The 144,179-nt window shown below is 40.4% G+C and overlaps 1 protein-coding gene across 4 annotated transcripts; it reads left to right on the top strand.

Annotated features, from left to right (window-relative positions):
* The first annotated feature begins 27,597 nt into the window (after positions 1 to 27,597).
* On the top strand, positions 27,598 to 131,946 carry ZNF608 (zinc finger protein 608). 4 transcript variants are annotated; one of them, XM_033110722.1, is made up of 10 exons: positions 27,598 to 27,834; positions 31,187 to 32,291; positions 74,332 to 74,587; positions 120,772 to 120,859; positions 121,346 to 123,800; positions 125,462 to 125,879; positions 126,468 to 126,640; positions 128,013 to 128,166; positions 130,060 to 130,141; positions 130,963 to 131,946. In XM_033110722.1, exons 2-10 carry the CDS (start codon positions 31,383 to 31,385, stop codon positions 130,967 to 130,969), a joined length of 4,542 nt encoding a protein of 1,513 aa, XP_032966613.1. In that variant the 5' UTR covers positions 27,598 to 27,834; positions 31,187 to 31,382; the 3' UTR covers positions 130,970 to 131,946. The 4 variants fall into 4 exon arrangements, with proteins under 4 accessions (XP_032966613.1, XP_032966615.1, XP_032966614.1 ...); XM_033110723.1 differs by lacking the exon at positions 27,598 to 27,834 and adding an exon at positions 29,585 to 30,180 and having other exon boundaries at positions 125,462 to 125,765; XM_033110721.1 differs by lacking the exon at positions 27,598 to 27,834 and adding an exon at positions 29,587 to 30,180.
* Positions 131,947 to 144,179: the final 12,233 nt, after the last annotated feature.

Raw genomic sequence — 144,179 nt, 5'->3', positions numbered from 1 at the left:
AATTAAGGACCTCCCAAGATGTTTACATACTAATTCCTGGATCCTTTGAATATGTTACCTTATGTAGCAAAAGGAACTTCACAGATGTGATTAAGATTAAGGACCTTGAGATGGAAAGGCTATCCTGGAGTAACTAGTTGAACCCAAGTGTCCTTTCAAGTGAAAGAAGGAGTCAGAAGAGAGGAGATGTGGCAATGGAAAAGGAAACTAGAGATATAGCAGATAGATTATCCAAGTGGGTTCAATCTCATCCTTAAAGGCAGAGAACCTTTCCCAGCTGTGGACAGTGGGAGATGTGATGATGGAAGGAAGCTCAGACAGATGCCGTGCGAAAGGACCTTATGAGATGAGTCAAGAAACGTGGATGGTCTTTAGAAGCTAGAAATGGCCAGGAAACAGATTCTCCCCTAGAGCCTCTACAACAGGACACAGTGTTGATGACACTTGGGTTTTGGCCCAGTGAGACTCATGTTGAACTTCGGCCCTTTAGAACTGTAAGATAATAAATTTGTGTTGTTTTAAACTGCTAAATTTGTGGTAATTTGTTACAGCAGCAATAGAAAATTAATACAATTCTCATGTCTGAAAGTGGCACCAACATCTACCCAATGGCCCTGGCCAAAACCTTAGGGGTCATTCTTTATGTTTCCCTTTTATCTTCTTCCTACTCACCTAATCCAGCAACAGGTTCTGACAGTTCTACCTCCAAAATTGATCTTGAATCTGTCCATTTCTCTCCACTGTCTCTGCCAACAGTGTCCTCCAGGTCTTCATCTTCTTATATCTGGAATGCTGCGTAGCCTGCTAAATTCTACACGGGCACCCCCTCCAACTGATTCTCCATTTGTCAGTGACAGTGCTCTTTTGGAAAATGCACATCACGTCTCTGCTCTAAACTCTTCAGTATCTTCCTATCACAATTAGAATTACCAGATTTCTGAACGTGGCCGACGAGGTCCTGCATAAGCCGGCTCCTGCTTCCCTTCCTGACTTTACCTTGTACATTTACCCAACTCACTTTGGCCACCATATTGGACTGCTTTCTGTTCCTGTAACATGATAAGTCATGCCTTTGTATATTATTCTCTTTTTCAGTAATTTTCTTCCCATGTATGACTTCTTATTTTTCAAGTTTGAACTTACATGTCTTCTCTGTAGAAAGGCCTTCACGAACCCCTCCAGCTGAAGTACCCACACCACCGACACCTTGGTCATTCTTTGTCAGATGACGCTGTGTGTAATTATTGAGTTTGTTTACTTTGTTTGCTTTCTTCATCCCCCAACCACTATGCAAGTGCCATGCAGCTTGCCTATCTGATTCAACCTTGCATTCCCCATGCCTGACACATAGTCGGTGGTAAATAGATGTTTCTTGAAGTCAAAAATGAGTGAGCTGAGTGAATAATGCAATTATAGTTTTTTTTTTCTCCACTGAGGTGAAATGTACACAACATAAAATTAATAATTTTAAAGTAAATCATTCAATGGCATTTCGTATATTCACAATGTTGTTAACTACCACCTCTATCTCATTCAACATTTTCATCACTGCAAAATAAAACCCTTTACCCATTAATCAGGTACATCCCATTCTCTCCCCCTATCCTGCAGCCCCTGACAACCACCAACCACCAATTTGCCTTCTGTGTCTATGGATTTACCTATTCTTGATATTTCATATAAATGGAGTCAGACCTTATGTGATCTTTTGTGTCTGGCTTCTTTCACTTAGTATGTTTTAGAGGTTCATCCACATTGTAACATGTATCAGTAATTCGTTTCTTATTATAGCTGAATAGTATTCTGTTGTGTGTGTGTGTGTGTGCGTGTGTGTGTGTGTTTGTGTGTAGCAATTTGTTTATCCATCCATCAATGGATTTTGGGTTGTTTCTACTTTTTGTCTATTGTGAATAGTGTTACTATGAAAAATTGGGCACATTTATTTTTGACAAGTCACGAGTCTCATTTATTTTGGAATTTGGGATGTACACAGTGATTTCTAGAGCATAAGCCTTATTCCGTTTTTGCTTGTTTCTGATTTTCTACGTATTTCTCATGCCCCAGGATTTCTCAGTCATTGAGAGTAGCTTTATGATCATACCTGCTTAATCCTCGTAGAATTCATGATCAGATTGTTTACTCCATAGAGTCATACAGCATTCGAAACTCAGTAGGCTGGAGATAGAACCGGGGGTAGGCGGGAAGAGATTAAGAGTGGTAGGTATAGTTAAAAATATGATTTTTAAAAAACATACGCATTACAAGATAATCAATGTGCTCATCCATTGATAAACTCTGTTTCCCTCAGAAATATTAGTAGCTGCCAATGCTTCCAGAATTAAGCACTTGGAATCCCTTGATAGTATGTTCAATGCCATCTCCAGTGTTAGAAAGTTTTAATCCGCAATTAGATATATATTAAGCCATTAAAATATCATTGCATTTTAATGATTTAAATCTATGAAAATATGTAAATTAGTAATGGCTTATTAAGCTCTACAGTTTCGGGTTATTGTACAAAAAAGATCTGTACATATAAAATGTTAGGGAGAAAAGGCTTTTGTGTATTTTATGACATCATTCTTCAGTGAGAATGACAACAATGAAAATGTTCATGCAATTAATAATTTTAAAAAAATAAATGTGTTAGTTATTATGAATAGAACCAATTTCCCTGAAAGCCGAGTACAAATAGTTGTTTAGGTCTAAGCACTTTATCTTGATCCCTGGCACTCTATTTTGTGCTTTGGAAAGCTCTACTCAATTCAAAACATAAATTTGGAAACGGCTTCCTCCCTGGAACCCTCTGAAAGCTGTAGTTATGGTGGTTACTTAAATATTATTTCCATAGCTACGCTGGCTTCTAGCCACAGCTGAAATGCATATCAACAAGCTTGGTGTGAAAATGGGAAGGGAGGGGGAAAAAAAGAGGAGACAGAGGACACTAATTTTCCTTCTGCGGAGTAGGAGGTATAATGTCTTTATAAAGTAATAATTAAAAGAAAAACAATTACTGGAACCTTATCTGGACCGTGCAGCTGTACTTCCTCCTTTTGCATTAGCAGTGTTTCTAAGGTTATGACAAACCATGAAAATTGCATCTTTAGAGGAGTTTTATTCCTTTTCCTATGATTTGATTGAAACAGACAGCTACATTTTGTGTATATATAATTAGGCAGTAAAATAGGCTTTGAAGGCAGGTTTCCATTTAGTATGTGAGTCACACGCACAACAGCCTTTCATTCAACAGCCAGAGACTGATCTTTTTAATGCCTCAACTCGCTCAACATGTTTTCTGAATGCTACATCTTGCACTGAGGGGAAAAAAGGGAAAGGGAAAAAAAAAATCAGCTTTTGCCCATATTTCTTCCTTTTTTCATCTTCTTTCCAAAGGAAAAACAATCTGAAAAGACAATCTAGGAAGTCTTTGGTGATTTAACCTTACGACAACTGATTTTTATCGTCCTTTTTCCAGATTGTCGTTGGGGCACCAGTGAATGCTGCCCCCGTTCTTGGCGTATCTAATCCCTCTCATAAAAGGCCATTGTGGCAGTAAAACTGAGACCAATGGCTTTTTCATTCTCCACCTCTCAGCTCTCCAAAGTAATGGCACTGGGTCTCCTCATCATGTTTTTCTTTTCAGATGCATAGGTTCCCCCTTTAACAAGGTTCAAAAGGAAGGGGGGGAAAGGGGGACCAGCGGGGAGAAGAAGGAATGCAATCCCATTTTCTTAGTGCTCTCCCCATCTGTGGCACTAAGGGATTTTTTCCCCCCTGAACTTAAAATAGGAAGAGCATTTGAGATTGCAGCCTGTTTTTATGAAAGAGGTTTCTCCGCTGAGATTTTAAGTACAATGAGAACAACCCTGGGTTGTTGTATTTTTTTTTTTCTTGTAATAGAAATCAGGCTGATCACCTGCATCACCAGGCCTTATCTGATTAAAAAGCAGTCGCCTATTAATCTCTATCCTTTCATCTCTCTGTATACTATTTGCTATCTCCTGTCCTGTTCTGGCAAACCCAGAGATGGAGAGAAATAATATCCAGCTACTTGGCTGATTTATGCAAGTGATAGTTTGTGTTTGTAGAATGCCTTTCATCTGAAGACCTCAAAGAGCCTATCACACTGACAGTCCCCCACCCCCACCTCCACATAAAGGACACAGGAAAGCCATAGTCATGTAAATCTAAATTTCTAGAGTGATTAGTACCCTGGTAACCACCAGAGATAAACCAGGTTCTCATTTTTGATGTGAAATTTGGTGTCCATGCAGGAATTTCAATTTCCAACTCAGACCCCATCACAAGATAAACCACTCAGTATTCAATTTACCTCCTGAGATGTCCCCCTGGGGAGTCTGCTCCCCAAGATGAAGGGCTTTACATGACAGGCAGGTGTATATATTTCTTCAATTGGCCTAATCTAATAAAGCTGGACATGATTTATATGTGCAAAATGTTGCCATGTTAAATAATGCAGAATGAAACTGCCTTTTCTAGTTGTGCTACAAATAGATGTCAATCCCCATTTGATGGTGCCTGCGTCCCATAGGGAGTTTGGACCGACTAAAAGAAAATGCATTTCTTGTGCTGGTTCTGAAGAAAAACACTGGGGACAGCTCTCCTAATGGAGCCTAGGTGATTTGGGCCCAAACCAAATGAAATCTTTCAAAGTGGACAATCCTTGCGAGTTCAGTTTTTGTGAGTAAGAGGAGCAGCTTCCATTGAAGACTGTAGTATCCGTCAGGATTTCTATATAAATCTGACACAGAGACTTCCCTAATCGTAAGAGATGTATGTGTCCATGGTCAAGGCCTCCAGTTGGAGTAATTAACTTCACCTCCTGACAGTCCCCTGATATCGGCTGAGTTTTATATTCCTCTTCACATTTCTCCCCTATTCCGACCTCACACTCTCTGTCCCCATTCCATTCTTATTCTCCCAAATGGTGGATTTTTAAAGATTATTGTTCAGCAAAACAATATCTTGAGCCAGTTTTTTTATTGCAGTTTATCTCAAAAAAGATCATAAAGTTTGCATTCATCGTTTCCCTATTAACCATGTAGACACGCTAGGGCCCATCAGTTTATAAAGATAAGATGTCCACATTTCCATAGCGTCATGCTTCTGGACTTCAGTGATGGTGTTCATTGACAGTAGTCCTCCCTTACCTGTGGGTTCGCTTTCCGCATTTGGTTACCCTTCGTTCAAAAATATTAAATGGGTAATTCCAGAAATAAGCAGTGCCTACGTTTTAAATTGCAGGCCACTCTGAGTAACATGATGAAATCTTGCATGGACCTGTGCCATCCCTACTCTTGAAGTGAATCCTCCCTTTTTCCAGAGTCTCTACGCGGTACACGCCACCCACCGGTTAGTCACTTAGTAGCCATCTTGGTTATCAGATTGACTGTGGTGGTATCGCAGTGCTTGCATTCAAGCTTTGTCACAAGGCCTATGTCACCTCATTCCATCTCTTCACGTAGGCACTATATCATCTCACATCATCAAAAGAAGAAGGGTGAGCACAGTACAATAAAAAGAGTTGAGAGAGCTAGAGTGACCACATTCACATAACTTGTATTACAGTATATTGTTATAATTATTCTATTATCAGTTATTGTTGTTAATCTCCTACTCTGCCTAATTGATAAATTAAACTTTATCATAGATCTTTATGTATAGGAAAAGACACGAGATATATATATATATATATAAATATATATATATGTATGTATATATATGTATGTACATATATATTTATATTTATATATATATATATATATATATATATATATATATATATATATATATATAGGGTTTGACACTATTTGCAGTTTCAGGCATCCATTTGGTGTCTTGGAATGTACCCCCATGGATAAGTGGGGGCTACTCTATGTGATAAGGCATAACAGGCATTATTTACCAGTTGGAGCCTCTTGGCTTAAGAAAATGAAATAGAAACATTATGAAACTGATACAGCCAATATCAGGAGTTTCTTGATAACTTCAGAATGCCAGTTTGTGTTATCAACTTAGCCTAATGTTATTGATGGATATGATAAAAAAAAAAAAAAAGGAAAAATGTATGTACTGTACCTTTATTTGTGAACTAACCAGACCACAGCAGTCAGTTATTTCATCAATCTTTAATAGCTGACTGGAATCCTGGCATTGTGTTACTCTGAAAGAGACTGCAGCCAGTGGCCGAGGATGGATAGGAAAATGCCCAGGGCGCCTTATTCCTGTGCACCCCTGGGTCACACGGAACCAGGACATGATTTTTCTGGGTCTGGCTCTGTTTCAAAGGGCACTGCTTAATTACTATTCCCTTTAATGCAAGCATATTTTGGTGCTTATTTTAAACCCAATTCAGAGGAATATTTTACGTTTAAGAAAGGAGATCTTTATTGATTTTTAATGAAGGAGTGGAGGCAGTCAGAAAGTTAAAATTCCTCCTGCCCTCCTCATGCTCCCTCACATCAACCTCTTCTCTTATCCTCATGGCATTTCTCATTATCTGCAATTATTGTATCTGTTTACCTGTTTACTTACTTATTTTTCCACTTCACTAGAATATAAACTCCATGACAGCAGGGACTTTGGTGTGTATGTAACAGATATCCCGGTACACAATGGAAGCTCCATAAATATTTGTTGAAGGGATGAATTAATGAATGAATATTGGTAATATTGTGAATGTCAGAAATAGCTTCTTCTAACTATATGTGCCAACATTTTATAGATTTCTGATTCTATAATTCCATAAATATTTACCGAGTATATAAATGACCTGATTATTTTGATTATGGTTTGGTATAAAATCAATCCACTAGAATTAATTGTAAGCTAATGTCCATTGACTCTCTATATCCACTTTATCATAACTACACTAAAATGAAAAATCGTGTACATATGAATGACACAGAATTAGCGCAAGATGCTAAAGTGAAGTCATGATTCTGAAACAAAGTTTAAGTGTAAGTTCTGTTTAGTTTATTGTATTTAAATTCATTGCTAGTTTGTGGAAGTCATACACTGCACCCCTACCCGTTAGTCTACGAATCAAGGACTGGCATTGCTAAATCCAGCACATGTCCTCTTACTGTCTTTTTCTTTGGAGGTCGTGGTCTACAGCAGTTGACCATGTGGCCTTTGGACTTAAGCAAGTGAAGCTCCAACTCTCCCATTATGCCTTCATCTCCTCCTTCCTAAAATGGGATAATAGTTCTACCTTAATTGTGCATGTAAGAGAGATTTTAAAAAGAGAATGATGTAAAACACCTAGCACCATGCCTGGCATATAGCACTCAATAAAAGTTAGCTATAAGTAGCAGTAGTAGTAGTGGTGGTAACAGCGACTGTCGTGGTATTGTTATTCTCTTACTTATTCCCAAGCACATTTTGGTTAGCCACGCTTAACTTCGGGAATCTACGCATGTGTCTACATTATGTCCAGCTCAAAGTGTCCCTTCAAGTGGCCTGTTCTTTCCTCTAGAATGTGCCTGGCTCACTTCTGCTCTTTCATTAGAATGGATCATTCGACAAATCTACCTCTACTCATGGCTATCCATGAGCTTCATTTAGTCTCTTAACATGATCATTATCAACAGCTTTATCCATTTTGCCCATCTCTGGGATCCCAGATTCTTAATCCAGCCACCACCTTGAGCCACTTTCTCCCTTTAGACTTGAAAATGGTTTCAAACGTAGCTCTGAGTATTCTCGCCACATCTGAGATTTATGGTCTTGGACAAAACACATGCAAGCTGAGGTTCCATGATTTAGCTTCAGAATTAAGGGAGTTGGATTAGAATGTTCTCTGAGGTCTTTTCCAACTAACAATATTTGATTTGAATTATGCAATATTTTCTTCCATACCTGCTCAGGTTACATTTTCAAAGAATTACTACCATAGCAAAATGTTCAACCTCATTATTATTTTATCAAATGGTAAACTAACTGATCTAGATCACACATTTACTCTTATGTCTTTATCTCAACATCTCCTATAGCTATCAGTTTCTAATACATCAGTTTCTAACATATTCTTAGGCTTATATGTATATAACTGTTTTGATACCTCTAGCAATTTATACTGGAAATATAATTTCAGTGTAAATATTAGCACATTTATTGTACCTGTTTGTAAGATCCACAACAGTCAAGATCCGGCTACAGGTTTATTTGATAGTTTCACTAGTCAAGATACAAAATGAAAATGCATTGCATTTGCAGATGGCTTTATGTTTTAGAAATACATTCATACACATTAACTCCTGTGACCCTCACAACAAATTAATGAGGTAAGTAGAGCAAGCCTTATTGTCCCAATTTATAACAAGAAAAACTAGGGCACAGCAGAACATTTAAGTGGCTTGCCCTAGGCATCACAGTTGATTAGTGACATCTAGGACAAGAACTCAGTATTCTAACTCTGAATCTAGGGTTCTTTTCATGGTGTCTGCCCCATCCTCAGTTAGCTTGCTCATTCCACTAAGTACAAATCACCAAATCCTCTACTGCTGTAAGATGTCTCATCTACCCATTAACCACATGGCTTCGTTTGGGCAGAATTAGTCAAGGAATTATTACATAAAAATAGAAAATATATATATATATATATATATATATATAAAAAACGTGTCTAGTCACAGCTTAAGCCCTGCAAAAAAAACATAAAAGAAGTACAAAGTACCATCTGTCCACTTGAAGTCTTGAAAGACAAAGCATATGTATACGTATATGTGTGTGTATGTTTATATAAGCATATATATATGTATACATATACGTGAAAAGCTAATATAGGTATTTCCAGTTTTTAGTTTTAGATGTGATGTGTTGCTGGAGATAAAAATTCTGTGCATGCTTGGATTTATTATCCTATGATCCCTTCTACTGTGTATCCTAACAAGCAAACTCTAAGATTCTAGTGAAAGGTGAGTAGCATTGTTGCTTATGGAAAGCAGTGAAAAATGCTTACCATTTGAACCGTGAAGTTCTTTCTGTTTACAACCCTAAATAAACTGTTAGGTTAGATGTTTATTCTTTCTGACTTGCACTTCCCAATTTTATTTCTGTAACCTCACAGGCATTGGTATTATTCTCCTTCAACTTCAAAAAGCCTACATGTTTTAAGTTTTGCTTCTTCTTCCATCTTCCATCACTTACCTCTTTCACACAGGTAAATCTGTGTCATACTGATTGTCCTATTTCTTTTGATTTGTAAATTTTGTAAAATCAGATTTCATTTGTATATTGTATATTTCATTTGTATATTACCATGTGTCTAGTCACAGCTTAAGGCCTGTGAAAGAAACATAAGAGAAGTAGAAAGTACCATCTGTTTACTTGAAGTCTTGAAAGATAGGTACATTTAAGAAGGCACTAGAGAAAAAATACGTAACAACCTATGGATAACTAGATCATGCAGTACACAGTGCAAAGATATAATGAAATCAGAGACAGAAAAAATTATTTGAGCTAGGAACTACGGTGGGTTTAGGTTTACTTTTTAACCTTGGAAGAATTGTATGAATTGGATTGCAGAAATTAGTGACAAGAATAGTGAATTACAGGTACAGTCATATGATGTTGGTTTTAGGAAGATAGCATGGAGCCATTATAAAAAGGGCAGGAGGAGGGACTTTGGACACATGTAGACCTGGGTTCAAATTCAAGGTTGGTGTCATTCTAGCCTCAATAATAGTAATTATCATTTGAATGCCTCGTTTGTGCCAGGTGTTATGTTACATGGATTATTCCATTTAATCCTCCAAGCAACCTTGTTATTCAGTGCCTGAGAGAATGCCTGCCTGGTCCGTAGTAAGAGCTCAGTGAATGTTTGTTAAATTATTTCATAGTGAAGTATGGTCCTTAGTTTATTTATAAGGAAACCAAGGCTCAAAGAAGTTATATTTACTTGCACAAAGCCACACAGCTAACAGAGTAAAATTGGGACTTAAACAAAGTCTGTCTAATTTAAAAAATGGGGTTAATACTTTTCTGGGTTCATTATGGGTTAAATGAAATACTCTGGCTAAAGGTTTAGTACAATGCCTGGCACACAGAGAGCACTTAAATAAATATTAGGACAAAACAGCTCACAGCAGTAAACTGATATGGGCTGAATAAGAAACGATAAGGAGAGCAGTAGTACAATATTTTTGGATTTTCAACAGTTTAAGGCAATGTGTTCAGAGTTGACACAACTTCAAATGACCCATGTAAAGCAAATATTTGATGAGATATTTACTTTCATGGTCACTGTTAGCATTTTCTGTCTAATAATTTTAAGCCCAAGCACACGAGAGACAACTAAATGACTTTTCCTGGAATCATCTCCATTTTCCATATTTAATAGTGCTTTCAGAATACTTGATATAGTGATATAAAGTATTATTTAATACTCCCAATTTACATATAATAACTCTGAGATCTTGAAATGAAACCATCAGCTTTTTGAAGACAACTTAAATATCCATTGTTAGTCTGTTCAAACTACCATAGACTATGTGTCTCATAAACAAGAGAAATTTATTTCCTGTAGTTCTGGAGTCTGGAAGTGCACAATCAAGTCACCACCAGAGTCAGTGTCTGGTGAGAGCTCACTTCCTCGTTGAAGTGTTTCCTCACTGACGGCTGGCTTCTCGCTGTAACTTCAGAGCTAGCTAGCTCTCTCCTATAAGGGCACTAATCCCATTCAGGAGGGCTCCATTCTCTTGACCTAAGCACCTCCCAAAGATCTCATCTCCAAATACCATCACATTGAGCATTAGAATTTCAACATATGAATTTGAGGGTGGGGACATAAACATTCAGTCCATAGTACCCATCAATTGGAGAATTGACATAATAATATAGTATTTCCATCCTAAAGATATTATATAGCCATAAAAAGAGTGAGATCGTTTATATGTACTGACCTGAGAAGATGTTTATCAGTTATTCTTAAGTGAAAAAATAATTGCAAAAAAGTTGTCATAGTGCAATTCCCGTTTTAGAAAGAAAGAAACTCTTCATATCATGTATATGTTTGTAAATGCATGGTAAAAATATATGGAAAGGTACATAATAAACTATCAGGAGAAGTTTCTACTGGAGAAAAAGTGAGATTAGGAAGAGAGTGACAGGAAGCTTATGCCTTTTTGCTTTATGTACGTATGTATTTTATCCTTTAAAAAAAAAAGCACTCTTTGAGATGAGCATGATTCTTTTAATTTCTTCCATTTAAAACTCAATAGGAATTATAGCAAGATATTGGCTTAATCATACTTATGTAATGCCCCTTACACCCAAAACTCCACTGAAGTGACAGAAAGTCACCTTTAAGCGTGCTACAATTCAACATCAGTTACCATATATTTTGAGAAATTTCTGGAAGATAGAAACCAGTGGAGAAACACGTGGATAGATGAGAGCTACTAAAAAGGTGGTATCGGTAATCTCAACAATGGTCTACTGTGTATCAAGTTCACCAGGGGTCCCAGTGTAATCCTCAGGGCACCTGAGGAACCACACTTGAAAAAGCTGTACTAGTTGGGTCCAACTCCTTGCTCCTTAGCCACATTAGCTGAATAGCCAGAAGCAAATTCTTTCCACTTTTAGATTATTACCCTAACTGCTTCTGAAACGAAATAAGAAGTGAATGGTGAAGGCCTCTAGCATATGAGTTCAAGCTGGAGAGGAGCCCAGTGTGACACAAGGTCTACTGGGGGGGATGTCTGCTGGATTCCATTGCCCTCATTCCCTTTTATGTAGCATTTACTACTAGGATAAAACCTTGAGTACGGGCCTCTGAAGTGGGGGTTCTTACAGGCGTGCACTGGACGCAGCCCCCCCAATAATTTACAAATGCCAAGGGGAGCTCCCAACCCAGAAAATAAACCAGGATGTGCTCTTCCTTCCCAGATGGCGAGTTACAACCAAACATTTGAAAAAAAACACTTTGAGAAAGGGGCTCAAAATTCAGGATGCAGAAGAACTAAGTCCAGAGGGAAAAGTCTCCAGTAATAGAATCATGTATTTAAACTAGAAAAATTTGTTATTGTGAAAGGGTCAAGAGAATATTGTGTACATGAAAGAGTAAGCTGATATGAAAAAGAAACATTCAAATTTGGGGAAGTAAAAGTTATGATTATTGAAAGAAAAATCCTCAATAGGAGAAATAGCAGAGTGGATATGATATGTTTCAATCAATGGGCAGGAAAATGGAGCCCAGCGTTTCTACCAGAATGCAGGGCAAAAGGACAATGTCATGGGCTGAATTGTGTCCCTCAAAAGGTCTTATGTTGATGCCCTAACCCCTAGTATCTTGGAATGTGACTATATTTGGAAAAAGGGCCTCTAACGAGGTGATTATGGTTAAATTAGGTCATATGGGTGGGCCCTAATGAAATCAGACAGATATCCTTATAACAAGAGGAAATTTGGATGCACAAAAAGACATAGCAGGGATGCATGCCCACAAAGGAAAGGCCATGTGAGGACACAGCAAGAAGGCAGCCATCTGAAAGTCAGGGAGAGAGGCCTTGATTTTGGACTTCTAGTCTCCAGAATTGTGAAAAAATTAATGAAAAAAATTAATTTTCTCTTGTTTAAGCCACCTGGTCTGTGGTATTTTGTTATGGCAGCCCTAGCAAACTAATACAGACAGAAATATGGGAAGTATGAGAAAATAGTTAAGAAACACAGGGGATATATCCAGAATTTTTAACATTTATTCAGTAACACCTCTAGATAGGTAGAACAGAGATAATGGAAGAAAGAATATAATGAAGAAAAATTCCCAGAACTGAAGACAAACTGCTAATTAAAAGAATTTCAGGTTTGCTGAGTGAGATTCATTTTTTAAAAAGATCCCCCAGTACATACATTGCAAAATTTAATAAGCAAATCTGAAAATACAATCATCTGTTTGCAACCTAAATGCATAGTGAGTTTGTTCCAGCCCAACGATAGTTCTTGCTGCCTTTTTGTTTCCCTTTGATGGAATCAAAGTTCAGAACTGGATCGAAGTTTAGAAGCTGCTTTCTATAAATCACTTATTCCTTTGAAATAAGGAAAATGAATCTCAGAGAGACTAACTGGCTGGGTGTTTTTAAAAACATAGTTTCAAATTATTTGACACTCTCCTATAGACCTCATAGGGGTAGGGGTCTATGTCCCCTCCCCTTGAATCTGGGTGGGCTATGACCTTTTTGACTGATACATACAGTAGAGCACTAGAGTGACCAACTGTTCTGGGTTTCCCAGAGCTGTCCTGATTTTAGTACCACAAGTCCCTCAGGAAACTCCTCAGAACCAGACAAACTAGGACCGTTGATTATCAGAAAGGTGAGGAGGAATGTGCCTTTCCAAGGTTGGATCATAAAAGGCCAGGCAGCTATCACTAGCATACTCACTGTTGGAGTGCAGAGGTACCACACCAAGAGTCTGTCCTGAAGCTACCAGGCTGGAACAGGTATTTCAGTTGACAGTCCCAGCTGAGCTCAGCCCTCCAGGCATCTCCCCAAGGTGCCGGAAATGTGAGTGAAGCTGTCCTGGACCGTCTACACCAGCCCATGTTCCCTCTGAGTACCACAAGTGACCTCTGTTGATACCACATGGAACAGAAGGATTCATCAGCAGGGCCTGCTCTTATTATTGACCCTCTAAATCAGGAAACATATACAATTGGTTGCCACTAAGTTGGGGGGTTGCTGGCTACATAGCTGTAGATAATTAGAACACTGGCTGAAATGCTCAAGATTCTCAGGCCACTTCAGTTCTGGTCCAATGTTTGGTCTACCATGACTCAGCATTACCATTCTTTTTTTTCTTTCAAAATTAGTGCAAATTCTCTTCTTGAACTGAGTCACAGCTTTCTAGATATCACATACAATTATAGGTCTATAACAAGTGGATATTAAACTGTCTTTTGATAAGGGGATGGTTATAAAGATTTTGTTAAAAGCAGGTATTTCTGGCTTATGGTATATTTTTATATCAGTCTGCATCTAATCAGGGAGAGAAACCAAATAGTAATTTGAACAGGGAAAGTTTAATATAAATAATTATTAAGTATAACAGAGGGTTCTAGTAATGAGGGACTGGCTAGTAAGAAGAGAACTTTAAAGAATATAGGAATAACAGGTATCTAATATCATATCAGAATAATACAATATAATAAAACCACTAGTCCTAGTGCAGAGATAAAATACCCAACATAGAGTTCTGTCCCACACACACCCCGAAATGAGATCCAGACCTTTTTGGAGACAATATGGTCTTGGCTCACTGGATGGCAAAGAAGTCATTGTGGGGCAATGCTGGCAGAATTTGCAGGAAAATCCCCTCCGAAACTGTAGGAAATCTGCCCACTAGTATGTTGGAGAAAACTTTACACTGGGAGGTGTCTCATAAGAGACATTTAGCTGCAATACAGGCCAAGAAGGTGCCAAAGGAAGTCACTTGTCACTATATACTACAGGAATAGAGTGTTATGCTGCAGGAGCCAACCAAGTAAAGATACCAGAACCAGGATGCAAAACCCTTTCCTTCTGCAATGTCTCTTTAGTGCCCTCTACTAACAAAGTTTAACGTTGTGCCAGCTGGCAAAGAAAAGTAATTAAAGCGATCAGATACACTTTTACAAAGCAGGCCAAAAGGGTGAATTCGGAGATGAGGGGCCAAAGAAAGAAAAAAGATGACTAAATAACTGTCATAATTATTATTAACTATACATCAGGATTTCACTTTATCATATCTTGAATGTCTAATATCAATTTCTGTAAAGGATTAGCAGATGTTTGTAAAAAGTGAATATTTTAGATGGTAATGGTCATATGTTTAAATATCAAACTCATTTTCCAATCATGACTTTTATGTGAATACCATTTTGTAGAGTACCAAATCATTAAATGTTGCTGCTAAAATTATTATTGAAAACCCCATTAGTAACTATATCTTTTACTTTTTAGAGCGATAGGAATATTTTACATTTAGATGTGCTGATGGTTGCAAAATTCTGTAAATACACTAAAATTTATTCAATTGTACACTTAAAATGGGTAAGTCTTATAGTATATAAATTATATCCTGATAAAGTTTTTTTCTTAAAATCAGACACTATATATAGATGATGTATTACAGAATTGTACACCTGAAATCTATGTAACCTTACTAACAAATGTCACCCAATAAACTTTAATTTAAAAAGAAATCAGACACTAATTATATGTTAAACTTTTCAAATGGAAAAGTAGATATATAGTTAAGGGTCTAAAAAATGCTAGATAACCTGTTTTTCCACTGCTAATTCATTTAATAGTTTTAATGCTGTTATCAGGTATTACATATATATCCAGTCCATATATTGTTCCTTTGTATAGTATATTTATAGAGCTACAGTATTTCATGACTTCCATAAATCTTTTTTGATTCCTCTTGAGAATAATATACCACTCCCAATTATTTTTTTCCATTAGAATATCTGAATGTTTTGAAAAAGAGTTTTAGAATATTTGCATAATCATCTTTAGTATATAGCTCGATTCTATTGACAGCAAAATGATATTTATCATCCTAAGAAATTTCTCTTTCTTACTATTTCTTCTATTGAACTTCAATAAATTAATTTCCTGAGATGGCTGCTGAGGTTACATATATTTTTGTTTTCTTCTTGAAACGGTCTTATCTTGGAAGTTTTGTTTGTGACCTGGGGTTACCTGAGGTTTTGATAACCTGGGTCCTGAAACTGGACATCCTGGACCTTGTTTTCTGATACTGACCTATGTTTCAGCTAAAGGATGCAGGAAGTCCATTAATTAGTTTCTTGTTTTTGGAGTGAAAGGTTAATGACTTTGTAGAATTACATTCATCCCTAAGTGACTATTCAACTTAAAAAAATATATTTGAAAATAAAATATATAAAGTGGGTCCTTTTCAAGAACTAACCAATAAAGATTTTTTTGTATCATCAAATCTAGCACAGTATGTGGAATATCATTGGTGTTTAATAAATCTTATTTAAGTGAATGAATGAAATAACAATATAAAATGAGATTTTAATGTGAGCAGCTCCACTTTGCACTGAAGCAAGTGCCTCAAATGTGGATCGATGATAAACATTCACTTTTGGTTTACATATAGCTATCTGGGTAAAACAGAAACCTTTGACCTTAGACAAATATGACCCAGTGAGATGTAAAGTTAGAATGTAAAGAAACCCCCTGAATTTCCTTCTTATTTTTGTCATCTAAAACCTGTTAAGAAATAGAGTCTAGTTTAGACCAAAACATTCAATTTTTCAATACTTCAACAAGAAAAATCTGTTCTAATATCCCAAGTTAAGTTTCTTTCCCTTTAACTCATCAGCTTTCCAGAAAGTTACTGGATATACTGAATTATTAAGAGCGTTAGGTGTCTGAATAAAAAAATTCTAATTATCTAGATCTCTATTCATATTAGCTATCTCACTTCTGCCTGCTGAAACTATTTGGGGTTTCACCGCTGTCCTTATGCTCCTACTGCGTGAAGGGCAGTCATTCTGTTGAATGAAGCTGCCTAAGTCTCCACTTACTCCCTCCGTTTTGGGTTTCCTATGCTAGAAATGCTCGTTCATGACTGAATGGTCTCACTGTAGACACAACTGAGTGGTCTTCTTCCCTTTCAAACCATTCTCAGCTAGGGTCCTTGTTCATCAATTAAACTCTCAAACTTCAATTACTCCCTCTACTGACTCCTTTCTCTCCAAATGTATGTTGAAGGCTGTTTCATATTAGAAAAATACAAATGAACAAATTCTCCTCCCAGACTCTTTCTTCCAACTACCCTTCTCTGTTCCTTCTCAACAATAAGCATCTAAGGAGTGTAATTTCATCTCTCCATTTGCTCCCCTCTATGTCAGTCTTGAACTCATTGGTTTTTGCTGCCATTTAACATGTTGCTCCCTGCACGATCACAGAATCTCTCCCCAAATAAAAACCAATGGAGGCTTTTCAGTCTAAACTTACTTGATTTCCCTGATGCAGTTGGAATTGTTGATTACCCTCTCCTTCTTAGAGGTATCCCTTACCTAGTTGGTTTTTTGTTTTTGTTTTTTAATCTCTGTGTTCACTCATTCATCATTCAAGTAGTTATACTTTCTGTTCCAAACTTAGATGTTCGTGTTCTCCAGGGACCCCATTTTTGACCCTATGTTCTGTTTGTTGATGTTAACTTTTGCTTCAGTTGACATGTTTTTGTTCATAAAGACCTATCTTTCAACAGGTTTTCATTCATAAAGACCTCTTACTGCTCTGGTTAGTTTATTTAATTTGGCTGTAGAATATTCATGTAGAATTCATTCTTTCTAAGTTGAGGGTTTCTGAGTTCAGAGTTGGTTTATTACATGTTTACTGTTATTGCTTGTCCACTCAATATACTTGTTGGCTTGACTATTACCATGTTTACCCGAAAATAAGACCTAACTGGAAAATAAGCCCTAGCATGATTTTTCAGGATGACATTCCCTGAACATAAGCCCTAATAGGTCTTTTGGAGCAAACCTTAATATAAGACCTGGTCTTAATTTCGGGGAAACACGGTATCTCAACACACCTTGAGCTGCTCATTAACCATTACTGTCCCCTACATTTTGGGGAAATCCTTTCTACTCTTCTCATACAGGGAGATTCAAAATAAGTTCATTAATTTAACAAATATTTTTGTCCATTACAATTTCCAAGAACTCAGCCAGGCATGGATGAATGGATGATATAATTCATTTACTATCTCCTAAACCTTTTCTGATATAATATAATATATATATACAGATATATATTATATTATTTTATATCATATCAGAAAAGGTCCTATATATATAGCTGTAAATTAACTTTTAAAAGATTCAAAAGTTTTCCTTAGTCCTACTAGAGCTAGTCCATTCATTGCCTTGTGATAAAACCAAACTCTTCTTCACAGGGGATAAAGGTAGCTCTCTAATCCATTCAGGCTGAGAGCACCCTTTTATACATTACAAACGGCCACCCTTTCTTAGGCTGATACAGCACAGAGCCAGGGTACATAGCTTGGTGAGCAGAGCATGGGCAGGATGTCAGCTTCCATTGTTCCCTCACCAAAACACCTTTGTGAGGTTTCCTAATGTCCCTGTCTACAATAAAACTTCATCCTATGGCCTGACCACCATCCTTCCCTTCGGGGTCCCTGTGATCTACCTAAGCTGAACCAACCTTGCTGGCCTATTATTTTTTTACCTCCACACCTGAGCTCATTCCTCTGCTTAGCATGACCTTCCTCCTATTTCCATCCAAATGTGGCCCAACAATTTAACCTACTTCTTCCCTACAGCCTATACTGATTCCTTAGATAAAGATAGCTTTTCTACTTTCTCAAAGTAATACTCTTTATACTTATTATCATAAATCAAATCCTTTTTGAGTTTGGCAAGTGTCTTATCCCAACTACAAAAGTTGAAGCATCTCGAGAGCAAAGATCATGTCTTACTCCTCTTGGTATCTTCTGTGAACGTGTAAACACAATAGAGGTTTGTTGAATGAAAATCTCAGCTTAATCACAGGAAATGAGTCAATATTTGTCAAATGCTTAGCATGGTACCTTTCACAGAATAAATGCTATACAGGTGTTTGTTAAATAAAATGAAAGGTTGATAGGACATGACTTTGGATTTGAGAGGACTATTGTTATCATAATGAATGGTAATTGTGTCCATAATTTATTAATAGACTCAGAAATACTTTCCTCTTTTATCACTAGACTTTTAGTAACGTGGAATCATGGGCAGAAACATTGCTTTCTTTTTATATTGTATTCCTTTTTCTAATTACATATCATTTCTCTCACAGTGATAGTTAAATCTCATTGTATTTAATGATTTATCCATTTTCTGCTATACCAGTTTTATCAGTGACTGCTTGTGTTATAATCTCATTATTTCACAAAATTATATCCTATTTGTTAAGAATGGTAACTGTTACCATGATTTCATCTACTTTAATGCTCTTTTTAATCTCAGTGTCATAGCCTTCCTTGTAAAAAGATTAAACATTTTTTCTCTTTAGTTAAGCTAATTTTGTTCGATGTTGCTTATATAGTGTTTTTCACTGTATGTTTTATATAAAAAATTTAATAAATTTAGAAACATTTCACTGTGTCTGAAATGTTAGTTTCATTTCTACAACTCTTTCTTTGAATAAGACAAAACATACACTGAAGAAATCTAAATTATTAAATATTTTTTTCATTCTTCCAATGTGTAATATACTTATAATGAAATAGTGAATCTTCATTGCTTAATTTCTATTGAATATATTTCTACATGGGATTGATTTTTTCCTTCTTGATTGAAATATAGTTTATATAAGAAAGTTATGAAGTGTTCAATTGAGTCTCCTAAGTACATATTGAAAATATAAATAGAACATTACAGATTTTCACCATATATGGTCAGTCAGTGAATTTGAACTAAAACAAACAAATAAACAAATGAAACCTGGAGTAAACACGTGGTAGGAAGCAAGGATAATCTGCTGCTTGTTTATATACACAGCCATGTCGTTTGAGACAATTTTACCCTATTGGGCTAATGCCAAAAATGTTCCAAAGCCAAGGGATAAATTGTGTTTCTGAATAACTCCTGCCTTCTCTAAGACCTAGTAGCTTTTTCTTTGCAATTTTTAATACAGAATTTTCCAAATAGATATGTGTGTGTTAGGTAAAGCATATGTTATGATCCCAATGTACATACTAACAGTATTAACAATGACCATTCATGGCACTTTTAACCTTGCTCTGCCACCCATTATGGTAATTTTTTTATGTGTAAAAATTTTCAATTGAGTAATAACAAAAACCGATTTTTTAAAAGTCCTGAGTCTTAAATGCCACTTTTGCTTGGTATAGTATTGATCTCTGATGGAAAATGACCACATGGCTTTTCTTTGAAAAGCAGTTAAGTTCTTTATTCTTTAAGGAAGAGAAGTCATCAGTCAACTGCTAATGTTTCTGTGCTGGACAAAATGGATGGAACTATTGTCTGGAGTCATGTTTTAGGGGCAATCCAGTGCAGTGGTAAGCTTCCAGGCATAGGCTAGGCTTTCTGCATTAATTCTTGGCTCCACCAACATTTGGTTGTGATCCTTGAAAAAGCTACTTATCTTCTCTGTGTCTCAGTTTTCTCTTCTGATGATAATTGTATTTATCTCATGGGGCTGCTATGAAGATTAAATGAATTGATACATATGAAGAATTAAGAAGAATTTCTGGAACTTAGTCACACACATATTTCCCATTATTTATTTTTCTTGAATTACAAACCTCTTTTAAGTTTGAAAGACTTATGCATCCTTAAGATCGGTATTACTCTTTAAGGATAACAATCTAAAATTTTAAAACACTTTTTAAAATTATAGATATGATGCAACATCTTAATTATAAAGAAAAATACATTGTCCGCTATGCTCCTAAAAATGGTCTGACATGACTGTTTCTCAATATTCCCTTAAAAGTGTTCTAATTTAATGTTCTAAATTTTTAAAATCTAAGAGAAAAAGAAATTCTAGTTGGGAAAGAATGTTTAGAATATAAAATTCAAAGCATGTGTTAGAACAATTTGTTCATTTAACCTTTGTGGGATTCCTCTAAAATCCAAGGAAATACCATGAGAACCCAAATAAGCAGAAAATACTAAAATATGGTTAGAAGAAATGTCCCCATACTAATGAACATGTCCCCAACATGTTCATTAGTTTAAAGGCGTCTTAAAAAAATACAAGGTGCTTCCTTAGCTGATTTAAAAAATATTATAAAATGAAAACAGAAGGCAAAAAGAGAAACAAAAAGAAGGGAAAAGAGAAGAAAGGAAAAGGCAAAGGGGAAAAAGAAAAGTGATTAAAATAATTTTGGAAGGTCACAGAACAGGCTGGCTTGGAGAGTACTTTGAGCTGTAGAAACCTTAACATAATGGCCCAGGAGTCAGCCAATCAAGACACTGAGAACCACATTTCCCTAACGATGACTGGCTGGTGGACCAGAGGCTCAGCCGAGCTGAGAGGATGGAGAGGAACTGTGAGGCTGAGAAAATAGCAAAACAACTTTCTGCCTTTCTGTTGTTTATTGCATATTCTCCAAATGATTGTATGATTCATCCTTTAGGAAAGCTTGTTTTGAAAACAAAAGAAGCACAGTTGTTCGCAACAAAAGTGATATTTAGCAGCCAAAGAAGCTGCGTATAATGGTACTCTTTAATTTTTCTTTAAAATAAACTTTAGTTGATGTAATACAGAATTGTACACCTGAAATCTATGTAATTTTACTAACAATTGTTACCCCAAAACCTTAATAAATAAATAAATAAATAAATAAACTTTAGTCTCCTGATTTTTTCAACCAAATATGTTAAGACATCATAGTAGATGTATAAGGGTTTTGATTTAAATTATAAATTAGGGGTTACTATTTTTGCTCTATTAATCTGTCAGCTTTATGAAATATTTACAAATAGAATGTAGTTTGTAAAGTGTGGACAAATCCTTAAATTGTAGTGCCAATAGTATATGAAATACTTTCACAATGAAGGGGGTTCTGTTACCCTCCCAAAAGAAGTTATATAAGGAAATCTTTTCCTTGCAGTCATCAGTCATATATGTGTGAAAGCTACAGATATAATTAGAAATGCATTTAGTATTACTCTCACAAATTTTTACGTATACAAAGGGTGCCAAAAAAATGTATACATGTTTTAAGAAAGGGGAAAAAACTGTATTAAAATTGTAACACTCAATATACCGATAACAAAAGATGAACACAAGTATGTGCATACATTTTTTTGGCACCCCTGGTATACAAAAATCTACTGTCATTAAGTCATAGAGATTTCAAAAAATGACAAAAGGGGAAGTAGAGAAAGGGAGGCAAGGAAGAAAGAAGGAGTAGAACACAAGGGCTGTATCCAGCTGCCGTTTGGCCCTCGCCTGCTTGGTGGTTGTATTTTGTTGTAGTTGTTGTTTTAGAGCCAAATAGAGCAGTGACAACATTTCACCTACAAGTTTTTAAATTTAGTTTACAATCATTCTTTCCACAGACCATCTTTCTGAAAATAAGAATAATTCTATAATGCAGATTAAGCAGAAGTATTTTTCAGTCTCTCCCAGTGACCATTCTTTGGCTAGCTAACAGACCAGCCATTCAGAAGCAATTTTCTTCAGGCTGAAATTATGTGCTGACCGTAGCAGATCACTTCCCATAATAACCCTTCCCCCACCCAACGCTAAATACAATCTGTCTCCTACTCACTGTAATAACGTGCAAATGACTGTAATTTTGCAGACAAGAAACAGCCCAAAGTGAAACGTGTCTAAACAGAGGTCGATTTGAAAAATCAGGGCTATTACCTAAATCTGTAAAATACATATTGTAATAAAACCAGCAACAGCAATCTCCAATAAGTAGCTTTAAAAAAATGTAGCTTGTGTTTTGATCTTCTTTACGCACCCGGTCTCCACTGGCATAAAAGAAAAATCCTTTTCCTGAAATGGTTTCATTACATGCGATGTAAATTGCCTTACTTTGCTAACCAATTCACAGACCTTGCTTGGGCACCCATTCAGATATAGTAGTGCACACCACACCACAAGAGCCTGGGCCACGTGGAGGTTAGATTTCAGACACTTAACACTGACCTACATTGCAGTTCTCTCAATGTGAGCAGTATACAACTGTTTTCCTTTAGAAGAATGTGCTGTCATGCAATATTTTGCTGCATTCTCTAGAACTTCGGGGCATGAAAGAGATGAGATGTGTTGCTTTTCCTTCTTATTTTCAGGTCGAGGACTGAGAGAAGGAATGGGGAACTACATACACATAGAGTCCTCCTCCTTTCACTTTATAGTTCTTTACTATGAAAATTCATTGTAGCCTTCAATCAGAGCATGGAAAATTTGCTTTATGTCATTTCAATTTGTGTAAGCAAAACTGTGTTATAAAGATTTATGAAGACAGTCATTATTCTCCTTCCCTTGGATATACGGTCCCTTTGTTACACTTCACGAAGTTAAATTGAAGGTGAGCTTATAGGGCATAGAAATGACCTAAAAGTTAACAGAGCTGTGTTATACAGTGTGTATAAATGCCCATATTCACAAAATGCATATCAGTCTGTGAATCTTCCCACGGTAGGGTCACCACCATCCGGGTCTTTCTCCCCTAATACACCCCCGGGGAAGGACCTGAAATGTTTCTGCGTTCAGGGTCCTCTCTCTGAACACCTTCTTCTGATGTAGGTGATGTTGGATCTGCCGGCAGTTTCTGAGTGCTGGCCGGGATCGTGTCTCGTGAAGCCAAAGAATGGAAACACAGACCAGGGAGAGGCAAAAAGTTTTAAAAAGAGGATAGTTTATTAGAGGCAGAAGAAGAGGTTGCAACTCCCAAGTGGGAGGGGGTCCCAAATGGAGGGTGTCCATTGACTGAGGCAAAAGCTCTTACTTTTATACCTTCCCTTGCCTGCTTGGGGAAGGGGATCTGTTTGAAGAAGGGAACTTATTTGAAGAAGGGAACTGGTGCCTTCTAATGAAATTCGTCTACCAGGTTTGTTCTGCTTGCCCATTCTAAAGAAATTAGCAAAGTAACCCACTCTTTATCTATCAGATCTGCTCCATTTGTCAGGCCAAAATGAATTTTATGGTTAACCTCAAGGCCTTGTTACATTATGTCCTGGAGCGAAGGAGTGATTTCAAAACCTGAAGTTTTAAGATATGACTGTCTTTTCTTTATTCCACCAGGGACCTCCCTGTCTACCTAGGGACATACTAATTATCCTATACCACTTTTTGGCACTTTATTTTGGTCCAGTGATATTTCAGGACACTGCAAAAATGGCAGTTTGACCAAGGACACTGCTCACCTTTTGTTGATGACAGTTGTTTAGAGATGGATATTGTTAAAAATACTCCACAGAAACTTGAATTGGACTTAGCAAGCATGTGTGAAAAGGCAAAGACAGAGTTTCTTCTAAAAGACCTTTCAGAGGTAGGAAGTTAGGATGGTACCTGTAGGTAAAAAGAGTGAACATCTTCTAGTGTTTGTGTGGGTGTTTAATAAATCACCAATTCTACAATTCCCTAGAACCAGGGCAGGTCACTCGCCCCTGCCGCAAGGCAGGTCTGTTCATAAACAACCTTAGACAGATAAGAATTTTTCCCCACAATCTTCTCTGCCAGCCAGAAAGTTTCTCATTATGTCTAAATTAAGTTCCTTTTCCCATAAATTAAGCCCATGTCCAGGTAGGTTTTATTTTTTTATAACTTTGTTTTCCACTTTTTCCCCTTGGTCTTGAGTAAATCTCAAGTGTCAACGTTGGCACAGATTTAGAAAAGCTAGGCCCAGTTAGGGACTCCCTTACAAATAAACAAAAACCCAAGAAATCATTTCTGATCCTTAATAATATACCACAAATCAGAAGAAATAGGCACCAAAGAAAGACCACCAAGTTTTCCTGTGTTACTGCTCAAAGCCCCTGACTTCCTCCGCATTGTGGAATTCTGCCCTTAAAAAGAAGGGACAGTCTTGTGCCAGGATCTTCCGACCACCATGTAATCAATTCAGTAAGAGCAGGGGCAGAGCTAGTGGTGAGGGTTATTGGAGATGGGCTAACACTCTTTAACTGCTCCTTCTACTCTATCCTTATTCTCCTCCCACCCATCTATCCCTCCTAGACTCACTTCCAGACAGCTCCTTCCCTCTACCACGTCTCTGAGCAGACACACACTAAAATGTAAAACTACAAAGTGCATATATTATACAACAATGTACTGGGATTATCACATATATGCCCACAGATGTTAGTAGGGAGACTAGCGTGTTCTGTTATCTTGATAAGAGATAAAGATAAAATTGTCTTCTCTAAAATATAGTTAATTGAACTTCCAATTTTGTGAGGGGTGTAGCTCTGATTTTCTAAGCCGATGGTTATCTTAGTGTCATTCATCAATTAGCTGATAGCTCTCTGATATCTCTTGATTGTCCCCTTTGTCAAACAACACAAAACAACCACATGCAAAGACAGCATAACAAGTCTGGTTTATTCAAGTCTCCTGGAAAAACTTAGAGGGCAGGAGATGGGGGTGGGTGCAAATTCAGTGTGGAGATATTGGAATGGAAAGAAAATGATTTAACTTATCAAAATGGTGTGGGTTAAACATGTGATTGAGGTCTCATAAGTCTGTATCTTTGACCAGTTGGGGTTTATCAAAAAGGCTTAGGATTTAGGGCCAGGTATTGAAGTTAGGGTTGGATCAGATGATTTGAATATCAGGAAGCCTACACTTCGGTTCTAGTTATACTAAATCTATGTTGCAGACCCTATGATTTGCTTTCCCCAAGAGAGTGTGTCGGAGGAGTGCTTTTACCCTTTTCTGACCAGGTCTTCTTTTCCATGTCTTTTGAAGTCCAGTAGCTTTAAGAGTTAACCATTGATTTTTTCCAGACTGATATAACATATGGAATAGCTACCGGCTTCCAAAGGCTGAAATGTGGATGATACTCCAGGGACACAGGAAGTGTCCAAGGTGATCTGGTCCTTTGAGGAACCACTCTTCTAAAAGAAGTCAAAAATCACCATATGGTGCTGTGTTATTATCAATGGAACATACACAAACTATAAAATCTGTACATTCAAAAATATAAAACAAACATCAAAACTGAAATGGAGGGTACGTGGATATCAGATATCTAATTTGCCCATTTTATTTGTTAATGTACAGCTTTGATTTGAATACAAATCTATTTAGAGAGCTCTAAAAACTATTATAGGTCTCATTCCTCTAGCTTACATACCCTACCTAGAAAGGGGTGAAAACTGCTCTCTATTTCTGTTTGCAGCATCAAATCTAGTTCATCTTGGATTGTGGAACAACGGATGGGCATATTTTTTGTGAACCATATTGAAAGCTCAAACATGACATTACTTAGTAAAAACGTGACACGGATATTTTTATTGCTCCACAAAGTTATCACTGAATATTTTTATCATAAACTATCTTCTGCTAGGATCAAATCACTTTATATGTCCATTTGACTCTGTTAAGACAATTTTAAATCACCATGGTCACGTGGAAATTACAATCCCAGCAGTGCTGGATCTTCAAAATCACAATGCTTTCGATTAAATTCAGAGCACCCTTTGACTTTAGAATTTCCATATTCTAGCTCCTAAAAGTAATGGAAAATAACAATGAGAAATTAAAAATAAAAGTGCTCTAAAAGCTTAATATACAGAAATACATTAGCTTAAGTATATTAGTTGTTGCAGTACAATACTGAACTTATTTCATATTAACCTTTCTTATCCCGTGACCTCAGAGTCCTATTAACTTGGTTACTGGCCTTTGTCCTACAATAAATTCTAAAATATTTCTGTACTTAGGGTATATTGCGCGGTGTAGCAGTCAGAGGAGCTTCACACACACACACACACACACACACACACACACACACACACACACACCATTTTCTCCCCAGGATTTGTGGGAAAGGGAACTAACAATCTGTCAGTTTTAAAACTGCGGGCTGGAACTGTTGAATGGGTTAATCTTCCCAGTATATTTATCTTCCACAAATCGATTTAAAAAAAAAAAAATAAGGCCAGCCTGAGGTGTTAATAAGGTTGGCTGGGACCTTATTTTATTTTGTATTTTTTTGGAGCTGCCTAGGACCAGAAGGGAAAGATTGTTACTAATTCCAGGGAAGAACCGTTCACGTAGTGGTGGTTAAATGGTTGCCAGCGTTCGCACTTCAGTGCTTGTAGACCAGAAGACTGGAAACAAAAGGGTTACACTTGTTTCTCCACCACCGCCTTTACCCCCAGATCGATTTTTCTTATTTAATCTGCGAGTAAAAAGAGAGACACGAGGAAAAAAAAATGGAAGAAGGGCAAAGTGGTGGGGGAGGGTTGAAAGCCAGGAGCTACCACACAGAAAAATCAGTCTTGGGAGTTCGCGCTGCCGAGTCCTTGCGACACGGAAGGGAAGCCAACAAAACGCTCAGTCTCGCAGCCAGCCTCCCTTTTTCCCTCGCTACGCGTTAGTGGCTCATTTGGCTTCCCTCTGCCACCGAGTGATCACATACATTATTTCCCCCAAGATAACACAATCAAACTTGTATTTACCGACATCCGCTCCTCGCAGCCTGTTTGAGGTTTGTTTTAATAAATAAGTGTTTTATGTGAATGATGTAGTAATTGAAACGGGCGCACCATTTTTCCCCCTTCTTACTGCAGGAGGTGCCTGTACCCCAATCTAGTTGGAAAATAAAACGCTTTGTCTCCACAAGCACCCCCCACCGCACCCCCACCCGCTCTCAGTGTGTGTTTTATACGTGTGTATTTCTCAACCCCCTACAGTAGCCAAGAGAAAGCAGCTAGCCAATGAGAGAGCCCAGTTTCATAAAAGCTGCTCTCTGATTGGCCTGGTCCGAAAGGGCAATGGGAACAAAGAAAAGTCCCTTTCAGGTATAGAGGCTGAGAGCTCCTTTTGCTCCACTCCCCCTGTGTGTGTGTCTGTGTGTGTGTGTGTGTCTGTGTGTGTTGTTTCAGTCCTGATTTCAGTGTTGCAGAACAAGCTTGTGTGTGTGCACCAGGGGGATTTTTGTTTTCTTTTTTTTTTTTTTAATTTTAATTTTTGCTTTTATAAAAAATACACAGGACAGTCTGTGACATTTGATGGTCCATCTTCTTTAATAATAAATTTGTTGAAGAGATTATAATTTCCAAAATAAAGCGGCTGCAACCAAACACATTCAATGCAGTTAGAAGGAAAAGGTCAACTCGATCCAATACAGACCGTAAGTACGGTTGCGTGGTGTGTCTCTATATAGCACTTAGCGGGGACTTCATGCAGGGGAATGTGCGAGTTTTATGCATTGAAATGAGGAACTAGTTACAGGGTTTGGCTTTTGCATTGAGAACAACAACCCAAGAAAGGTGAATTTTAGTCAGTGGAGGGTGAAGCATTTGTAACTTCTTCACACAAATTAAGCTTGACTGGGCACTCGGGGTAACTTAGAGTAAATTACCGTTTGGGCTCTAACCCAAGGAGTGTAAAAGTGACACAGTTACATATCCTGATCTGCAGTGTCCATTCTCTGGTTCACCTCGCCCCCTCCCTCTCCTGTCCTAGCTGGTCTAGACCCTCTTCCAAACCGAGCCAGGAAAATGGGGGCAAGGGTAGAACAAGCCGATTTCTGTCTCCTGTCACATCCTACTGCCCAATAATTTAATGTTAAACAAGGGAATAGTCACCCATTACATGTAATGGTTATAATTACCATTTTCCACCTCCTTAAAAAAGCAAGCAGCAAAACACCATTAAAGGGAAAAAAGCCCCACCCAACCCAAACAAACCCACAAATAGTAACAATGGTGTACTAATATTTATTACAGGACCTGGCTTGGGAGCCAGCAAGATATTTTTCTTTGTTTAAGACATGAGGGGGTCCCTAAAAACCAAGTAGTTTAGAGGTGCCCTCCTCCCTCGCTTAGGCGTCCCTATCCCTGGCCTCTTGGGAATGCCTACAAATTGGAGATAAGTTGAGGAAAGGTTTATAAGGTGTTTCTTTAAAACATCTGCTTTGCTCTTGTGCTCATTACATTTCACTCCTTCCGAACTTCCGAGAGCCTAGATCTGCGAGAAATGTTTCACATTCATAACTTGTAGCTGCGCCCACTGCAGGGGGGGTGGTGGAAGGCGACTGTGGGGAAGAGTGTTGTGCAGGGGGAGGGGAGAGACCTTCAGCTTTTTTTTAAAGACCAGATCAGTATTTTCTTGATACGCTTGTCACCATTTTTGTTCTCACGACAACCAATTGAGCCCTTGATCCTCACGTGATGTGAAAGGCTTGCACTGTAACAAAATCGCTCCTTTTAGATGGTTGGTTGTTGCTAACTCGCCCATCCCCCTCTCCCAGCCCCGACATTTCCAGCAAAGCGACTCTCCACTTCCAATCCATCAACAATTCATTACTGCTTTTAGCTTCCAAACGCCAGCTAATTAAAAATACTAAGCCAAGCTCCGGGGCCATCTGACTAAACACAGGAGGGGGTGGGCGAGAGAGGAGGAGAGAAAAATAAATAAAAGGGAGACGCACCGTTTGCTGCGACTATAAATAGGGAAAACTGTCCTGGAAAAGGTCGTCTTAAAAAAAATCTTTTTTTGACTCTAATTATCGAATTACCGCCTGACTGATTGGCTTGAGCGACAGCGGGTTTTTCCCCCTCGGGGACTATACTAGGAACTCGGTTCCTTTTTCTTAAAACAACATAAAAGAGGAAAACATCACATCCTTTAGGTTTCGAAGACTGAACCAATTTTAATCGCCGTTATTTTCCCTCCCCCTCCGCCACCCCCTCCCCCCGCCCCGAGCGAATGCTGTTATAACTGGTTTATCAGCTCACTGAATCATCTGCTCCCCTCCCGGAGCCTCCACACCTTTCTTTTTCTCCTTTGGCTCGGCTTCTCATCCCACCCTTTCTTCCTCCTCCTCCACCTCTCCCCCCTTTCTTCCCCCTCCTTTCCTCTTAAGTTAGTTCAAGAAATCAAATCTGTCAGGACGGGCGGAAAAATGCCACTTCCCGACTAACAGGCGGAATCCAGCCCAGATTTTCAGTCCTTTCTTCTTATTCTTTCTTCCCTTTCACTAATTTATCCCGATGTTAGCACATTCTGTCTTGTTACTAGCGGACGCCTGTAGGTTTGCTACATGGGATCATTACTTACTGATCACGGTGACTCTGAAGTCTGGAACTGAAGGCGGAATGAGAAGTTGGGAAAACTTTTTTCTCTAAGCTCTCTCTTTTTTTTTTTTTTTTTTAAAAAAACTATTATTCTCGATGCTTGTTAAGAGGAAAAAAAACCTTTGGTGCTTCTGTTGTGAATGTGAAACATTATCTTCCAGCTGTACAGTGACACATTTTTTTAAGGAGAAAAGGACTCCTGATCCGTTTGCCAAAAGGGGGGTGGGGAGGTGGAATAATGTTATCGAGTGATTATTCTGGCTGAGATGTGTTATTTGGTTTCTTCCTTCTTGATCATTTGGTGTTTAAGTAAAATGAGGCACAGGCTTGTTTGCCGAGTGGAGTGGGAAAGGCATTTTGATTTGCTGGCCTAATTAAAAAATGATAAAGGATTAAAGGTAAGCAATGTCTGTGTGTGTGTGTATGTATATTTATTTATTTTTCTTGACAATCAACTGTTAAAAGGGGGCTGATCCCTTTAAAAACCGTTTTAACTGATCTTTGTCAAACACACACTCATTTGCGGTCATTGAGGCCACCTTGGCGCAGATCACTTAAAGTGTATGTCTTAATCAGTTTCCCTGGATAGTCAGTAGCACCATATTTAACAGATTGAGCAAGTCTGTGACCTAGGAATATGGTAGAATAGTTTAGATGTATTTTTTTCTCAAAAGGCATTTATTTAGCTTTTTATCTAACACTGTCTTTTCTATAGAGAAATGCTCTTAAAAGACGTGTGTATGTTCCAAAAATAAAATTGTAGAAACTGTTGGGGAACAGAGGATAAGAGGAGGAGTATGTATGTGCGTGTGAGTGGGGGGGGGGGGGGTATTGGTTGTTTTTTCTGTTCCTTACTGGGAACAAAAACCAGATTGCCCAATTTGTAAAAAGAAGTAATAAAATTAGAAATAATAAGAATTTAGCAACATCATTCTGAAACTAACCTCAGAGAACTTCCAGGGTCTGGTCTTTTAAATTGCAAGATCTAGGACATGTTTAGGGATGTTTAAAGCCGTGTTGCTCCCTCTTTTCTGAGGCTGTGTATCTGGGGTTGAGATTATCACATGTATGTGCTAGAAAAAAATTTCAGCTCTTTCTTTTCTTTAAACCTTTCTGGACTTGAGTCAGATCCTTAAGCTATTTTAATGCCTTTTAAAAAGTGATTATCCTTGTGTTGTTGCTAAAGGGGCTTTCTTTTTTAGCTACTGTAAGATGCTTACTGTCATGGGTATGTTTGGGGGGCTTGGTTATTTTCCTTTATACCTGATATTGGACTGTGGAGACAATACATGAGCCACCTTACTCTCTCTCCTTCCCTGTACCCTTTACTGACTCCCCAATATTAATCGTTTTTTATTCTGGTAACACCCAGACAAGAAATATTCGACTTTTCCCCCTTCACAGGAAAAGGTGGACCTGGACTGAAGGGTGTAAAATCCCTGGACACATTCCTGGGGCAGGAAAGAGAAGAGGAAGATTAGAAGATTTTTTTTTTTTTTTTTTTTTTCCCTAAGAGAAAGCCCAGCGGAGCTAAACGAATGTCCCCTCATCTCCAAAGGAAAGTTCATCGGATTTTTATTCTAGAGAGCTCATCTTCAGGATGTCAGTGAACATTTCTACTGCAGGAAAAGGTGTGGATCCAAATACGGTTGATACTTATGACAGTGGCGATGATTGGGAAATCGGGGTTGGAAATTTAATAATTGATTTGGACGCTGATTTGGAGAAGGACCGACAGAAATTTGAGATGAATAATTCCACCAATACCACTAGCAGCAGCAACTCTAAAGAGTGTGGAGGTCTGGCCTCCAGTGGGGCCGGTGCTACCGCAGCCTTAGCTGATGGCCTAAAATTTGCTTCTGTTCAGCCCTCTGCTCCCCAGGGGAATTCACACAAAGAGACCAGCAAATCAAAAGTGAAAAGGAGTAAAACTTCTAAGGATGCTAATAAATCTCTGCCTTCTGCTGCCTTGTATGGGATTCCCGAGATCAGCGGCACTGGCAAGAGGCAGGAAGTCCAAGGGCGCCCTGGAGAGGCAACTGGCATGAATTCAGCACTGGGTCAAAGTGTGAGCAGCGGCGGCGGCGGCGGCAACCCAAACAGCAATAGTACCAGCACCGGCACCTCCGCTGCCACCGCGGGGGCGGCCTCCTGTGGGAAAAGCAAAGAGGAGAAGCCAGGTAAAAGCCAGAGCAGCCGAGGCGCCAAGCGGGATAAGGATGCGGGGAAATCCAGGAAGGACAAGCACGACCTGCTTCAGGGCCACCAGAATGGCAGTGGCAGCCAGGCCCCTCCCGGGGGGCACCTCTATGGCTTTGGGGCCAAGAGCAATGGAGGCGGTGCGAGCCCCTTCCACTGCGGGGGCGCTGGGAGTGGTAACGTCGCGGCTGCAGGGGAAGTTAGCAAAAGTGCCCCGGATTCAGGGCTCATGGGAAACTGTATGTTGGTAAAGAAGGAAGAGGAGGAGGAGGAGAGCCACAGGCGAATCAAGAAACTGAAAACGGAGAAGGTAGGATAAAGTCGCCTTCCTAGATCTCCCACTTTCCTCTTTGTGTGCATTTGTGTGTGTGCATCTGTGCGTGCGCGTGTGTGTGGTGTTGGGGGGGGGATGGGGGGCTTGTGCCTCTGTGTGCCTTACACTTCTTATTCATGCTTTCTGGTTCCTTGTGAGATTTCTATTATATGCATCCTTTCCATGAAAATTTGGTATGGGGTAGCTTACTTGGGTGCACTGGTTAGCTCTTGCTTCTGCTGTTGCTGCCTCTGCTGCTGGTGGTGCTAGTGTTTGTTTGGGTTCCCAGGTGGGAGGGCTGGGTGTCCTAAGTACCTTTTGCCCTGCAGAAGGGCTCCTGGCCCATCAGCCAGTTGTGGTGTGCTTTTAATAGAAAACCTGTGCATGTACCTACTTGACTCTTGTCCTGGTTTCTCCCCTAAGGAGAACTGTTTTCTGTTTTAATAACATGTCTCAGTGTTTCTGGTAATGTGTCCTTAGGTGAAGGGTTTACCGGTTTTCCCTGGAGAGGTATGTTGGGGATTCCAATTCATACTCCACCCTCAACCCATTTATTTTTTCGTTATTTTTCTCAAAATAGTTCTCTCAAAGGATATCATCCTTGGATGGGTTCCTCTTATTGGTCCAGAATTCAACCCCAACCTTGGTTGGTGTCCTTGGTTTTCATAACTGTGTAGAAAGACTGCAATGGTTTTGGAGGCTGCTGGGTAGGGCCCTACCCTTGTTCTCTTGCCCAGTTTTTAGCTGGAGATTTAAGAGTGTTATCACCTGGATTTCTAGCTTGACTAGGGAGCTGAAAGGTTGGGAATAAAAGTGAAATAGACTTGGCGAATTGGTGTTCCTGAAATGTGCAAACACAGCCAAAAGATAGTAGAATTACGTGTTGCATTTGAGCAGTGGGGATTCTTGATTTAGGCAATTTGGACCCTTCCTCCCGTCTTTGTCGTTGTCTTCAAGGCTAGTTAGACACTGCGTTTGAAAAACAGCCCCCAGGGTTCTGCTGCTGGAGGCCTGTGACTTACTGGTCTGCTGATTGTTGTGCATTGGCTAATGTCCCAGGACTGAAGGTGCTCTGTCCACCAGGCAGGTGGGGAGTGAGCTGGGGGTGTGAGTGATGTTTCTATAAAATTAATGTTTAGATTAATTCTGCAGGTTGTGCCTTGGAGAAGCAAAATTCATATGTGGTTTGTGGCATGGTTGTTTGGAAATATGCTTATTAAATTGACTTTTGCTGTTTCTAACTTGATCAGAATTATAAGATGTCTTTGGGTAATTATTTTTGTGTACAATTGTTCACTGCTTTCTATTTATTCCTTTATATGTCTGTGTTTGTATGTTCAAGGTTTAAGTGGGAGTACAGGAATAAAGTTTTGATTTGATGATTTTAGAAGTTGATGAAGGTAAATTAAGGTGTAGATAATGCCCAAATCGCCAAAAGCCTCTGAACGCTTCTTTTATTCATAACGTTCTCTTGGTTAGACGGCATTTTGCATTGATGAATTTCAATGGATTTTTCAAAAAATCCTAGGTTTTCATTCTTATGTTTGAATGTGTAGTTTCACATAATTTCTGCTAAAAGGCGTTCTGAAATCTTATTACTCAGTACAGTAGGGCATTTACTTTTGTTGCCAATAGTCTTCAAATTGCAGTTCTAATCTGCTCTAACTATCTAGATGAATTGCCCTAATCCAGTGCTCACAATGGCTGTGGTTAAGGAGTCAGAGCCATTTGATTGGATTCACTGCTGCCTGGAATGTGGGAGGTACTGCCCTTTTGCATTCCCCTTAGCCTTTTAATCTTCCAGCCAAATGTTCACATTCAACAATTTTGTTTAGCTGGCAATCGGAACATTTCAGTATCTCAAAGGCTGCTGTCATGGCAACTGAGATTAGAGCATGGTGTCGGTTCTCCAGTTTTTGTGTTCTTTTCACTTTCCAGTCGCAGAGGAAACTGGATGAAGAATGGAAGAATTAAATTATTCATATCCATGCAACTCGTCTTCAGGCAGAGCAGTATAAATGTGATAATACGAATTACATAAATGAAGAGCAAACAAGTCATGATGGGCCTGGGGTGGGGGAGGGGAGAGAGCTCCGTGCATTTAGATTCCGTCCCCTGCCAACCATGGCCACTGGTGTTTGGCGCACAGGGGCACCGAGGGGATGGCTCCTAGGGCTCTGAATCCTGCGGTGTTGGCCATTCTCTGTCAAGCTGGGTGTTGGCTCAGGAATACCGTTCCTTCAGGCTTTCCTCCCCGCCCCCACCACGCCCCAGCACTACCTCTCTTAAGAATGCTTTCATCCTTGGCACACAGAGAGGGCACTCCCTGGCACAGATGCCACCCAGGGTAGTAACTCTAATTCCACTAACTCGTGGTTGTGTAAATTAGACCTCAATTTAGGAACTACTTCCTGAGGACAGGAGGATACCTATTGAGGAGGTAAAGATTTAGTAGGACAAGCTTCACCTGACAAAAATATTTCCACACTGAGGCATCTTGAGAAAGATTTTTTTTTTTGACGTTTTCTATAGTGTTTTAATTTCAGCCTTGTTTGATTACCTGGGTTTGTGAAGAGTAAGTGCCTCAAAAGTGGAGATGATGAATTTTTCAGCCATCAGATGTGGCTCATGATGGGCCAAATGTGAAAAACGAAGTGGGGATATGTGTGTGTGCTTTTTTATTCCTTCCTGGTTGGAAGGTTCACAGGAGATTCATAAGACTGGCTGTCACCGGTTAATTTTCACAGCATGCTTAAATGTCTATTTTTGGTGTGTTTATTCTGTTTCTTCACTACACAAAGTCATGTAAAACATGATAAATTGGACCTTATGAAACCTAATTAAATCAATGAGTGTTCTACTCCTTTATGTGGAAACCACAAGTATGTTGTAAAAGTCACCACTCCCTTAATACGTGAACAAAATCAAAACATGCCATAATTCTAAGATGTTTGAGCTATATTTCTATAGCCCATTTTGTGGTTAAGCCACCAGTGACATGTCTGAATAAGTAGATTTGACGGGTTGGCTTTTGGTTGTTAAAACCTGCTTCTCCACCTCCCCGCTCCTTTCTTTTGAAGCATAATAGCTTGTGTTGAGGCTCTTCTGCATGCATCCTCCTTAGCTGTCTTACAGCTTGGACTTATCAGACACAGGCATTCGGCTGGGCTAAATGGTTAGAGTTACATGGGTTTATTTGATCGTTGGAGAATTCAAAAATACTTAGAAGATTTCTTAAACACAGCTGATGCTTAAGCGGACATGAAAAGCACAGGAGAGCTTATAGTTGTCTTAGGGGTCTGACTACTCAGTACATATTCAGCAAAGAGAATTATTTCTCCACTATCACACTGCTTTCACTAAGCTGGTCCTTAACAGCCTAAAGGTGGTGTCTACAAATGGACCTGTCTATAAAGGATATCATTCATTGTATTTTATTCTCTTGTAGAAGCCTTTTTACACTTCACTAGGGAATTCTGGCACAGTTTCTAAGTGAGTGTGAGCAGTTTGAGAATGTATTTTGATTAATGAGTTTTGTGGACAATATGTGTTCCCCCCCCCTCCCAAATATAGTGCCCCCTACACATTCTGCTTAGAGAGTGCAGTTTATCTACTGTGAAATAAAAGGGCAGAAAGGTCACTTGCTATAATTAAAGAACAAAGTCCATTGTTGTCTGACAGCAAACTGTTTTGAAAGCTACACAAGGGATTTAGCTGTTAAAAACGTTGGTAACGAAAGGGTGGCTCCCAATCAGCATTGATCCAGCTCCTTACTTTTCTATAGGCGCCCTCAGAGGGTGATAGGGCTTTTGAGATGGGTGCAGCGGGGCTGCGTCTTTCGCCAAGGAAGCTTTCTGTGAGAACCCAGGCAGCTTGGCATATTTGTATGAACTTGGGCACATCACTGAGTTCTGAGCCCAGTATTTGACATCTGCTGGAGAGATTTTAAAAATACACACAACTGATCAAGATTGTGCAAACTAATGTTTAGCAACTTTTAATAACTTTGCAAATAGTCTGTAAAAAAGGCGGGGAGAGGGATTGATTGTCCAAATGTCATGAGGTTAAGAATGCTCTTCAAGTGAAATTGCTTGGCTGCAAAATGGTTTTAATTAGAGTGTTATAAAGACTTATTTTTCCTAAGCAGCATTTTATAGTTAGTAAATGAAATGTATGCCGAAAGTGCTAAGCAGAAATCTCCCTAACCACAGAGGTGTTCAATAACCAGATTCAAACAACATGGAAAGTACCATCTGTTCTTCGTTTTCAGCATGAAAAACAAGGATTGAATGGCTGAGATTTGCTCCAATTTTGACTGTGTCTGTGTGTGTGTTTTTTTTTAATTTAAAAAAGTTCACCTGGTACTTCATAGAAACTTGAAATTGCAGTAATATGAGCAACACTGTGAAAACACATGTTTCTACATTTATTTTAACCAGTTCCACTTTTATTTAAAAGATTTCCAGAAGCCTAGCTATTGAACACTTTCTAATGGTTATTCAGTTCCTGCAGGCCATCACAATGAGGGGTCAGTTCTTCAAAGATCTAACTATTTAGTCAGTACCTGAATTATTCTGTCAATTTTCCCCCTGGAGGCAAGGGGAGGAGGAGCAAAGGCTCTCACAGGCTAACCCTGGTCAGCCTTTATCGGTTAATCTAATTGTAGGGGATAGCGCTTTGGACTGATGTTTACGGAGACCTTGCTCTCCTTCGGAGCTGTGGTCTACGGTTGTTGATAAGGAAGAATATATTCTTCTAACGCTAACTTTCTGAATACTTGACTTTTAGAAGCTAAGCTTCTCGGTTCTGATTTTAGTAAGAGCCCTGGGTAAAACATTATCCGGCCTTTGTTTGAGGTCTTTTATAGAAGCTAATGACTGGGCATGTGCCTCCCCGAGATAAATGACATTATCTCTGAGTGGGCTGACAGGAAACAGACATGTTAATGGTGAAACTGCGGGGAGGATCTGCTTGGGCTCTGACAAAAGAGTGGAGAAGGGACCCCTGGTTGTGGTCATTAACACATAATGCATTCTTGCTCTTCCTAAGAGGCCCTCGATAATTGGAAAGCTATTTTAGCCACAAGCACTTAAATCATAAATCATAAACTCCTGGTTTCTTTACGTTCTTAAAAGTATCAAAGTAATGTGTTTTTGGTTAACAAGTGTGCAATCTGGTCTTTAAAATGGTGGTACCTCTAGGCTGGGTGGTAGTGACATTTGGGAGAGCTGCACTTGGAACTGTCTTTATCAGATGGGATCCCTTCGTCTTTCATCATTTGCTCTGTCATCCCTCTGCTTGAATAAAAAAAAAAAAAATGGGCCCCAAAGCTAAAAAGAAGTCAGTCTTATACCTGAAGATATCTCAAGGGAGAGGGATAATATCTATTTTTTATAAGTGGGGGGAAAAGATTTTGCTTCGTGATCTGAATGTGCCTTTTGAAGTGTACGTTTAAAAAGTCATGGGTATAATTGAGTTTCAAGGCAGTTTAAACTCTGCTTCTTGAATGGAGATAATTGCCATGTTGAACACACTCTAGAGGTGTAGAAGAGGTAGAAGTATCATGTTATTCTATTCTTTAATATTAAGCACTGGAAGTTTTTCATAGTAATTACTTCAGCACAACATAGTTTCGATTGCCAGCACTCTGAACCTGCCAGTGATGTGAACATCAAGGGTTTTGCTTGAATACTAAACAGTTTATTCCTAAATTACTTATTCCTAAATGTAGCATTCTGGTAGAACATGGAAGCCAGAACTAAGAAAATGCTGGACTATCCTTAGCAACATCATAGTGGAAATAACCCTTCTTCACTAGGGTTGTTGTCAATAAATAATAACCCTCTTAATCTGTACATTTGAGGTTATAGATGGGGAAAGAAAACAGGTGAAATTTCTGCCTTAGGCACGACTTAGATCATCATTATAGACTAACAGGGATCAGACTGGTGCCTTGTACGGTACCTCTGGGTATTACATAGGTGTGTGTATATACATGTTATAATTGCATATATAGATGTTGGGTTGGCAGTGGATTGGGTGCATTTAGTTAGTATGGGCTTTAGTCTTTTTAAAAGAGTGTCACCATTGCTGCTTATGTTCCACTCTGCTGCAGAGTGAATGGGCCCATTGGTGTCTAATTCTCTCCCAGCTGAAGTTTCACTACAAACTACAGTGCTGTCGCAAGTTCTTTTTACGCTAAAGGTTTTGGCAGTTGGAACAAAGTCTTTGCTAAGGAGTGAAAGGGTGTTAAAGTCTTCATAGTCAATTGACCAGCAGTTGGGCTGTTTGTAATGTTATTTTGAGAGCTCTAAGGATATTCAAGAGGGTCAGGTTGGCACATTACTCCTAGAGCTCAGATCTCTATCTGCTAAATTTTGGTTAGAACTACCTTTGGGAATGTATTAAAAGAGATGATGGGTTTTGACTAAAGAACTGAAGCGATCGCAAAGCAAATAATTCTTATATTTTGATAGGTCAGTGAGTCTTGAACTATATGGATCTCATCTGGATTTCAGAAGGTTCTCCCCCTTCAGTGAAGCTATATGAGAATTAAAACATATATATACACACATACATATAATAGTTGTAAAAGAGAATTCAAAGGGAAGGATGTTGCGATTAGAACAAATGGGGTTGAAGTGATGAGTAAATACTACTGCTGATTTTTCAAAGCTGCCCTCTTCTTTCTCACCCCCACCCCTCTCCCTAGTTTGATTATTATTCACTGTGACATTCTACCTCAACCACTGAGCTTTTTTGCCTCCTGGGAATCCTCATTGCCTGCTAGCACCTTAAGAAAAGGTGCCTAGAGGGATATTTAGGCATATTCCAATAAAGCCATATGAATGTCGCTTTTATACAGTTTAAAAAATATATTGATTATATTATGTGTTGTACATAATGATTTTAGAAAGCAGATATTTAGGTTGTGGAATTGGCTTATTATGTTAACCGGAGAGCAGATGGCATGGTGCCACAGACGTATAATTTTACTTAAAGGGACTTTTAAGGTTTTGATGTGTTTTCTTTTCCTCTTATTTCCCTGATGGCTTCTTTTTATTGAAGGGTAACTTAAGGAGACCTGGTAGCAATTTTACTGCCTTCCCCTGACAGTTTGAAATAATAGCTTGGTTTTTGGTTGCACTGATCTTCTACCAGTCAACTTGATTCTGGTTTTTGTCATGTGGCAGTGAATTAAAAAAAAAAAAAAAAGTGTTTGTAGTATGTTTTAAGAAATGGACTCTTTTATATGCTTCAATTAGCAACAGACGACAAAGTTCCAATTGGTCACACTTTCATAAACTCCTAGAAGTCACTGTTCGTTCTTTTGATTAGAGAAAACTCTTGGTTGGTTTCTTGGGAAAGCACATCTGGCCCTCTGGCTGCTTTAGGTACACCTTTTTTTATCTTTCGAATTAGTCACTGAAGGTTCAAAGGTCATGTTTAAGTTGTTCCTAGTTAGGTTACTAGCAAGCTTTCCCCTACTGGAGGGCTGTACTTTTTCGTGTTGCTACATCCCCCATGTGTTTGAATTCACTTCGCATAAACGTACCATTTGTTTCTATGCCTAGGTTTTACAGTTTTACCCATTCTTCACTGGAATATCATCAGGATGAGTTGCAAAGCATCTCCTAACATTTTTCTTGCAAAGTGTACATAGCCAGACCAGATTACTTTTGGATTTCCTGTCACCTCCTTGGCTGATTTTATGGATGGCTCATGTTAAAAGCAACAATGTTTGAATTGGAAGGGTTGAAGCCTGGGGTTTTCATTCTTCATGGAGAACTGTTTATTTGTGTGTGGTTCACCACAGTACATGGATAATGCTATCAAATCTGTGCTTTATTATAGGCTTATGACTAGCACAGCAGCACTTCAGTTATGTGTTTCTGTGCTTTAGTTCTTTGCCAATTCTTTTGTGATGGAAATGAAATTAGAACCGAATCTTTGCAGCCAAGGGGAAAACAGGCACAACAACTAGAAATTTGGCCCTTGAGCCAGTTCAGAAGTAAGCAGTGGTGATTTAAGAAAACATTTTTTTCAAAGTAAGTGAAACGTATAGAAAAGTACTCCAATTTAACTTTTCCATGAAGACTGTGGAAGATGAGCCGGACACTCTGACAAATGGAGCCGGCTCCAACAACTAGGCTTTATCCGTTTATATTGTTTCACATCTTAAGTAACTGATTGAAAGTGATTCACATTCCCAAATCTTGAAACTGCTTTGAAGGTGGAATTTGAGTAAGTAATATTGTTTGCTTTTGCTCCCCAAAGGGAACAACATGATTTTAAAACAGAGCAATTGAGCTTTTCCGCATCAAACTCCATTTGGCCAATTGTCTACATTTACATTCCTTGCCCAAATCCTTCACCAGCCTTTCCCATGATGCCGCAGCAGATGCCAGACACTGAAGTAGAAAGCGAGCAGCTGTTTCCATTACTCCATTGCTGTATTATCCTCCACAATCTGCTTTCTTTTTTCTCCCCCACCAACCATCCCTTTTTAAAATAAAGAAACCTTCTTCTCCCTCTGACTTTTGCAAGCTCCAGTTTATCAGTCTGCAGGTTTATCTTATCAGGACCACTGGTTTCTTCGGAAGGCCCAGTTAGTTTATTGTTTCCCCGCTGGGGCAGATGGAGGCCCGGGGCCCCCGGGGGCGTGGCCCGCTCGTGCCCGCGGGCCGGGCTGCGCGCTCCCAGTGGGGCGGTGGGGGCGCGCAGCCGGGGACGCGCCCTTTTCCCTCCCAGGACCCGTTTATAGCCCTGAGCGCTGTAAATGTGTCAGCTCTTCACGACGCGCTCACCTCTTTCTTCATTTGCTCCTGCTTCTAGTTTGACAACGTTCCCCAGAGGCGGAATTCTAATCTGCTTCCAATTAGTTGCAAAATGTGACTGAAATTTCCACATTATGACTGCTGTTTTACTTGCACGCACACATCTAGAAACAAATTAATGCTCTTGAATATTTATTTTTTGAGCCTTTGGATTTAACTTTTAAGAGGAAGAGTTTCCAACTGTTTGGAATGACTTCCAGGATTTGCATTTTTTCCTCAAAGCCTTCTATACTGGGTATATAGTATATATATATATTTTGGAAGCACAAAAACTAGGGTGGGGTTCCCCCAAATCTCTTAATAATTAAGCCTTTTCCATCTTTTCAAGATTTCCCAAAATGTATTACACATGTTTAAGTTGCACAAATAACTTTTGTAGTATTTCTAAAATAAACAAAACAAGGATGTTTGCCCATGTTTAATGGAGGGGACCTGGTGCAATATTTTAATAGAGCACAAATAGACACAGATTTTCTTCTAAATATGGCTTAAGTATATTGGGCTAAAACACAAAAGACTTGTTACACACTTTTAAATTCTTTGCTTTGATATTCAAAAGCTATAAACTGAAAAAGGGAATTTGGTGGTTAATTGGCTTAACAAATAGAAAGGTAGCCTTAAAGAAGTCACACTGGGCTTCAGCCTTATCCTTTAAGAGGGTGCCTAGATCCTGAGCATACTCTCCTGAGTGGTCCCTATGGTGGCTGTTGGAACTTTGGGGCTGAAATAGGTTTAGCTGGTGGCTTCCTGTGACCTATTATCTTGCATTCCTCCCTACATTATCCACTGTTAGGAGAATGTGCTGGACTCTGGGTTTTGGGGCCGTTCAACTTTGAGGGAGATCATTACTCCAACTCTGTTTCCTCCTTTTCAGCGATTTTTTTTTTTTTACAAAGATACCGAGCCACCTGATTATATATAGATGTTAGGGTTGTTTAAATCTTGGTTGCTGAGGTCAAATTTAGCTTTATTTATTACTTGCCTTAAGAAGTACTTTTTTTATGTACTGGTGAATTGCAGTGCCAAGGCAGTGGGTCGCTGGCTTAGCATTTGCAGAACGGTGGTACTCTTTAAGTTAAAGAATATAAACAGCCAAATTTACTGTGCATTTTATAGTAGCATTCAGTCCTCAGCATCTTGGCAGATTGATATCAACAGTAATAATGGGCTTTAAAGAGGTGTGAAGCATTTTATTGATGGTAAAGTGGTTACGTTGATCACATTAGTTTGTATTAGTTTCTAAATAACACCTTCACATATAAATAGATCAATTGTTTTTTCAACATCATTGTCACATATACTCATAAAAGCCCTATAATGATTGATTTATAATGTCCCTTTTTTTAATGTGCTGTTTTCAATCTCTGTAACCAAGAGGTGGAGCACTTCTTTCACTTCATATAAAACAACTTATTTTAAATTATTTATTATATAGAGAGTATACATTATTGAAATTATTTTATTTGAAAACTTTTAGCTATGCCAGAATTCCACAAAAGACATAGGAGTGTTCTTTGTACTGCTTCCTTTCTTCTTACCCTATGACTGGGAGTAGAAAAAAATAGCCAGATTGAAATCCTTCAACATTGTAAATGTGGGCCTTTAAGATTGTAGAGACCTCCTAGGCCTTTTTTTTTTTTTTTAAAGGAAATAGTGGCCCCATAGTGAAATGCTTACAATAGGCACGATTGTGCTAGCCCCGTAAGTCCTGGGGTTCGCTAATTACCCTTTAATGAGGTCAGTCTGCCCCAGCCTTTTCCCTACCTTGGGAGGAGAAGCATACAAGACAGTTGGAGTTCAAGTGGATCTTGCTGTATTTGCAACTTAGCATAACTGCTTTGAAGGCCGCCAGGGCGCTTAATTGGAGCTGGGCATTTTTGTTTTGGGGGAGACTACACACAGCTCCCCATTGTGCTAGTAGAAGCCACTGCATCTTGGAAGCATTACATGCTTTTGTTGACGGTGCATAGTTTTATAAACTCCAAATGAGCTTATTGCCTTTTAACCATTAGGAGCACTAAATAATGGAAGAGCCCAGAAGTCTCTGGGTTGGGTAGCCGCCAAGCATTTAAAAATAAAAAAGAATGAATGGTTTAATTGTAGAGCAAACCATTTGTTTATAGATTAAGATTTATTCGGTCACCAAATGCTATGGACCAGGGCGGGAAAGAATGAGGCTCTAAGGTAAAAGGAATTGAATGCCCAGTGTTATGTTTTGTGATCAGGCTCAGCTGTTTTACTCGTTTTTTTCACAGAGGAAGAATGAATGAATGGTTTAATGGTGAGAACTGCCTGGCCAAGTGTGCTTGTTAAGCTGTAAAGAGACAGGGGAGGAAGGCAGAGAGGCAGGTTGTCATTTCTTTGCTGCTTGGTCAGGAACCTAAAAATTTAAGGTTCTTCCAACTGAGAGGGACAATGGCTATTGCTGAATTTTCTGGTTTGTTCAGACGAGGAGGATTGGTGGTGGTGGATGGAGGTAAGGAGTAAAAAGTAGAAAGAAGGTGTGTGGAAAAAGGGGTGTTTGGAGGAGAGCCCTTGTTGAAACAGTTTTTAGACAGTGCATTCATTCTCTTGAATAATTTGGACCATTTACTGAAATTCCCCACTATTTCGTCAGTTAGGGGCCATGATATTGAATAGGGAGGAACTCTCCAGCAAGGACAGTGAAACGGTATAGCATTTTGGGGGTGGGAGGTAAGAACTGCTGCCTGGCAGCCAGAATTTCAGAATGTCGTTTTTTTTTTTTTTTTTTTAAAGGACTAGATTGTATTGAACAGAAGACCAGAAATCATGTCATTTGTTCCCATTGTAGTTGTAGTCTGTCCTTCTAATCCTTTTATGAATAATAGGCTTAAGAAAAATCGCTAGTGAAGTGTTTTTCAGAATAATCATTATGAACACTCCCCGAATTAGTTTCTTTTTTACATTAATCTTGGGAACGAAAGAAACCCTTTGCCCCAAAATGCTTCTTTATATATTGTCACACTGATAACAACTCAGGATGCTTGCAAGCATTGTTTCTATAGGATGTTTTTATATTCTGTTTGGCCAGAAAAAGCCCATTCCTTCTATGACATTAAAATTATTTTTTTGTTACTTGCTGCATATTTGATAAATTGAATGTTTAAATACATTAAATTGGCTTAACATGATCTTGTGTTGTTTTTCTCCTTACTGAATTCTGGTACTGTTATTTTGGTATCATCCTTTTGAAATGGCTTGATTTTTGAGTCTTAAGTCATGACCAATAGCTTCATTTTGCAGATCTATTTCCTGATGGGGGGTGGTGGTAAGCAACAGGAGGATGAAAAGAATGGGGAAGCAAAAAGGGTGTAAAGATTTAAGTCTAAATGGATTCAGCCTGGTCAAACTAGTGACTTTTTAATATGCTATTGTTCATTCCAAATGCTTTTCTAATATTTTCTATATTAGTCAAGAGACTAGATTTTACTTCTGTGAGCATCCAATATAATTTTTAAAACTTCACATTTTTAATTCTCATATGAAATTTAGCACTGTTACAGTCACTAAGTAAACTCAATTTGTGTAAATACGTTTTTTAAAAATCACGCAATAGAAAATCAAATTTTACCAAAGAGGTAAATCCCTGTAAATGCTCACCTAAATTGGATTTTTGGGGGGTATTGTTTGACTGTAATACGTGCTCAATCTAGATTTACTTAGCGAAACAAAAGTGCCAAGATAAAAAACACAGCTCCTGTTAATATATATGACAACCGAGAGGCTTTGCAAGCTTGAACTCTCTTTACAGTTATAATCCTTCCTGGAAAGAAAGTTTTTTTGTTTTAGTTTTTGGTGTTTTTTTTTTTAAAAAAAACCAAATTGTCAGTGTATGCACAATGGGAATGTTTCTGAGGGTTTAAAAAAATCACCTAAACATACCATGTAGTTCTTGTTCACATGTACATAAAGAACAGGGGAATTGGTGTTGAGCTTCCTATATATTAACAAGGAATATTAAACACAAGGTTCCCCTTGTGTTTGATTCTTCCTCTCTACTGTCTTTATGCAAACTATTTAAATGGATGCTTTTTGTTGTACACACAAAATGTGAAAGGAAAAATGCTAACCTTTTTAAGATGCTCTGAAAATGATTTTTATAAACCTTCTTACACTAAAGTCTGCTAGCTTCTATCTTAGCTTATATTAAAGGGTTAAAGTCTCCTTTGAAAGGCTATCACATGTGAATCAATAAGCCTGCTATAAATTCATATATATTATTTCCTTGTAAGAACCAGTGTTTTCTGCTTACCTGGAGATAGTACAGCTGTGAAGTTACTTCCACCAGATAATCCTGTCGAGTTTTAGACTGATGGCAGTTCTGTAATATCTGCAACTATTTACTGGTGATTGGATGACAACATAAAATCACTTGCCTTTGTTGGATTTCAACTCTCTAAGCATACCGAATCTTAAACACGTTGAATTTTACTTTTCTGATACTTATAGTCAAATCTGAAGAGATTTGAAGACTTTCCGTACTTGAAAAATCTAGAAAATGCTGAGTACATTCAAATCACATTTTTACTGGTATTCAACAAGCAAATACAGAAATCTTCAAATCACCTCTGAATTTGGTGAGTAGCTTATCAGCACACACTAGGAATAGGAAAAAGTTAAATGGTGGTGGAAAAATAGGTAGTTTTATCTTTTGTCTATAAAATAAATTCTGAAGGGGTTTTGAAGAATTTCAATTTGGATCTGTTGCAACTCACTTTGGGATCTAAAGAGCGGTACTGACTGTACAAATATTCTGTGCAATGAGGTATAGTTGCCTCCATGTTATTTGAGCCTGCATGTGCGTGCATAATTGGAGAGATTATTGGAGAGAGAGTGTTTTGCTGCGGTAGATGTGGTTTAAATCCTAGCACTGAGCATAGCATTTACTTTCTCAGCTTACCCACAAAATCTGTGACTAATTTAGTGAATGTGAAGAGTTTAGTCCAGATGGTTAGGTTTAATTGTAAAAACTGGAAAGATTTCAAAGTACCCTTTGGGGGAGTGCAGGAAATAACAACTAAACAACAAAAAAGAATGAAAAGTAACTACAAGTCACTAAATATAGCATATTTGTATATTATATAAACACACACACATATATGTATATATGTGTACACACACACGCTCTAGTCAAGGAAAAGCTTAAAAAATTTATTCTACTAGCCAGCATGAACAGATAGGATCAAGAGAAGTGATTTTTAATGTTTAATGATTTAGTATGTGCTGTTTAAAGTGTGTTTGGCCTTTCCTGGGCTCAAAATAGGTTTCCTCTCAAGTGTGTTAAGAAGATGCCACTTTCCTGTCACCCGCTGTTCTTGGTTAAAGAGAGCTGGCAGTTATCTCCTTAAACCTTAGGGAATACCACTCTTGCTCAGGCTTTGGCGCTTGTCTCCTTGCTGTGGACCTCTCTGAGGCCTGGGCCAGCCTGCTGTTCTGACACAGCAGCTGTGATGCTGAAAGAGGGAGTAAGCTTACAGAAAGGGTCAGTTAGATGGTGAATAGAAGGACCAGCCTACTTTTCAGCATCCATTTGTTTCCTCACAGTTCTTGGCATGTGATGGCCGTGCTGGAATGAATACAATGATCTGAGCTGATGCTTTTAAAGTTGCCCAAGATTTTCTGGTTGCCTCCTATGCGAATCAGATTAAAAGGATAAAAATTGGCCCTTCCTCTGTTTTAGGTGGGACACTGCTAACCTAAATCTTGGGCCAATGAATTGGCTTTGAAGTTGGTAGGCTAGTAGGGCTCTACCATGAACTGTATTTGTATTACCCTGAATTACAAGGAAAAAGAGAAGGAAGAAGAGTGATGTGTCATGGACAGGAGGTTAGACCTTGGGGCTGTTGTTAAGATCTGCTTTGTTCTAGTAGAATACTTAGGATTTATGACATAGTGATCTACAAGGCAAGCAAATGGAGACACTTCTTTCTCAGGAATGAAAAAAATGTCCATTTCATAAATTCAGAAAATGTAGAGAAATGGGTTAAATTTACCTGTGTTATTATATTTGCCACATAGTCGTTGCTTTAATATTTGATCATTGAACTCTCTGCATTTAAAAATGGCCCAAGGACGGAGCTAGGTAAGGAACCTAAGCAGCAAGCCAGCCCTGTTGGGCTAATGATTTTCAGATTGCGAAAAACCTGTGTAATATAGGCCAAGAGAAGATGCTTCCCGAGGAGGTGTTTAAGTGTAGATCTTTGAGGCTTTGAGGCTATTATTTTCTGTAGCATGGGAGAGCAAGATAAACAAAAGGTGATCTTTGCTTTGATCTCCTTGGCTAAGTTCCTTTTAAAAAATCTTTCTTTTACCTTCTTTTATGTCCCTATCTGCTTAGAACCTATTTTTCTCCATTTGGCAAGAGCTTTGCACTCCATTAGCAATCCATTGAATGACCCTTAAGGTGGTTTTAAGATGGTGCCAGTACTTCATTGTGAGTAGACTTTCAAAGGCTCAAGGAATGAAGCTCAAATGTAGGGACTGTCTGGGAGGGGGAGAGGCGGGAGAGTTTGCTTGGTGTCTTAAATCACACCTGAGCAGTCATCTTTTCTGCCCCAAGCGTTGTTTCTTTGTAAAGTTCTTTTGCTTTTGGAGAGAACCTATTCTGTAGAAATGGTTCTTAAGATATTTCAAGCTAGCAACAAAAGGTGTAAGTGATGAGATTGAAGCAGGGTCTGACATGGCTTTTTTTCCCCCTCTGGTTTTACAGTGGATATGTTAAGGGACTTTTATAACTAATATAAGGAGTGAGGTTCAAATAGGGACCTAATAGGCAAATGAAAACTTGAGGATTGATACCGTCAGTAAGTTATGTGGTCAGACTTGAGAGTAGTATTATTGTCATATATTTCTACTTTCCTTATTTGGTAATACGTATATATGTTATATAACACATACATACATACATATATGTTATATAACACACATATATGATATATATACATATACACATTTATATAAGTTGTGTTTTCTTCCACTGTACATTTCTAATATACCTGAATAATTTGATTTGAGGAATAGCACAATTAGAAATCATATGTGGAACTGTAAAAGATTATTTCAGGGCACCTGTACAAAGTCTAGGTCACAAAGACACAAGTCAGAAAGATAATGGGTGTGAAAAACTCACCAGTGTATCTCCCACCTCCTCTCAGTTCACCGCAGGCCAGAGTTCCCCACAGTTTGTGCTAGCAGTGGTACTTTCATTTCCTCTGATACCTTGGCTTGTGCACAGGAGAGGGTTTAGGGCTGACAGAGTGCATGGCTGTGTACTCTTTCTGTGGGAAATCTTGGCACATCTTAGGACACAGTGGAGAAGAGGGTCCTTGGAAAAACAGTGCTAGATTTATGTGCCTACTTGTTGAGAACGTTTTTTAAAGACTTTTGGTGCTAGGAGCTGGGTGTAAGGGGTGAGGTTGAAGCAGGGTCTGATGTAGCTATGGTTTTTGAGGCCCAATCACAGTGTAGCGTGCTGTGCCAAGTATACACCTGAGATGGGACAGAAAAAACAGATTCAACAACTGATGTTGACTCGACGGGAACTAAAGCCTGGGTTTCCGATCGATTGGATATTTGCATGGTTTTTCTGGACATGCTTGCTAGTATCTCTCGGCTGAATGCACATGCTGTTAAATCCATATGGGTGACACACATGGAATGTGTTCTGGACAGACCGTGTCCAGATTGGATTGGGAGACGGACACAGGCCAGATCACGTAGGACCTCATCGGTCGTGGTAAAGAGTTTGGATTTTCGTTTGAATATGATGAAGTACCTTTACAGAATTTTGAGCAACGGATTGACATGATTTGATTTGTTTCTAAAGACTTGCCTTTGACGGTTGCGTGGAGAACAAGACTTTTTCAGCAGTCCCAGTGAGAGATGATGGACTTCCGCGTTCATTGTGGAGTTGGCGAGAAGTGCTCACATTGTTTAAGGTAGTGAGGATAGAACTTGCATATGGAGTGGTGAGAGGATGAGCATTAAGGATAACATCTAGAATCAAGAGTTGGGACGCACTTTTGATGTACCCCATGGCTGCCAGGTGATGCTGCCCAATTGGATGGCCAGTGGCCAGCGCTAGTGGCATAGATTGGGGGAAGTGGCCATATAGGTGGGCTTTAAAGTGTTGGGGCCGGCAGAGGTCACCTAGAGAGTACAGTTTGAAAAGATGAGGACCTGGGGCTGAGCCATGGAGCATTAGGGGGAGCCAGCATCGAGTCCACTGAGGAGGAAGAAAACCCAGCCAGTCTGGTGTTTCCCGAAAGCAAGCGAAGGAAGTCTAGCAAGAAGGGTGTGATTCGATGTATCAAATGCTGCCAAGAAGTCAGGTGAAGATGAGGCTAAGAATTGACTGCTGTCTTTGGAAGGATGGCAGTTGTTGGTGATTCTAACACAAGTGGTGCTGGGTGAGGGGTGGGCATGGGGGGAATAAAGTCTGATGGCATGCTTGGCTTTTTGCGTACTTGGTGAGTATAGCACACTTTTCTACAAAGGACAGCATGAGGTCAGGGAATGTCTATCTGTATAATTTTTTGAAGTAGGACACTCGAATAAACAGCCTATTTATATGCTGATGGTAATGACGCAGGAAAGGGAGAAAAGCTGATTCTTATACCAGAGAGAGGGGCCAAGGTGCTCTGAACTAGGCATGGGATAGGGGGTGGAAAAGACCTGGTGCATGGGTGCATCTGTGGGCCTCTGGAGGTGGGACAAGTCCTCCGTTGTAATAGGAGGAAAGGCAGAAAATAGGTACCGATGCAGGGGGTTGGTAGGTTTTGTGGTGGAAAAATGAAGACGTTTTCATTTTTATCATTTGTGTAGGATATTGTTGCTGGGTTAAGGGAGTCTTTGTAATATAGATATTGTGAACAATTGAATGTTCATTTCTTCATTTATTCCCTGTATCCTCCTACAGCTTAGGGAACTTGGACTATTTTGTGTTCTGACAGTAGACATGTTAGAAAGGGGGAGGAGTCAATGCAAGTCTCCATTGAGTCTTTCCTTCATTCCTTTATTCATTCCTTCACTCAGCAAGTATTTGTTGAATACCGATTCTATGCCAAGCACTGCCTGGGTCCTGGAGATACAATAGTAAACAAAGTCTCTGCTCTCATGATGCTTATATCCTAGTTTATTCCGGACAAATAAATATGTTTTGGTTGGCGTTAAGTGCTGTAAGGGAGAATCGAGCAGGAGGAGGAGATAGAGAAGGATGGTGGAAAAGGAGGGTTTATCTTTGTTTAGTTGGAGTAGGACATGACATACAGTCCTGTGCCCCTTAATGGTGGGGATAGGTTCTGAGCAATGCATCGTGCGATTTCATTGTTGTGCAAGCATCATGGAGCACACTTACACAAACCTAGATGCTATGTAGCCCACTACTGTAATTGTACATTCTATACTTTTGTATGACTGGCAGTGCAGTAGGCTTGTTCACACCAACATCACCACAAACACGTGAGTAAAACTTTGTGCTGTGACATTACGATGGCTGCAACAGGAACTTTTCAGCTCTATTATCATCTTATGGGACCACACGCATGGTCTATTGTCAACCGAAATGTCATTATTCAGTGCTTGACTGTAGAGCGAGGAGGAACCATTTGACCCGGGGAGAGAACTCTTTAGACCTAGGGAACAGCCTGTGTCCAAGCCCTGGAGGAGTGAGTGTGTTTGGTGTGTTTGATGAGACCCCTGGGTGGCTGAAGCTGAACGAGGGAGAGGGGAAACAGCAAGGAGACGAGGTTCAGGAAGGAGCGTGATTCCGGGCTCCAGGGAGCCCTGAAGAACCAAGTAAGACTCCGAGATGGGAGAGACTGGGAGGTTTAGCGCACAGGAGGGCCAGGCTGTGAGTTATGCTATGGAAGGCTCTTAGTGTGTAGGCACCTATCCTAAGCTTTCCTTCTGGCTCTGTTCCTCAGTTCTGGGGATTTCATTCTAGTGTTTAAGGGGTTAACGGAGATGGAGGTGTTATGTGAATCATGTGAACTGAACTCAGGTGCAAGATCATAAATATGAAATTGTTTTCAAAGACAAAATGGTACCTTCCTCAGAAGACATCAAAAAGAGGCTCTCTCCCAGAATGAGTGTTTTCCAGGTGTCTCTAATTGTGTGTACGCACACGTGCTATTGTATTAATATAGTTGATTATTACTAAAATTATGAACAACAGAAATTTAAAATGAGGTAGTAGCATAAATAGATTTTTTTCTTTTTACACCTCATTGGAGCTTTTGTATACTACCTGGAAATTTAACATGCCTCCTACTTTGGAGACCGGTCTAGAGCCCTGAGAAACTAGTTGCATTTATTAAAATACTTTTTATTAGATTAAAAACAATTTTTTAAAGCAGTACATAAATCGATAAAAGTTTAAACTGTACTAAAATGTTATATAATGGAAAGTAGGTTTATTTCCCCCTTAGACCTGCTCCCCAGGGCCAACTACTTTTAACTGTTTTGTATGTCTTTCTTGAAATAGTCTCCATATGTTCAAGCATATACATTTATATTTCTTGTCTCCTTATACAGATCAGTCATTATTAAAGAAACAGGTCTGCACCTTGTTCTTTTCCCATGACTGTATGTCTTTCCCAACACTGTATGCCCTTTCTATCTTTGATTCCATAATTTAATTGATTCTCTACTAATAGCATTTAGGTGTTTTCCATTGAATGCATTTCAAAATTTAATTGTCCCCCAACTTGATTTCACCAGTTGCAGTCCCCCGAACAATGGAAGGTGAAATGCCTATATGTCTACCATCTAATACTGTGAATTATAATTTTTTGGCTTTCATCTGTGCTAATCTGATAGTTATCTATTATTTTAATTTGCCCTTTCCATGTTTATAAGATGCTGTATCTTTTTCCCCTAGATATTGCCAGTTTATAATCTCTAATTTTCTAGTGAGTTGTTAGCCATTCTTACTGATTTTAAAGTATTTCAGTGTATGTTAATTACATACACTTCTTTTAGTTTTGTAAATATTTTTTCATGTGCTTGCAGATGTTTTCCCTATCTCTTCATTTGTCTTTTGATTAGATTTATGCTAGTTTTTCTTTATCCCCTGTAAATATCTTAAATTGTGTAATCAGGTTTATAATTAATTTCTTTTTATGGCTTCTGAGTTTTCTTGAGACACTCCAAGATTATTAAAAAAATGTGTTTTTTGGTACTTCTTTGATTGTAGTTGACTATCTTTATAGTTTTCAACTTGAAGGTGAGTGTGATTTTCATTGTACTGGCTTTTGGGGTTATATTTCAATATAAATTATTTTGATTCAATATCTAAAATCCTTGAACCCTTAATTTAAAGCATTGCTTCTTAATCAGAGCTGTGCATCTGAATCACTTAAAGAGTGCTTAAGTTTCTTCCTTTCCCCAAATACCCAAGCCCAGGTCCCCTCCTCTATTCTGAGTCTCTACTTGGGGTGGTAGGGAGGGAGGTTGCGGGGTGAGCGGATCCTTAGAAAAAGTTTCAGATAGATCATTTGAATATGTCTTTGTTTTCTCTCAAAGGCAGATGTTAGGAATGGTTATTAGAATTTCCTGTTCGTTTGTTTTTTAAGGTTCTTTGTAGAAAAATCACAGCATCGCTTTAAATATGATTTCAGTAAGTGTTTAATAGGTGATTAATTAGTATATTTTGTCAAATGGGAGGTAGGGCAGGAGGGACTAATGATTTGCAGCTCCAGCCCTGGGAATATTTACAGCCAGGTCAATACCCATCCTAGTGTTTCTAGAATCCTAGAGCAGAGCCATCCTGCACAGGAGTAAAGATGGACCCTGGCTTTGCTTAGTTAGCCATTTTGTTTAGTAGCATGTAGACGATCGCAATGAAGGCAGGAGGAAATGCTTGGGAGTGTATAAAGCCTGCGGTTCTAAGTAGTACTGCTAGGAGTCTGATCTATGGAGGTCATTTCTTCTGGTCAGCTGGGCTTCAGAAATTTGCCAGTTTACTATCGTGCCCTCTTACTCTGCTAAGCAAGGCCAGTGAGTCGTGCTGAGGTTGGTCACATGGAGCCTTCAGGCAGCCGACCCTTTACTTTGATTCCTGCCTAGGTCGTGGTCCAGGGAGAGAAGCTGTGGAACCGGGAATTGGGAGACTGGGTCCCCCTGGATGTTTTGGCTTTTACTTCTTTGATGACCCTCGGCAAAAGCCACTCTCTCTGGGCCTTAGTTTCTTTTTGGACTACATTTTCTGAGTGTTTCAAAAAGGGTTGTAATTTCCCCCACTCCTACTTACTGCACTGGAGACGAGTGTGTTGTGTCTGCATCTCTCCCGTTTTGTTGCTGTTATCAGTGAATGTACATTTCTTCCCCTGCCAGCCTGAGACCTTTCGGGGCATGGGTGCCATCTTCTTTATTTTTATCTCCCTAGCACCTAGCACGGTGCCTGATTCTAGGAAATTGTCAGTGAACATGTGCTGTGTTGCGGGGAAAGGAGTGCCTCAAAGCTGGCTGCCTGGGGTCCACATCTTTTGTCTCTTTCCCCTGTAGAGATCACAGGCAAAAACGTTGCTGGGAAGTATCTATATTTTCACATATCTTGCATTTATGTGGCGTTTTTAATTCTTTAAAGCATCTGTGTAATCGGTTATATTGCACCTGCTTTTTTTCTGGGTCTAGTAGAGCATGGCTGTTGAATTTTAAAGAATAGAGATAAAGATGCTTTACCCAGGAGGGTTATGCTGTGTTAGAATAACAGATTGTAATGTCATCCTGTTTACTGGCAGATTTTTGTCTGATGATTTATTTGTCACCCACAAAACCCTCAGGGCTCAAATGAAAGCTACTCTTAAAAAAAAGGTGGGGGGTCATTATGCAAGTAAAAGAGAAGGGCCTATTATAACTTATAGCTTAGGTGTGACCTTGGGAAAATTGTTTAAACCAAGTTAACAATCTAATTTGCAAAAGAAAAAAAAAAGTCAGCCCAGGAGATTGGAGTGTAATAGGATCTTAGGAACTCAGGGATGGAATTTGGCCCCTTCATCTTTGGCAACATTTGTATAAGAATTTGGAGCACAGCCCATTCTGAGAGCTTTGGTCTATAATCATTGATTACAATCATATGTCATTAATAGTCATAACTTGTTAAATAGAACAGTGGTTTAATTTTTACCTTGAAGTGGCCCATTAAACTCAACATGTTATTAAAATACATTTAAAAAAATACACTTGCCAATATACATTTACTAGATTGAAACTATACGTGTTTATTGTGAAAGTCTTTTTCACCTAAATGAGTGGTTGCCGTGTTTAATAGCCAGGTCTTCTAGAGTCTGTAGTAAGTTGTGTACTTTTTCCGACATTAAGAGGCTTTTGCTGGAAAAATGGTAGAGAAGAGAAATCTCAAAATCAGATGAATTATGAAAGATGATGAAGATGCAGATGGTGATGGTGGTGCCCATGAAGGAGAACGCTGATATCGTTTGGCATGGGCTTCTAGTATAGCATCAACAAAGCCTGGGAATTGTTTCCTTGTCGGACCTCCCTCCCATAAGTTTCTTAGATAAATTATTTTACTCCGAAGGCAATTTCCTTTCTAATATCCAAAATGCAACCAATAATTATTAATCTTTGTACGATGCCTAGCAGCATCTGGCTGCTCAAGGACTGTTCATTGAATTCAATAACACTGTAAATTATTTTTAGGTACTTCTAAAACCATACCCTGTTGATTTTCAGGACGGCCTTCAACGGTTGTCAGGGGCATATTATTGCTTTGGTTTTACAGGTGAAGAAACCGAGGTTTAGAACTCATGCAGTGCCTCTGCTTAGCAAATGTGTATAGAGTATGCACTGCAATGAAAAAGAAACACCACACTTGCACTTGCCCTGAACTTGACCACTAGGTCCCCGCTTCTTAACTCTATTGTAGGTTAGGATTTTATTGAGCATCTATGAACCCTTTCTCGGGGGGGGGGGGAAGGGAGGGAGAGGCAGTGAAAAGGTACCTATTACAAACATGTAAACCTTTGGTTCTATAATTACAGGGTTTCTCAGTTTCCTCAAAGACTTTGAACCCTAGGTAAAGAATCTTTGATTTAACAATTGCTTGTCAGCAAGCCCTTGAATTAAGTGACTTCCTTAGGGGCCAAACAGCTTGACTACTGAGAAGCAACAGGAGCTCCATGCTTCTCTTTCTTCCCCTAATGTTTTTCTCACTGCCCCATACTGATTTTGAAATGATGAACAACAAATGAAATATTAGGAAAACACTCAGTAAATATAGTGTTCCACAAATAAAAATGCAAACAGATCTGTAAGTGTTAGCAGGGGAAATCCAGGCCATGCATTTTGTAGTGTGGCTTATGTTCATATATTAGGGAGCCTGCTGGAACCCCACTAAACCGTTAGTGCCAGCTGTTTGGTTTAATCTGATCATTTACAAAAATATAGCAGTTCCTCACTGGTGCGTATGTTAACTACTGATATAACTGAAATAAATGCTATGCCTGTGGCATGCATTTTTGCAAATGCTTTCTATATATGGGTTGTGAGAAGTGGTTTAATTCTAATTGCAGAAATATCAGTGGGATTTATATGTGTCTTCCTGAGACGGTTGGAAAGAAGGAATTTAAGTACTTAAAGTTAGAGATCATACATTTTGATTTTTGTTCTACATGGGAAAGAACCATGTTGATTTGAAGACACTCATTAATGTGCAGGTTAGTACTCAGCTTCTTTTAGCTAATTCAATTTTGGTGGATGGTGGAAGTGTGAGAAATATGTGAATTTTTACGAAATTTCAGATTTTGAGGGTAGGAAAAAAGTCAGTAGGTATTTCTATTAAACTGTATAGTAACTTGAAAATCATTCAATAATGACTGTATTTGTTTCATTCCAGCATTAAAAAAAAAGAGACACGAAGAAGGCTTACCTGTCTTTCTTCACCAAATAGCAGTTTTGCAGACCCTTACAAGTTCCCATATGTTAGTGAAAAACATTTTCCAAGAAATTGGCAGCGTTGCACTTTGTAGCCGATGCCAGCTTCTTCCTTGGGCCAATTCAACAGAGAGGAGAGGGGAAAAAAAAAAAAAAAAAAGCCTTGTTTTAGTGGCTGAATTACTCTGACAAGCTTTCACATTGCCCCTCCTCTTATTAATATTCTTTTTGATGTGAGCTTGTAAAACAGAGGATTGGCTGTTAATCTCCAAGATCTCAAGGGCTTTTGGCAGTGGCCCATAATTGATGTGTTCACATGGCCGTTTTCTGACTACTAATGATTAGACAGCAGTGTTATCTACCAGCTACATCAGTGTTGCTTATAAATCACACTTGATAAACTGCAGTTTCATTTCTTCAAAGAGTCCCTACATGTCTACATACTTTGATAGAACAGCCAGAGGCATTTCATGATTCTGTGACAGCTTAGATTAGGTTTATTTTTCATTTCTGTTTGACAAAATATTAGACTTTCTAACGCCTGTGAAAGCCAATTTTTTTGTTCCTCTAACAAGGCACTTGGAGAATGACAGGCAGAGAAAGATTACCTGTTCTCCATGAGAAGGGGTACAGGCTGGGGTGGCAGGTCCTATTTTGGCCTTTGCTACTCATGCTGAGGTGAATGGACTGGGGCCAGGCCACTTGGGGCCATGCCACTCCGAAAGAAGAGAAGAGGCCACCAGGGAGGAAGTTCTCAGAATGTGGGCCTGTACTCAGATTGTGACATGGCTGGGGTAGGCCATCTAGAATTGTGAGGTTGCACTGACTGTTCAGTCATAGTATGTGCTGAATCCACGCGTCAGGGTATGACTCCGCTTTATAGAAGGACAGGGGATAGCAAGGTTTTCCAAGAGGAAGAGGTAACAGTCCCCGAAATCATATCTGTTGTCCTCCTTCACTGCCCGCATGGGGACACTTCGCTGGCTGCAGACACATCCATCTGCCCAGAACTCTGAGCACCACAGAGATGAAACCGGGTTGCATGTTGCATACACCGGGTGGGCTTTGATGAGGAACTTCTGCTGAGTCTTGAGCCTTTGTTCTATAACTTCCTGTGCCCTTGAGCTAACTTTCCTCACTTATGAAACAAACAAACAAAAACAAAAAAATTAGACTACCGTGTTTCCCCGAGAATAAGACCTAGTCGGACCATCAGCTCTAATGTGTCTTTTGGAGCAAAAATTAATGTGAGACTGGGTCTTTATAATGTAATGTAATGTAATGTAATGTAATACCCGGTCTTATATTAATTTTAGCTCCAAAAGACGCATTAGAACTGATGGTCCGGCTAAGCACAGTAGATCATTTCCGAGATCATTTTGCTGCTCTCTTTCTGTACCTTTGCATATGCTTGGGCTGTGTTCTTCCAGAGCACCTCAAAGTCTTTTTGCTAATATTAGTTAATTTTTTTTTGAGCGAATACCGGATTTCAAAGAAGTGGTTGTATCATAATTATTTATGATTTTAAGAAATAGATTCTTTTACTGGCTTTTAAAAAATCACATGCTTTTAAGAGACGTTCATTTTAAAGTGGGTCGGGTTAAATCGTTCATCAAAATGAACAATTTAACTTTTATTTAGAATAAAATTATGGGGCAAACATTGGGAGGAGGAGTTCTGTTAATAAACTGCTATAGTTTAAAAAGTTACTAGAGCTCTAGAATGTAAGACTGCAGGAGAATGCACTTAACACCAAAGCTATCTGAAACAAATATCCCCCACTCACCAAAACAAAATAGAAGTTACATAAAATCTCAGAGTGCTTCAGAGTTATTATAGAGACTTAAAATTGTTAGTTAAAACAAATGCTTGATAGATGTGCCTCTTATATAATATTTGGTGTTTTACACACATAAAACTGTTTTGTCCAGTTTAGCTTCTTAGTTGTGTCCTTACTTCAGGGTGCCATATTTATTCCTTAAGTGCCTAAGAGTGGTTTTCACATGAGCACTTCCTTTTCCCCTAGTAAATTTTAAGGCTGTAATTAAAATAAGCACTATAGTCAAGGAATAAATGTTTATTGATGAGTATTAGCATGGAAGACCAAAGGTATACTTAATTACAGTGCTTATCTTAAAATTATTTGTGGTTGAAGGAAATACCCACCTCCCCCCCCTTTTTTTATTAAACAAAACAATTTACATGTAAGCTGTTTTGGTTATGGTTATTGGATTTTAATGCACCATTACCTTAGAGAAGATGGTCTTTAGGGATGTAAATGGATTCTCCATTTAGTTTTGATACATAAAGCAACTGTGTTAGAGTTTCTAATGTAGCTGTAAAATATGAAAAATTATATTAAAAGACAGTATGGTTTTGATTATATAAAATATGTGTTCATATATAAGGGATGAATGGTACTATTAAAAATTTTTAAAAATGGAATATTTTTAAAGATTTTTTTTTTTTGCCACCTTGAATGTTTTCTTTAAAAATATTATATGCATATGAGTTTTCTGAAGTGTTTTGCCATCATGGCAAAAATAAGTGTATTCTTCAATTTAAAAAAGATACCAGTTCTCCTTGACTGATGATTTAAATCAAGATTCAAATTAATATAAATTTAGCTTAGTCTAATGTTAATACTGTTTGCAGGTGTTTATGGACTAACTGGAAATTACTGTAATATTAAGGGAGCGCATAATAGAAATATACATTTTAATATAAATGTGGAAACTCCATCACCTACAGGGTCCTTAAAGTTTGATGTTACTATATAGAATATGTCCTCCATCATCTGCCTTTTTTGGGGGTTGGGGAGGCCTACACCATATAAAATTTCTTATTCATTGGCTAAAAAATCTTGACAGATTCTAATATCCACTTGAAGAGTTAGGGCCAACCATTTGTTTTGGAGCTGATCTCTTATGGTTCTGTGTGACTAAGATTTAGAGCAGGTAGTTTTTTGTTTCTTTAAAATTTATTGGGGTGACAGTTGTAAAGTTACATAGATTTCAGGTGTGCAATTCTGCGATGCATCATCTATATATCACACTGTGTGTTCACCACCCAGAGTCAGTTCTCTTTCCACCATCATTTATTTGATCCCCTTTACCCTTATCTACTACCCTCCTCCCCCCTTACCTTCTGGTAACTAAACTATTGTCTGTGTCTATAAGTTTTTGTTTCTTCATTTGTTTGTCTTATTTTGTTGCTTTCAGTTTTATATACTACATATCAGTGAAAGTGTATGGTTCTCGACTTTTTCTGTCTGACTTATTTCGTTCAGCATAATAATCTCAAGATCCATCCAAGTTGTCACAAATGGTACTATTTAACCTTTTCTTACGGCAAAATAGTTTTCATTGTGTATATATACCACTACTTCTTTATCCATTCATCTATCGAAGGGCACTTTGGTTGTTTCCATGTCTTGGCCACCGTAAATAAAGCTTCAGTGAACATTGGAGCTCATATATCTTTATGGATGTTTTCAGATTTTTTTGATAGATACCCAGGAGAGGGATTGCTGGGTCATATGGTAATCCAATCTTAATTTTTTGAGGAACCTCCACACTGCCTTCCATAGCGGCTGCGCCAATCTGCATTCCCACTGAGTATGAGGGTTCCTTTTTCTCCACAGCCTCTCCAGCACTTGTTATTATTTGTCTTGTTGATGATAGCCATTCTAACTGGGGTGAGGTGATATTTCATTGTGGTTTTTATTTGCATTTCTCTGATGATTAGTGATATCGAACATCTTTCATGTGTCTATTGGCCATTTGTATGTCTTTTTTGGAGAATTGTCTCTTCAGGTCCACGCCCTATTTTTTAATTGGATTGTTTTTGTTGTTGTTGTTGAGTTGTATGAGTTCCTTATATATTTTGGATATTAGCCCCTTATCAGAGGCACTGTTTGCAAAACTCTTCTCCCATTCAGTTGGTTGCCTCTTGGTTTTGTTGATGGTTTCTTTTGCTGTGCAGAAGCTTTTTAGTCTGATATAGTCCCATTCATTTATTTTAGCTTTTACTTCCCTTGCCTTTGGGGTCAAATTCATAAAATATTCTTTGAACTCATGGTCCATAAGTTTAGTACCTATGTTTTCTTCTATGCATTTTATTGTTTCAGGTCTTATGTTTCGGTCTTTGATCCATTTTGAGTTAATTTTGGTATACGGTGACAGAGTCTAGTTTCATACTTTTGCACATGGCTTTTCAATTCTCCCAGCACCACTTATTAAAGAGGCTGTCTTTTCTCTATTGTATGTTTTTGGCTTCTTTGTCGAAAATTATCTGTCCATATTTATATGGGTTTATTTCTGGGTTCTCAATTCTGTTCCATTGGTCTGTGTGTCTGTTTTTCTGTCAATATCATGCTATTTTGATTATTGTTGCCCTGTAGTACAAGCTGAATTTAGGGAGTGTTATACCTCCAGCATTGTTCTTTCTTAGAGCAGGTATTTTTTGATAAATATGGGGTTGGGTGAATTGCCCCTAAAATTAGTCTTAATAATTTGTTATAACCATCTAGAATCTGTTCTGAAATAAGGCAGTAAAATTAAATATGCTGGAAATAGAGGTGCTAAGCTAGTGTGACCCTGTCTGCCACTCCCACGAAGCCCTCATTACTTTTTGACTCTAAAGAATAAATAACTAAAATGGATTAGTGACTGTACATCTAGTATAAATAGATAGTTGTATTTATTTTTATTTACATTTGTGCGTTCTTTTGAGACCATTTTCATAGAGTTTATTTTGATTCCTAAAGTGCCCCTGTGAAACAGCTAAGGCTAGCGTTCGTAATGCTGTTTTATGGATGCTGCCACTAGAAGATCTTGGTATCATTCTTAGGCTCGGATTCCTCTCAGGACATCAGCTTCTGGAAGAAGGGGGGAAAAAAATCATTGTATCCTCCAAATGAAATCTTTTTCTATACCTGATTTTAAATAACTGTAGATGTTCAATTGTGAATCCACCCTCAGATAGTTTGAAATTTTCCATTTTATTTGAAAACTATCTTTTGGTTTTCAGAGACCATAGTAGCATGTTTTTAATGTGTTGGTTTAGCCATGGGACAAGGCTTGTAAACATGTGCCACTGAGGTTATTGGACACAGTGCATGCTGGGAATGACAGACATAGCTACCATTTGTTGAGCGTTTGTTATGTGATGGGGACAATAAGGGCTTTAGATGGGTTATCTCATTTGATGTGTGTTACATTAAACACGAGTCTGTAATCCCCACTTTAGGTAAGGAAACTGAGACTTAGAAAAGTTAATTAAAACTTTAAGATTGTATAGCTAGTAAACAGAAAATCTGACAGTCAAACACAGAGACTGCACTGTTGTTTATTACACTCTGTTAACTAGTTCAAAAGCGTTACTGGGACACTTGGCATGAGATACTGACCTGTCATTCTTTGCAAAGGAGCTTCTGGAATGACCATCTTAGTTGACTCATTCACGACTGGACTTCTGGATGAAAGAACTCCATGTTTCTGGGATTGCGTCATTATTGCTAGTCCCCAACAAAATAAGTATGAGAACATTCATTGTTTCGTCTAATTCATTCACTTATGAAGGAACAAGATAAAATATCCCGATTTTCAAGATTAAAATGTTATCAAAAACACATTGCAAGATGTGTTACATAAGATGCTTAAGTTTTCTCTGTTATAGGAGTAGAGAGGTGTAATTTATTGACAATGTTTTTGTTGTTGTTATTGTTTTTTAATTCACTTGTATGTAAGCTCTGTGCAGGCAGGTCTTACCTGTCTTGGTCTTCATTATATTAATGTTGAGCCCAATGGCTGGCATTATAAAGAGATATTTGATAAATATTTATCGAATGTTTTAAGTTAGAATTGAAATATGCCTTCTTGTGTCTCTGTACTGGGTTATTACTCCTGGGTTTTATTGGGAAAACTAAGAAATAGTTGGTACCTTATGTTTTTTTGTTTTTCCTTTTCCGTCATTCAGAAATGGTTGTGTGTGCTTACTTTTTATTCCCTACACTTCTTCCTACTCCCTGCTTCCTTTTCTCCTTTTCCTGCTCTCTTCCAACATTCCTCCTCCTATCCCTTCTCCCCATCTCCATCGACTTATATTAGAGTCCAGGGGTGGACCTGTGTCAGCTATTGAAAGCACAGTTGACCCTTGAACAACACAAGGGTTAGGGGCGACGACCCTGCCCTGCACCTTCAAAAATCCACGAATGACTTTGACTCCCCCCAAACTTCATTACTAATAGCCCAATGTTGACTGAAGGCCTTACCAATAACATAAATAATGGATTAACATGTATTTTGTATGGTATATGTATTATATACTGTATTCTTACAATAAAGTAAGCTAGAGAAAAGAAAATCATAAGGAAGAGAAAAATACATTTACAGTATTTATTGAAATAAATCTGAAGTCGACCCCCACAGTTCAAGCTGGTATTGTTCAAGGGTCAGCTGTACAGGTATTTGCTATTAATTTGCTTTTTCTGTAAAGAGACAATAGTATATACCGGGGATACCAAAAAACTGTATGCAAGGGGACACCTTGGTCAATGTTGCTCAAGCAGTAGTTCGCCGTAAACAGGAGTGTCTGGACGCTGATGGTAACCACTTTAAACACCTTTTATAATTGTAGAAGTCACATGTGACTTGTATTTATCTTTTGTTATCAGTGTATATATTGAGTATTACAATTTTAATAGTTTTCCTTTCTTAAAATGTGTACACATTTTTTTTTTTTTTGGCACCTTCTGTATTTTAAGCTTTGTGGGCTCAGCTGCAACAAGGATATTATGTAGGTAATTACGTAATGGGGCGAGAAAACAGTTTCTACAGATTTTTTTTAATTTATCAAAATTAAAAAATAATGATAGTAATTGAGTACAATTTGTAATACAGATCTTCTAATGAGAAGAATCGAATTCTCTTTTTATAGGGAATGGTGATAACATTTCACTTAATATGGATTCAAAGTTAGAGGTTGCGATCATTAAATTGATAGTAAAAATTTGTTTGTAAAAAAAATTCTTAAGACTGTATAAAAAAGGGTCATTCGCCAACCCTTGAACCAGACAGTGGACGAAGAGACATTCCAAGCAGGGTAAACGACCCTTGATTCTTCCTCTGTAAAGGCTTATTGCTCCTAGCCTGGAAAGGGCAGGTGTTCTTATTGGAGGCAATGGGATATGTAGTCTGTGCAAAGGAAAATAGGGAATGAGGGAACTTATTTTTTAAAGGTAAGAGAATAAGAAGAGAGAAAGGAAGGAGAGAGAGTTATCTCTGTCCAGTGCTGGCAGTGATTCTCCAGGGCGGGTACTTCGGACCCTGCTGTGTGTCATTCTGGGAAGGACAGGATCAGGTGGGGTCAGCTTGAAAAAGCATATCCAGGATACCCCTTGGTTTTGTGATACCCAGACTCCTGAAGCAAAGGCCTCATTTTCTTCGTGGATGCCAGTGACAGAAAAAGGTGGAGGGAGCTGGCATTTGGGGGTGGAGTCTGGATTTTCAAAGATCAAGTCCACTCATGGAAAAGCGGTAGTTGCAGCCTTGGGGTTGCATCATTATTTCTTCACCTAAATTGAAACAGAAGATTCCAGGGAGGTGTAGGGGCCACACGATGGGGCTGCGAATGGCTGTTAGGGTGAAATTAAGGGCTACGTTAGGAATTGTGAGCCGTGAAAGAGCTTGCTCTGCAGGTAGGTAAAGGGTAGGGAGGGACCCCAGCCGGACTTCCCAAGGGTGGCGCTCTTCCAGGCACTGTCTCCTCTGGGCTTCTCCTTGGTTTTGGACACCAGGTCTCTCAGATGACTCTGCTCTGAGATCTTTCTCCTGGTTTGCTGTGACTTAACAGCCACTCCTTCTCCTCTCTTTCTGCCCCATCAGTGTTGGGACATATAGGGTTCTGCCTCTTCTCTTCATACTCTTCACATTTTCCACTCTGCTGGCGTCACCACTTTCTCTATGCCACTGACTCCCCTCTAGGCTAGGTAATTCTCCTGAGGTCCACACAGTTCTACCCACCGGTCCAATAGACATCACCTCCACCCATCCTTCCTATCTCAGGGAAAGATGCCCTCACCAAATGGAACAGAAGCCTGGGACTCCTCTTTCAGTTTACTTCTTCCCCCACCTTGCTGAGAGCGTCTTCTCTCCCCATCCCCACCACAGCTGCCATCTGCAAACTGCTGTAATGGCTTCCTAACTGTCCTCCTTCCTCCCTCCAGGTTTACCCCATCTTGTCTGTTTTCCCCGCAGCTTCCTGTGTGTTTTTTCACCAAAGGAACCAACCGTCCTGTCCTCCCATGCCCCTATTTTAAAATTCTCAGTGCTCTCTTCTAATTTTGCAATAATGTCTCCCAAATTCTTAGGCTGATCTGGGCTCTTTTCGAGTGCCTGATTCTCCAGCCCAGCTCTCTCTCTTATCCCCGATCCCTTACACGTTGAGCCCCTTAACTGACTGTGCTGTCCAGAATGGCTCAGCTCTGCCTGTACCTCCCATCCCTTCCCCTAGCTCCTTCCTGCACTTCCTTAAGATCCATCTTGCACACTCCCTGCCCTGCCCTTGGTGCTCCCACAATGCCCTGGAACTAACCCACCACTTCAACCCTGACCACACACTGCTGTATGGCCACTGCTAGTCCCCTCTGTCGCCTCGGGGCCTCTCTGGGACTCCTGCAGCGATGCTTGGCACATAGTAGCACCTGGCAAAAATTTGCTGGATGAGGAAATGACTTCCCAAGGAGAGGCGGCTTTAAGCAGCAGCAGCCCTTATAAAGAAGAGGGCATGGGATCAATACACTGTCCCCCTGTCACACAAACTACTGTAGGTCCTAATACCACCCTTGACCTGTTGATTTTAAGACCTCTGCATGAGGAGTTGAAATAATAGTTTTAATCCCACGCCTTCTCTCTTCTGCATTAGCATTTGTTTACTCTTATTCTAAAGTGGAATGGCTTGGCATCTTTTTATTAAAAAATCATTTTTTTAAAAGAAATTGTGAAAGTAGTACATATGCATGTTAAAATCCATGCAGCACAAAAGGCTATAAAATGAAAAGTGATTCCCCTTGCATGTTTTTATATGGATAAAATTTCTGGAAGGACGCATAAAAAACTGTTAGAAGAGAGGTTCTCCCTGGGGAATGACCTATTGGCTTTTATAGTCTGCTCTGTTCTCAGGAGGGGAAACAGAATTCTGGATTGTGAGCAGCTTTTTTGTGGAGGCTTTTATGAGAAGCAACTTTTATAAGTTTGAGTTATGGTACAGAAGTTGGTAGAGGTCACGACACTCCCCGTTAGGATATCCTAGGTCCTCTTGTTAGGATATCCTAGGTCCTCTTGTTTTGCTCCTGATCCTGAGAGGTGACTTATCTCTTAAGACCTCAGTTTCCTCAGTTTACAAAATCAGATGAGAAACCTCACCCTTGCTTTTGGTAGAGCTGTAATGAGAATGAAGGTGAGTGTCTCCAAGGTGCCCTTGAAATTACATATATAGGTGGCTGTAGGAGCTCTAGGATTTTACCTCTCTCTAACCGCCCATCTCTGTGCTAAGCGATGCAGAGCTTTACTGAATTGTTTAATTTGATATGAAATTAAAATTCCAAAGCTTTCATTAATTTATTGAGATTGATCAGTATTTAGAATTAGCATTTGGGAGGTCTGGAGGGAAAAGGGAAGGACAAGATGTTTATGCTCAGCCTCTTAGACATGTATTTATGTGAGCAGTGTTTAGATTTGCAGGGAAGAGAGTGAATGCTACCAAGACAGTGTGCTGGGCGGGGTCAAAATGACCCCCTTCTGTGGCTGACCCACCATGCTTTGGAGAGGCACCCCTGGGTTCCCCAACGTGTGACTCAGGCGCTTCCTTGTTATTTCATTTGTTATGACCAGCATGTATTGTGTTGATAATTCAAATGTCTAAAATTTTAGTTGAAAATACTCCTTTTAGGTATGCAAGTGAGATTCCCTAGTATAAGGTAAAGAAATGAGGATTAAGAATAAGGTGATCCCCCCGCCAAGCAGGCTTTTTTCCCCTTTTTTTCCACTCTCCCTCATCCCTTCTTAGAATCATGTCTTGTCCAGAAGGGTAAGGGTAAGAGGCCTTCAATCTTTCCCTAACTTCAGCCTAATTTCAAGGAGAAATTAGGGTCATGAAAAGACGGGCAGTGTATTGCAGTCCAGATCTACTAAGGGACTCAATATTTAGAGGTTTTGAAGTGTAATTTGTTCATCAGTATCAGTGCATCCATGTTAAGGAAAATCCAGAGTTAAAAATCCAGAGTTTAACTGTTGAGCTGCTTCTTAAAAAGTTTCACTCTTAAGGGTTGGGCACCAGGTCCAATTGATATAGCAATGGGATTGCGTGAACTTTACAGGAGTTCACCTTTATACAAAGTACGTAAAGGGACTCATGAGGAGGATTAATCCAAGAAGACAGACTCTTTTTAGTACCTTTAGAACAGTCTCCTTTCTTTATGGCTAGTTTTTGTTTTTTAAAGTGTCTTTGGAAATAGACAGGATGAGAGGAAATCAGACAATCCTTATGAACGAGATATGAAAACACCGACCATTTACTGCTACTATTTAAATAAGGCACGCCCGGTAGTCTGAGCTCTGGAAGATGTCAGCGGCACTTTTAAAACAGATGAAGAGTCTGGCTCGGCATAGGACACTTTTTTTTCAAAGAACACAAATGAGGCTAAGTATGTGACAACTGATGTGCTCTGCTGGAAAGGCTGGAGCCCCTACGTCCCTTCCACCTCCACCAGTGCCACTTTCCTGTGGAACTCGACACGGGTGAATTTGGTTTGACTTCAAAAAAAATTAAGATACTGAGTTGAGTAGTTTAATGAAACTCCATCTTTACATACTCAGTACCTTTTCTTTTGCTTTGAAAAAGTGTCAACATTAGACAATGAAGTTAAAATAGTCACTTGTTTAAAGTACATTTTATGCATGTGGTCAGGCCATTTGTGCCTCCGCTTTGTAACCTGCGTGTAGGGCCACTTCTGGAGTCAAACACTAATAGTTAGTGATCCCCAACCCACCACCCCTTCCCCCCTCCTGCAGCGTAGAGACCCTGGCCTGGCTCTGAGCGTGGACTGGACCCTAGATTTCAGGCTGGCTGGAGTCCTGGTTGGAAATGGAAGCATTCATCTTGGCCCCACTGGCCTTGGGGCCAGAGCCCTAGTCAATCCCCAGGGAGACCTGCTAGGTCTAAGCCTTTAAAAGCCCTTGAGCAGCTAAACCTTTGGTTTTTTACTTAGGGCAGTCTCTGGTCTTCACACCTGGGAAAGAGAAAGTGGAAATAATGGTATAATTCCCAGTCGTTGTATATACCGGTAGTTGTAGCTTTTGGAATTGGATGATTTAAAACAATCACAGCAAAACAAACCTGAGCTTTGGTTTTGTGAGGTTTTTACATGAGGCTTTTGAAGGGATTGCAGTATTTGCTTGGACACGCGAGGGGCACCGTCCTGAACTATGTGCACAAATAAAAGGTGGTACAGATGGGCGTGGCTTCTAACACAGAGAAGGGTCAAAAAATTACCTTGGGAGGAAGGTTTCTTTCCATCTTGTGTTCTATTTTACTTTGAGAAGAGTTTGCTTGTGCTGTTACATCAACGTTGGTTCAAAGTCTGGCTCGGCTGCGGACACTGAGTGACATTTTAAAGTTGCTTTTCTCAAGTTTCTTATTTTTCATCTGTAAAGTACTTTCCTCACAGTCTCGTGTGAAGACTGAATGAGAGAATGCACACTATAACGTAACCCTTCCTGTGTTACATGTGTTGAACAGTAGCTGCTGATTGTTAAAACTATTTTTTTTTTTTTGGTAAGTCCACAGACTTTGAAGTCAGAGGGGTTTGGCCTTGAATTTCAGCCCCTTAGATAAGTTGTCCATCCTCTGAGATCTTCAGTTTCTGCCTCTATGAAATGGGGACGTTGTGAGAGTTAAATGGAGGACATAGAAAACGTGTGGTGCCAGGTATACAGTAGGTAGGCCCTTAGTAAGAATTTGCCCATGTCGTTTTTCGCAGAAAGCTTTAAAGCACAAATTGCTTTTGATCCTGTCTCCTAATTCTCTTTAGGAAAGAGAATTAGGAGTGACTGAAATACAGTTCCAGATTTGTCCATCAAAGATGGAGAAAAGATGAGTGCGTAAGGAAACAGTTTTCTAAGCTTCCCTTGCTTTGCTAATGAAGCAGGGATGTAAGACAGAAAGGGCGGTGAAACGGAAAGTGAGAGATTGCGGCAGTGGTCACCTCTAAAGAGCTGTGATTTCCCCTACACGAAGAGCAACCTCTGTCTAATGCTTTTTAAATTAAAGAGGTGACTGTGGGCAGTCTCATAAAACAGCCAAATACCAGGATATGAAGAAAACGTGAGCATTAAGTCATTGTGCCCCGGCGCGCTCCTAGAATGTAAAAATATTGACTGAGCAAAATAAAACACCATTCCCACCCTGGTTGTTGGCGATCTGAGAACCCCCGGATTGAGGGGTTAACAGCAAGATGAGCTTGGAGATTTGTGGCAACAGATGGAAGAAACCTGGGGCGCGCTCCCCTGCCCTGGGGTGTGAGAGGGAATCTTTCATCCAGGCTTGCTTGTCTCCCTGGCCCTGAGCTTCTCCTTCTCCCTCCTCCTGGCAGCACTAGCTGTCCCTACAGTGGAGCCACCTGACTGTCTCTTTGTTGGGTCTGAGCAGAGCAGGAGTGCCCACTGGAGCGCCCCAGCCCTGCCCTGGCAACCCTTCCTCATTGGCTATCAGTTTCCAGGTACTGGAAACCATCACTGGCTGACAGAGTCACTGCTCCAGCCATGCAAAGCCGCCACCACCAACCCTCCAGCTTTGGAGCCTTCCTTGTTCATCAGCACTCAGGAAGCCCTTGAAATAAGGTGAACAGAGAAAATATTGCCAGAATATCTCTGCAGACAGCCAGCCCCCCCACTCCCATCCTCTGATTACACACACTAAGTGCCGCTATCTGTGTAAATAACCTTCTCTTCCCCGCCTCTCTCTATTCTCCATGCTCCCCCACTCCCATGCTCTTAGGCTCTCTCGAGTGATAAATAGCCAGGCTACTGCTCAGCGTGCACCAACACCTGGGAATAATCATGCAAAAATAACAGTGAGAGACTGCCGCGCGTCTGTTCTTGACATTAACTTTCCTCAGTTTGACAGGCTGCCATCACCAGCTGTTAGACTTATGGGTCTTTTTTTTTTTTTTTTTTTTTTTCCTTTTCCACTGGAGATGGCTGCTTTCCTGCTTTTCCTCTTTTGGGCTGCAATAGGTTATATCAGTGTCCCATCAAGATGACAGAAAAGAGCTTTGACAAAGGAACAGTTACTAACCCCAGCCAGTTCTCCATTCTTATCTTTTATTCCAGTGATCGGTATTATTAGACTACTAATTCCCCAACGATTTTTAAATGGAGTATCTGATTATGACCAATTTAGGGAACTTCCCCCCAGAAAGATATTCATAACTGCCTCTCTTAAAAATTGCCTTTTGAAAGTAGCGAATCCTAGCATTTGGCCTTATAGGGCCAAAGCACCTATTGATTTCTTTGTAGTTTACGTCTCAAGTATATTTGTAATAATGATAATAATATTGACAATGGCAATGTCTTTTATTTATTGAGTGTTACTCTGTACTGGGCCCCGAGCTGACGTTGCCTGTGTGATCTCATGTAGTAGTCACGTTAGCCAGAGGTGTCATTTTCATCTTACAGATTAAGCCACTGAGTCCCACAGAGATCCAGAGACTCGCCTAAGGTTATGTAGCTAAAGGCAGAGCTGGATTCCAGCTCCAGAGATTGACCTTGCCCCAGGCCGTCTCCCCCTACATGCTGTTGTTTGCACTCAGGCCACCCTGGACAGCCCCTGGAGTGTGGGTCCACAGTTACAGTTGTAATTTTGCTGTATTTGGATGATTATTGATTAGTGCTACAGTCTTGCCCACTCTTGTTTTGCTAGCAGGCTGCACAGTGCCTGGCACACAGCAGGTGTGTAGAAATTATTTATTGGGTGGATATGTGATAGAGTTTAGGTGAGTAAAAGGAGCCTTTGTGGGGAGCAGTGTATGAAAAAGAGGTGCAACGAGAGATTAGTGGAAGGAGGTTTTGTCGGAGTGTAGGATTCATCGGGACATGGTATAAAATGGGGGTGGATTATGCTGCCAGATGCCAGTGTATGAAAGGAGCAGTATTTCTCCAGGCTGAACTTCTCAGGGTTAAGCCCTTTTTCTTATACTTTTAACACACTTTAACTGCACTTACCCATGCATTTGAAGGGGATTATAGATTTATGTTAAACATAGTAGGATATAAAAAGGAGCTTTGTAAGGTTGCCTGAAGGGTTAGGGAACTGTAATATCAGACCAGGGACTTTTTTTTTTTTTTAAGCCATTGTTTACTGAGCTAAGCACTATGCGGAACCTTCACTTAGCTTGAATTATCTCACTGAGTCTTCACCGCGACTCTATGTGGGTAATTGTTATTTTTGCTCCCATTTCTTAGACCCAGACACTGAGCCAGGTAACTTGCTCAGAGTCCCACACAGCAAGTACCGAGAGGGCCAGGATTTGAACCCAGCGCAACCCGAGGCCTAGTACTGTCAAGTCCAATGCGGCCTCCTCTCCGGAGAGAGTACTTGTGAGAACTGTTGCTGCCCTCTGTATCAGCGAGCTTCATTGGTTGAAGAAATTGTGGTTCAGTGTAAGGATCAGTGACCTGAGAAATGAGGGTGCAGTAGAGTTGATCTTTTGTATAAAGCAAAAGTAACTGTTGAAAACCCTCAAAAATTCTGCTTTACATATGGTACATGTGGCTTTGTGTTAGACACCATGAGATACACAAGAGAATTGAAACGTTTTTGGGGGGAACATCTCCCACTGGGAGTGTCCACGGGCAGAAAGAATTGTCCACACTCTGAATGAGTTCCATCCACCCCTTTTGTCTCATGTCTGTTAAATCCCTACTGTAAAGTTTCTGGTTGTAGAATGCCGCTCTTTCGTACTCACCTGGGCTGCCATTAGAGAGGTTTTTGCCCTTGCACAACTATGGGCTACATTTCTCTCTAGAATGAGTTAGTTGGGCTAGATGACCTTATATCTAAAACATTCTGTGACTGTCTCCGGGAAAAGCTAGGAGGACAGACTCTGCTGCCTGGGTCTGGGCTGGTGACCGCAGGCTGAAGGGAGGCTCAACCCTCCCGGTTGTTGCTACGGGGAATGTAGGCCCAGTGTAGCATACTTTTCAGTTATTATGTTAAGAGATAGTGCAAATTCATACATTTCCCTAATTTTTTGTGTTGGCCAAAACATTGGAATATTTTTAAAAGTAGCATACCTGCCAAATAAAACACCTCTGGGAGTGGCTGTAATTCCCCACCCTCCCTTCTCATTGGGGATTTCTAGGGAAGCGGGATCCCCAGTAGACCACATGGGTGGTCTTTGTTCTCCCTTCCAAATCCTAAAATCCCAATGGAGACAAGTTCCCTTGTCTCCAATCACTGGTTGTAATGATCCCTGGCCTGTGGGAATGGTAGTTTGGAGCTACCGTGAGGAAGCCAGTGCAGTGGAAAAACTAAGAAATTTAGTCGTGTAAGTCAAAGAGTAACCTTTAAAACTATATTACCTATAGAGTTTTCTTATCAAGTTTTAAGGGTTTTAGACTGTTATCACATTGGTGGACTGTTTATGATTAAGTTCATATTTATAGTCAAACTCTCATTTTAAAACATGTGGGGACAGGGCTCCAGTGTCCCTTCTCTATCAATGTCATCAACTAAAGTTTTTTTTCATTGCATTTGGAGTATGTTAATGGACATAAGCACATTGAACTTGTGAGTAGGCCCAGGATACCATGGCCTCGCCACTCAAGCCATCTAGATTCTTTAGAAATTTGATGTTTGGAATCACATACATATCCCAAATAGTATATGAATGTATGTATCTGTATGCAAATATATTCATAAGTACAGTTATACTTACATAAGGATTTAGTCTAGAAATTCTGTTGTGATATGATTTGTTACCAATACATTTCCCTCTTGAGGAAAATGGGCCTCTGTGAAGTTAAATGATTTTCCAAAGTCATAAGTTTAATTAATGTGTCAGAGTTGGGGGCCAAAGTCCTAGGGTCATCATGCCCTGTCCTTCTAACTTCTGTTGCACACATGGCCCAATTTTTAAAGATCAGGATTTTTAAATCAGAGAACTGATGCTCTCTAAGACTCCTCACCTCTTTTGTTTCATTTCATTATCTTGCTTATCCAATTGAAGCTATATTTGTTTCTCTTAGAATTAATGTAGGCTGTCAATCAAGTGCTATAAAGAATAGTTTGAGGATATTGTTCTATTTTGTTTCTTTCAGTTTATATGTGTAGCATCAAATTACAGTCAATTTACAACTAACTATACAAATTAAGAGTTTGTTGGGACACATGCAAAAAAAAAGTGCAGTAGCCGGTTTCTAATTTTCCTTGGTCTTTGTTTTTAATTCTAGAAAGCCATCCTGATCTCACACATTGGGTCCCCTTCCCTTCAATTCCCTCCCTCAGAGCTCCTTCTTCATTTGTCAGCCCAGTTTTAAAATAGGAACTATCAGTGTGAACTTTGATCCACATTAAGCTGTATTTACGTGAAAGCATAAATCACCAGATCTGGGGTTTGGGACTGTTAAATGCTTTTCTTTCTTGGGCTCTGTGATCAAGAATGAAGAACAATAAAAAGCATGGAGCAAAAGAAGTTTTATGGCAGCTCTGAGAGCAGGAAATTAAGTTTCTGTAACATGCAGTTTGGATGAAGGGCTGTTCTATTGCATCTTGGATCACTCAGGCAAGTGAACGTCAGTTTATCATTTTAGTGAAATGCAAACTGTAGAAATAGTTCCTACAGTCATATGAACAAGGAGCCCACACAGATGACTGCTTCAGCTGTTTAACTCGAAGCATACTTCCTCATGTGACTTATCTTGAAATGCACTGTGTGTGTGTGTGTGTGTGTATTTCTTTTTTTTTTTTTTAAACAACTAAGACTGGATAATATTGTGTCTGTAGAAAACGTTGATTTCTTACAAAGGTTAACTGGGGTATATGGACAGCAGACTAAGATAGCATTTTACCAGAACAACCTTCTATGTGTCTTTTTATACATATGATTTGCTAGCCCAACTGATGCAACATGCAAGGTGTCATTCCTTACATGTAGGTGGTTAAATGCAGCGGGCATCTGGAGTGGTGGTGAAGACCTGCCTTTGCATTGTTGGCTCTTCCACATTTGATAACCTGTCGGCAGGACTAAAGCTCTTCGGTAGCAGTCATAAATCGTTCTTAAAATGGGTCGAAGGACTGAATGAGTTCATTGGTGATCTGTTTGGGACATTCATGGCCTTTGGCCTCAGGATAGCCAGACTCCTAAACTTCCCATGAAGAAATCCGTTGCTGCTCTTCTCAGGACAGGGGGTGCCAAGGAGTTATTGCAGCAGCAGGTCTTGTGTTGGCTGTCAGTTCTATTTCCTGGATTTAGAGAGAGGGCTGCTGAGTCTTGGTGAAGCTCATCAGGGATCTTTCCAACTTGAACCACTAAAGGAATTGTATATTGGAGAAACTCAAATTCTGCTGATGTTGGGCAAATGTATTCATATCTCCATTTTATGAATTTTGCCAAACTTTGCAGTGGGACACTTGATTAGAAGTTGATGCTTTAATATATGCTAATAATATCTAGTTTGTATGTCTCAGTACATATAATCAAATTTATGTATTTTATATATTCAGCAGAGGAAGTTAATATATTTTAATAGTGATTTTAATTCATTATGGTTTATAAAGTACTTTGAAAACGATTTTAGTCCATCTCCTGTGCTTAGATGTTCAGTGATGTATATATGGTGTTTATTGGAAGTTTCTCCTTTGGAAAATAATGTAATTTTGAAAATAAGATTTCATTCCAAGTGGGCAATAGCCTTAATTTTGCAAAGCATATTTTATTCACATCTACTGAAGCTAAAGGTTGTCTGCTGGTGAGTTTAGAAGGACGTCGAAGGCCTGCCTATAATGCAGGAAGCTGGAGCTCCCAGATTTGCCTTGTTTGGGGTGAAAAAATAAAACGATCATTTCTGTTCTACTTTCTATTTTGGTACCATTAAAACACTCAAAGCCTATTATAATTGCAAATGAAATTTTGAATGGTGATATGTTCTAGAAGTGACGTGAACAGATTGCATTAAGAAGAACTCACAGAATGCAGCACCACTGCAGTAAGCCTGTCTGTCTTGCAGGTTGACCCCCTGTTTACAGTGCCAGCACCACCACCGCCGATTTCCAGCAGTCTCACGCCTCAGATTCTACCCTCCTACTTTTCCCCATCTTCATCCAATATTGCAGCACCGGTTGAACAGCTTTTGGTGCGGACTCGTTCCGTGGGTGTCAATACCTGTGAAGTTGGAGTAGTGACAGAGCCAGAGTGTCTTGGGCCCTGTGAACCTGGGACCAGTGTGAATTTGGAAGGGATCGTGTGGCATGAAACAGAAGAAGGTAAATACAATTTCTTTTTATATATTTCCTTGTACCCTCTTCCCATGCTGTATTTCTGTCACCTGTAAGGGGAATTTGCTTTGTGGTATTCAGAGAGGAAAGAAAAGTGGTTTTTTTCTCTGCTCTTTGGATTTTTGTTGAAATAAGGACTATGTTTGTCTTTTTGTTCATGGCTGCTTTTACTTTCAGAATGAGTCAGGTGTTCCTAAAAGTGGTTCTCCACTTTAAGTGCTAACATGAAGGACTGTGAGAAGCAGGGTGAGGGTTACCCTATCCCCTAAGAGGTATCATGGAAATGAGAAAGGGAGGTAGATCTCAAGTTCATTTTCTTCTCGGTGTGCCAGCTCATCTATCTGTCTCGATATTTTTGTGTTATTAAGGCTTATATCTACCTTCTGAATTGAGCCAGGGTTCTTGCATTTAGTGAGGGCCATCACCGTAATGGGGCTATGGCTACAGCCGCTTGGTGCTTAGAGCTAATGAAGCCAAGGTCAAAGGCTTAAGCTCCAGTTGAGCCAGTAAGTTCTCTTCTCTGGCCAGCTGGATACCATAGCACCTTCCCTGACCCTTAACTCAGCAGGCCATCTGACAAATGCAATCCATTAGTCACAGGAGAAGCAAGGTCCAAGAGAAATGGATCAGGATTAACCCTATCATTGCTATTGGAAATATAAATCAGGCATATGCCATACTGATAGTGGATCCGGACCACGGTTGGCCACATCTATAGCACATGATCATGAAGGACACAGCATGTTTCAGATGTTCTGTGCAGTTGATAGAGGCCAAACTAATTGAAAACTGAATACCAAGGACAGAGCTGCATTGCTCCACTGGGGAATGAGTAGAGTAGAAAAGGGGACTCCAGGGGAACAAAGGAAAATGAAGAACTGGGGGAAACGGTTTTTCTCTAAGCTAGACTGGTCAAGGATAAAGGAGATGGCTGTTGTTAATATCGTCTTTCAGGAGAGGGGAAGGGCAAGGATGAGCGTAACAAGAAGAGTCTGAGACTAAACGTCATTGTTTAGGTTCCTCTGTAGCAAGGGGAAAAATTAAACGCTGAAACTTAAAGAGGAGAAAGTAAAATATATGCAAAAGAAGCTGAGTGGATGGGAAAGGAGACTATATTGGGAGTAATTGTTGGGAAAGAAGTAGTTGAGAGAAAATAGTTAAAAATAGTGACAAACGGGGATGAAAGTAGAGAATAAAAATGAAGAATGAAAATCAGTGACAGGTGTAAACGTAATTATATGAAGGTAGAAATTGCTTAAGGTGTGTTAACATAGAAAAAAAAATTCTTAGAAAAATCTTTGAATTCTACATAGTACATTAAATGTACTCTTCTAGGATATATTTCATAATTAGATTTTAAAAATTGTAGATAGCATCAGTAAGGAAAAATAAAGACTTATATGAGAAGGAACCAGAGAAAGGGAATGAAAACAGTAGATATGTGGAACTCTTTTGTTTGCTCAAATGGAAGCAAGAGTCAAAATTTACTTTTGGCTTTAGAAATTTTAGGGGGCACCTCCCTCGTTGTACTTTTAACTGGAAAGCCATTTAAAACAGTACTATGCAAATACATTGGGAGGGATTGATATAAGAGGAGCTGGAATTAGAATGTTCCCATCTTGCTTGCCTGTTCAGACACTATCCAGTGCAAGGGATCCCAGGTGGGACACAAACTACTGGTTGCCTCTCTTTGGGCTGTGCACAGTTCTCTTTCCCTTAGATTTTCCCTAGAGTAGAATAGATGGATAAGGGCTTCAGGCTGGTATCTTGGTGTGAAAAGTACAGAATAAGACTCAAGACATAAGAAGGTCACCGTTAATTAGTTTAGGTGCCAATTTTTAGGACCAGAAAATGATTTGGAAACAGTAAGGGTTAATTTCCATAAACTTGAAAGTCAGATTTTCTTGTACTTAGATAATTTATGCATTAGGGTGAAGCACTGTCTTCCATTTCTTAGTTATGACTTAGTCATTATTTTATTTATTCCAGTGTAGGGTAGGATCAAGTTCCTGTAGTATGACCTCACTGGGTGGTAGACGTTGTAAAATTAGCCACAAACTTTCTGGAACAGCTGTAAGCCTTGGGTTATTTTTTACTTTGCGTAGAAGTCTGCTGGGTTTTGACTTTTAACCTTAACCTCTAATAAAAGATGGGATTATTTAGGGGGAAAAAAAAATCTGTGTTGAAAAACTTGATAAAGTTGATATGGAGTTCTTATACTCTAGGCATATGTTTTAAGAGCTTTACGGTATTATTCTTATTATTCTGATTGTTATTTTTATTATTGTTATTTTCTGAAAAATCAATCTCCTGAGTGTGGTGTACCTGCTTTTATACGCTGTGATCCATCCATCTCATCTCTGGGGATGTCTTCTGTACATTCATACGGTAGACTCATAGCTATAGAAGCTTTACACACACAATAATGGAACCCTGGGCAGCTCCGGCCTTCCTTTGCCTGCCTCCCATTTTCCTGGACTTGGAATGTGTGGATGTTTACTGTGGTGACAAGAAGGAGCTGGAGCTGCTAACAGAGTTATTCTTGCTGAATAAACTAAACTTCTGACCTCCGCAGAATTTAAGAACTCGTCTTAGTAAATAAAGGCCTGGGTCATAAGATGTGTGTTTAATATGCAACCATTTTCAAGAGCATTCCATTTGCATTTTTTCTTAGTACAGAGTGTTTAAGGCTTTTGTACCAATTTAAAAATTAAACCCACTTGACTTAGTGTTTCCCTTTCGGTAGAAACAAAGAAGGGAACAGAACAAACACATTGGGAGAGCTAAAAGAGACGGATATGGGGAGAAGGGGAGGAGAAAGTAAGCCACGGTAGTTTCCTAGTGTAAGGTTTCACTAACAAAGAGCTTCAAGTCGAGCAGTTATAAAACTGTCAGTTGCCTTTGACTAATGCCCTGTAGACTGAGTTGAATAAAACCTCTTTTCTGGTATTTTCATTTTGAGTGTATTATATAACTGGTAGTGTTTTTCACAAACCTAATTTGTTATGAGCATTCACACGTGTAAAGGTTGTAGGTGTGTGTGTGTGTGTGTGTGTGTGTGTGTGTGTGTGTTTCAAGATCCTAGAAATGTTAAGAATTTGTGTCTGCAGTGTTTGGGGAATACAGACTCTTCTTGTGACTTCTTTGGATGCCGGTTGGGGAACAGCAAGACTGGAATATGAAATCCCCACTAAATATCTAATTGTTTCTTGTACTTGGAGTTCCTCATTTGAGGAGGATACTTTGAGTCACAGACTTTCCCCTCAGTGGTACTGGCAGTACGTGAAATCCTGGTTGGCCTACGAACCAAATTGTGCTCAGGAATAAAGTGTTACGGGAGAAGTTCCCTCTGGAAATAATTAGTTGGTTTCAGATCATGCTTAATAGGAGAGAAAAACTATTACTGCATTTAGATATTTAGTTATTCTACTCTGATCTTTCTACTTTAAGGTGAATGCATAGGAGCAATGATGTATTGTACAAAATTACTCTCAGATGTTGGAAAGAATTTCCCTAGCATTTCATTCTGACATTTGGGACACACATGCCTATGTGTAGTTATTTGTTTGAAAATTTGCCCTTTTGAGGGGGTAAAAAAAATAAAACAAAGCAGACAAAACAGGGTGTATGCAACAATGCGTGTAAATTCATATTTTGAACTTGGCTTTTTAGCTCTCGTGAATGTATTTTCCTTTTGATTTTTATTGAATCGTGTTTCTGATTGGGCTTTTTTTTGCCCTGTCGGAGAACACGCTTGGTTCAGCTGTGCCCATGGTTCATTGTCATGGCTGTCATTTACCACTGTTATGTCACTCCGTCATCCCCGTCCCCTCCGTTCCCTTACTGGTTAAGTAAAGCCACTGAAGAAGAGGTAGTGAGAGAAGGAAAACTGGTATTTGCCAGTGACAACCTTTTAAACATCTACTATAGGTTATAGCACAGTGGTTCTCAACGCTGTGCCTTTGAATCACCCGGAGAACATCTAAAACATGCTAATGGCCGGGCACCACTCCCAGGCATTTCTTGGATCTGGATTGGCTATGTGGTCTGGTTTGGCGACCTGACGTTGGTGTTTTTTCCCAAAGCTCACCAGGGGTTCTGATGTGCAAACTAAGCTGAACACCACTGTCTCAAAGAGGGTGTAGGGGACAGAGTCCCAGAGAGCAGTTTCCAGGCTGTCGGCCTCACGTGGAAAGATGCTGGCTCAGTTATTAGATGGCCATCAGCTGTAACCAGTTGGCCTTCAGCCACTATTGTTTTGTATATAACTACCATGGCTACACTAGCAAGTGTGGATCCTACTTCCTGTGTCTCGCCCGGCTGCCAGTGAGAATATAGTGGTTTGAACCCCAACCTGTCGGTCTGTTGGTGTTCCTTTTCGGCCTCACTGTATCCTGCGTTCACCTGCCAGGAGCTCAGACCTGCATTACAGAGGGGATGTCCTGGTCCTTTGCTGGCTGCTTGACTTTTTCCCTTTAAGGAAGTTACATGTGTTATTACCTCATTTCCTTGGGTACCAAATGGACAGAGACACCTGTCTGACTTACGCCACAGGGTAAATAGTGCCTGACAAGATGCTGTGGTGTGGCAGGAGAGCAGAGTTGTTTAATCACAGTGCTAATGAGAAACAGGGTCCAGCTTTGATCCTGAACATGAACTCCACAGAGGTTTTTGGGGACTTAATGAACAACTAATTGGTACCACTCTTCCTAATTTATCACTGTGGTCAGGTGGACCTTACTGTTTGTTTCTCCAATGAGCCAGACACAGTAGTTTCATTTCTGTGTGGTCTCTGTTGAATTAATTTTGAAACCCAGAGTACAAAAGAAAGTTAATGAAGTAGCAAATAAAGGGTTGTATTCAGAAAAATCACTGGGGGTTTTCAGAAGGGACGATGGAAATATAAATAACAACTTATGATAGTATGCTTTTATTGAGAAGACTTAACACCTGGTGTGAGAGGAAGAATGCTTCTGCATTTCGTTACCTGCCACACTATTGAGGACTGGAAGTGTGCAGTCATGGGGAACTTTCAGATGGCTGACGTGCATGCACTCCCCATTGGTCCTGTGCTCAACAGAGATAAGTCAGCCCCAGTGTGTGCGTGTGGCAGGGGAGCAGAGTTGTTTAAGCACTGTATTAATGAGGAAAAGGGTCCAACCTGGATCCTCAACAGGAACTGCACAGAGGTTTTGAGGAGCTGAAAGAATTTGGAGTTAGTGCCACTCTGGGTATCGGCCATGAACTTCATCCTCAGCATCTTGGGCCATTTTGCAGTGTTGGTTGCCAATGAAAGTCTGGTTGGTTCCTTGAGATTCACCGCCATTGGTGGTAGAGTAGCTCAAAGGATGCACCTTCCTAACTGGTTTTCACACGCAGAAGGCAACTCAAACAGAAAATCCAGTCTGCATATTTGCTGGACCATACACCACCTTAGTAGCTCTGATTATCCTGTGTATAGTGGCAAAAAATTTTTTTTAATAAAAATAAAATTGGTTTAAGGATATATACAGAGGGTGCAAAAAAAATGTATACACATTTTAAGAAAGGGAAACTGTATTAAAATTGTAACATGCAGTATATATCGATAACAAAAGATGAATACAAGTCACGTGTAACTTTTGCAATTATAAGAGGTGCTCAAAGTGGTTACCGCCAGTGTCCAGACACTGCTGATTATGGTGAACTACTGCTTGAGCAACGGTGACCAAAGTTTCCACTTATATACATTTTTCTTTGGCACTCCCGGTATTATAAATAACTATAAAACTCACACAGAAATATTTTCTTTTTTAAGATTACTGAAACTAATGTTACCAGCTTCATAAAAAAAAAAAAAATCAGAAAGGATAAATGGAGGAAGAGTAGTCACATAGTGGACACTCCAAAAAGATTTGTTGGCTGAAGGAAAGAGTAAGGAAGGGAGCAGAGGAAGGCTTGTCCGTGACATTGTCCTGGGGTTTGTTTTACTTCTCAACTTACCTGCTTTTGCTTTCCTGATGAGGTAATGTGGCCGCCATTTGTGTGTGATGAGTGATTGTGTGTTTTGCTGGAAAGCAAGAACGTAGACAGTCACTTCACCTCTTTTCAATGTGAAAAGTGAGCTGCTCTTAGGTAGGATTCAGCTTAATATTTTTAGACCGAACATTTGTTCTTTTGTGTCATTTGTGTGTATATTTTGGTGGTGGCATTAGGTGTTAAGTCATGAGGCAGTAAGTTTTGCTCTCACTGTGTAAAGGCTTTTCGTTACCCTTTTTGGTTTGTTGATATTGTAGCTAACCTTATATGTGAATACAGAATGTAAGACATTTAAAACTAACCTTTTCTTCAGACTTAAGTATAGTAAAAGATTTAAGTGTTGTCTTATAAGATTTGTGTGTGTGGTATTGTCCTGTCTGCTTATCTTTTCCCTGTAAAGGAATTAGTAAGAACATCTTGAAAGAGTCTTAATACATTTTGACTTTGAACTGAAGATATACCTCCTAATTACAAAATGCAGATGGTCTCATTGGTTGCAAAGAATAACTGTTGGCTCCTCTGGGTTTATATTGATTAAGATAGTTCATTGATTTTTTTTTTCCTTTGGTTTTAGCCAAACTTTTTACTTATTCTGTAGTTGCTTGACATTTTTTCTTTCTAATTTTATTGGGAAATATTGGATAACTTGTGTTTTTCCAGGGTCCATCAGCTCCAAGTCGTTGTCCTTCAATGTAGTTGTGGAGGGTGCAGCTCAGCTCCAAGTCCCATCGCCGTTTTCAATCTTTAGGTGCAGGAGGCGCAGCCACCATCCCAAGCGGGAATTGAACCGTCAACCTTGTTGTTGAGCGCTTGCGCCCTAACCAACTGAGCCATCCGGATGCCCTTGACTTTTTAAAATATAATTTTTATAGCAGTTTTATTGAGATATAATTCACATAGCATACAATCCACCCATTTAAAGTATACAATTCAGTGTTTTTCAAAATGTATTCAGTTATACAGCCCTAGAACAATTAATTTTATAATATTTTCGTTACCTCAGAAGAAACCCTATACCCTTTAGCCATCATTACCACTTACCCCAAGCCCCCCATTTTATTGACTTTCATATCTTTGTCCTTACTTGATTCTTCATTGTTTTTATGCGTAAACATGTATATTTTATGTACAAGAGAAAGGACTTACTTTCTCTGTGTCAGGCGTTGTGCTGGGCTTGCTTGCAGGTAATGATTTCCTTAATCCTCAGAACAAAATGCAATGTAAGTGATTATTATCTATGGTTTAATAAAGGAGTCTTAGGAAGGGATTCACCGGTGCAAGGCAGCATACCTGGTGAGTGGAGTTTGAACTGGCGTCTGGATCTCTATCTACCTCTGCCCAGAAGTTCTGTATATGCTCTTTGGGGAGAGGGAGTAAGATGTGACATAATAAGTAGAGTTTTTATTTTTAAGTACGGAAGGATAGGACATTCTTTATAGCTCTAGCATCTGATTTTGGCAGGAGTAATTGAGTCAGCTTCAGCTGCATCGATGTACACACACCCTCCCTTTCAGCCCGCTCTGCTGTAAGCTTCTCAAGTGCACAAATCCCATCTGTTCAGATCACTGTTGGATCCCCAGCGCCTGGCAGAGTAAGGAAGGATACCATACATATTTGTTGACTGTTGAATAAATTCATGGAACAACGTGGTGTGGTCTTTATATCTGTTTCAGTTTAAGTAGTATAGCTTACTAGTCAGGTATGTGTTAGTTTTAAATGAAGTTTGGCCTAGACAATCTGGAAAAAATAGTTCCAGAAGTCTACTTTGTCACTGTTTTTTTTTTTTTTTGAAGCGTTATAAAGTTCAGCTTCCAACCTTGCTATTATTAGATCAATCTCCCCAAAAAGAGAAAATATTTGGTGTGCTTTTTCCCTTTAGTCATTCATATCCTCAATATGGTTTTTATGTGCTGATTATAAAAAGAATACATGGTCATTTTAGGACACTTGAGGGAAAAGAACCCACGGAAGTAGAAGAAAAACAATCATCTATAGTTTCATTATTCAGACAACTACTTTGATTTGTTAGGTTACTTCATTCTTAGCTTTTTCCATATGCATTTTTTAAAAATGTAGTTGAGATCATTTGGTAGATACTACACTTTTGACTATTACCTTCTCTTTTAATCATAACATTAAAGCATAAACATTTTTGATGCGAAAAATACAGTTTTAAGAAGCATTTGTCACGGATATAAAATATTCCGTGAAATGGACACATACACAATTTAATTTAAATTCCTCTAATGACGGATATTTACATTGCCATCACCTTCTTGGATAAATATAAGCACTACATTGTATAATTTTGTGCATGAAGTTTTTGGAGTGTTTTTACAAACTCGCAATTATTATGCGAGGATCTGTTTTCAGGAAACAGAATTGGTGAGTCAAAGGACACAAACATTTTTAACACATTGGAGCACAAGCCGCTGAACTGCTTTCGTGGGCGGGTTTATGCTGGTTGAGTGCCCTTCTCACTTACACCCTTCCCAACTTGGAACGCCCTGACATTTTGGTGACAAAAGGGATGAGTTTGTAAGTCAAATGCATAGCTTGCGATGCCCACAACCAGGGTCCTCCCTGGATAGAAAGGGAATGAGATTTTTCCGTGTCGTAGAAATCAGAATGGTCGAGCCAGAGAACGCATGTGTGCAAGTAACATTGCTGAGTACGTGGCTGGGACTCCGCTTTGGTGGGGAACTTTGTGCTGGATGACAGGAAGGTTTAGATTTCACTTCTGCTTCGATCTAGAATGACATCTTACAGCCTTTTTTTTTTCCCCCAAGTGAAAAAGTTAAAAGAGACTTTTAGATATGAGGAATCCACACACCCAGGGGAGAAAATTTGTCTGTCAGGCAACCATTCTGAACTGGGAGGAATCTAAGCCACTTGTGCTTCTGTCACTGCAGACAACTTTCTTTTGGATTCTGCTCCTTTTAATAAGGATGAAGGACAGGCTCTTTCTTGAAAACGTTTGCGCCTCCTGATTTGTTGATATGTGTAATTTATCATTTAATGTACTCAAGCCGTTTGCAGCTTCTTCCCTCGCACACCTCAGCCGTACAATGATCCGCCCCCACCCAGCCCCCGCCACACCACACACACCTCTGCCTCCAAAATTTATTTCCTCCCATAGCATCTTCCCTGGGCTTCTGCTCTATAGCTGTAACAGGAGGAACTATCCAGGTAGTTTTTAAAAGTAATATCTACCCTACCATAGTCCTTCTGTTCTCGAATAAGATTGGCTAATATTTCCCTGGAAAAAAGAAAACAAGCTGTAAAATGGGAGAAGGCATATTATAGGTTTCAGAAAGCCATTCTCAGCAAAGAAAGTTGGGGGAATTAAACTTGTGGGCATAGTTGCAAAGTGTCTATCAAAGTCTGATGTAACACACAGGCAGGAGACCCAGGAGGGGTCCGATCGAAATGGTGAAGTAGGCAAGACTCTTATTACTCATTTAATAATTGCTTATAACTGAATAGTAAATTGAGCAATTATATACACACCACAGCCATACATATTCATTTAATAGTTAAGCCTTCTGACTCAAATATGTAGTTGAGACACTTTCGTAGTATTACAGTCCTTGGGCGTTAGAAGTGTGGCTGTTTCCTTTACAGTGACACAGGACACATGTGGTGTGTCTGTCTGAACAATTAAACACTTTGCCTGGGAAACTTGATGTTGCTCTGCCAACACCATCTAATCAGCATCTTTTCATTTCTAGAGAAGCTTACTATCACTAACCCGATTACTCTGATGGAGAAACTGGGGTACAGATAATCTAAATACAATGACTGTGTGTCCTTTCTGGATTTCTAGTTTCTACCTAAAATGATCAGCCTTTCCTAGTTTTAAGTCTGTGTTTGTTTGTGTGCATGTGTGTGTATGAATATAACCGATTATTTGAAAAATATGCTAAAAGACAAACATTTGCTTGTCAGTTTGAGGTTTTGACTGAAATGTGGGAACTTAATTCGGCTTATAGAGTGAAATGTTTTTTAAATTTAATATTCACCAAATATTTTTACAAAAATACCCAAATGTCGTTTTTGACTACGCCTTCTCTAACAAGAAGAACAGTGGCCAACCACTTCCCGTGCATCAGAGGCAATGCCACATGTTTTTCTGGCTCAGTGGGCAGGCGGCTTGCGTCCCGCCAGCTCTTCAGGGACTCACATGTACATCTGCACAGTTTGTATGTTGTCATGTAGATGTCTTCTGGATATCCACGTTGACAGACAACTTTTGAAGTAAGTCAAGTTGAAAGAGCTGACGGAGAACATTTCATGTGTCCTATTTCGCTTGAGTAGCAGCACAGGCCAACTTGTTTTCGAGAGTAGCAACAAAGGCTGCTTTCCACGGCTTTCCTCGGCTTCCTGAGAAGACCCAGTAGCTTTTCAGAATATGAAAAGCCAGCCAGTTCTGTGCAGCACACACAGTGAGCCGCTTCTTTCCAGCACCTTGAGCATACACATAGAAAACTATTTCTTGTCCAAACAAACATATAGGGGGTGGAGACTGGAAACACAGAAAAGCCATAATTGGGATCGGGGGCATTGGCTTGGCACTCTCTGAACCTAGTACTGAGCTGGCTGTGGTAAGCAAGCATGTCAGAGGCTCTTTGAGTTCAGTGAGGCTTTGAGTCCTCGAGGGCAGACAAGTTAGGAGGCCTTGCCTGGGATTGTGACAATCTTCTTTGCAAAACACTGGTGCCATATTGAACTTGTGTCTTCCATAAGACCTCTGCGTGGTAGGGTAACTGAAAGGCATTATCACATTCACAGGGAGTTCTAAAAAAAAATGTTAAGTTCTAAATTGATAGTGGGACAAATGACCCATAGGGATTAGGGGAATGGCAGGTCAGTTTTCAAAGAAGCAGAATGCAGTGAGCTACTTAAAACTGTATTGACTGCACATTAATCTTCAGTGATTCAGAAGGAGAGCATTAACCACAAAATCCTCACTCAGTTACTGGGGAATCTCTGAAGTGTCTAGAGCACCCTCTAGAACACCTCACTTTATATCTGGCTTTTGAATTAGATATCTTCTTAAAATAAATATCGTCATTCATACCAGTCCTCCCAAGCCTGCAATTTCTTGCAGTAGCACATTTCCAAGTATGGAATTTCAACAAAGCATGACGCATGTGGAGTGTTGGACTGTTAAGTGTTTGAGGCAGTTGTTAGCGCCACCATCCTCATTTTCTCAAAGTGAGGAAAGTGAAGTATGGAATTTATGAGTCGGATGGAAATCAAGGCAGGGTCTAAAGGAGAGTCAGATGCCACCAAGTTCTAGTAGCGTCTGTGATGCCTTGGGGAGATCTAGTTGTCTTGTCCACATACGCTTACTTCAAGGTTTTGGAAGAAAATGGACTGACCCATACTGGGCCCCTCCTGAGGAGTCTTTCAGGCCTGGCGCTAACCCAAATACATTGGGGTCTGGGTTGCAGCTCGTTGATACGTTTGTTTTTTTCCAGATTTGACTCCTACCCTGACCTTCCTGATCCGTAGAATCAGGCTTTACACCACCCTTTACCCAAGGGAGGTGCAGATATTCTGTCAAAGGATGTATGCCTTTAAGTAGTGTACATTTGTTCTGTAAATTGTTTGCATGTTTTGGAAAGTAGAAATAGTCGTCTGGTGTTTACTGAGGACTGTTAGCGGATTGATTGCAGAGAGCCTAAATTTGTGGTGTTCTTTCACTCCGCAAATCCTGGCAGCTTCAACTTGCTGTGGCTCAGTTTTTGGTGCCATTGCCCCATGTATTTTACTAGGATCATTAATGAAAAATGAAAGGGATAGCAGTAGTGCCAGGCCAGTTGGTAAGCATAATATGATTGCTTGGAACCCAAAATGAAAACATTAATATCCCTTGAAGACAGCCAAGGCCTTTCTTCTACTGCACATGAACTTCTTTTTGTTTTTTTGGTTACTTGAAGAGTGAAAAAGTATCTCGACTGACAATAACAGACTGAAAAAGCTTGTGAGAAGCGAGGTGCCTCTGTAATCCCCCATAAGCAAAAGGAGCATTTTATATTTGATACAAACTCTTGTGTTTATTAAGATCTTCTTGAAGGGCATGGTTGCATAAATCAAAAAGCACCTATAATATTTTTATTAAAACTTCTCCATTCTTTTGGCATTAACTTTCTAATAGTTACTCATCAGGCAGATTAAAAAAAAAAAAAGTACTGTTACAGAATCCTCAAGGGTTCTTGGTGCAATTGTGATGCCTACTAGACAAACTGTTTTTGAGAAAAGACTTCTGGTTAAACCATGAGAAAAAACAACTGGAAACAAAAAGATGCGATTGCTACAACTTTGCAGTTATGGATACTGCAATGTCTCGGTCTTAGGAGAAGAGAGAAGGGAGACTGGCTGAAAGGAGGAGGAAAACTAAGTGACTATTAAACTTCTGTTGGGAACTCCCACATCCCGCCATCCCCATTTGTTATAAAAATATATGTGTATGTAATGAGCTAATGAAGTTCTTTTAGAGTGTTCTGGTTGCTTTTCCTTGCTTTTGCTGACATCCCTTGTTCACTGGGAAAGCTAATGTATTTTGAATCCGCTAAATAATATGATGTAGGTCAGAAATGCCTTTGGACTATGGGGATTGTGATAAATTACTAAGGAAAACAAGAACCCTAGAAAAAAAGCCCTAGACAAGGTGTCAACAGAACCAGGCTGTCGTCTCACTTTTCTCACCACCTAGCTATGTTTTCTTGGCTCTGGGCCTCACTTTGCTCATGTGTAAAATGGGGGTGGGAGGGTGGAGTACATAGTCTCTTGAAGGTGCCTGAAGTTCGGGAAGCAAAGGAATGTGAAGACCATAGAGTGTTCTTGCCAGAATCATTTCAGACTTAAAGGATTTTTGAACAATATTCGTAGCAAACCATCAACCTCGATGGCATTGCCCTTATATCACCTTCCTGGTTAATGCCAAATCCTGTTGAACAGCGTGGAGGCGTGACTTGAATCTCCAAAAAAAATGGATCAATTTCTGGAACTCTTTGTTTACTCTGTTTTCATTCAAATCACTGTTCAACTACTAGCAGTAGTGCAGGTAAAGTGGAGTCTGGTCTGAGTAGGCTGTCATTTATTTTATGCTCTCATACACTCCAAAGAAGAACGAGCACACTGAAGACATCTGATCAGATTCCTGAAAGGTTGAGTCATAACAGTTTCATTCACCGGTTTTCAAACCCATGGTCTAAAATGCCTGCATACGTTCCATCTACTTCTAGTGCTATGGTCTCTACCTTGTATTAAGACTCATTACATATATAATGGTATTAACCAATGTCAGCCCAATAAGTTTAATCAAAAAAAGACTCATTAAGATTCCTTAAAATGCCCCAATGATAGCTGTGAAATAGAGACTATATTGGACGCACGAGAGTTAACCCTCACGTGCAGTTTTAATTTCCTTTTTAACTTTTATGCAGGTTATTCAGGTATACGTGGATATAATTTTAAAAGCCACAGAGTTCTACAGCTTCTTAAAAAAAAAATAGTTTCTTGTTCCACCTTCCCCTCCAGAGGCCACTAACTACTTTAAATTCTTTTAGCTGGTATTTTTCTCTGTATTTTGAAAACACATGTCTCTGTGGCCATTTTCTAATGTATTTTTTTTGAGTTTTAGGTATTTTATATTAACTTCTTATTATGGAAGATGATGATTTAGCTTTCTTACGCCTCTCTCCCAACACGTATTTATTTTACTGCCATTCTCTCAATGTAGTTGGGCGCTGTCTGTTTCTGTTTAACAAATTACTCTAAAACGTAGTACCTCTAAAGAAAAACCAAACAAACGTTTATTACCTCACAGTATCCATGGATCGAGAATCTTGGAAGCAGCTGAGCTAAGTGCTTTTGGCTCAAGCAGTCCCATGAGGTAGTGGTCAGTCTGTGAGCCTGGTACCACAGCCAACTGAGGCCTGGGGCCCAAGGATCCATCTCTAACCTCACTTGCCTGGTTGTTGACAGGCTTTCATTCCTCACAGGCTGTTGGACTGCGGACCTTAACTCCGTGCTGTGCCACATGAGCCTCTCCATAGGGCTGTTCATGACCTGCCCATTTGCTTCCCCAGCAAGATCCAAGAGAAAGCAGCCCAAAATGGACTCCAGAGTCTTTATGTAACTTACTGTTCAAACGACAATCCATTACTTCTGCCATTTATTCTATTTATTAGAACTAAGTCCAACCCAAATTCAAGGTCATCAGGCAAGTGACGTGAATACCCAGAAGCAGGGGTCATTAGGGCCAGCTTAGAGGCTGCCTACCGTGATTTTCAGTCTGGTCAGTATTCAGTGTTTACACTATTATGACTATGTACCGTATTTTGCCATGTATAATGTGCACTTTTGTGCCCAAATTGTGAGGGAAAAACAAGGATGTGCATTATACATGGGTAGTACTAATTTCGTATCTATATTAAATGTTTTTAATTCTTTTATTTATGCTTATGAGTTAAAAGTGTACCTCTAGAAATCAATTACAATATCTGTATGCAAAATAATACCCTGGAATAAGATAAGGGGTTCTGCTGAACTTACAACAAACTTGCAACAAGGAAGAGTTCTTGGCTGTCTATGATGGGTAAATATCATAAATTTGTTACTGGTACATAACAGTTCTTGTACCTTGTATCTGTTCTTGTGTTTTGTAATTATTTGTTACATAAAATGTCTTGTACCATAATATGTTAAAAAATAAATGCTAAAGTTCCTTTATAATACAAAAAACAAGTACCTAAATGTAAAGAAATAAAAATTTGAGTTAAAAAATTAAAACGAAAGATTTTTTTCCTTGAAAGTTTGGGCCAAAATGTGGGTGCGTGTTATACCTGGGAGCACACTTTACACGGCAAAATATGGTATGTTATTCACAGCATAGACACGTACCTTTCCTTTCTCATTCAACTTTCTCCCTGGAGTTAATAAATTGCCTTACTGTTTGTTTGCTTAGTGTTGTATGTCCCCATCACTAATTGACCATAAACTATCATGCCAGAATTACAAATTGCTTCTCATTTGTTGAAATACACCAAGCAATCCATAGATTTTTATCTGTTGGAGTAGTCTCTCTGGAGTCTTCCGATCCGCTCTAATCTGTACTAATAGCTCAGGTCGTATGCAGAGCTGTAAATATCTTAGCCCTTTCTTGTATACCATCCTAAAGATTTCATTTGCTTCTTATGTATTTTCTGAATCTTTGTGCTCTTCTCTCGTTTTTGACCCTTCATTTTGGTGAGAACATCTTCCAATAGCGTCCTAAGAAAGGTTTCATGGGAAGTAAAATTTTTGAAATCTTGAATGTTTGTACATGTTTTCCTTCTACCCTCATTCTTGATTGATAAAGTGGCTAGATGCAAGAATTGGTTAAAATCATTTTCTCTCAGACTTTTGAAGACACTGCTCCATTGCTTTGAGCTTCCCAATGTTGTCTTTGACAAGTCTCTATCCTGATTGGAGATCTTATTTTTGATACTATTTGTTTCCCCATCTACCAAGCCTTCATCTTTTCTTTGTCCCTAGTATTCAGACATCAGTCTTTTTTAATCATTTGTGCTGAGCTTGGTTCTCTCACTAGAAACTCAGGCCCTGGAAATTTTGTAGATGTATTTCTTTGGAGAGGACATACTTTCTGTTTCCATTTTCTCCCTTTCTGGAGCTCCTTTTATTTAGAAGTTGATCCTCCTATATCAATCTTCTACTTTTTTTGATTTCTCCTTTTTGAAATCTCTGGCTTATAGGTTTTTACATATTTTCTGATTTCGAAAAAGTTTCTCAACTCTTTCAATTTTTTCATTGAAAAAAATCTGTTCTCATATAGTTTTCAATTCTAGAAGCTCTTCTTGTTATTGGAATTGTTTCCTTACAAACGTCCTGTTCTAGTTTCATCAATGAAGTGTCTCCTCATTTCCCCAAGGATATAAATGATCTCTTTCTTTCCTCTCGCAGCTTCTCTCTCTCTCTCTCTCTCTCTCTCTCTCTCTCTCTCATTTCCCCTCTCCTTCTCTCAGCATTGTTTCTAAGTCCTCTAAGTTTCTTTTATTGTTTGTGTGTTTGTTTTGGCCTTTGTCTTTGGTGTTGGAGACTTGTCTCCAATGCCTGACGATCCTTAGCTCTCTGCATCAGTGATGTGCTAAGAAGCTGGTGCAAAGTTCCACATGCTTGCATGCTTGGGTAGACCTTTTGACGGTACAGGGAGATCCGAGTGTATCATTTTTCTAGGAGTCCCCCAGCTGGGGGGTTTCCCATATGCCTTTTCTCTATTTTTGATCAGTTTCCCCAGAAAAGCCTTCTGTGATTTCCTGGCCCCCAACTTTTTTGGTGCAAACTTCAGAAAACAGTGGGTTAAAATTTCATTTCTCCATTGTATAAAAAACCTTAATCTTGTTTTTTTGTTTTTAAACTTTAATACTATACCCATTATACAGATGAGAAAACTCTTAAAGAACCTTAAGCTCCTTTGCTGAGTTTTCTTGGTAGCTGCCATCTATTCCATGACCTGAAATTGAGATAATTTCAGTTGATTTGGAATATGCCATCATAATTATCATTTTCCTTCTATAGAGAGATCAAGTCATTCAATTTATAATTGCCATAGCTTACTTGGCCTACTTTCTCCCTCCCATCCCCCAAATTTGGCTTTAGTTATGCTTGGTTTTCAAACAGACTGACTATGTGTATTTGGGAATTTAAAACAGTGGCATGTAAATTAAATAGCAAGCTGCCCTTTTTTGTTTGGCTATTGGTTACCTAAACAAAAGAAATTTAGTAGCTTTTGGATTGGACAGACTACCTGCCTCCCTTTTGGATCCTGGCCAGATCATTATTTTGGGTTTGAGTTCTGTTCTTTTTATCTTAGCATCATGAGTTCACCAAATTCCTTTCAGTGTTTGTAGCAAAACTGTCATCGCCTTGGTTGCTGACCAACCCTTTAACACCTGCACCTCTAAGGTGCTGACTGGGAGTCAGGTCCGATAAGTACTTCCTTCTACCAAGGACAGATGCATTGAAGACACCTCATCAAGACAAGGTCCCTTGGCCCTGTTCTGGTAGCACCAGGCCCCGGGGTGTGTCTGGAAGCACTCTGCTCACTTCCCCAAAGCACCAGCAATTACAGCTGACCCTTGACCAAGGCGAGGATTAGGGACTCTGACCCCCATGCATAACTTAAGGCCCTCATTCCCAACCGAGGACTTAAAATACTGTCTTAGATCCACAGTTGGTTGAATCGTGAATGCAAAACCCTGGGATACAGAGGACCCACTGTATTTTTATTGAAAAAACATTTGCGTATAAGTGGACCCGTGCAGTTCAAACCCATATTGTTCAAGGGTCAACTGTACTTGTTATTTTCAAGTATTTCTTCTCAGCCTTGAAAGGTGCTTTTTCCTTTAGTCCACCTATTTTAGTATAATAAAGGATACTGACCTTCCTCATTGAGTATAAAGACTGTAAAATATGATTATAACTATCACAGGGACATCTGATTCTGAAGCATTCTTATCTGTCTGGTTCACACTTGTATCCCTAGTGCCAAGCGCAAAGGTAACTACCAATAAAGAAGGGAGGGAAGGAAGGAAGGAAGGAGGGAGGGAGGGAGGAAGGAAGGAAGGAAGGAAAGAAGGAAGGAAGGAATTGTGAAGAGAAAGGAGGTCATTAGCCCATGACTTTAAAAACTACCCTCTCTCCTCCTGTGTGTCTCCCTCCATGTTGCTCAAGCCCACGTTGGGGCCTGAGGGAGCTTGTTGTGTGGGTTTCACGCAGTTCTGTCAGTAGAGTCAATAAGGTGACAGGCAGTAAGCTGAAGGAAACATTTTTATATCCTTAAAAGTGTTATCTATGAGCAGCACGGTTTGTAATGCTGAAGTGAAAAGCAGCCTCCTTTCTGATGGCCAGCTTGGTGCAGGCAAAGCTGCTAATTTGTTTTCAGCTTCAAGGAGATTTAGAGCCTTGGCCTCCCTGGCAGGAGCTCACAGTGGAATTGTTTTCCTGCTCCTTCATCTAAGCCTCATGCCCAGGAATAGGAAAGGCTGGATGTTTACAGAACTGGCAGCACCAGATTCTTCTTTTGCAGACAGACATGGAGCTTTGTTGCCAGGGGCTTTTTCTGACTTAATGGTGTGCTCTTGGGAAAACACACCAATTCTTTCTCATCTCTGAGGGCAACCGCAGCACCTCCCAGGGGAAGGCACACTGAGTCCAGTCACTTACCTGCCGGGAAGGGAAACGTCAGAGCGAAAGTCCTTGCCCTGCTCGCCTGGGCAGAACTGTCACTACCCCTGCCTGAAAGTAGACAGCATACAAAGAAAACACACATGGCAGCTGAAGTGCCACCTCCCAAAATGCCAGTCATATTCAAACCTTTGGTGGGTCGTACCCCAGGCTTTGTCTGCCAGCTCGAGATACGAGCATGAGAACTGAGATGACAGCCCATGGTGGTGGGGATTGTGATGCCAAGATGTCCTTTCTGGCCTCCCATTAAGCCTCCAGCCTGTTTTCGATAACATTTATAGGAAGCTACCAGTGGCACGTATACTGGGGAAATATAGAAAAAGAAACTCTAGTAGGTGTTACTTTTCTGCACTCTTGGTCAGAACTTTCATTATTATGTAGACTTACATAGTTCATTAGATTAATTTTAGTCTTTTACAGCTCACTAAGATTTGTCCCAAAGTGGAGACATTTCGGTACTGAGAGCTGAAGTTTTAAAATTTCCTGGTAATGCCTGAATCCACATTCTAGGAATTGCTTCATTGCCAGCTTTCCTCTTTTTGGCAGTGGAAACTGCATGAATAATGCCTTCTTTGAAGCTTTAAGGCACACAATAAGCTAAGAACTCTAATTGAACTTTACAAGCTGAAGGGGCTGACTTATGGGCAGCATTTGAACAAACTTCTAGTCACCATAATTTAGTAAGGGTTGGCTGCCAAGAGCCATGCAAGGCTTTATTTGATCCATTTATGAATTAAGAGCCTGCAGTAAATTAATTACCATATATTGGGGCTAATAAAATCGAGCAGGATGAGAACGCAGTTGGGTTTCTCTGTAGAGAGGAATCAGGACAGAGCTGCTTCCTGGTTTGCAAGCCTTTCCTGGCCCAGGGCCTTCCTCAGTGCCGGGGAAGGATGGTGTACATGCCCCATGTCCATCGAAGAGGCATTTGAGCCAGTGTTTGGCTCAGCAACTGCTGGAAGGCTTTGCTTTATTGATCATAATAAGCTGTTCTGTCTTATTAAAGTTGCATCATGGAGTCTGGTTTTTAGGAGCCCTATTGAGAATTAGTTGCAGAAGAAGTGATTTGCTTGTATTTTCCGGCAGTTAACTGGCCAAGCAGATGGGAGAGCAGACCTGGAATAGTTGGGTTGGCTGCCTGCCACTGTTCTATGAATTTTGATTTGCATGGATATGTAAGTTTTATTTTTCCCTTTTTTGGAGGTTCTTGCCTAGCAGTCTTGGGAAACTGAATCCTTGGTTTTCTGTAAAAAAAGGCACTCTTATAAGCGAATGTAGCTGCAGCGTGCCTCACAGACCCTGAGCTGTGTCAGACCAGGGCACCACAGACTGACTCCACAGTCTGTCAAAGAAGAGAGTACCAGCTCCAGGTTCCCGTGACTTTTCAGGGAAAATGGTTTTTGTTTGCAGTTTGCCTTGTGTTTTCAGATGGTTTTCTTTTCTTCAGGCTGCGTTCTCCAACATATTGAATAAATAGAAGAAAGGGTGTTAAACTTATGTTTTTCAAAAAGCATTTATATACAAATGTGAAATAAGCCAGAGCCATATTTGGGTGAAGAAGCCCTGAGTTATTCCTAAGTCAGTTTTAAAGACTCATTTTATTAACTATTAAGTATATGCAAAATGCTACTTTAAACATCTGTGTAAGGTATAGAGAACAACGTGTAAGCGAACATATATGTCCCACCACCTAAATGAAATAGAAAATGACAGTGTCAGGACCTTTGAAAACCTCTGGTGACCCTTCCTTCATCTTCACTCTGCTTCTTCTCTATGAAACCAATATTCTGAGTTTTGTGTTTTTCATTCCCATGTTTTGCCGCATCTCTCTGAATTCCTAAATAATAATACATTGTTTGTTTTTCCTGTTTTTAACTTCATATAAATGGAATCTTGTACAGTATATTTTCTCAACTTGTTGTTTTCACTCAACATTAAGCTCTAGTTCATTTTCATTGCTGTACCAGGTTGTTTGACTACAATACACCATTAGTATTTATCCATTCTTGCATCCATGGGCTTTTGGACTGTTGCCAGTTCTTTGCTATTTCAAATGTTGTTCCTGTGAACATTCCTGTACGTATCTCCTGGTATCCAGGCCCGTTTTTCAACAAACCAAATCTACTTTAAACAGTATGCTGGTATTTGTTTGTTTTTGTTTTTAGGATTTGTTTTGCCAAGAGGGTATGTCACAAAATATTTCAGGTATTATAGGTTATAAAACGGCCACTTATTACACACTTCAAAGAAAAGCCCCTATTTACACGACAGTATAAAGGAACAGTAGCTTAATTTCTCTGCTCTCAATAGCGTTGCAGATAAAAGTCATCGTTGGTGCAAAATGTATTTCATTAATGTTTGTTAATCCCACAGCTTGAAGAGTCACATGGAATTTTAAGATCAAAAAAGATAAATGTCAGGGAAAGAGAACACGGAACACGGAATGCCTGCCTCCTTTCTGTGTGCTCCATTCACCTCTGCTTCCTGAGTTCACAGAGCGTTTACCATTGTTTGCACTCATCACGAGGTGTTCTGGTTGTGTTTCTCGAATGGCATTCACTCGAGGCCTTTGATGGCATCTCTTCGACTTCAAACCGTGTTTCTCTAAAAATAAGATCTAGCCGGACAATCAGCTCTAATGCATCTTTTGGAGCAAAAATTAATATGAGACCTGATCTTATTTTACCATGAGAAATAAGACCAGGTATAATATAATATAATATAAATAATAAAATACCGGGTCTTATATTAATTTTTGCTCCAAAAGACGCATTAGAGTTGATTGTCCGACTAGGTCTTATTTTCAGGGAAACACGGTATGTCCCACTCCTCAAGTATATCTTCTGAGAGAAGTCATGTTGGATAAACTAGGAGTGCACATGCCTTCTGTAGTTTCACCTGGCTGCTCACGGGCCATTGCCTCGCCTTTCTTTCGCCAAAAACCCTCTTCTCCCAGATCTTCTGCATGGCCAGCTGTCTCACTCACATGTTGACTCAAATATTACGTTCCCAGGAAGACGTTCCTTGACTCCCATCCCCAAACTAGCTTCTTTCCCATCACTTCCTAAACCCTTACACTGCTTTATTTCCTGCAGGGACTTAGTATCTAAAAGTATAGCCTGCTTACTTGGTTATTATCTGTCTCATCCCTCGTGGTACGTGGGCGTGGAGTCTATTTTGTTCCCTACTGTGTTCCAAGCAGCCAGTAGTGCCTAGCACATGGGAGGGGAGGGGCATAAAAAGGGATTTAGTACATGAATTTTTCTTAAATAACAGATAGATTAAGGATCGTTGCTGTGGTCTTATGGGAAGCATCCTAGTAGAGACAAGAAACTTCCAGTGTTTGAGAATTTTCCTGTAGGAAAGCAGTCTTCAGGTTAGAAGGCTCCAGAAGACTTTCTCTCAAACCTATGACTCCAAGTCAGCCTCAGTAATTTTCATTAAGAATATGCATACTTTTGAATGATATGTGCACCTAGCTGATAGGAGCTGGAAACTTACTAAGAACATTTTTATTTGCTGCTCCACACTTAAGTATTCAGAGTCCAGTAAATTTATCCTTGCTGATCCTTTGTAATAGTCTCTTGTTCTTTCATTTAGGTATATTATTTATCCGACCAGTTGACTTGTAATCTCCTTCAAAGGAGAGACTGGGTGTTTTTTTTGTTTTTTTTTTTTTAATTTGTTATTCTATTGGTCAGACAGAGTCACATGCTTGGCAGAGAAAGAGTGTTTGGATAAATCCCCATTAAGTTGTTTAAATCGTTTCTTTAACCTTATTATCTACTAGAACTGTTTTTCTCAACCCAGACTGCACATTAAAATCATTTTAGGAACTTTGGGACGATGCCGTGGCTCAGGTCTCATGCAAATATCCTGACTTGGTTGGTTTAAGATGGAGTCTAAGCATTGTTTTTGTTGTTGTTTGTTTGTAACTTCCTAAAGGTTATTCTGATCAGCAGTCAGGGTTGAGAAGAATTGGTCATTAGTTCGCAAAGGTGGCTGTCCACTGGAATCACCTGGGGGAATTAGAGCATACTGATGCTTGGGTGCCACCCTGAGAGGTTCTAATTTAAACTGCGATTGGGCCTTGGGGTTTTTAAAAATACCACTTAGCTGATTCTAATGTGCAACAGTTTTTGAACCACAACTGTGGGCTCCTTGGGCACAAAACAGTGAGGGACACAGAAAGGTTTGTGCAACTTTGCCTGCTGATGTGATGTACCTGGAATGCTTACTAAAATGCATCTCCTGCTCCAGAGTCTCCAGAGGAATGGCTGGGGATCTCCAGGTTCTGCAGGTGGTTTTTATGATCAGGCAAGTTTGGGGGACATGGCCCTAGCCCAGCAATTACTCCACTTCTCCCTGTATTATGGTCCTGGGTGAATGTTGTTATAATTTACTTGGTCTGTCTCTGAGCAGAAAAACCTGCTTTGTAGGCACTCCCAGTCTTATGAATAATTCAAATAAAAGTCTTGCCGATTTAGGAAAACGTCTAATAAGCAGCAAAAGGTCTCAATTCTATCATGTCAGCCAACAATTATAATTGTTGTCTTTCTGTAGTTAAATAATCATAAACTACATGCTGCATAAATCTTTGAAATCAAAAACCTATCCAGAGATAAATGTTTGATAAAAGCAATATGGCAAATTCTCAACTGTTTATCATAATGAGCAGGGATATTACCGATAATTAAAAGCCAAAACCAATGAAAAAGTCTCACTGTACGTGGGGGTCTTCTCTCCTGCTCCCTGCCTTTCCCCCCATGTATTCTTTTTAAAATTGGGGGCCGTTGTCTGGTTTGTGTTTCACTCTATTTCACTTTCACGATTTTGGTCTTATGGAGATAATCAAATATAGCATTATGTGAAAAACAAACGAAGGAACGAGAGCAAAGGGGAAAAGCCGAGAACATTCAGTAGAATCGACTGAATTCTCTTATGAACGTAGCATTGGGTGAGCCACTAGAAATTAAAAGTAGGAGAGCATCACTTGTGGTTGGAGGATAAATGTGGATGGGTATCTGAATAGTGCACAACCCGTTTAATCGACCAGTATAAGCAATTGCACTATAATTAAGAGTGGGAGATGTAGAATATAATACATCATACTGTCTGGTGTTTCTAATCATTTGTAGGAGAAGAATTCCCCTCTCCCCTGTGAGTTAAGACATTGAGTTTAACAATCACAAGCCCTCCCAACTTTATTCTGAATCCATTTGAAAAGATGCACAAACTATGTTCACATTGATGGTGGGGGCATTGGGGGTGTCAGGATGTCTAGATTCTGTAGTCGGGTCCCCATCAGTGCATATTAGTGGCTCCAGAAGTATATTAATTGCTTGTGCCCAGTCTTTCTTGTTATAGTTAAATATTTTTTCTGCTGTTTGAAAAGCCAGTCCATTGTACTTCCCCTTTCTTCCTAGTTGTTTCTTAGTCACCTTAATTTTGTAGGACCTGACTATTGTCACCATGTACTGGCTACAAGCCTATGATAAACGACTTGCTTCCTTCTGATGAAAGAACTTTTAGGAGACACGTTTGGTTGGTTTTTTTTTTTTTGCATTTCCTCTGAACAATGTCAAGATCTGAGATTTTGCCTTTTAGCATTTGAGATGCTAACATCAAAAGGCTGTTCCTTCAAAGAACTTCATGTTGCTATTTAAATGGTAATTGCTTTTCTCCTGGTTTAGCTCTGGGCTTGGTAAATTTAATACGCTCAGTATTATTATTTTATACTTGTTGGTACTATGAGATGAGTGTCTGAGTCAAAAACGTTAAATTCTGATTAGGAAGACAGTTGACCGCTTCGATTGAGGATCTGTTTCAGTGCTACTTGGGAAAAATCTTAAACTATGTTTTAGTGAAAATAAGTGAATGTTCCTTTTACTTTCTGTAATTATCCATTTTGCACGCATTTTTCCTTTAGTACCTGGAGACAAATTTCCCATTTTCCCAGCCAGTATAGCTACTGATGTAATTGAGGTGATAATTTGATTTTTTTTTAAATGATTCATTATTTTCACAAAGAGTATTAGAATCATGTTTTTAAAAAAGTGCTAGGCCCAAATCAACTGAATCACAATATTTAGGGGTTAGGTTATGATATGGTTATTAAAAAAACTTTCCCCCACAAGTCCAATTTGCGGCAGTATTGGGAACCACTGATATAAACCAATTCCGCATTTTATTTATGGAAGAAGAATTAAATCAAGTTGATTTCATAAGGTGCCTGTTACTACTTACGTTGTATTTCTCAGTAGCTTCTTAGGGAAAGAATCTTTTGGCTTTTTAATAATTTTGCTGCGTAATTCTTGATTCATTATTTGATCCTTTCTTTCTCTGTAGAATTGGAACTCAATGGGACGGTTACCTTTTCTGTGCACTCCAGTGATTGGGAAAAAAAAAAAAAAGCCAAAGGACAGACAATACAATGTGTCTGTTTCTTAGCCACAAAAATAAAGCGCAATTTCTGTTTTCAAATAAAATACTTTTGGTTAAGGGCAAAGAGGTAAACCTGACGTTTGAGGTACTCTGTGAGTGGAGCCATTTGGAAGAGAAGGTTGGAAATTGGATGTGGTCTGCTTACCTGTGCTCTAGTCCTTATTAGAAGCTCAGTGTGGAATGGGATTTGTTTTGGGGGTTTCAAATGACCTTCTGGTTACAGCAAGTTATTTAAAACCAGGTGGCAAGGTGAGTCTTGGCACATCACTAAGAATTAAGCTGGAGACACCTAGGCTGAAAAAGACTTTTCCAGGACTCTCTTTATATTGTGTATCTCAATTTCCTGACCATTTAGTTAGTGCTTCCTTTGAATATTTTATTATCTACTTGGTTTATAATCAAGACCACCCACCTGATTTTTTAGCCTTACTTTTTTCCTTGCGTTTTTATTCCCTCAAGCCCACAGTGCATGTGTATTCATGTTTTTGCTTTCCATTCATGGAGATCTCCAGCTGGGAAAATATAGTGTGTACAATACTCTCTGCCTTCAACTGACATTGCTCATAAATTGCAACAGAAACACTGCTATCAGCAGCTTAATAGCAGGTAGAGTACAGCTCTACATATCAAGTCTCAGCAGGATACAGAAACTATGGTTACCAAATTTCCAAAGGAGAAGGGGAGGGGGTAGAAAGTTTTCTCCCTAAGAATAACTGAAACAACATTGAAAATTGATTCACTGAAAGCAGCTTTTTGAAAAGGACTTATAAGGGCTGACTCAGTGGTTGCTCTGCTGTCACTTTTTGCTGAATTGTTATTTTTGAAGACCTCACAAGAGGTTTTTGTGGTGGAGCAGTGTAGAAAAGGCAAGCTTGTCTGCTTGTCTCTCTCCCTTTCTTCCTCCTTCCCTACTTTCCTCCCCTCCCTCTTTCCCCATCCCCTTTCTCTCATTCTCTCTCTCTCTCTCTTTCTTTTTCTTATCCTTTCAAAAGAAAAGGAAAGAAAAGGCCTTTGATAAACTTAATGAAAAGGGTACTGGTTAACGCATTCAACATGGTGATTAGATGGAGTCGGAAGTTATCCTTCGCCACAGCCACCCTCACATTCCCTGTGCCCCTGGTAGAGGAATCTTGCCTAGGACAATGCAGAAGCTAGTCTTGCTATTAGTCTCTAAGCTACAACTTATTTTATCTTCCACAGTGACCTGCTCTGTTATTTGACTTCTGGTGAGAGAACAAGCACCCAATTACATAGTACATCAAGATGTTATTTTAGGTTATGATGTGAAAATGGACACTTATTTATAGATCCTTTCCATTAAAAAAAAAAAAACAAGCAAAAAACAGTAAAAGAAAATAGATAGCTCCTCCAGTGTGTGAATTTCCAGTGCTTTAGCACATCATTTTATCTTAATAAGGGAGCCCATATTAATATTTTGAAAAGCCCCAAGCTCCCCTCTATTGAAGAAAGGATTGGCTGGGCTCCATCATCTTTTGTGAGTAGCCAGAGCAAAATTCTGCCTCTTGCCAGAAGAGATTAATGTGGATGGTGAAATAATTCTTTCTTTAAACCAAGTTAAGCTGTTGCATTAATACTCCTGTCAAAGGGCTCAGGCCGATAAAGAGTTCTCAGCCTCATTCCAGGCTGCTTGGTGGCTTTTCCCAAAGGAATTACATACTACCTGCCACCCCTACCTGCAGCCCCATCCCCCAGAATGTTGGAAAGGAATTAATCAAAATCTTTATTCCCCGTTTCTTTCCTGGAAAAACTCGACATGGTTTATGTATGTCTTATTTCATAAAACGTATGTTTTTCTTTAAGGTCTGTTAGCCTAGTTGCACCAAGAATCACCTTAGATGCTTTAAGTAGAGTTAAGAGTCACTATTTTTAATACACACTCAAGGGGATTTTTATCAGCCAGTGAGTTTGGGAAAACATTAGAGTCAGATAGGCCTGGGTTTGAAACCCACGTATACCATCTTCTAGGGAATGTGTGCTTGTTTGTTTGAGAGAAGAGATTCACAGATTTCTTTGTAGTCCATCCAGCAACCCAGGTTCGGAAACCTGCCCTATAGTTCCTTCAAACTTAAGAACCCTGATTCTTAACATGTAGAAAAAGTCAGAGCCACAAAGCCTGTGGACGCACTGTCGGTTTTGCTCCATTTGGTTTGGGTATTGCGTGTTGCTCAGCCCTTCCTGCCAGGTCCCTTAGCCATGTACCATCTCCCATTAGACTGTTAGGGTACGATGACTAATTGCCATTCTGAGAAACCTCCTCTTTCAAAGCAGACAGTGAATGCCTGGGGATGCAGGCATTTCAGCCATCACGGGCTACCTTTTGAGCCTTGTGGATGAAGGAAGCAGAACAAGTGTCTCGCAGTGCCCATTTAGTAATGTAATTTCTGACAGTGCAGAGATGCACGTCGTTCATTGGCAGGCAATGTGGGGTAGGGGAGGGGTGAATAAGGGGGGTCACCGAGCTTGTTCTCTATCACTTGTACCTCTCTTATCAAGGTGCTGCCCCAGGAAGTCTATGGTCATCCTTGCGTACAGTGAAGGCAGTCAGGGTACTGCTTCATCCAACGTCTTGTTGTTTTTCTTCTCAATGCACTAAATGTGGCACTGAATGGATTGTATTTTTAGCAGTATACTCTTTGCAACAGGTCTTATGTATGGTTCATTCTTTTCAGTCATTTTATGTGCCATAAATTTGTGACATTCCTGTTTAGCAGCCTTGAGCTGCTTTGCAAATTGGGCCAAGAAATTTAGGATTGAATAAATTAAAAGGGAGGCCCTGGTTCCTGTGTTACATACCACAGGACTTTAGTTATTACTCGGTGCTCTGGCTCTTTCTTTACCCAGACCTCAAAGAGGCCTTTTCTTGATTCCTCTCTTCTCCAAAGCAACTTCTGATAATTTGGATGTGTGCTGGTCTCACTGGGGCAAAATTCCACAGTGGCTCCTGGCTGTTGGTCCGGCCTCCTACCTGTGTGATGGGCTTTAAAGGAATTTCTTGCTCGTTAGAGAAGCATGGAGAGACCGGCGACTGTCGTCCTGGTTGCCACCCATCCAGCATGCTGCTGTGTGGACAAAGGATCATTGGAAGAGAAGCAAGTTGGAGACCCAGCTGAGGTTTTGGCTCTGCTCTCCTCAGTCCTGGGACCTGGGACCAGTCATTTAACCTCTCGGGGCCTCAGTTTCCTTCTCGATAAAGAGAGCAAGTTTGGAATAAGTAGTCTCCAAGATTCTTTTGTGCTTGAAAATTCCATTTTTTTTTTTGGTGTGTTTTTTATGGGAATTCTGGACATGATATAATGAAGCTTATTGTGTAAATCATGTATCTTGTCATGTAGATTTAGTACCCTAACAAATTAGGGTAAGAGGCAAACCCCTTGAATCGAGGGCCAAGTGTATATGTTCACCCTCTTTGGCCAGTGTACATGGGGATTCTGGGTAATTGTCACAAACTTGCGCCAGACCCCCTGAATTCCAATTCCCAATTCCATTGCTAACTGCCTGTGTGATCTTCGGTGGTAACATCCCACCTGCATTATGCCTCAGTCTGTCATTTGTAAAATGGACACAATATGGTACCACCCATTGTGTTGTTAGGAGGATTAAATGAGCTAATATTTGTAAGACATTTTCAGTAATGCCTGATACATAATCATCACCAAATGCACTTGTTCAATTAGCAAACAAAAGTACAAGTCCGTATTTGTTAAGTAGGCAAAGACAGGAGTGCTTTTCTTTTACTTGTCAGCATAGTCTCTATAATTTGGGATTCCAACCTAGAAGATGGGAAGACCCTCATACTTACAGAAACTCTTACAGTTAAGAGTGGTGTTAGTGTGGCCATGTGTGTCCTTTCTGACAGCTGCATCAGGCTAGCAGGTGTCTTGACTGCAAACAAAGGTGACAGTAACGGTGAGGGGAGGGAGGTGAACGCATTTGCTGGGTCTGCAGTGAACGCACACTGTCCCAGGAGCCCAGTTTCAGTGCTTGTCAGAAGGAGCTTTCCTCAGAGGTTGGATGTAAACGGCGGGAAGAGGTGTAGTAGTGAAGAGTGCTTCTTTGTTAAAAAACAAAACAAAACAAAAAAATGTTGATTGCCCCCTTTCCAGTTCCCGAAACCCATACCAGTAAATTTCTTTCATTTATTCCTCTTACATGAAGACTGGGCTGGGGTAGTGAATGCATTCTAAGTAGAAGTTATCTTGAAAGATCGATCCTAAATTCCTCATGCACTCAGGGATCAGGCAATTTATTTTTACTTTCAATTGAATTGCTATATTTATAGTAAGGAAATGAAAATGTTCATTTCTGTCATCTCCTGCACCAGAGGACACCACCGGCTGCATCTGTATTGACCATGTTTACGCGTGTTGATTACTGGCATTTGCATTCTTGCTGTTATGGGCATGTTTTCTTCGAATAGCCATTTTTTATATATTAAAAAAAGAGTTTCCAGTATTTCTTTGTTATACATTGTAGAATATTTGCCTGCACGCTGTGATTTATACACATTTATCAAGTTTCGATTTTCAAATCTGCCATAACAAAATCAGACTAATTTAATTAACCAGAGTTAAACACTAGAAGCCGCAGTTTGTTAAACAGATTAAGACACACACATACAGCAAACCCAGTCTATATTTTGATCATTTGAGTTGTGAAGAGACTAGTCAAAATGAGTTTACCAATCTTCTGGGCGAAAAACGTGCCTTTACTATATCATGAAAGAATATTGAAATGGTGTCCTTTCCATCTCTTTCCCTTTTATTAGCAGCTAGCTACATGATCTTTAATAGCCTCAAGACCTGACATTTTTAAAGAAACGAATCTATTTGTGTCATGGGGAGAGCATGAGCTATGCTAAAAAAGCACACTGGGAAAGAAAAGCTTTCTACCTTTCAGTGGGCACCAAGAAAGTCCCTTAAAAGTCACGGGCCACTTGTTGAGGACAGGTAATAAATGTACTCACTTCCAGTAATGCTAACTTGTAGTTAGTGTACCAGTTACCAGTTCCACCAGTTCCATTTCCAACACCACTTCCAGTGGCGAGCTAACCAAAAGGCAAGTGAACTAATCTGTGCCAATAAGGATCAGAGCAAGAAAGCATCGCTCAGAAGTGCACCCGAGTTTTCCACTGTTAATAATCACAAACGTGTCACCTGGGATTTGCACTGCTTGGCACTAAGTTAAGTAATTGTATATCTCCTTGAAATTCATTTCTGGTTATCACACACGCAGATTGAAAACCATGGCTTTAAAACTGACATTCAGCAAATAAAATTTATGTTTCCTGAAAGGCAAAGAAGGCTGTCATTTCATGCTTCCTAACCTTCATCGTCTATTTTCCTTTGGTACACGTAGGCAGCCGAGGACGCACAAACGGACATGGGCATTATGGAGAGATAGCTTTCTGCTCTGTCAGCTTTGTTTTATAAAAGCTCTGTTTTCTTTATTGCTTTTATCTATTACATCTGTAAAATTTATTTAAGCAATGACAAATCTCTCTTTGGGGCCCGGAGTCTGGGAGAATAACCACTGGCAGGCGATCGGGAGGAGATTTGTTGGATATGACTGTTCATTAAATTGCAAGGAGTAGTGGGAGAGGCCAACAGTCCGGATCTGCTGTGGCTGGGCGGGTTATGGTCTGTGTTTAGAGCTTCTCCATCAGGTGAGAGACAAATGTACCTCATCAGTTACTTTAGTAATAGTTCCATAGGAGTACATGGCTTCTGAAATCCCAGAGGAGGGTTCCTGGTTTCTCTAACTTGTTAGGTGTCCTTATTTCCGAAAAATTTCTAATGAAAAATAGAAGATACAGAAAACCAAATTGTTTACATCTATATTATTATATTATCCTCAAATTACTTTGTAGGTAGAGAGAATCGACTGAGATGGGCTCCTTTACCTAGGAGGTATCAGAATCAGGTGATGGATAATTCTCAACTCCACGGTTTTCACGTTTATATTTTGATTTGTATACGTAATTATAATTCAGGGGTTCTTTTAAGGTTTTATTCATTCTAATATTTCATTTGCCTTTTAAAAAATACCCATTTATTGAGCCCCTGTTTTTTGCCAGGCACTTTGAAAGGCATGGTGCTTAGACTACTGTGAGAGGTTGGCAGGTAAAATCAGGCATCGTGAGTGCCACGTGGTAAGTCCTGTGGTAGAGGTATCCAAAGGGCAGTCAGGGAGTCTCGGGACTTCCTGGAGTTGGACATTTAAAGGCACATTGAGGTCTGAGGCAGGTGAGAGGTAAGTGGTAACAGTGGAAACACAACCATGGTCTGACTCTGGGCAGTTGTATGGATGGAGAGGAGGGGACGGCATTGGGAATTAGTAGAGAGTCAAAATAGGCATGATTTGGTGACTGGTTAGATGCTAGTGCTTAAACAGGAGAAGTCTGGGATTGTGTCCCCTTTGAATTAACAACTCACATCATAAGTTAGAACTGTAGTCTAGTGAATTCTAGAACCATCCCTCAGCCTTGTGCTATGGATATCTTCTAAGTAGTTAAGCATAAATATAGAAGGGTTTTCAGGTTCCATGCTTTTCCCAGACCACTGGATTCTCTGACAAAGCACATTGTGGGAGAGAAGAACAGCAGTAGTTCAACAAATTAAGGTTTATAGCCATTGGTGTGTTGGTAAATAGCTAACAACTGGCTCTGGGGTGGGAGTTGCAGGGGCAGGAGGAGGGGAACCCTGAGGCCTAGTGTTTGCTGTGCTGTATATAGTATTCTCACCGTGGTCGATTTCAAGCTTCCAACGTGATGTCCCGGGACGTGGAGTTGGAAAGACACGTGCATTGTCTACAGCACACGCCTCCAGGCACAGTCCTGGTCGTCACTTAGACGAGTTGTCCTTACTTAGCCTTGTGGTTCCCATCCTTGCATGTGTAGCTCCTTCACAAAACTGTGTTCTTTATACACTGATGTTTATATAAACTTACATAATGAGTCTAGGAGCATGGTATCATTGCTCAGACTGCCTGTGTTCAAATCTCTGACTTTCTAACCTGGGGCAAGTCCGTCGGTTCAGCTTTCTTCGAGCTAATTTGCTCATCAGTAAAATAGAAATAACAACAGAACCTGGCACCTAGGCACTGAGAATGAAAAAATCTGTGTAAAAACACGTATTCTTGTGACCTGCACATAGTAAAGCATTCAATCAGTGCTCCTTATGTTTATTTTCTCTCTGCCTCTTGAGAACAGCAACACAAATGTTAGCTGCCTGTTATATAAGATAATGCTTATTTTATTAGTTTTGAATTGCCTTCTTTGACGCTTCTGAGGAGACCCCAGACTCAACGACTAGACCAAGATTCGGTGATCAGATCTTGAGTTCAGTTTGTCTACAGGCTTAAAACATTGGAGTGATACCTATTTTGTCCCCTTGCAGCTTCCATCTTTATTGACTCAAGACGTATAATTAGTAAGCCGTCTTTATATACAACAGCTACTGGAATATTTCAGATGACTTTCTTTAAATCTTTTCCTAACTGATTCCTGTGCTGTAAGAAATGGGACTGCCCAAAGAAGTCCTTTTGTAGAAGAACAGGCTACACATTCATTTTTGTTTTGAATACTTTGCAAAAAAGTTTTGGCCCTGGTAGCCCATGATCTTTACGAATTTAGTGTGCTTTGACTGTGCATTCTTGGTTAAATTAGAAAATTCAAATTTTCTTTAATATTAAAGTTGAGTTGGATTGAATGACACCAGAAAATGTCATCTGCTACACCAACAGGCTTTATCGGAACTGATTGCACAGTTTGTTCTAACCACCACCTTTATGGAAACCTTATCAAATCTGGAATTATATCCACATATCTTGGGTTGTCAGTACACTATCAAACACATAAATGAAGCAAAATTTAATTTAAAAAATGGCTTTCTATTTACCTGTTTGGAAAAGTGTGCACTAATTTATATATACTAATTCATATTCTGGGATGTACTAAATAAAATAGCATAGTCTTGTGGCTAAATGTTCAAGAATTTTGTGGCTTAAAATTTCTAAATCAAAAGCTAAGTGAAAAACCAAACCATTGGTTTTTTGAGCTTTTTTTTTCGATCCAAGAAATTCAGTTTCCAAAATGTCAACATGTGATTTCTCCTTTGAGGCATTCAGATTCTAGCCTGTTGCTCAACATTTTCAACAAGTTTTGTAAGGGGGCCTTGCTGTGTGGCTGACCCAGGTTAGACACCTAGCCAGGACAGACAGACCTGGATACTTACCTTTTACCTTTTACCAGGCCACTGCCTTTCCCTCTTCTCTGAGAGGCCTGATTGGGTAAGAATAGATAATGGTTTGCCTGGTTTTTCTTTCAAAGAAAACCGGAAAGCCTTTGCACCAGTAATTTTGCAGTGTCTTTAGAATGCTGAATTCTTCAAACAAAGCCCGAGTGGCATTTTGTACTCTTCACCCTGGGGCCATCCAGTCAGTTGCTGACTGCTCACAAATATAGCTAGCAATTTCAGCTGAAAAAGATCTTTAGTTTTTTTTTAAGCCAAGAACAACCGTAGGAAATAATAGGTTTTTACCTCATTTCTCCATCAAGCATTTTCCTGCCCCATGTACTAATCCCCACAGACATTTGCCATGAAGAAAAAAATTTAATGCTCCATATGCCAACTCCCAAGTGTTAGCATTGTCCAGTCAAACATTCTGTGTTTGCACTGGTATTAGATTTAGCGATTTAGAGACTGGTGGGTACTAATCAGACTTTTGTCCTGTGTGTGTGTGTGTGTGTGTGTGTGTGTGTGTGTGTGTGTGTGTGTTTTAACTCTTGGGAGTGTTATAAGGCAACCTGGAAAAATGTTGAAATGTTGAGTCAGGCCTTCTTTCAGTGAAAAGAGGTGTATAAAACACACCCTGACGAGGAGCTGCAATTAACAGTGCATTACTTTCTGGAAAAGACTTCAAGCTGGCTGCCCTGCAGGTCAGAGTCAATAAAGACTGAGTTACTAACAATAGCCTTTTTCTCTGTCTCTGAAGCCTTGGACTTAACCCTAACTTCATCAGACCCGAGATGAAGAGAATAATGGGAACAATAGGAGTCTTGGAGGTTGACTTGGGTCTAAAGCTCAGAGGCCGTAAAAGCTGTCAGAGAGCTTGATTGATTGGCTCTCACGCCTTAGTCCCCAGTGCAAAGCACTAATGTTCCAGCCTCTTCTGAGAGGGTTGATATGCCACCTGGGGTCAGAACTTATCAGCCTGCGGGGCTAATGTTTCAGATGAGGCTAAAGTGCAGTCCATAATTTATACGGAAATTTGTGCTTAGAGTTGCAAGGAAAGCAGGTTTTGACTTGAATTCCAGTCTGTCCAAAAAGAAGTCTGGGTCAACTTCAGATCTTCCTGCTAACGTCATTGTTGTATGTATTAATAGCACTGGAGACAAACTTTAATTGAAGTTTTAATTGAAGAAGAGAATTAAAATCATCATAGAATATTTATTTAGCCAGTATCGCTTGGAGCCAAATTTCGGGAGTTTTAGATTTGATAGGTGAAAGGACACTTAAGCGATTTTGAATTTATTAAAAAACAAAAGTAAATCGCCTATCGAATGTAATAACCATATCAAGTTAAATTATAGTGACTTTGGAAACTATTAAGTGTCCGTGGGAGAGTTGGTTTACAGACTCTGAAATTGACGTTCATGGTACTGACAACATGGAGAGAAATGTTAGGTAATATCAAGGACTAGAAGAGACGCAAGTATCAGAGAGGAATTAGGTTTCATTTAGACGCCTTGAATACGTCATCGTCCGGTTTGCAAAGAAACGCAGCCTAAGGTTAGTTTAGGGTGGCTCTGTGCGACGGGATCCTAGAGCGTGCATATGTAGGACGTCGCTGTGTCTACATAAACACATGTATTTCTACACACAGTATACAGAAATAGACAGCAAAGCAGTGACACCCACCGCGGAAGCGGGGCTGGTCAATCAATAACCAGCTAAGTTTTGTTCTGCTCCAGCAAAACCAGGACTTGCTCCAGTAAGTGCTAACAAAGGCCCTTTTCCCTCTGCTCTGCTCTGGGAGAGCACTATTAGTCACGCTTCATTAGGCTTGTTTACAGAAAAGAGCTGGTCTCTAAGCACGTTATTGAAATACTTGTAACTCTGTTGGGCTTTTTTTCTTCCCTGAAAGATAAGAACTTTGGAATGTGGGTTGGGGGAGGGTGGGAAGGCAGCCTCTGGCCATTGTCAAGAAAACCAGTCTGTTCAGATGGGAATTGGAAAGATGAGTTTGCCTTTAACCTGGATCTGCATCCCCAGAGCCTTGTTGCAGGCTCTCATTTCTGTTGTCTAGGTACTGGGGACCTTTAATTTTGCCCTTCGTAACTGAGACAGATGTAGAAATAGCAAACGTCCTTCATGTTTGGAACTTGCTCCTCTTAAGATTCCAAACGATAGATATGCCACCTGCACAGTAAGCCTGGTCACCAGGAATAGAGGACAGTTAGTGTAGACACGCATATTTCAGGGTGCTTTACCTGGAAGGAATGCAGGAGGCTTGCCGCTGGTGGTGTTTCTGAGTGGGGAATTCTTGGTGTTTTGGCACTTCCCTCCATTCCTTAGCTCATGGCCTGGTTTACGGGGCAGTTTCAAGGATGAGGAAACCAAAGTCCGTTTGCTGAGTGACTCTTTTGTGCCAGTGCCCATGTTCTAATGCTTTACATAAATCACATCTTACTTGATATTGATATGATTCCTTATTATAGAGGTGAGGAACAACGGCTCAGAGAGGTTTAGTTCAAGGTAAAGCAGCTACAAAGTGGGCTTGGAGCAAGGTGGAGTCTGTCTCCAGAGCCATCTTTTCAGGTGCTTAGGAGGCTCCGTTTGATCACCAATCACTCTTTTGTTCTTTCTTCCTCCCTGGTTCTCAAAGTAAAATTGTCTGCAGACTGAGCTAGATTAGAGTTAATGCCTTCAGCTTCCTTATTACATTCTGAACCAGAGCCATAATTATGTGGCTTCACGACCAGTGTATGGGAACTGCCTCCCACGCTGCCCAGAGCTAGGTCACCTCCAGGTGAGAACAGGGAGGTTTCCCAAGGACAGAAACCTCACTCACTCACCCCCTTGCTTTTTGTTGTGAGGGCACCGCCTCTGGATTCTCTGACATCCACATCCCTTGTTTCCTTTTTAGATGTGCAGATGGTGACTTTTAGGTGACACACACAATGTACCTACCCCTCGTGCCATATACACGCAGAGCCTACACACACACGCACACACACCACACACGCGCGCGTGCGCGCGTGCACCAGTTGACAGAGGCAGTTCCCTGTTTTTTCAGCCGCTGTTTGTAAATTGCTATTTTAAATTTCAGCAAGTGGAATAATAGCAGAGTGATCATCTCCAGTAAATGCTGTTGGCCTTTGTAAAGAATGGCTTGTTCAGAGGTTTTATGATTTATGACGTACACAGCTGGTGGCCAGCCGAGCTGTAGGAATGTGTGCTCTCCTGGGCCCCATAGAGCTGGAGATGAAAAAGGCCCAGAGCTGGCACGAAAGCAAATAAGCGCTCTGACTTTAAATAAAGCATCATAATTTATACGAAGCCTGGTTCTTCAGTCCCAGTGAGATACATGCATCAGTAGCAGCTTTTTGATGTGAGCATAATTGTCAGGGGTTCCCACTGTCCCCTTGTATCGCAAGGACTGAGGATGATAAGAAATTACTTTACAACACAGTCCTATAAAACACAGTCCTATAATCTACAGTTATATTACACATATTTTGACAAGCAATTCACTAGCATTGCAACCTGAAACTCGGCTAATCTGCCCCCTCCATTGATCTACCATAGGTTTGTGAGGAAAACTAGGTGATGGAGACGTTGAGAAGACCGATACCTCCACGTTCCCTTTTCCGTGCCCCTTCCCCTCCCCCACAGTATATGAGGCTTTCCATTCTTCAGTTTTATTCATTTATTTTTGCATCTTTCGTTTATATTCGTCTCAGTAATTCCTGTGCCTTCCTGCCTACTCCTCCCACAGCGGGAGCATTGGGCTAGGAACAGGCTGCTTGCTGCCTGCACCCAGAAGTAGGGAAGTGCAGGTACCTGTTAAATGATTTCACAGATTTATAGTATCTTATACCCTCCTTCCCCGTTTCAGCCCTAGAGTATGCTCTCTTAGGGGCAGTGGCAGCGAGGGGGAGTTTTTGCCTTAAGGATAGTTTTTTTCTCCCCTGCCGGATTTTGCATTTCTCTTTACCTGTTTTTCAAGTTGAAGTAATGACATTGTGGAGATCCTGACTGTAGAAGTTGTTAGCTGCAAAGGTCCTGTAATGAATATTAAATGCAGGCAGTGACACAGGGCCTGATGCTGTGAAGGGCCTGCATTCTTTCAGTTGCTTATCTTCAGTGGGAGTGTGGAGAGGCTGCTTCCCTCTCATGCTGGGGGATCCCGGCTGGGTGCTTGGGCCCAGACCCCTCGTACAGAGGTGTCTCCTAAAATAACACTCTTGAGGGAACGACATGTTAAGAGGTAATAAAATAAGAACCATATCATTACTATAGCTCATAGTAGGCCTAGTTCAGTCAGTTCTTATCAAATACCTCTCCCAGACTTCGGAATGCTTTTATTTAAAGGAAGAAAAAAATCATCTCCTACTGAGCTAATAATTAAAGCTTGTGAGACTGGATTAAGAGAGCTGAGTCCGTTCTGTTAGAATTGGCACTAAACTCTGGTCTTCCCATGAAGAAAAGGAGGAAGAGAATGAGACATCATTCCACTACTCGCATGAGGAAATTGTGCCTAAAAAAAAAGGAGAGGGTTTGAGCAACCTGTGGGCACTAGAAATCAGTCATCTAAACTCATCAGATTTCATATAAACGACTGTGTGCCTGCAAAGGAGCGGGGGAAAATGCAGGTTTAGAACTCTGTACCGGAAATCAGAGTGGTGCTGTCGCTTGTCTCTGTGCTTCCAAGCCTCAAGGAAAGTTGGATCGAAAAAATGAAGCCTCTTTATAAAAATGTATCCATATCTACATATACTCCATACATATACATGTTCAATTCATGCATTTAAATTGCTCCAAATGTCTGTCTCAGAAGACTGACTGTATTTCTTGCTGTTCCATCCCCCTTGTCTCTTTCTCCTTTCGGCCTCGTCCCCTCTTTTATTTCGTATCATTTGCTTGAGTGTAATCACCTGGTCCTGCTGGCTGTTGCCTGAGCCTCGATGGACCACAGCTTGAAAATCATCCCCTTGTTAAGGCTGGGGGTGGCTTTGATGCAGCTGGCCAAGTCTCTGTTACTTGCTGCCCTTGTTGACTCAAGCTCAGGGGCTGGTCTTCTTCCCCCCCCTCCCTCCCAACACCCGTCACCGTAAACTTGTCCTCCTGCCCATCTCCAAGTGGGGACCCTGGGTGCCTTAGCAGAAACTTATTAAAGGAACTGCCTGAGCAATAAGGGCTACTACAGATTGTGGTGTGAATGGTGGCAGCAAGCATTTTTTTTTTTTTTTAAACTAGCCTCAAGCCATCAAGGACAATGTTGCTTTAGGATATAAATATCGGCCTAACTTAAAAGCACATGTTTTTTGTTACTGATCATTTTTCAAATTACTTTCTAAAGATCTCTATGTGATTTTTTTCCCCCCAAATGCTCTTTGTTCCCCAAAATGTTTACACTGACATCTATGACATCTTATAACTATGAAACTTGCTGAAAACACATGTACTGATTATTTAAAAGATGTAAAGCATCTCTTTCTGCAGTAAACATTCATTGAGCTCTAATGATTTGACCTGATTTTTTTTAAGTTGTATGTTACGCTATCAAAGTTTTTATTAATGCTTAAACTTGTATAATGCGTGGTCAGTGAAAATATTGTCACCATACACATGTGCCGTGCAGGCCCCCATGCAAATGTATGGGACAGCCTTGCAAAAGCCTTCTTTCTGCTCTCTCTTCTTACCCGCAAGACTTCTTAACAGGCCATTGTTATTTTCTGGAAGTGGGAAAGGATAATGTTACTGGGGAAGCAAGAAAAGAAAAGCAGCAAGAGCTTCTTTTAGCTGACCAGTCAACTGGATATTGACCACCTGTCTTCATGGGAAAGAAATAGATGGCAGTGAATAAGCGAGAGTCTAGTTTTCCAAGAAGCTCAATGATTTTCCCAAATCAATACAGCTCATCAGGCCTCAGAACAAAGGCTGCAGGGGAGGTGACAGTGATGGAAGTGGCTCTGTGTTCTTTTGTGTATTAAACCATAAGGCCCATGGGGAAACAAGATTTCTTTAGCCATGTTTTTTTTTTCCCCTTTTCTTTTTTCTTTTCTTTTTTTTTCCGTTTAGGGCTTATTCAATGTATTGGGGGAGGGAGGGTAAATCCTTTCAGATTTAAAAAAAAAAAATTCCATAGACTGCATCCAATGATCAAATGTACTTAAAACACAGTCAAGTGAAAAAGAATACCGTCTTTTAAAATACGTTTTGGAATAGCATTTTACCATTGCTTTTTGGTGTTGGTTTAGTGTGTTTCTTTGGATTAAGGTCTTATATTTGTTTTCTTGTTATTTATGGAAAGGGTTTTGATGAATCAAAAAGAAATGTCTCAGTGTTCACATTAACCCCTGGCAAAGAAAGAATCATAACTATCCTCCCATAAATGAACCTTGTCCCAATGTCCTGATAAAATAACACCAAACCCTACTAGGAATGCTGAACTGTCATCTGAGAGGTTATAATTAATGTAGATAGTGTGGTGCCAACATATTCCCGCCGCCGACAGAGAACATCTACCCAAACCAGCAATTTTTAGCCCTTCAGTCCTTTAATCTTGAAGCTCACTGTGCTTTCATAAAGTAGTACATTAACACCAGAGCAGCGTGTCTCTGGGGTTTATGGCAGGGGTGGCGGCACACTAGGGCATAAAGTGTTTCATTACACTTCCCTTTGTTAGTTCTGCCCTATCTCCCAAGCTCCATTGCCATACACTGTTTGTTCAGATAAAGCCCAATGTTCAGGGTGACTAATCGCAGCGCTGTGTTCCAGATGGTTTGATTACAGGATGTGGTTAAAGTGACTCTTCAAACATTCAGCCCAGCAGTAGGGCTCTTTAAAAAAAAAATACTGCATTTTCTGGTCACGTGACAGCACTTTTCCTGTCCTGGTGCTCCATATCTACTTGGCAGAGGTCCTAGGAAAGTCCCTCTGCTTTTTGGGTGCCAGGTATTTCATTGGCAACCTTAGTCGTAAATTTAAAATTTCCCCAAATAATTATAAACTGAGCTTTGTCCTTTGAAGAAAGACTTATCTGAAGCCAGAAAAATGAACAACGACAGTACACAAGACACAGCTTTTTAAAAAGTACCAGTATCGGATACAACAAAACCACAACAACGAAATATTAGAGAGAGGGAGTTCAGCACAAAGGAATGATGATAAATCATTCCTTATACAATAGTCACTTTGTGTAAAAATATAGGGTAATATGATATCCAAAATATATGAACTTTATCGTGAACTCATGAAACCAGCATATTGTGGCACTTTTATTGTCACTAGTGTTTCTACTAGAAAAAAATATGTAAAAGGAAAAAAATGTGTAAACTTAAACAAAAAAGGATTGTGGTATAAATGGGTTACATTTTGTTGTTATTAGTGTGAGATTTCTGTTTTCTGCATGAGTGAACACCAAGCCCATCCAGATGTGGTAGTCTGAATAAGAGTTCAAAAAAGAAAATGAGAAACAAAACTATGTCTGATTCCAAATTCGGCATTTGTGATGTCTGTCCCAGGGATGAGGCACTCAAAAGACTCTGAAACAGTCCTTAAACTGTAATATAAACAGAGTTATGCTGATCCACTGGGAAATCAGACATTTGCCCTGTTCTTGAAGAGACATCTTCACAAATACCATAAACAGTAATTCATAAACCGTATTTATAACATCTTGGGAGCAAAATCTCTCTGCAGAGAATTTCTATCTATAAACTAGTGGAAGATTATGCTTATTGAAAAAGTATGGGACTAGTGAAAAGAAGTCACTGAGTAGGATTCAAATCTAGATTCTCTTCTGTCCCCATCCAGTAGTTCCTAAGTGTTGGATGTCCTCTCTGCGTGCTGGGCACTGCTCCCAGGTGCGGTAAGTGCAGACACCGCTCCTGATTTCCAGGAGTGTAGTCCAGTTGGCAGAGATAGGCATACTGTGTATGTAAGTGGTGTCAAATGTTAATGGGACTGTGTATCAGGGTAAGATGGATAGTCTCAATACCGTTTAAACATAGAGTTTATTTGCTGCTCACCTAATAGACGAAGTTGGTGTTCCTGTTGGGTGAGGGTTTTCCTTGTCATTCAGGGTCCTAAATGAAGGAGACTCTGCCATCTTCTTGTGGCCTTCAAGGCTGCTGGAGTCCCCCCACCCCCCCAGCCAGCCATAAAGGGAAGAGATGAGAAGAACATGCACGGGAGATTATTATGGGCCAGGTCTGAAAGTGGCACTATCAGTTGACTCACTTTGTTTGCTCTCTTAGCACCGAGTCCCAGGACCACATCTTTCTAGTAGCAAGGCTGAGAAGTGGTTAGCCGAGGGAAAACATGGATTCTGGTGAGAGGACTATACATGGAGTGCACTGGGGACCTAGGAGGGAGGGGCCAGCTTTTGGTGGTATACATGGTCTGCGTGTGACTGGAGAGGATTCAGAGAAGAGATTACATTGGACTTTGTCTTCATTTTGTCCTGATTCATTAGGCACCTTAACTTTCCTTGGGAATGTGGCCTAGGACAGCTTCAAGACGTGTTTGTTTTTTTTCTTTTTTTCAGGGGAATTGAAAGTGTGACTTGAAGAATGGTTAAAGAGACTTGTTTAGGCTGGAGGGTAAAAAAGAGTATGAACTGGGGGTGAAGAGAATGTTGACATGGCCACTGCCCTTGCCTGGTGAAAGGCTGTCAAGTGGATGATGGGTGGACTGTCTCCCCAGGGTGTCAGAAGGCACAGAGGGCCACAGTATTCAAAGTCCTGTTTTAGTTCAGAACCAGGAGCAACTTTTTAACAAGATGACTGGAAAATGACAGAGCTCTCCTGGGTGCTGGTGAGAGCGCCTGTCAGGGATGAGGTCAAAGGGACATACACACACCGAGTATTGGGGGCCTGGTATTATTTTCCTCATCTCACAGCTATTGCATCCTTGGGGCTTTGGCCTACCATAGTTCTCTCAGCTTTTAGTACCCTGTGACCTTCAGGTCTCTACTCTTAGTATTAACTTGCCCTTCCATGTGACTAATTCTGATCCCCAAAGCAAGTCCCTCTTTGGTTGCCTCTCAGGTGCCCAGCATGAGTGCGGTCAGATGAGGCCACAATTAGGATTATTGGTCTAGGGGCCTAGTCCCTTAAGCTTACCCTCTGAGCAGGGACTGTGGGCAGAGCAGGCACTGTGAAAGTCTCATCCAGGGTCTAGTTAATGTGACGGATTAAGGGGCCTACTCGGTAAGTAAGGGTAAGTATGCAAACTATACTTGCACTTCTGCATTAGAGGGTACGCCTGTGTTAGCTCTGTTCCAAGTTTGCACACTCTTGAAGTATAAAGTTTGGATGGAGTTCCAGCCAAAAGGATTGATTCCACAGCACCAAATAGGTACCTAGTGTATACCCTATAGATGCACGATAAATGCTTAATGGGCCTGACCATCTATGTCTCTGGGAACACTTCCTCACTAAGTATTGACAAAAGGAAATAATAGAACACTGTGACGGTGGAATCCTTGTGAGACATCAGGGCTCTTTTAGCTTGTAGATACCGGGCTCAGGTTATAAAACACAGACCATGTTCTTTCTTATTAAGTGGCCTGTAGGCAATACGCTTTATGGGAGATGCTTAGCTTCTGTATCAGTTTAGCTTCAGAGTTTAGCTTCAGTATCAGTTATTGAAAACAAAGCCTTAATACCAAGAAGAAAACCCTGTGTGGTGAGTGCACTCAAAATATCCCTTGCTCTCTTCAGCTGTGTCCTCACTTTATTGGTAACAATCTTCAGATATTTTTTTCAAATATAAACTGTTACAGGGCAGGCATTATTAACATTTTGGGAAAGGGGGGATAATAAACCTGGTCGGATGCTTGAGAATATAAAGATGAAAAGGACTTTTGTAAAGTGTCCCCAGCACCTAGCTTATAGACTAGACGTTTGAAAGCATAACTGTGCATTAAAAGAAATATTAAATCTTTTTGGAACAAATGTACATTTATTTCCAATGTATGTAAAAATTAAGTTAAGAAACATAACTATGCCCAGATTTATAGAATTCGAGATTGGTACTTTTAAAGGCCTAATTTTCATTTTGGGCATTTATTCCTGTAAAAAGTAGAGTCTGCGTTATATGACCATGGCTTACAAAGTGTTCAGGATGTTGAGGCTTCAGCAAAATGATAAACCATGTACATTTTTTTAGAGCAAAAACACCTTTATACTTGGCCCCTCACAATAGGATGTTGTCTAAACACAGACTTCCTTTACAAAGAAACAAGACACTTTGTAGTTTATGAGAAGCATTTCTTTAAGCCTTCATTCCAACACGGAAAGGCAGATTTGGCTGTGTAAACATGTGCGTGTGTGTAGTCGCATGCAAATTCTAGGCAGATATAAATACTCTGTGGCATTGTGAAGCGTCTTGTACATATAAAGAAAAATAGACACAGGCATACGTATTTAATTAGCAGCGCGTGATGGAGACTGTTCAAAATCTCCCGGGAATAGAGCATTTATCTTGAGCATTTTAAATGCAGAGGGCTTCTAGAAAAATAAAGCTGACGTATTGACGCCCTTTGAAGTTGAAGAAGGACTTTAAGGATTTTTTTTTCCCCCATGAGTGCTAATAATAACAATATCACTTGTACTTAGATAAGAGATCTGCTTGTGTGGCTTCTAGAAATAGTATCAGGCGATGTGAATAGTTTTACAGTGTGGAAGTTGCAACTGGACTTTAGCCTTTGTGGCAGCTTCAAACGGTATCTCCACATAACCAGGGATTTGCTTGTTTGGGGTCTCTTCCTTCTCGCCGGCTCCCAGATTTCCTTTGTCCTGTTTGGAGACAACGAATTCGGTTCGGAGCGGGCTGGAGTGCTACCGTGAGCTGCGCAGCGTGGGTCGTGGTGGTAAACTAGCACTGTCACGCAGATGTGGCTTTCATCGCACGGACCGGCCCTCGGTGACTTACCGAGCCGGGCAGCCCGTGCAGCCCGTGCAGCCCACTCGGGCGGCCGGAACCCTGGCTTGGTGCGCACGACCCCGCCTCGCCCGTGGCCGCCGAAGGGCAGCTTCCTCCCTCCGCCAACCTCCTTTATCCGCAACTGCTACCTCGCTGCTCCAGGCGGCCGCCACCGGCCCAGCCAATCAGACGCGAGCATTCCCAGCAGGCGCCGACCAATCCGCAGCCAGCGTTTGCTGGAAACGCGAAACCCTTAGGGGAAAAGCAATAACAAAAGCCTTTCACTGCAGACAAATGTTAAGTGTCTGTGCAGACTTTTCCTGTTTTTAATTTTATTACTGCAAGAATGGAGGGTTTGTTGTTTCTTTCATGTTTCCTTTCAAGCAATTTTAATTATACATTTGTGCTACATCAGGGACTCTGGAACGCAGTGATTTAGCCTATTGCATCTAAAGCTAAAATGCAGTAACCTTCTGGCAGTACAGATATATTCCTGCACTGTAAATATAGCTGACATGCTAAAGAATTTTAAGCAGCTGCAAAGGTCTTTGACACCACACACAGTGCCCCAGAGAGCAGATGATGAGAAAACCAGCTCCGTTTTTCCCTTCCCCTCCTCTCCCACCCCCTCCCTTTTCCTGAAGGGATGTGCTCATAAAGAATCTTTTCCTCCAATTGTTCTGTCTTGTGCAAATTTTGACCAAATACCTAATTACCATTGATTCTCATTCCAATATGAATTTTTATACTCACTGGTTTAAAAAAAAACATTCCTGAGGGAATCAGAATGGAACCAGTCGTGACCTGAGGAGAGGCTTGCTTGGTGTCCTGCTACTAGCTTTTCCCTCCCTTGCTTGAGGATTGCTACAGTGAGTAAATTCAGCTGTCACTTAAGTAATTGCGACATAGACCATATGGGAAACAATTTTTAAATCTCTTTTTGAGACTTCTGAAAGAAATCCTTCCTTCCCTACTTCTTGAGTCCCAACCATTCTAATATTTTACCTGCTGTTAAAACGTTCCCAAGGAAATGAGTCTTACCTTGTGAGGTGTCCGTTATTATAAAGGAGTTCAATATAGGTTTTCTGTAAAATTCAAAATGGCAGTGAGTATGTAAGCAAACCAGCTAGAAATAGACTTTGAGTAATGTCCCTTGGTGTTGCCAAGAAAGAGTGCGGGCGAAGGTACAGAAGAGAAAACAAAGGCTCACTTAGATATTTTATTTTTTAACCCTAATATTTTATGTATGTCTCAAAATCTATTATAGGTCTGTGTATATATGTTTTAAGGAGTGATTTTTTTTTAAAAGGGCACTTGTCCTCTAGTGAAATAAAAAGGATGTTATATTTTGTTTCCCTGTGACATTTGGTATACTAAGTGCACTCAAGTTTAGTAATTCACAGATGCAGTGCTAAATTAAATTGTCTGTCTGCAAAGCAGTTGGGAAAAGCAGAATGGCTTGCAGGAAACAAGTGTGCTGGTTTGAGGTTTTTTTTCTAATCCTCTGTGGCAAATGCTTACTAAAGTTGATTCTAAAGATAACCCCAAGAGCAAACCTATTGTGCACATTTATTTTCTTAAGAGGGCTATTTTAGGAGTCCTTAATATGAAACAAGACCAAACAGTGAAACAGATACTGTACAAGGCTGATTCTTGTCTCACAAAGCTAGTGAGGGGAGGATTAGGAAAAAGAAATCATAGCCGATTGTCTGCTACATGGATTCCAAGCTCCTACTTCCCCGGCTCGATATCTGTTTTGGGGCACCTACATAATTTTTTTCTAAATAAAAAAACACAAAAAACCCCACCATTGTTTTATATTGTTGAATTGGAAACAAAACCGATTGCTTTCAGTCACCTTCTGGTTTAAGCACTGGTAACTGGCGCTTAGTTTTTGTTGGCTGCTTGCCAAACGAAAGCAATTATGTGTAATAATAGAAAAATTAAGAGGTGAGTGTTGCTATTTTACAGCAGGACATGGCAAAAACCATTTCCTTCTGTCAGCAGTATCTTGATTACACTCTCACACAAAGCCTTACCCTTTTGTACCTCATGCGCCTGAGTACACACACACACACACACACACACACACACACAATTTCCTGTGGGTTTTCATTTGAGGTCACTGAAACCAGAAAGAGGAAGAATGCAAACCACAGTTTTTGAAAGCAAATGAGAATAGAACTTTGCTGGTAAAAATAATAATAATAATAATAAATGAACTGGAAATAAGAGTAATCGGGGCTAATCGTGGTCTTCTTTCATTCCCTGCTCCTGCAGGTGTCCTAGTGGTCAATGTCACGTGGAGGAACAAAACTTACGTAGGGACCCTATTGGACTGCACCAAGCACGACTGGGCCCCTCCCAGGTATGCACAGAGCCTTTTATTTCAGGCTCTCTTCTCTCCTCCTTCCTCTCCTTCCCCCATCCTTTCTTTGCAAGGAAACTATATAGAGAAATGAATAATACATAAAAGTCTGCCTGTAATTGAAACCAAGCATAAGGGAAATGAGCAATTCAGGATCGAACACAGTAAAATGCAGATGCTGGATTTCTTTCCTGCCAGGAGATCTTTACTCTCTGCCCCTTTTCTCTCTTCTTTGTTTTCATCTTTTCTCAAAATGGGAATTTGAACTGGGTTTGACGCTGGCTACCTGAGCTGTTTTTCTTTGGCTTTCTGAGAAAGAATGTAAGCTGTTGGTAGCCTGTTCTTTTGCAGGCGTGAAAATTGTCCCTGGAAGAATAGGGTGTCTTTTCCTTATATGGGCCCAGCCCTCAAGCTATTGTGTGCCTTGTGATTTTACCTGGCCCTGTTGGGGCTGCTCATTTTGATGTCTGTCACTTGCTTCCCTAGGTTCTGTGAGTCACCGACAAGTGACCTGGAGATGAGAGGAGGCCGGGGCCGAGGAAAGAGAGCAAGGTCTGCCGCAGCCGCCCCGGGCTCCGAGGCCAGCTTCACCGAGTCCAGAGGGCTGCAGAACAAGAACAGAGGGGGGGCCAATGGGAAAGGGAGGCGGGGGAGCCTCAACGCCAGTGGGCGCAGGACACCCCCAAATTGTGCTGCTGAGGACATCAAAGCCAGCCCCTCCTCCACCAACAAAAGGAAAAACAAGCCTCCTATGGAGCTAGACCTGAACTCCAGCTCCGAGGATAATAAGCCTGGGAAGCGTGTCCGCACAAATTCTAGAAGCACTCCCACCACCCCTCAAGGGAAACCAGAGACTACTTTTTTGGACCAAGGCTGCTCCTCTCCAGTGTTAATCGATTGTCCCCACCCAAACTGCAACAAGAAGTACAAGCACATTAACGGCCTGAGGTACCACCAGGCTCACGCACACTTAGACCCGGAAAACAAGCTGGAGTTTGAGCCTGACAGCGAGGACAAGCTCTCGGACTGCGAGGAGGCGCTGAGTAACGTGGCGCTCGAATGCAGTGAGCCCAGCGCAGGCGTGTCGGCGTATGACCAGGTGAAGGGGCCAGCGTCCCCTGGCGCGGGGAACCCCCCTGGGACCCCCAAGGGAAAGAGGGAGCTGATGAGCAATGGCCCGGGTTCTGTTCTCGGATCTAAAGCTGGGAAGAATTCTGGAAAAAAGAAAGGCCTTAACAACGAACTGAACAACCTCCCGGTCATCTCCAACATGACGGCCACGTTAGACAGTTGCTCGGCAGCAGATGGCAGTTTGGCTGCTGAAATGCCCAAACTGGAAGCGGAAGGATTAATTGACAAGAAGAATTTGGGAGAGAAGGAAAAGGGCAAAAAAGCCAACAATTGCAAAATGGACAAAAACCTCTCCAAACTGAAAACCGCGCGGCCCATCGCCCCTGCCCCGGCCCCGACTCCGCCACAACTGATCGCCATCCCCACTGCCGCCTTCACAAGCACCACAACGGGGACAATCCCCGGACTGCCCTCCCTCACGACGACTGTTGTTCAGGCCACACCAAAGAGTCCTCCGTTAAAACCCATTCAACCAAAGCCCACAATTATGGGGGAGCCCATCACCGTGAACCCAGCTCTTGTGTCGCTCAAAGACAAAAAGAAAAAGGAGAAGCGAAAGCTAAAGGACAAAGAAGGGAAAGAGACGGGAAGCCCGAAAATGGATGCGAAGCTGGGCAAACTCGAGGACGCCAAGGGGGCGGGGAAAGACTTATCGGGGCATTTTTTAAAGGACCATCTCAGCAAGACTGAGGGGCTGGCTAATGGGCTGTCGGAGTCTCAGGAGAGCCGAATGGCCAGTATCAAAGCCGAGGCCGATAAGGTTTACACGTTCACAGACAATGCTCCCAGTCCTTCCATCGGGAGTGCCTCGAGAATGGAATGCAACACGCTGGTGAACGGGCAGGCGCCCATGGCCCCACTGCATGTGTTGACACAAAACGGGGCAGAGAGTTCTGCGGCCAAGACGAGCAGCCCCGCCTATTCGGACATATCTGATGCTGCCGACGACGGTGGTTCCGACAGCAGGTCGGAGGGCATGAGGTCAAAAGCCAGTTCCCCATCAGATATCCTTTCTAGTAAGGACGGTGTTGTCAAAGGGCATTCTTCAACTACAGCTCCATCATCTCAAATGAAAGAGTCCCACTCTCCCTATTACCATGGCTACGATCCTTATTATTCTCCAAGTTACATGCACCCTGGCCAGGTCAGCGCCCCTGCAGCTGGGAACGGTGGGAGCACGCAGGGAATGAAGATCAAGAAGGAGTCTGAGGAAGACGCAGAGAAGAAAGACAAGGCAGAGCAGCTAGATGCCAAGAGAGTGGACCATACTTCCACATCCTTACAGCCTCAGCACCAGTCGGTGATCACACAGAGACACCCTGCCCTGGCTCAGTCCCTTTATTATGGCCAGTATGCCTACGGGCTCTACATGGACCAGAAGTCTCTGATGGCCACCAGCCCTGCCTACAGACAGCAGTACGAGAAGTACTATGAGGACCAGAGGCTGGCAGAGCAGAAAATGGCCCAAACTGGGAGAGGAGACTGTGAAAGGAAAAATGAGCTCCCCTTGAAAGAGCTGGGCAAGGAGGACAGTAAACAGAAAAACATGCCGTCGGCCACAATCTCAAAAGCTCCCTCTACCCCGGAGCCTAACAAAAACCATTCTAAACTAGGGCCGTCAGTGCCTAATAAAACTGAGGAGACAGGTAAATCGCAGCTTCTCTCCAATCACCAGCAGCAGCTTCAGGCCGACAGCTTCAAAGCTAAGCAGATGGAAAACCACCAGCTTATTAAGGAGGCTGTAGAAATGAAATCTGTCATGGACTCTATGAAGCAGACAGGTGTAGACCCAACCTCGAGATTTAAACAAGTAAGATTGTGGAGCGTGGCCCCCACAGGGAGAGAGCAGTCTGAGACTTGTACATGTCTGGGCTTGATCTGGTTAGGCTTCACAGGAAATACACCAGGGGTTCACTAGGGTTGACTCCTCTTCCCTTGAAAAATATTTTAAAAGATTCTCTCAGGAGCTATTGTGTGCCTCTAAAATGCACATTACTCACTATTTCCTTGTCATGTTGTGTAGTAAAAAGAACTGTGGACGTGTGCTTTTCGTGTTGCATGATGCCATTAACTAACCAAAAATCTGACCTGGACCCTGAACTTCTTACTGAGGCCAAAGTGAGGGAATTCTGCCACAAGGCCCCTCAGTTCTCTCCTGACTTAACTCTGAGATTCTGAGTCTGATCTCTAAAATAGTTGTTGTTCTCCATTTCCAAGTTTCTGTTGGCATCTTTCAGGAGTATTAAGGCTGGGTCCCTAAAGTCACACTTCCCACTCATTTTTTAAATAAAACTTGGATCCCAAATGTCTTTCACATGGTATCTGAGATCCCTGGATCTCTGTTTTACACTCTGTGTTCAGTGCCCCAAAGCGGAGCTCAGTGCTGATCCCTTGTGAGGCGAGAGGAGGTCTGGGTGGATGTGCCTCAAGCAACCTTCCCAGAGCCTGAGGTTACTTATATGTGCAAACACCTGTACGTCGATCCCCGTGAAGGCACACATGTGCTACCACTTTCTGTCACGGTTCAGATATCCTGACTCCCTGCGGTCCCATGAGTATTAATTCTGGTATTTCCCAGCACCCCTGCTCCCCACCCCACGCCCATGCTTAGGTGCCCCCGGAGAGTCAGAGCAACAGAATCCTTTCTGAATGTTCATTTCTGCCCAAATGTTGGACCTCAGGCCCAACTTTGAATGTTCACTTAGGACCTAGGTACCCAGTGGGTTTATACCATGAATGGCATGGGGGGCACAGAGGCCATTTAGGATCCCAATCCCCCTGCTCTGGAGGCTTCCCCCGGAATCAGGCTGTGGCTTCACAGGGCTCTATTAGAGCTTGGAGGAGCGGGGCTATAGATGGCTTTGTTTCCTGATAGAAAAGTCATAATGTGTGTTATTAATTTGAAATTTTATTCTGATTGAGGTGTTAGCACATAATGAGACGTGAGCCGACCTATTCAGCTTCAGCTGCAGGTGAAGAACGTGTATTAGGAAACCAAAAGTCCCTCCCCCCCATGACGTTAATTGCTATAATAATTACTTAAATTTACTATTATTAGCTTGAGTTGGATTTTTAAAAATTCTTTTTACCTATGTAAGATAATGAGAGTTAGATTAAATATATCTGAGGATGTTATTTAGTGTTGAGAAATGACGTGAAGGCCCCAGCTCTGAAGTGCAGCAGCCCTGCGTTGGAAGCCCAGCACCACCCTTGGGTAGCAGTGTGACCCTGATGTTACTTGGAACTTCCAGAGCTTTGGTTTTTGTCTTCAGTAAAGTGATCAATAATAATATTGATGTTACTCAGATATTACTATTCTGTGAGAGGAGGTAAAGCTCTTCGCACAGCACTAGCACATGACTAAATGTTAACTTAGAAGTAATAGTAATGGAGCCATCATGATGATCAATGGGTTTTTTTGTTAAAATTGAAATTTTAAAGCAAATGTCTTTTTTTTTAAAACAAAATCAGGACCCAGATTCAAGGACATGGCATCATTACGTATACCAGCCCAAATACCTGGATCAGCAAAAATCAGAAGACCTTGACAGAGAAAAGAAATTAAAGGAGGACAGTCCCAGGAAAACTCCCAATAAAGACAGTGGCGTGCCCAGCCTTCCTGTGTCATTAACCAGCATTAAAGAGGAGCCCAAAGAGGCCAAGCGTCCTGATTCTCAATCCATGGAGGAGAACAAGCTGAAAAATGATGATCGAAAGACTCCTGTGAACTGGAAGGACTCTCGGGGAACAAGAGTGGCTGTCTCCTCGCCCATGAGTCAGCATCAGTCCTACATACAGTACTTGCATGCTTATCCTTACCCACAGATGTATGACCCCAGCCACCCTGCATACCGGGCTGTTTCTCCCGTCCTAATGCACAGTTACCCTGGTACGTGTTGTGGGTTCTGACTATGTTGGAGGGAAGAGGCTGTGTTCATATCTTAGCTATTCAAAACTCAGGATCAATGAGACCCTTCAAGAGTGACATTTGTTTTGCTTGTTTTTATGCTGATTAAAGTCCCAAAGATGAAACTAATTTAGTATAAGTTTTTTTTTTTTTTTTTTTTCTTTTAAGGATGAAATGTTACGAGCCCTCAGCTGTTGTTTCCCTGGGCTCTGATGGGCTGCTATCACTGACAGATACTTTGTTGCCTATGAAAATATTCTAAGCACTTTCTGTCATAGTCATTATAGTTACCATTCCTTTCACTTAAGCGGACACATAAATGTATGAAATGGCTGTAAGCGCAATTCTGTTTATAACCTCTGTTGATCAGGATGAATTAACTGGGAGAAGAAAATTGGAGAACCTAGGTACAGTTTAATGATGATGTAGCTCATACTTAATGTGACCCCCTATTTTAAGATCTATGACTCTTATCCCAAATTCATGTAATCCAAATGTTTCTTTCTTTTTTTTTTTTTTTTTTAAGATGTAGACCCGTAACTTGACGTGGCATTTGTTGTTTATCTGCAGGGGCCTATCTCTCTCCAGGATTTCATTATCCTGTTTATGGGAAGATGTCAGGGAGAGAAGAGGCAGAGAAAGTCAATACGAGCCCCAGCATCAACCCGAAAACAACCACTGAATCGAAAGCACTGGATTTGCTCCAGCAGCATGCCAACCAATACCGCAGCAAGTCTCCTGCCGTAAGCCTCCTTTTGTTACTATTGAAAAAGATTGCGTTTTGAGGGGAGAAAAAGGGACATGCTAGAGAACAGTCTTGAAATATCAATGGTTTTGGAACCCCGCTGTGAATTCTGGATGCCGTTTTAGCCTAATACATAAAGAATGGAATGTTCAAAAGTAAGATGGTTTCACACATGAGGGGGGAAATTGTTAAAGTGTGGATGGTGGTCCCAAACTTTCCTGTTACAAAATCGACTACACCTTGCCTACCCAGGAGGACGCTTGTTAGGTGGACATTTAAATTCATCGGAACCAACTTTCCGTGTGAAGTATTTCTGATGTAAGATATTTTGATGCATTCGTATGCCAGAGTGAGTCATTTGGCTAAGGAGTGGTGGCTGCATCTGCTGTTTTTTTTTCCTCTTTGACTCATTGTCATGTCCTTAAAACTCCACTGAAGTAATACCAACGTGTGTCTGTGAAAGATGGCTCTACCACCACCCAGCAACCACCCGCATCCCGCCCCACCCAAAGACAATTGCTAGTCCTAGAGAGTGTTGTGAAGAGAGACAAAAGAAAGGATGTGGTTCTTGGCAAGAAAGAGAGGTTTGGAATAAATTAAAATATAGAGTCTGTGATTTGAATGAGTCCACCGGGACTCTATAAAGAAACTGGAAAAGATGATTTATGAATCTTTTTCTGTGAGTACTCCTAGTGCCATTTTTTTCAAGGGAGAAAATGAACTTTAGTGAAAGGGTGGTGAAGTTCTAGTGGGTAGAAATGTATCAAAAACACAGGATCCTTAACCAAATTATGATTTGGGAGAACTAGAGCTCCTCTGAGTGTTCAAAAATGGAGAGATTCTGGAATGCTTTTGGAGGCAGAGGGCAACGATTTTTCTCTACATGGTACTAGCATAAATATTAGAATATGTGTTTTCAGTGGAACAAAATAGATAAAAGTGTTTAAAATTGTGAGATAGATTCTCCCCACAATGTAAGTAAAATAAAAGGGTGATCAGAAAACTTGACCTTAAATCTCAACAACGACTTCTTTTCCTTGATCCCTATGTTAACATTGTTTTGGGGAAGAAATTGGGTAGATTCTAAACCTGCAGTTATGACTGAATAGAGAGAGAAGTCCTCTTATTTCAGCCGTTTGAGGAAAACATTAATACTCCTTTTGGGTGAACCATGTCTTTAGTGTTGACTTAAGTCCAACTGAAACAGAAGCATTTTTTTTTTTTGAAATGATGTTCCACTAATAAGGAATTTTAAGTATCTATGCATTTACTTTTTAATAAACCCTTTGCTGAAGGGACAGAGGTGGTTTAGTACTCCTGTTAGTAGTTGTCAGGGGACTAAGGGGGGAAATCTGTCTTTTCTGTTGCAGCCAGTGGAGAAGGCTACAGCTGAGCGGGAACGGGAAGCGGAGAGGGAAAGAGACCGGCACTCCCCCTTTGGCCAGCGACACCTGCATACGCATCACCACACCCATGTTGGCATGGGTTACCCACTAATCCCTGGTCAATATGACCCTTTTCAAGGTCAGCAGCTCTATCGTTATTGTGCCTTTGTTCATTCTGCTTTGGAAAACAATTGCCCAAACTACCTTTCATGTCTTAAAATAAAAATACTGAGCTTTGAGTTAACATTAGCTCTGGGGAGGGTTTTGAACACTGACTTCCTAGTATTTCCTAGTGGCACAAGTAAGGCTGTTCCCACATCTTTGTATGCTATCGAGACAGAGACACGAAATGGCTACCACTTAATAACTGTCACTTGTTGATGTTATCAGTGGCTTACTGTTATCTCACAGACGGAGGGTGGCGGCCAGTGTCTGGGGCACCGAGTATAACAATCAGAAGATCAGATAGCTACTTCAGGAAAATTGTGGAGAAAAGGGAGGCATGGTGGGAGGCTTTGGTGAAATTACTTGTCCTGGTTTGTGCAGGCCTTTTAAGTTGCTCTTTTCCCGTGGAGGTAATGGGAGTAACATGGTAAGGCTTAACACTTTTTATAACCTAATCCAGGGACTCGGAAGTCCTTCACTGCTGTGATTCTTTCACTAATGATGGAGGGACATCTGTTAAAAAGCCATAGAATTGACATGAGGGAGGCTTCAGTTCATGGTGTTTTAGTTGAGCACGTGCCATTTGTCCTGCCTCTCTCACCTTCCCGCGGGTAGGCACTGGCACCGTCTCTACCAACAGGTCACTTGCTAGGATCTTGCTGTCTTTGTTCAGGTTGCCCTAACAAAATGCCACAGTCTCAATGGCTTTAAACAATAGAAATTGGTTTTCTCATAGTTCTGGAGACTGGGAGCCTGAGATCAATATGCCAACATTGTTGGTTTCTGGTGAAAGCTCTCTTTCTGGTTTATGGGCAGCTGCCATCTCGCTGAGTGTTCGTTTGACCTCTTCTCTGTGCTCATCAGGGAGGGAAGAAGGGAGTGAAGGAAGGAGAGAGTTACTCTTTGATGTTTCTCCTTATAGAGACACAAATCCTGTTGGATCAGGGCCCCACCCATATGACCTCATTTAATCTTAATTACTTCCTTATAGGTCCTGTCTCCAAATAAAGTCACATTAGGGGTTATTGCTTCTAAAGGGATTTTGGAAGGACACAATTCCATCCATAGCACTTGCTAAGTTGCTTCTTACTATGCTGTGTGAATACAAGATGATATATTTGAAGGTACTTCCAAAAGTGAGAAGTGCTACAGATGTGAAATGGTCATTTTATTTATTCAACTCATGTTACTCGGTGTCAACTAGTGATGTTAAAAGAGAACATAAAGGACACAGATGGAGAGAGTAATCTTCCATAGGTTTGCGTTTGTTTCCTGTATTTTTTCCCAGGGTTGTTTTCTATAGAATTAAAAAGAATTTTTTTTTTTTTTTTTTTTTTTTTTTTTGGCAATTTCATGCCATTTGGAGCCATTACGTTTTCTGTTACCTTTCTCTTCATAAAAGTTAAGACAGTTTCTAAGTTTGGTTCACTGGTTCCATGTACCTTACGGGAGCATTGTGTTTGATCACGGGAATATGTTAAAGTGATAAAAGTTATTATGAAAGTATTGTATTCTAAGTAAATAGCATGTCGCTTCTATAATTTGCAGTGACTTTCGATTCCTGTTGTTACCTGGTACTTATTATTTCTCCTGAGCTTTCTATTCAGGAATACATGCAAACCATTTAGCACCACGCAGAGCCAGAGAGATGGAATGCTGTATTCTCTTTGAATAGCTATTCAGAAAACCACATAAAGGAATAGATACTGCTTAGACCAAGTGGTTTGTACTCTGTCCTTGCTGCATTAAACATTTCATGTGTATGTTTAGGAAAGGACTTACTGCATCTGCAGCCCTTCACCACTGGGCCTGGATCTACTCTAATGTTTCTGAATGTCACAGAAACCCTGCATTTTTTCCCCATTAGGCTTGACCTCTGCTGCCCTCGTTGCCTCTCAGCAGGTGGCTGCCCAAGCATCTGCATCAGGAATGTTTCCTGCACAAAGAAGGTAAATATCCTCCACCTTTGGAATCGGGTTTTTAGATAGAGTTATCTTAATGGGTTGGGGAAAGCAAATATAGGCGTTTTAGACCAAAAACTGAAGTCTAGGGTTTTATATTATTGTGATGAATGTGCTTTTATGCCACTATATTTCGCATGCAACTTCTATACCAGGAACCTCGTTTCTGTAGCTGTAATGTATATTAGTAATTAACTTACCAGTTTGTTAAACAGTTGGGAAATTTCTTAGATTATCCTCCTAGCTCTGTTCAAGTATTCATTGTGACTCCCTTTGTGTTATTATGTTTAAAAATAAAGTCACAAATGGAGAAATTTATTTATTTTTCTTAAATTGTATTGGGGAATATTGGGGAACAGTGTGTTTCTCCAGGGCCCATCAGCTCCAAGTCATTGTCTTTCAATCTAGTTGTGGAGGGTGCAGCTCAGCTCCAAGTCCAGTCGCCCTTTTCAATCTTTAGTTGCAGGGGGCGCAGCCCACCATCCTATGCAGGAATTGAACTGGCAACCTTGTTGTTGAGAGCTCACACTCTAACCAACTGACCCATCCAGCTGCACGCGAAATTTATTTTCTTAATGCTAAAGATAATGTTTGTTCTTTGTTATTTTTAATTATCCCTCAAGTTGTTTTAAAAAGGAAAAATATTTTTTCACAATGTATATCATTATCCTTGTGTTCATTCCCTTTCTGTGGAATTGGATTCCACGAACTGAATAGAACTAAAATAAGCCTATCAATCTTATGGTTTTCATATTTTAAGTGTCAAATGTGGATAGAACTCTATGCTAAGGTTTTCTTTTCTTTTGCAGAGAATAACAAGATTGGAAATGTATGTTGTCATGTGACTGGATCACATGGGGAAGCGCTTTATACAGACATCAGTTCCATGGTGTTAATTTGAAATGCCTTAATGGCAGGCAAAAACCAGTCATTTCATTTTTGTAAATTACAGATTTTATCACAGAGTAACAAATGTTGCTGTAATTAAACTTCTGTTTTATATATATATACGTATACATATATGTATATATACATATATATATATATATATATTCTTTACTTTTTGTATCAGTAACCAGGCTCGCACACACAGGGTCTGCTGCCAAGTTGCAAACCACTCAGTAAAGGAAATAAAAGTGTATCTGTCATGTTAAAAAGTGTTAGCCACAAAAGGCTGCTTACTTTCTTTTTTTTTCCTTTTAAATTGTAAATAAATAATGTTATGTATCAGTGTGCCTGAACTTTGCATATCCTTCATATATTTCCCATAAGCCCCTCAGAAAGGCTAACTGTGATGATGACACTTGGTACAATTTAGATGTCTATTTGGTGGCTCCTGTTAAAGACGCATCAGTGTAAAATGTTCCTGTAGTCACTGTTTGTACTTGTGTATTGTGGAAAAAAATGCTTTTGGAAGGCATGGGGTTGCCAGTACCACAAAAACTGTGTTGTACATAATGTAAAGATTAAAATGGAGAAATAATGAGCATCTGTGAATAATGAGGTGTCATTTTTTGATAATCTTGAATGGCAAATAACCCAATAGCCTGCATACCAGAGACATCTGTGATTGTTCTATTACTTGAATAGTCCTGCAGTCCTTTTTTTTTTTTTCATGTTTACAATTATCCAGTTTTAGAAGAGAGAGACTTTAACGCCATTGCCTGGTTACTTGTTTTATGCTGTAATCTAGTTTATTTTATGTAAAATGTATATTGAATGCTTTCCTTTTTTATACCTGCCTTAAATAATTTGGCAATCAGAATTAAAAAAGTTTTTTTTTTTTTATAATGGCTTCTTGTCTGTCTCATATTATTTCCAGCTGACTGGTAGGGGTTCTCATTTTCAAAGAAAAGTTTCCAAATACTATGAATGTCTAATACATAAGATACAGCATACAGATAATAACTTTTCTTATGTGATATGCAGGTATAACTACCAAATAGTGTATTTAATTCAGTGGGTATATGCATATTTGCTGGGTATTTACTCCAAACATGGAGCATGATATTACTGCAAATAGGTAGATACAGGTTTCTTTGATATGGATTGATATTCCAAAGGTGTAAATTTTGTGACATGTAGGTGGACAATAGATAAAGTGTATAAAAAGTCAGTCAGTTAGCCATTTATTTGACTTGTCATTAAATTGCTTCACTTAGAATATTTTGTCAAATGTACAGAACTGACTGTTTCCTCATGTTCTCCCTCCCCTCCTTCCTCCCAACAAATACTTATTGAGCACCTACTTTATCTCAGGCATTGCGAGGTGCTGGGGTATAGCAGTGAGCAAAGCATACAAAAATTCCTGTCCTCATAGAGTTTGCATTTTCTAGTAGGTGAGGTAAACATAATAAAACACATAATATGCAGAGTACAGCAGGTCCTCGAATAATGTCATTTCATTCGACTTCTTTTCGTTATGTCGTTGATTAGATGCCGTAGTAACTTCTATCAATTGGCCTGTGGTAAAACTGGTTTCCTTATATGTCATTTCGCTTAAAGTAACAGAACCTATTGACAACATTGAGTGAGGACTTTCTGTGTATTTGACGGTTGGTAAATGCTATGGGGAAAGCTAAAGCATGGGAGTGAGCCTAGCTAACTGTGTGGGCGTCTGCCACTGTAAATAGAGTGATCTGGGAGGCTTCACTAATGGAGAGGAGGAAGGGATGTGTGCACACATGTGGGGGCAGAGCGCTGCACGAGAGGGAAAGCAAGAGTAAAAAACCTTCAAGGAGGAGTGTGCTTCCTGTGTTTGGATTGGTTGATTTCAGTGCTTCATTCCAGCTGTAAGTTTTTATGATTTTACTATAATTGCTAATGACAGTTTTACCACTTGGTTTTCTAAAAAGTTCTTTAAGTTGACAAAATTTGTCTTGGTATAATTTGCTTAGTTCCCCTACTTAGAGGCCTGTGTTTCACAAATGAAGAGATTTTTGCAATCAAAAAGAAATGTTTCCTCCGCTTTTGGAAAACCACCAAGTGTTGCTTTAGCTCCGTGCCTTATGGGTTTAGTCCTTGTTCTTAATAGATTTCAATAGGAGAATCTCAATTTTCAGTTTGTTTTTCTTTTGAATTTCATTCGTGTTGTAATTTATTAAAGAAAAAACAACACTGTGTTTATTGCTACACTTTAAGAATATTTCACATACTTTCATCATTTTTTAAGATGTCAAATTTTTTCAGTTCTTAGATGATATCCAGATGTATCCTTGAAGACTAGTTGGGATTAGACCAGTTAAACGAGTATGTTTCCCTTGTTCAGAATATGGTTTAAGGTATTTCTGTTGGTTGTCTACATGCTGTTCCAGTTCTGGAACTGACCGAATAATTCAATTGTGGAAACACAGGAGCAGAACTAAGGTCAATTTACATTTTCACCAGCTGAATTTTTGTGTTCCTCTTGGTAAGTAGGCGATACTGTGGATTCCTGCTGACTTTTCTGCTTTTAGTAATAAGTATTTTTAAAATCTTATGGAAGGCAATTTTGCCTTAGCTGCAAAGTGACTGGATGTGTGCTTATTATATACCAGGCTTGTAATCACTTCTAGTTAGGTACCTAAATAGATAGGGTATAAATAGGTGCATCAGACTATGTTTCACCCTGCTCCTGTAATAAACAGGAATGCTGGTAAATATAGAGAGATACATGACCAAAAGCACAATGCGATTTGAATAGTCTCTCCCCCTAGGCTTTTACTGGAACATTGTTCATGACTGGTTTACGTTAATCACTAAATGAAGTTTTGTTTCTTCCTCTTACTGTTACAGTGTTGTTTTTGCTGATGACAACATGAGTTGCCAAAGGCCAGAGCTTGTTTATATTATGTGTGCCATTTCTCTAGCTGAGTACATAGTACTGAATGGTAAATTAAAGATTCCCAAAAGACAAGCATGCTTGGCTCCATTATATTACTATGATGAATCTGCCATTAATACGGTTCTAATTGTTTTACTTTTATAGACATAAAATCAGTCCCCTTAGCGACTAATAATAGGGTTTATTGATTTTACTAAACATTATTCATTCCAGGCCTGCTCATATCAGCTTGTCCTCAACATATGCAAAGAGCCTGCAGTGCTGACATACTGCAAATTAACTTCATGGCAAAACGAGACTGGAGAGTTGTTTACAGCTGTGGTCCCATTGAACACAGAATATTAAAAACAAGGTAATAGGCGCCATATAGAACCATTTGTTCCTAGATTAGGATCTCTGATGGCTTTTTCATGGAAACTTGCCATCGATGTTCAGCCCAAGTCATTAACAGTTGCAGAGTAAAAAGGCTGGCCTTACGTATTCACACTGGCTGTGACCCTGATTTAGTGTGGTTTCAGCCGGAGTCTGCGAGTAACCGGAATGAATAGCTCTGATTGATACAGGATAAAACAGCAGTTTAAATGATAATTACTGGTCATTTCATTCCCTCCCTGACTCTGAAAAAGAAACAAGACAGGCAGTACCATTTCTTATTGTTTTGTCACCAACCACAGTCATCCATTCCCTGCTTCCTGCAGAAGCCCGAGTCATACATGTTGTTTGCTTTCAGTTAACTTTAGAGAAGAAAACAAAGCGAAGCCCACTATGAGGTATGCTTCTGTCATGGATGATTTTTTTTTTCTTTTAATTAACAAAATCGCTCTCTAAAGCAGAGGTTCCCAACCTCTGCACCACTAACATTTTAGACCAGACCCTTTGTTGGAGGGAAGGGTGGGGAACCGTCCTGTGCATTGTAGGATGTTTAGCTTTGTAGGATGTTTAGTTGTCCTCTGTGCACCAGATGCCAGCAGCAACTTCTCGTCACACCCCTTACCCCAAGTTGTGACAACTAAATGATCATAGGAAATTCAGATCTCCTGCCTGGCCCTTCTCCCACGCATACACTGCTATTTTCTCGTTCTTTGTTGCTTTAGAAGATATGAAGGACTTCAGAGCTCCTGGTAATCCCATTAAAATATAACATGGATACTCGTTTGACTAACTTGGATCAAGTTGGACCAGATCTAGCTTTTTAAAGAGAATTGGACGGTTCAGATTTTAACATAATAATTAGTCATTTTTTTAGATTGAAAATGAGCTCAGTCTAAAAACCATGTCTGAGGGCTGAATTTAGCTCATATTGCATCAACTAACAAGATATACTTTATATATGTTGTCAAAAATCTTCATACTAACTCTCTAAAAATACGCATTATTTTTCCTTGGGATGAAGGTTTTCAAGTTGGAAAACCTGGAAAAAGCAGTCATTTGTAAGTGAACTGCTGGGATCGAACTCAGGTTTCCTTCCTGCCAGTAGTCCCATTCGATCCATGTACAGGAATAAACTTGGGAGCTTCTCAGAGGTGCTATATATATTTCAGTGAAGATTTTTTTTTTCATATAGACACCTGGAAATAAAATTAAAAGAAATATGACAAACTTGGAGATTCAGAGCACATAAAGATCTCTAGGGCTGTAATGAACCAAGATACTGACAACGCCCATGAAAGTGTGCAGGTTCAGAGTCCAAGATTATGGTCTGAGCAGACCATGGCCAGGCCCTGGCCGGCCTGTTGTCAACCTGCTCTATATGGAATAGCAGGTAGGTACGGGTCGGACAAAACTCCTGACCTGAGTCCATAACAGAAATGGTTCATCATTGCAGCTCTTTCCAGCTAAGTGTGGGCGAGACCTCACAACCTTCTCAGCCGAGCTCTCCTAGCAGCTACTGAAAATAGATCAAAGTTGACATGCAAAGTGAAGCCTGTTTGGCGTCCTTGCAAGAAAGTGACTTCTTGAGGACCTGAGTCATGACCTATCTTTCAAGGGCATCAGAATCCCCTTATTTTCAAGCCAGGAGACACTTTCAAAACATGGAACCGCACGTCCCACTATTGGAAAATTTGCTAGTTATTTTATTACCTTCAGCACTTTAAAGTAACTGTGAGACCTTCAGTCAGGAAATTTGGGGAACCAGAATTGTTATTTATTGTCTCATCTTTATACATAGCCACGGAGGTGTATTTTTTTTCTTATTATTTTTACTCATCACAGCTCCTCCCTCTTACATCCCTGCCTCTTCTGAGGATCCCTGATTAACTTGGCTCCATCCAGATAATCAAGGATAATCTCATATCAAGGTCATCTGATTAGCAACCTTAATTCCACTTGCAATCTTAATTTTCCTTTGCCATATACCTAACCTTAACATATTCACATCTTTTAGGGATTAGGAAGTGGACATCTTCAGGGGAGTCATTATTCTGGCTACCACACCGTCCAACACAATTTCCTTTCTGCCTGGGTAGTAGTAATAACATAATAGTAGCAGCTAATATAGTTATATATATGAGGTCTGACAAGTTCGCAAACTTGTTGCAACGATATTGCTAACCTTTTTTTAATATCAGAGGGATTATTCATTGTGAATTTGTACCAGCTGGACAGTTAACTAACTTTACTATTTGGGAGTGCTGAAAAGGCTGTGTGGAAAAAGTTAGATGACCTGAACTTATTGCCAACAATTCACGGTTCTTGCATCACGACAATGCACCAGCTCACACGGCACTGTCTGTGAGGGAGTTTTTAGCAAGGAAACAAATAACTGTACTTGAACACCCTCCCTACTCACCTGATCTGGCCCCCAATGACTTCTTTCTTTACCCAAAGATAAAGGAAATATTGAAAAGAGGACATGTTGATGACATTCAGGACACATGGGTAATATGACAACAGCTCTGATGGCCATTCCAGAAAGAGTTCTGAAATTACTTTGAAGGGTGGACTAGGCGCTGGCATTGGAGCATAGCTTGCCAAGGGGAGTACTTCGAAGGTGACCGTAGTGATATTCAGCAATGAGGTATGTAGTACTTTTTCTAGGATGAGTTTGTGAATTTAACTGTCAGAACTCGTGTAATTTACTATGCATTAGACACTGTTCCTAAACACTTCATACATACCAACTCATTTAATTCTCATAACAACCCAAATACTATTTTCATTTCAGAGTTGAGAAAACTGAGGCACAGAGGTAAAGTGGTTTTCCAGAATTCATACCACTGTGTAAGTGACAGGGACAGGCTTCATAACTACTATTCTATCCTGCTTTAGAAAAAGTATCATAAACTGCCCAAGTAATTAAGAAGACCTAGCCAGCTTTCCTTTGGCACAGCTTTCCTTCTCCAGTTTTCTTCGGCACACCCCTGTGCAGCCTTTCCTGGAGTTGGGCATCAACCCAGGGGCAGGACGCTAGGAGTGTGGAGGGTCCTAACGCATTGCTGGCAGAAGTTGCTGGAAGATTTACTTTTTTTCTGCTCATGCTCATGGTTCTTGGGACCTCTAATTCTCTACCACATACATCTGATAATTAGAAGCTCAGAATATAAGAGTTGAGCTTAGTGGGAACTGGTGCTTGAGTGTGAGATGCTGACAGGGAAAGCTGATGCTTTTGTGATTCTGGAAGAGAATATGGAGTTCAACAAAGGATCACTGCTACTGTGTTTCCCCGAAAATAAGACCTAGCCGGACCATCAGCTCTAATGCATCTTTTGGAGCAAAAATTAATATAAGACCAGGTTGTATATTATATTATATACCAGTCTTATATTAAAATAAAACCGCGTCTTACATTAATTTTTGCTCTAAACCACTAGAACGATCAGCATTAGAACTGATCGTCCGACTAGGTCTTATTTTCAGGGAAATACGGTATGTTCTGGCAAAGGGTCTCAGGTTTGGACTTTAGCTCTGAATGGTCTTATACTTATTGTCTCAGAGGACTTCTAAAAAGATTAGAAAAGGAAGATGTTCAAACCACAACTTTAAACTCTTTTCTCATCACCTGATTTTTTGTGTGCAATGCATTTTGTGTGCACTGAAGCAGGGGGGAAGGAGATACATGAAATATTTCTTTGCAAAATATAAACATTTAAACTGTATTCTAATAACCTTATATTGGAATTGCTTCTTTATCTTAATATGACAGAAGCCTCAAAAAAAAAAGAAAAAAATGGCCTAGATTTTTCTTGGCCTCTAAGGGGATTTTGTTCCAGATGGTATGTGCTTGGGACAGGATGTGCTATTTGATGAAAAAATTCTCCCTAATATGGATAGCAGGGGCCAGTCTGGGCATCCTGAGCCTCGTGCAGTCCTTAAAGAACTGTAGGTTAGAACGAGAAGGTGGTCCACTGCTCCTCCCCCGTCCTTCTAAATCAGATCTTGATTTTTGCAGGGTCTTTATTGGGTGATATTGGCAGGTTAGGGTAAGAGGGGTATAATCCCCGAGTATCAGGCATCGCCATCCAAAATGATGATCATGGGGGTGGGGGGGGCATTTCTGGCATGATTGCTGTACAGTGGGATGTTTTCACCTGCATGCAACAGAAATAATGACTTAAACTGTCTTAAACTGTAAGGAAATTGTATTCTCTTCCATTACGTGGGTGAGTTCCAGGCAGTCCTCCGGGGTGCTGGTTCTGCTTCTCTGTGATACTCTTTACTTTCCTCCTCTTTATCCCTCATGCTGTTATGGCCACAGGAGTTCCAGGAGCCCCATCCAGAGACATCAATGTCCAATGGACAGGACTGAGTCCTTGCGTCTCTCTCTTAGGAGGAAAGAAACCTTTCTCAGACACCTCTGGCTAATATCCTCTCATGTCTCCTTGGCCAGAACCAGGAAACGTCCCATTCCTAAACCGTCATGGACAAGAGGATGAGATAGCCATGACTTCTGCAGGCTAAGGCAGGTGAGGGTCTGCGCCTGGATCATGCATGGGAGGCATGGATCATGGCTTAGAACCAGGGTTCTGTTAGGGAGAAAGAAGAGGGAGATGAACACGCTGTCTGAGGATAAACCTTTTCTTGAGGCCCATGGGACTTGGTAAATTCCCCCGGCGTGCTCTCCGGTTCTCCTGAGATGTAAGTCCACATATGGGATGGGGTGTGTGTGTGGGGGAGGGGAGGTAGTGTTGTTTGCACTTATGCAGAAATCAGGGAGACATTTAACAGTAACTGGTTCTCCCCTAGAGAATCTGAAGCCTGGGCAGAACAAGGGTGGTGAGGTGAAAGAGAAACCAGGCTTTCGCCCAGGGCCATTGACTTAGAATTATCAAAGGAAGAGCCTTGACTGGTTCTTTGAAAACAGTCTTGCTGTTGCTGAAAGAGGAAGAGTAGGGGTGACTCCCAGGTTGTTCGGGGGCATAGGGGTTGGGGGATTATCCTCCTTGCTTTTGCCCTCTTCTTACCTTTCAGAGAGCAGAGCAGTTGGTAGGCAAGAAAACAGAGGAATGGCCTCAATGTCCTGCCCTGGGTTCTGGTGTGCACAGGACTAACACCCTCCAGCGGAGGATGGAAAATTCAGTGGTCCCTTGTAGTCCCTGGCTTGGAGAGGGGTGGGCTACTGCTCCACCTAGCAGGTCTAGTGGCTGAAATTGTTCGGGTGGAATTACATTCCTTCCAAAGAAGGAATTTTGCAAGAGGCTGAATTCGTTCAGGAAACATTTCTCAAGTGCCTACCAAGGACCAGGTGTTTCTAGGGACAGGGTGCCCAGACCCTGTCCTCCCAGCCCTGCTAGACAGAGTGGGCCAGTCCTCCCCTCTGTGGCTCAGCCCGGTGCTTCTCTCGAGCTGAGCCAAGCGGAATCCTGCAGAACTGTTGTTAACTGGGAAGAGTTGATGTGCAGACGAGAAGTCACTTTGGGGACTCTGTGACCAAAGCTCATAAACCTTCAGGCTTGATGTGCTCAGTCTCAGAAATCCCAGGTGCCTGTGTGTCAGCTGCCCCCAAACTCCCACCGTCCCCACACTGATAAGATACACAGAGACAGACCATAAAAGATGGATTTTATGACATCAGTTTGGTGACCAGACTGTCTCCTGGTCCGGACTGCCTCCAGACTAATGCTGAAGCAGAATGAGTCATGGAGAGGCCCCCAGCAGGCAGCTCCATGGGCTCTGACCCAGGTTTTGTGAGTTCAGCCAAACAGGCCACTGGGGAGTGGCAGATATGGCCAGAGGTAGAAAGCTTCGGTGACTCATTTCTGCCCCTTGCCTGGATTCTGTCAAGCGTCTTGGTGAGTGGCAAAGTCAGAGGCAAAAAAAAAACAACACAAAAAAACCCAAAACACCATTGCCACGTAGCCGAGGGAAGCCCTGGTGTCTCTTAGTGGGCAGCCTGGTTTCTATCTTGAGAGTCCTCACGCTGAGCAATGCAGCGTCTGGAAACCCCATGTGACAGTCCAAGGGGCTCGGGTACGTTCCTGTGACTGACTCTGGTGAGTGAAGCATGCTGATGGCATATAGGTGACCAAGCAGCATCCCCAAGGTCAACTAAAGAGACTTCCTTTTCACATCTGGTGGTGGAAACTGAAATCGGGGCTGAATATGAATGTGATATCCTCCCAGAAGGTCAAGTATCTCAGCCTTGTCCCATTCTGCGTAAGCGGCGCTGTAGGCCTCTGTGGCTTCCTCTGAACGCTGAGCAGGCTCAGCTGTGTACTTCCTGCTTGCTAATGCCTAGGTCAAGGTCTTCTAAGTTGTAAATAACAGAAACCTATTCAAACTAACTTCAGCAAAATAGGCAGATTTAATGCAGGGCAGAGAGGACTTATGGAAGCAAGGATGGGAAGTGTGTACAAGCTTCAAGGGGGCTGACGCTGAGACGTTGTCATTCTCCCTGGCAGCCTCCCTCTGCTCTCCTGCCCTCTCTCTCTCGCGCGCGCTCTCTCTCTCTCTCATCACAGCCTCTTCTCTTTGCTGTCTCCCCTCTTCTGCCTCAGTCTTTCTCTCTCTGCTCACTAGCTATCTCTGATTCTCCAAACACGTGGATCCCTTTGACTGGCAGTACTGCCTGGCATTTCTCATGTCAAATTCCCAGAAGAGAGGATCAAAGTGGCCCGACTTGGGTCCCAGGAACCAGAAGGGTACTGCAATTTAGAATGAACTTGGGGTTGAGGGATGGGAAGATTGCTCAGGTGCCTCTTAAGTTTGGCTTCTTTTGGCCAGCCCTACACCACTGCCATCTAAACTTTGTGTCCAAGGACCACTTATGGTCAGGAACAGATGCCCACTCAAACCAGCTCAGATACAAGGAGGGTTTATTGAAAGCTTGCAAATCAGTCCCATAATATGCAAGGACAGGAAGGGAATTGGCAGGTCATGGTGAGGGTGTCAAGAAAACCCCTAACTCTCTCTTTAGTGTCATAACTCCTCTTACCCCTGCTTCATTTGGTGCAACTGTCCCATTCTCGTGCTTCTGTTGCCAGACTGACTGTTTCTATATCTTTATGGCTTCCCTGCTCTTATTATTAAATGTGGCTTCTGATTGCTGTGGAAATCCCTCTGGCTCATTTTTCACCATCATTTACCTGATTCAGCCTTTCAGTTCTTACTCCAAATTCCTAGGCCATTGGCCAGTGTAGTTACCAAATGTGGCTGGCCAGACTTGGGAGAGTGTGGGCAGAATCAGACAGATAGAACCCAAGGCTGTCCCTCTTAGAGGTGTGGGTTAAACAGATTCTGAAAGAAAGGAGGTGAGTCCGTGGTGTCCTGACATGACCCAATCACTCAGAGATTTGACTGAGTACCTGTTGTAGGCTAAAACCTCTTCTGGATGCTGGAGATAGAACAGTAAAGAAAGGAGATCAAACCCTACCCTCATGGAGTTTACCATCTAATGGGAGGAGATGACCATAAACAAATACACAAATATATACCCTATCAAGTGATGGCAAACAATATAGAGTACAGTAAAGAGGATAGAGAGTACCTGGGGAGAAGGGGAAATTTCTATTTTTGTGGTAAAATAAATAAATGAATGAATGAATGAATGAATGAATGTTTGGCCTTTGTCCAGGTTCCTGTTACAGCGTCCCTAAAACCCTTGCACTTGCCTAAGTGATAAGAATGTCTTCTGCTTTGCATAACAAGCCCCTTTTGACCAAACCTGAATATATGCTAATGAGTGACTCTTGTAAGGCACCTCAATAGCTTAAGGACAAGGGCTGGCCACCAGAGGAAACGAGCACATGATTAGACGGGAGAAGGACTAGACATGGCGTTTAATCACCACTGGCCACTGATTTCACAAATCATGACTATGTAGTGAAATTTTGATAAAAACTCTTCCACAGTGAGGTTGGGGAGCTTCTCGGTTGGTGAACACACCGATGTGCTGGGAGGGAGCATGCCCAGAGATGGTATGGATGCCCTGGGTGACCTCCACCCTATACCATGTCCTATGTCCTATGTGTCTCTTCCATTTGCTGTTCCTGAACTGTATCCTCAGGATAAAATTGGAGTCGTAAGTATAACGCTTACCTAAGTTCTATGAGTCATTCTAGCAAATTATCAAACCTGAGAGGGGTTGTAGGAACCCCCAGATTTGTAGTTGACTGGGAAGAAGTGCAGGTAGCCTGAGGACCCCGTATGTGGCTGGTCTGTGAATGGGCACCGGTTTTGTGGGACTGAACCCTTAAACTGTGGGGTCTGCACTAACTCCGGGTAGTGTCAGAATCGAATTGAATTGTAGGACACCCAGTGGGTGTTGGAGAACTGGAGAATTGTTGTTGGAAAATTACGTCATTTTATACAGGAGGTTCAGGGAAGAGACACCCAAATGAAATGAAGGAGCAAGTCATGTAGATGTCTGGAGGAATCGTGTTTCAGGCTGACGGAAGAGCAAGTGCAAAGGTCCTGAGGTATGAATGTGTGTGGAGTATTTAAGCAAGAGCAAAGGGCACAGTGTTGCCAGAGCACAAGCAAGGAGCGGAATGGTACATAAGGTGTGTATGGATAGAGCCGAGCAATGGTAGCCTCCAAGCCAGGCGACTTATCCCATAGATAAGCTCACAGATTTAAGATGCACAAATCACAGAATTTATTGAAGCAATGTAAAGCATAGAGTTGGAAGCCAGTGGAAAGAAATGGAGTGGATTAATACACGTAGGCTGGAGTACAAGCAAATGGAGGGGCCACACCCCTTGAATTCTGTGTTACACATGTTCCTTTGTCTTGTTTCTCTCTGTGCTGCATCAGCCTTCCTCACTGATGGTGTGGTTATGATGGCCAGAGACGAGGGTGAGATGCCCGGTGTCACCTCATGCTTGTTCTATCGGAGAGCCTGGCCAAGAGCTGTAGTGTCAGCCTGGTGAGCAGCTATGGGCTTGATTTGCACGTCTAGGACATCTGGCAGTTGGGGCTTTGTAGGAGTGTCACTAACGAGTGACTAACGAGTGGCTGAAATAAAACTTCATGGATATTGAGTGCTTAATGTCCTAATGTATATTTAGTATATAATGAATATTCAGTGCTTCGTGTGTCTCATGTATATTTAGTGATCATGAATATTTAGTGTTTACTTGGTAATTCCACGCCTTTCTATCTAGGTTCACACATATATGCTCTACTTGCTTTATTTGCCGACCATATCTCCCAGGTAAATGATTTAGTTTGTGCTTAACACAAACTAATTGAATGATTTGCATCAATCTTATTTGTTACCTTGTCTTCCATAGTAGAATTGAATATTCTCAATGTGTCAAATGCACATTGTATGAGGTCCAAGAGATGGACGTGTGGTTTTGGGAAGAGAGGTGGCATATTATTGAGGTCTTATAAGCTGTTGTTAGGACTTTATTTTTACGCTGAAGAAGCTGTCTGTGTAGATGAGCTTAAAACTTAATCACAGGTACCAGCAGATTCTTTGAGAGAGATATGGTTTAAAAGGTGCTGGCAATGTGAGTTATTGGGGGGGGATAATAGATATTAATTTCACTTATTTGCCTACCAGCTATTTCAATCTTGTCACAGTGGCAAGGAGACAAGAACGTGTAGGGTGAGGTAGGCACCCTAGCATGTGAAGGGAGGGTGGGCACAGGACTCAGCCTAGAGAACAGAGACAGCAGCTCAGGAAGGAACTTTAATGGGAGAAGTTTACAAGGTAGGAGGAGATAAAGTAGTATCTTTAAGACTGAGAAGCATATCTGCTGTTAGTTGATCTTCGATCTTTGCGATAAGCTTGACTTGCTTCCCGGAACTATCCTATTC

Source organism: Rhinolophus ferrumequinum, chromosome 7, assembly GCF_004115265.2.
Source record: "Rhinolophus ferrumequinum isolate MPI-CBG mRhiFer1 chromosome 7, mRhiFer1_v1.p, whole genome shotgun sequence".
NCBI lineage: Eukaryota > Metazoa > Chordata > Mammalia > Chiroptera > Rhinolophidae > Rhinolophus > Rhinolophus ferrumequinum.
Note: the sequence above shows the minus strand (reverse complement) of the source record. Positions and strands in the feature narration are given on the sequence as shown.

Excerpts from the sequence above, each read along its gene's own strand:
- ZNF608 (XM_033110722.1), top strand. The coding sequence starts at position 31,383 with ATGTCAGTGAACATTTCTACTGCAGGAAAAGGTGTGGATCCAAATACG. Across the intron at positions 123,801-125,461 it reads CAACCTCGAGATTTAAACAA|GACCCAGATTCAAGGACATG; the intron begins GTAAGATTGTGG and ends AAACAAAATCAG. Across the intron at positions 128,167-130,059 it reads TCAATATGACCCTTTTCAAG|GCTTGACCTCTGCTGCCCTC; the intron begins GTCAGCAGCTCT and ends TTTCCCCATTAG.